This window comes from Pan troglodytes, chromosome 12 (genome assembly GCF_028858775.2).
Source record: "Pan troglodytes isolate AG18354 chromosome 12, NHGRI_mPanTro3-v2.0_pri, whole genome shotgun sequence".
In the NCBI taxonomy this organism is placed as follows: Eukaryota; Metazoa; Chordata; class Mammalia; order Primates; family Hominidae; genus Pan; species Pan troglodytes.
The window spans coordinates 27,880,172-28,020,078 of NC_072410.2; the positions used below are offsets into that span (position 1 = coordinate 27,880,172).

General features: G+C 44.3%; 3 protein-coding genes and 1 long non-coding RNA gene across 14 annotated transcripts; 2 read left to right on the top strand and 2 right to left on the bottom strand.

The window, feature by feature from the left end:
* Window positions 1–9,138: 9,138 nt before the first annotated feature.
* Window positions 9,139–27,754, bottom strand: ZNF2 (zinc finger protein 2). 2 transcript variants are annotated; one of them, XM_001143354.5, is made up of 5 exons: window positions 27,582–27,754; window positions 17,185–17,256; window positions 15,833–15,959; window positions 13,172–13,285; window positions 9,139–12,343 (listed from the first exon to the last, which is right to left on the bottom strand). In XM_001143354.5, exons 2-5 carry the CDS (start codon window positions 17,215–17,217, stop codon window positions 11,340–11,342), a joined length of 1,278 nt encoding a protein of 425 aa, XP_001143354.1. In that variant the 5' UTR covers window positions 17,218–17,256; window positions 27,582–27,754; the 3' UTR covers window positions 9,139–11,339. The 2 variants fall into 2 exon arrangements, with proteins under 2 accessions (XP_001143354.1, XP_009441121.1); XM_009442846.5 differs by having other exon boundaries at window positions 10,488–12,343; window positions 15,870–15,959; window positions 27,582–27,651.
* Window positions 27,740–70,288, top strand: ZNF514 (zinc finger protein 514). Of its 9 annotated transcripts, none has more exons than XR_010149346.1 (6): window positions 27,759–28,411; window positions 35,932–36,020; window positions 40,310–40,436; window positions 40,807–40,902; window positions 43,315–44,697; window positions 69,050–70,288. XR_010149346.1 is itself a non-coding variant. In XM_063789648.1 (6 exons), exons 3-6 carry the CDS (start codon window positions 37,953–37,955, stop codon window positions 44,298–44,300), a joined length of 1,266 nt encoding a protein of 421 aa, XP_063645718.1. In that variant the 5' UTR covers window positions 27,767–28,296; window positions 35,932–36,020; window positions 37,714–37,952; the 3' UTR covers window positions 44,301–46,261. The 9 variants fall into 9 exon arrangements, 8 of the variants coding, with proteins under 8 accessions (XP_063645719.1, XP_063645718.1, XP_063645715.1 ...); XM_063789648.1 differs by lacking the exon at window positions 69,050–70,288 and adding an exon at window positions 37,714–38,009 and having other exon boundaries at window positions 27,767–28,296; window positions 43,315–46,261; XM_063789646.1 differs by lacking the exons at window positions 27,759–28,411; window positions 69,050–70,288 and adding exons at window positions 33,777–34,511; window positions 37,714–38,009 and having other exon boundaries at window positions 43,315–46,261.
* Window positions 70,289–70,831: 543 nt separating this feature from the next.
* Window positions 70,832–106,219, top strand: MRPS5 (mitochondrial ribosomal protein S5). Of its 2 annotated transcripts, none has more exons than XM_016948928.3 (12): window positions 70,832–71,149; window positions 74,950–75,030; window positions 78,454–78,591; window positions 83,690–83,815; window positions 85,325–85,558; window positions 87,274–87,308; window positions 89,002–89,092; window positions 92,015–92,061; window positions 92,833–92,890; window positions 93,185–93,247; window positions 103,225–103,361; window positions 105,846–106,219. In XM_016948928.3, exons 1-12 carry the CDS (start codon window positions 71,092–71,094, stop codon window positions 106,068–106,070), a joined length of 1,293 nt encoding a protein of 430 aa, XP_016804417.1. In that variant the 5' UTR covers window positions 70,832–71,091; the 3' UTR covers window positions 106,071–106,219. The 2 variants fall into 2 exon arrangements, with proteins under 2 accessions (XP_016804417.1, XP_016804418.1); XM_016948929.3 differs by having other exon boundaries at window positions 70,867–71,149; window positions 85,325–85,479.
* Window positions 106,220–120,939: 14,720 nt separating this feature from the next.
* LOC107973552 (uncharacterized) lies at window positions 120,940–124,114 on the bottom strand. Its single transcript, XR_001715926.3, has 2 exons — window positions 121,277–124,114; window positions 120,940–121,079 (listed from the first exon to the last, which is right to left on the bottom strand). It is a non-coding gene; the product is annotated as an uncharacterized LOC107973552 (long non-coding RNA).
* Window positions 124,115–139,907: the final 15,793 nt, after the last annotated feature.

Sequence of the window (139,907 nt, forward strand, 5' to 3'; positions counted from 1 at the left end):
TACGCCATTATTTCTGCATATCAGGGACTATTAGTATTTTCACTAATTGACTACTGCTATCTGGAAGGCAGAGCCAGGTGTACAGGATGGAACATAAAGGTGGACTAGGAGCGTGACCACTGAAGCACAGCATCACAGGGAGACAGTTAGGCCTCCGGATAACTGCGGGCGAGCCTGACTGATGTCAAGCCCTCCACAAGAGGTGGAGGAGCAGAGTCTTCTCTAAACTCCCCCAGGGAAAGGGAGACGCCCCCCCCCCCTTTCCCGGTCTGCTAAGTAGCGGGTGTTGTTTCTTGACACCTTTTGCTACTGCTGGACCATGATCCGCTTGGTGACGGGCGTCTTCCCAGACGCTGGCGTCACCGCTAGACTAAGGAGCCCTCTGGTGGCCCTGTCCGGGCATAACAGAAGGCTCGCACTCTCGTCTTCTGGTCACTTCTCACTATGTCCCCTCAGCTCCTATCTCTGTATGGCCTGGTTTTTCCTAGGCTATGATTATTGAGTGAGGATTATCATAATATTGGAATAAAAAGTAATTGCTACCAACTAATGATTAATGATACTCATATATAATCATATCTAAGATCTATATCTGGTATAACAATTCTTGGTTTATATTTTATTATACTGGAACAGCTCGTGTCTTCTGTCTCTTGCCTCGGTGCCTGGGTGGCTTGCCACCCACACAGTTGATAGAAGGTGCTCAAACATAAATCATCATTACCTTGAAAAAAAACATGCTAAGTCTCTCTGGGGACTGCTTGTCTGGCTGAAGCACCTCCATGGTACCCCGAAGCCTGTTTGGCATAAACATCACTGATGTTGGATGATAGAGGACTTGCGACTGAGAACTTTCCCACACATGCTGCACTCGTGGAGCTTCTCTCCAGGGTGCACTCTCTGATGGTGAATGAGCCATCTTTTCTGGAGGAAGGATTTCCTACATTCAATGCATTCATAGGGCTTGTCTCCACTATGAATTTTCTGTTGCTGATTAAGGGACGAGCCATAAAGAAAACCTTCCCACCCTCATTATCTTCGGGATGCGTCTCTACAGTGTGCACTGTCCTGTGTCGAATGAGGGATGAATGGTCCAACATGAAGGGGTGGCCTGCCCCTCCACACCTGTGGGTATTTCTAGTCGGGTGGGACGAGAGACTGAGAAAAGAAATAAGACACAGAGACAAAGTATAGAGAAACAATAGTGGGCCCAGGGGACCGGCACTCAGTACACCAAGGACCTGCACCAGCACCGGCCTCTGAGTTCCCTTAGTTTTTATTGATTATTATTTTCATTATTTCAGCAAAAAGGAATGTAGTAGGAGAGCAGGGTGATAATAAGGAGAAGGTCAACAAAAAACATGTGAGCAAAAGTATCTATATCATAATTAAGTTCAAGGGAAGGTACTATGCCTGGACGTGCACGTAGGCCAGATTTATGTTTCTCTCCACCCAAACATCTCAGTGGAGTAAAGAATAACAAGGCAGTATTACTGTAAACATGTCTTGCCTCCCACCACAGGGCAGCTTTTCTCCTATCTCAGAGTTGAACAAATGTACAGTCGGGTTTTACACCGAGACATTCAGTTCCCAGGGGCAGGCAGGAGACAGTGGCCTTCCTCCATCTCACCTGCAAGAGGCTTTCCTCTTTTACTAATTCACCTCAGCACAGACCCTTTATGGGTGTCAGGCTGGGGGACAGTCAGGTCTTTCTCATCCCACGAGGCCATATTTCAGACTATCACATGGGGAGAAACCTTGGACAATACCCCGCTTTCAAGGGCAGAGGTCCCTGCGGCTTTCCACAGTGCATTGTGCCCCTGGTTTATTGAGACTAGAGAATGGCGATGACCTTTACCAAGTATACTGCTTGTAAACATTTTGTTAACAAGGCACGTCCTGCACAGCCCTAGGTCCCTTACACCTTGATTTTATACAACACATGTTTTTGTGAGCTCCAAGTTGGGTCAAAGTTGCTGGGTCAAAGTGGCTGGGGCAAAGCTACAAATTAACAACATCTCAGCAAAGCAACTGTTTAAAGTACAGGTCTTTTTCAAAATGGAGTCTTTTATGTCTTTCCTTTCTACGTAGACACAGTGACAGTCTGATCTCTCTTTCTTTTCCCTACACAACAGAGCTCTACCCTACCCCTGCATTCCTAGGGCCACTCTCCAGGGCGGGTTTGCTGTGGCCAGTCAGAATAACTTTCCCGCTGAAGGATTCCCCACACTCTGTGCATTCATAGGGACTTTCTCCAGTATGAGTTCACTGATGCCCAGTAAGGGTTAATCAGTTGTAGAAAGTTTTCATTGCATTCAAAGGGGCTCTTCCCAGTGTGTGACATCAGGTGTTTCTTTTTTCGATTTTAACTAATGTTATAGAGACAACGTCTCACTATGTTGCTCAAGCTGGTCTCAAACTCGTAGGCGCCAAGTGATCCTCCCAAATTCTGGGATTACAGGCATAAACCACTGGCTGACATCAGGTTTTTCTTAAGACTGCTACAGCTAAAGGCTTTTCTTCATTCTTGACAGTCATGGGGCTTTCCTCCACTGTGAGTCCTCTGATGGTGGGTGACGACTACGTGGTTATATGGGGTCTTCCCACACATGCTGCATTCAAAGTTCCTCCTCTTACTGTTAGTTTTCTTGGCAAGAGTAGATCTTTGCCTCAGTCCTTCTCCTTGGGCGCAGATTTCTTCAGCGTTTCCCTGAATGGTTTTTCTTCTTTCTGCGCTCAGGCTTTTCAGGGATAAGTGCAGGACCCAGTGGAAAATCTTTTCAGAGTTTTTCATTAATGTATTTAGTGATTTTATTTTTTTAGAAACATCCTGCCTTTGAGTGGAGTCCTGGCTCTTAGATCTAGTCTTCTGGTCTAAAATAAATAGCAAATAGAGATCAAAGCTTTGAGTGCTAGTTAAGAAGAAAGTATTGTATGTGTTAAGAACAAATACAAAATACTGGCTGATTGATTGGTAGCTCCTTAAAAGAAAAACAACAGGGACAGAGTGAAAAATAGCAAAGGAAAAGAGAAATAGAGATTAGAAGTGGAAAGTGGGCATTTAGCCCACTAAACACGTTTCAGTTATTCATGCATTAGCTATTTATCATTTAGTGTGCCTGTTAAGTGCTGGGCACAGTAAGTCACTGAAACACGAATGCCTAAGACAGCCAGAGTCCCTGCCCTCATGATGCTTATATTCTACTACACAGATGGCAAAGAAACAAACAAAATATAACAGATGGTGATGAGTGTAGTGAAGGAAATAATGAGTAGGAGTTGGAGTAGGGGCTTCAGAGAGATCCTTAAGAGTGGTCATCTAGAATTGATGTTTAAACTAAGATCTGAAAGAAAGAAGTTAATCATGTGAACAGCCAAAAGAAGTTAATCATGTGAACAGCCATTTCGAAAAGAGGTATATGAAGAAAAATAGGAGATATGCATAGAACTATAGAAGAGGGAATGACCAGGGCAGCTTGCTACAGGTAGAGGAGTGTAAATGTCAGGGAATAAGCAGGGAGACAGGATAGCTCCTAGGAAAGTAGCTGCCTGTGACTACTGAGTGGATCTAACAGGAAAAGGAAGGTCGTATGGTAAAAGAAAAGCAGGAGAAGCCAGGCATGGTGGCTGACACCTGTAATCCCAGCACTTTGGGAGGCTGAGGCTGGCGGATCACCTGAGGTCAGGAGTTCAAGATCAGCCTGGTCAACACAGTGAAACCCTGTCTACTAAAAATACAAAAATTAGCCGAGCGTGGTGGCAGGTGCCTGTAGTCCCAGTTACTTGGGAGGCTGAGGCAGGAGAATCGCTTGAACCCAAGAGGCGGAGGTTGCAGTGAGCCAAGGTCATGCCACTGCACTCCAGCCTGGGTGACAGAGTGAGACTTCATCTCAAAATAAATAAATAAATAAATAAATAAATAAATAAGCAGGAAAGATGAGAAAGTGTTATCAGAGTTGAAATAAAGGTGTGTCTCAACCCTCTCCTCTCCCACCCTCACCCCTCACCACTACCACCCCCAAGAAAAACAAACAGGAAGGGCCTTGCTGTAGACAGCTCCACTTTCTCACTCATCTGACAGTATCTGTGTGTGTGCTGTGTACCAGGTAGTGTTTTGAGACAGTAGGCGAGAACATAAAACAAAACATCTCCGGTGGTGTTGACATTTTAATTAGGGGTAGGTGTGTACAGACAGTAAACAAAATTAAAAAGTAAAAATGTCAGGAAGACAGAGCTGGGAAGACAGCTGGGAGTGCAGGGGCTGGGAGTTGTGGAAGGGATGGCGAGAGTTATGTTTTATTTTATTTTATTTTTTAATTTTTGAGATGGAGTCTCACTCTGTCGCCCAGGCTAGAGTGCAATGGCATGATCTCAGCTCCCAGCTTCAAGTGGTTCTCCTGCTTCAGCCTCCCAAGTAGCTGGGATTACAGGCATGAGCCGCTATGCCCAGCCAATTTTGTATTTTTTTAGTAGAGACAGAGTTTCACCATGTTGGCCAGGCTGGTCTTGAACTCCTGATCTCAAGTGATCCACCTGCCTCGGCCTCCCAAAGTGCTGGGATTACAGGTGTGAGCCACCGTGCCTGGCTGAGAGTTCTGTTTTTAGACAGGATGGCCAGCGAAAGCCTGGCTGAGAAAGGGGCACATCTGAGCAAAGACTTGGAAAAGGTGACAAGAAAGCCACGTGGCTATCTGGAGGACAAGTTTTTGCAGCAAAGGCCCAGTATGGCCATGACCATCTCCATAGGCCTATGAGACCCCAAGGAGGGGTCTCTATGTGAACCTTCCACTAAATCCCATCTGCCCATCCACACATGCCTACAGAAGTACTTCCTGCACCCTCTGTCACTTCACCTTCCTGTATATCAAGTTTCCATGGCTCTCCACCTCCATTCAACTGGAAAATCATATCAGGTTTAGGAAATAAAAGTCCTGTTCACAAAGAACAGAATGAGAAATGGCTGTTTAGGATAGAAACCCATGGCCACCTCAGGGTCTAGTAGCAGTGCCTTACTTTCTAGGGGGGAACATGAAACTGTCCAGAAAGCATATGCTACTTTCCAGAATCACATACACAGCTCTCTGAAGGGAAGTCAGGGCAACTTTCTAGAAAATCTGAGTTAGGTCTCTTTGAAGTGGTTCACGTGTTCTTTCCCTGATGAATATCTGAGAATGTCCCCCATGTGGACCTGGTGTTCTTGTGGGTTGAGGGAAAGTTCTTGGCTTAGAGCAGTGGAATATGGAGAAGGTTCCACACCTCAGGAACAACCCCATGAAGCCATTTTCTTTTATAGCTTTAAAAATAATGAATTTGTATCCGTTAATTATATTTCTGTGCAATTTTGTTGATTTTGATGAAAATACAAATTCAACTGGAAGAGTTTTAGATAATATAAAACACAACTATAAACATCAATAAACAGTTTTTTAGAAATCCTTAAAAAGATAAATTATGATGGCTTTGGCTTTTAAAAATGTAAAATAGGCTGGGCGCAGTGGCTCACACTTGTAATCCCAGCACTTTGGGAGGCTGAGGTGGGCAGATCATCTGAGGTCAGGAGTTCAAGACCAGCCTGGCCAACATGGTGAAAACCTGTCTCTACTAAAAATACAAAAATTAGCTGGGCGTGGTGGCGGGCGCCTGTAATCCCAGCTATCCCAGAGGTTGAGACAAGAAAATCGCTTGAACCCAGGAGGCAGAGGTTGCAGTGAGCCGAGATTGCACCACTGCACTCCAGCCTGGGGGACAAGAGCGAGACTTTGTCTCAAAAAAAAAAAAAAAGAAAAGAAAAGTAACAGTGAAATTTATAAAGTCTTCATTTTCTGTATTTAGTTTCTAAATGCATTATGAAATGCATAAGACATACAAGAAGCATAAAGACAAGCAAACACCTATGGACCCACCACCTAATTTAAGAAATAAACATTAACACTAAGATTGAAGCCCCTCCCTCATCTCCTCTCTTCCCCTCCATGAGGTAACCACTGTACTAAATTTGGTGTTCATTACTCCATATATTTTAAAATGTGCTTCCTCATTTTATTTGCAGTTTTAAAAATATTTTAAAACATTCCATGTTCACTGGAGACAACTAGGAAGTATAAAAAGGAGATAGGCCGTGCACGGTGGCTCACACCTGTAATCCCAGCACTTTGGGAGGCCGAGGCGGGCGGATCATGAGGTCAAGACATTGAGACTATCCTGGCCAACATGGTGAAGCCCTGCCTCTACTAAAAACACAAAAAAATAGCTGGGCGTGGTGGCACACATCTGTAGTCCCAGCTACTTGGGAGGCTGAGGCAGGAGAATCACTTGAACCTGGGAGGCGGAGGTTGCATTGAGCTGAGATTGCACCACTGCACTCCAGCCTGGTGACAGAGTGCGACTATGTCTAAAAAAAAAAAAAAGAGATGGAATACTATGCAGCCATAAAAAATGATGAGTTCATGTCCTTTGTAGGGACATGGATGAAGCTGGAAACCATCATTCTCAGCAAACTATCGCAAGGACAAAAAACCAAACCAAACACCGCATGTTCTCACTCATAGGTGGGAATTGAACAATGAGAACACATGGACACAGGAAGGGGAACATCACACACCGGGGCCTGCTGTGGGGTAGGGGGAGGCGGAAGGGATAGCATTAGGAGATATACCTCATGCTAACTGACGAGTTAATGGGTGCAGCACACCAACATGGCACGTATACATATGTAACAAACCTGCATGTTGGTGCACATGTACCCTAAAACTTAAAGTATAATAAAATTTTTTCAAAAGAGAGATAAAGAAAAGTGTATAAACTGGCCCGGCATGGTGCTTCATGCCTATAATCCCAGCATTTAGGGAGGCTAAGGCGGGTGGATCACCTGAGGTCAGGAGTTCATGACCATCCTGGTCAACATGGTGAAACCCCGTCTCTACTAAAAACAATACCAAAAATTAGCTGAGTGTAGTGGCACATGCCTGTAATCCCAGCTACTGGGAAGGCTGAGACAGGAGAATTGCTTGAACCTGAGTGGCGAAGGTTGCAGTGAGCCAAGATCGTGCCACTGCACTCCAGTCTGGGTGACAGAGCAAGACTCCATCTCAAAAAACAAAAAAAGGAAAAAGAAAAAAAGAAAAAGAAAAAGTATATAAGCTTTCTAGTCAAAGATAATTAGGGGTAATATCTTGGTGTTGGTCCTTCTTTTTCCATGCATATATGTGGAACTATATTGTAAATGTATTCAAGTTCCAAACATTTTGTAACCTGCTTTTATCATTTCACAATATATCATCATCTTTCTAACTCTGTAAATATCACTGCTAAATGTCACTGATAAACTCCAGTGGAGCTTTCTCAGGCTTTGTCTTCCTTGATTACTTGGCAACTTTGAGTGCTTTTTGACCATTCCCTCTTTCTTGAAAATCTTTTGACTTCTGTGACACGGCTGTCCCCTGGCATTTCTCTGACCTCTCTATCTCCATCTACTCCTTCTCCTTTGAAGTCTCGTCCTGTCTTCACGCCCGTTAAATCTTGATCTTCCTGTGACCCATCACATGAGATCAGATGTGGAATTTTCCACTTGTGGCTTTAGCTCAGCACTCAAAAAGCTTCACATTTTGGAGCATTTCGGATTTCAAATTATAATGGTCAATCTGTGTATACATTTCCCAATCCACTCAAACCCTTGTAAAAGCATTTCAGAGAAGCCCCCTCACTAGGATCCCCATCACCCAACTCAACATACCTACTTTAACTTTCTTTTTACCACAGGAGTCTTGCCTCAATAACATAGACCACTTAGGAACTTGACATCCACTGCAGTCAATCTCTTAGACTTCCTGAGGAATCGGTTATAGCTGGTTATTGAAAATGAACATATTTATCTTGTCTAATGGCTGGCAGCTGGTATCTGTGCTTCCTTCTTCAGCTCTGTGTGATTTATTATGTAAGACTTGCAGAGGGGGTTATTCTTAGAAATGCAGGCCTGAGGAGGAGGGGGTGGGTGTGCCTGAGCCCAGAAGCTGGCCAACCCTCCCACTGGCCCCCTGGCATCGTGACACCCCAGATGCATTTCTGGGATTGGTGGGCCTGCCAACTGTCTGTGCCAGGCTGCGGTGCCCAGCTTTCTGCCATCTGCCATATTCTTTCCATCGCAAGATTCTCTAGCATTGCCAACCTTTCTTTTGATTCATGGAATGCTTCTGTGCCTTTGTGTGGCAAGCACTCAATTCTCTCTTAAAACTTAGAGTTTGGCTGGGCGCAGTGGCTCACACCTGTAACCCCAGCACTTTGGGAGGCGGTGGCGGGTGGATCATGAGGTCAGGCGTTCAAAACCAACCTGACCAACATAGTGAAACCCCGTCTCTACTAAAAATACAAAAAATTAGCCGGGCATGGTGGCGGGCACCTGTATTCCCAGCTACTTGGGAGGCTGAGGTGGGAGAATTGCTTGAACCTGGGAGGCGGAGGTTGCAGTAGCCGAGATCACGCCACTGCACTCCAGCCTGGGCGACAATGCGAGACTCTGTCTCAAATGAAACAAACAAAAAACAAAAACTTGTCATCAGTAATATTATTTCTTTGAAACTCCTTTTAAAGCTTGACATCAGTGATATTACTTCATTTCTTTGAGGCTCAAACCCCTGCAAACACTATCCAGTCATTTTTGCTTTATACCTTAAGAATGCTGATATTCTTCCAATTTGATCAATTTCTAATTCCAAGGTTTGATCCTACTAATGGCCATTAGGTGAAGCCAATACCTCAAAATTTAAGGTCTCCACTACTACATGCCATATTGGGAGATATTAATTACAAGGTAAAATGGCCATTTCCTGTTTTTAGAAGGAAGTGGAACAGTATCCACATTAAAAAAAAAAAAGCTCTGATAACCAAATTTAAATGGGAAACAAAGGGAAAACTATCAAATCCATATCCCCACTCTGTCTCCATTACTACTGTGCTCAAAAGTCCATTGTTATCTTTTCTAAGGATAATAGAGTAAAAAAGATGTCCATTGGAATCCTAAATTTGTTCCAATCTCATCTTGCTGAAAATGGTAGAATGTATTAGAGAAATACCTGACCCTCAATTTACTTTTAACAAGGCAGTAAAAATTCAGAACTCCCAGAGACAGTCATCAGCCAAAAGTTTGTCAATAGTCTCCTTTATTTCCTACTTGACATTATTTAGCAATATCACATATTGTCCACACCTATAGATTCTGTTACGTGTTTTTCCTCCAGTTGCTTTCAAAAGTCCACAGATCAAGTCTTCCCTGCCGTTTGTCTGCTCTAGGGTGAACAGAGTAATAGGGTTGTTAGTAGGTTGGGGAGGGTCTGTTTGGTAATTCAGCTTCTCGAATCTGACTTGAACTTCCAGAGGAAATTCATCTCAATTCACTGGGAATCACGGAGGACAATCTAATTCCAGACAGCCTTTCAGAACCAAGTCCTTTTCTGAGCTTCACCCTAAGCAAAGATCAAGAGAATGCAGATGCCTAGAGTCAAGGTCATCTAGTGCCTAACCTTTAATAAAATAAAAATATCGGCCGGGCACGGTGGCTTACGTCTGTAATCCCAGCACTTTGGGAGGCCAAGGCGGGCGGATCACGAGGTCAGGAGATTGAGACCATCCTGGCTAACACGGTGAAACCCCGTCTCTACTAAAAATACAAAAAATTAGCCGGGCGTGTTGGCGGGCACCTGTAGTCCCAGCTATTCGGGAGGCTGAAGCAGGAGAATGGTGTGAACCCGGGAGGCGGAGCTTGCAGTGAGCGGAGATTGTGCCACTGCACTCCAACCTGGGTGACAGAGTGAGACTCTGTCTCAAAAAAAAAAAAAAAAAAAAAAAAAAAAGGGACTGGGCCCAGGGAAGAGAAGAGTTTTTGGAGTCAGGAGGTAAAGTTCAGCAATGGGGATCACGTTAAGGCAGACCTTAAATATTCAGATAATTTTTCACTAAATAGGGAGCTATTTTAGGTCTTGAGGAAGGCAGTGATGGGCAGGAAGGGGTCATTTGCCAAGACTGGCTTAACAGTAGTAGCAAAATATAACTGTGAGAGAGGTTCTTGGTATTAACCAACTTTCGAGGTGCTTGTTTACTTTCCTAGCTTCTAGGTGCTGGGTTCTGGCTTATTAGATGTGGACAGAAGTGATGTAAGCCTGGGTCTAAGAAAATATCCTACAAATTCCTCTAGCTTTCTCTTCCGCCCTTGTGGTGACTTTGGAAGCCAGATGTTCCAAATAATGAGGCTAGAATAAGACAGAGTGGTTCCCGTCAGGTTTTAAGGGAGACATAGCTCTCTGTGGGCTTGTTACTGTACCACAGCTTAGCACATCCCTCTTCAATAAAGCAGGAAGAACTGGAATTAGAAAGCTACTGCTGCCAGGAGTGGGAGCTGGGGATGATAAAAGTATAGGCTGGGCTGTGAATTCAGAGAAAGTATGCAAATCCAAGAGGTGTTCTGAATGGAGAGAATTTGGTAAGTAGAAAAGTCATTCACTCATATAAATATTTATTGAGCACCTATTAGCAAGGCACTGTGTGAGATACAAAGACCTGTAAGTCACACCTCCAAGTGCTTACAATCTAGTTGAGAGGATAATACATATACATAAATTATAAAACAAACAAACCATCGAGCATAATGGTAAAGAGAATAGATTTTGAAGGTGGACCTGTCTTCAAGACCTGGCATCACCTTTTACCAGCTGGTTCACCTTGGGCAAGTGATTTAATCTCTCTAAACCTCAGGGTGCTCATCTGGAGATGCAGATGGTAACAGTGCCTACTTCATATGGTTGGTGACATGATCAATTAATCTACTTCCTGTAAAACCCTTAGCTGAGTCTTTACCTCATCGCAGGTGCTCAGTAAGTGCTAGCTACTAGCAGTAGAAGTAAGAGGTCTAAAAGCTGGGACACAAGAGAACAATAAAATGCTCCAAGAGAGGGGGACTAACAGCCATCAAAACAACTGTTCCGAAAAAAGAAAATAGTACTGCTCTGATATCATTCTGCCTTTCCCTCCTGTTGCAGCCTCCAGTTTCTTAAAGTGCAGTGATACCTGGGGCCTAGGTTCTCAGACAAGAGGTGTGTCTCCTCCTAACATCTATCCTATTGTCTGACAAACCTCTTCAAAATTTTGTATCTTTAGAGTCATTTCCATGGCCTCCCCTACAGTTCTATAACACAGCAGGAAGGGAGTGCTTATTAAACACTCTGGCGCAGAAGCAGGACAGGACAACGGCAGCCAGAGTGGGTAGAATGAGCAAATGGCAGCTTTAAGACAGGCGAGATCTATCTCAAATTTGTATGGAAGTTCTTGTCCTACCCAAGCTTTTGCCCAACTCAGTCTATTCCCTGTTTGGCGTAACGCCGTTGATGTTGAATAACAGAAGATTTTGAACTGAAAACTTTCCCACACACAGTGCATTCAAAGGGCTTCTCTCCCGTGTGGACACGCTGATGCCGCGTGAGCCGGCACCGCTGGCTAAAGGCTTTCCCACACTCGCTGCATTCATATGGCTTGTCTCCAGTGTGGATCTTCTGATGCTGTGTAAGGGATGAGCGGTCAAAGAAAGCTTTGCCACACTCGTTACACTGATAGCGAGGGTCCCCAGCATGAGCTTTCTGATGTCTATTCAGAGACGAGACACCATAGAAAGCTTTCCCGCACTCGTTACACTCATAAGGCTTCCTGCCAGTGTGGATTAGCTGATGGCGAGTAAGAATGCTTTTCTGGCTAAAGGCTTTCCCACACTGATGACATTCATAAGGACTTTCTCCAGTGTGAATTCTCTGGTGTCGAGTAAGGGATGAACGGTCAAAAAAGGCTTTTCCACACTCGTTGCACTGAAAGGGTTTCTCTCCAGTGTGAATTCGCTGATGGACAGTTAGGGACGAGCGGTCAAAGAAGGCTTTTGCGCACACGCTGCACTCGTAGGGGCTCTCCCCAGTGTGTGACATCAGATGTCTGCTGAGGCTGCTCCTGTGGCTGAAGGCTTTCCCACACTCGCGGCAGTCGTAGGGCTTCTCCCCAGTGTGAGTCCTCTGATGGCGGGTGAGGGATGAGTGGTCAAAAAAGGTCTTCCCACAGTCACTGCATTCCTGGTGTCTCTCTTTAGTGAGAATTTCCCTGGACAGGGCTGACCCTCGCCGCAAGCCTTTGTCCCGGGAGAGGGATTTCTTACGAGTCTCCCCTGAAGGGCTTTGCTTTTCTGTTCCCATCCTGCCATTGGGTGTATGAACTTCAAATTTAGGACACAGAGGACTTTGCCTTCCAAGGCATTCCCTCAATGATCCTTCTGATTTTTTGTCTGAAGCATCGTGAATCTCAGGCTTAGTTTCCCAGTCTGGAACAAACAGAAAACAGATGCAGTTTTTTTCCTGGGCTAGGAAATATTACAGAAAGAAGAGATGCTCCAATGAGTCTGAAAGTAATGTATGGTCACTGCATTGCTTGCTCCCATAGATAGTCTTACACGGCAGGGAGGGACTAAGACCTGGGAGTGAAGAAGGTGGCAGGGAACAGAATGGATGGTGGACACCTCAGAAAACAGGAGAATGTCCAGTGGGAGCATGGCCAGGACAATCAGGAGAGCATGCCGAATAGACAGGATGGCACTCAATAGCAATAGCAAAGTGTGGCCGGGCATGGTGGCTCACACCTGTAATCCTAGCACTTTGGGAGGCCAAGGTGGGCGGATCACCTGAGGTCAGGAGTTCGAGACCAGCATGGCCATCATGGCGAAACCCCATCTCTACTAAAATACAAAAATTATCCAGGCATGGTAGCGGGTGCCTGTAATCCCAGCTACTTGGGAGGCTGAGGCAGGCAGAATCGCTTGAACCTGGGAGGTGGAGGTTACAGTGAGCTGAGATAGCGCCATTGCACTCCAGCCTGGGCAACAGAGTGAGACTCTGTCTCAAAAAAAAAAAAAAGAAATAGCAAAGTGTGAGTGCACAACGTTACAGACGTGAGAAAGTAACACTTGGTGAATATAGATGAATAACACGTTAAGGTGTAGAGGGAAAAAAATGAAAGCTATTGAGTGATATACAATAAATAATAAAGCAGAAGACTTGAATTTGAGAGAAAGATGATACCTGTTATTTCCCCCATCACCCGAATAACAAAAAGCCAAACAAAATTCCATTCTGTCTTGTTCACAGTCAGTTACCTAGAGAGACACTCTCTGGCCATTCTCTCTCCTCAGACCCATGAAGATCTACCATCCACGGCTTGTCCCCTCTCTTCAATTGGAAAATCACATCAGGTTGAGGAACTGGAAGGCCTGCTCAAAGAGAAAGAAACAAAGCAGGTGGCTGTGTGTGATGAAAATAATATCACTCTCCCAAAGCTCAATCCCAGCCTCTAAGACTTTTTTGTTGTTGTTGAGACAGCATCTCACTCTGTCGCCCAAGCTGGAATGCTGTGGCCTGATCTCGGCTCACTGCAACCTCCATCTCCCAGGTTCAAGTGATTCTCCTGCCTCAGCCTCCCAAGTAGCTGGAATTATAGGCGGGTGCCACCACACCTGGCTAATTTTTGTATTTTTAGTAGAGATGGGGCTTTGCCATCATGGCCACGCTGGTTTCGAACTCCTGACCTCAGGTGATCCACCTGCCGCGGCCTCCCAAAGAGCTGGGATTACAGGCATGAGCCACTGTGCCTGGCCACAGCATCTAAGTCTTTTAGAGAGAAAATGCAAAAGGCAGAACGCACAAGCCAAGAACGCAGAGTCCAAAGCAGAGGAACCTCTGGACGGAGGCCAGGACTGAGGCTATAAAAGGAGCAAGTGGCACAAGGTCAGAAGGTTGAGAGAACCCGTGTAGATTCACGTGTTTATTCTTCCCTGTGAAGTGAATGGGAAGTTCCCAGTGTTAGCACTGGTAGGATGAAGGTCGTTGGCTTAGGAGAGATGAGAATGAAATTAAGTCACCTTGAGTAAAAAGTGTATCCAAACTGCCCATTTTTGTTTATTTGTTTGCCTTGAGCATTGTGCTTTCATTGAAACAAGTCTGTCCGGTGCATTCTAGGAAAATTAGAAGTGTATACAAGCAAAAAGAAAAAATCACCTTGCGTACAGTGTATTTTCTTTCTTTCTATTCAGATATCCAAAGACACCCATAAATACATTCTGTTAAAAACTGGATAATGAGGCTGGGCACAGTGGCTCCTGCCAGTAATCCCAGCACTTTGGGAGGCCGAGATGGGTGGATCACCTGAGGTCAGGAGTTCGAGACCAGCCTGGCCAACATGGTGAAACCCTGTCTCTACTAAAAATACAAAAATTAGCAGGGCATGGTGGCCCATGGCTGTAATCCCAGCTACTTGGGAGACTGAGGCACGAGAATTGCTTGAACCCTGGAGACAGAGGTTGCAGTGAGCCGAGATTGCATCACTGCACTCCAACCTAGGCAACAGAGTGAGACTCTGTCTCAAAAAAAAAAAAAACAAAAAAAACAAAACCTGGATAATGAAATGAAGCTGATTTGTAAAGCTGATTTTTTTTCACACAATAAATTTAAAATACCATTTTATTTATATCAGCACTGATCTACCTCACCATTGTAATGGCTACAGGATATGACATTGTACGGATAACATAATTTATTTAATGAATTCCCTTATGATAGAAATTTAGACCATTTTTAACATTTTGCTATTAACAAACAATAGTGTGATGAACATCTGCATACACCATGGACTGCTAGTCCTATTATTTCCTTAGGATAAATTCCCTGAAGCAAATCTATCCATTTTTGGTTATATTAAAAAATAGATCCTGGAAATAGGCTTGGGCTCTAAACTTCCCTTTTGCTGAGGCCCCAACTTGGGAAAGAGGCACTTTCTTATTGGGCCCAAGGATTGTCTACCGGGTTTTCTGTGGATTCTCTGTTGACAAAACGGCCACACCCAGCATCTCCCTGTGGCTCTCTGTCCCTGACCTCAGGGGTTCTATTTTCCTCAATATGCCATCTACTAAAGCCTGTAACAAATGCTCCTTTGATGCCTCCTGAATATTCCATTCTGTTTGGGAGACAATTGGCCTGATTAAGTTAATCTGGGGGGTGTTAGCACTTACTTTTTGACCTGCTTCGTAGGAAATCTGCAATGTGACTCCTTTTACTGCCATCTGCTGCTTATTTTAAGCTGGTTTCTCAATCTGGGCACTCTCTCAGCCTCTCGTGAAGCTCCTGAGAGGTTCTCATAACCTCCAGGAGCCCAACTTTACTTTTCACTAACACCAGAATCAGCAGTGACTCTTAACTTTCTCTTTGTCACACAAGTCTCTATAATTACAAAGTGTCTTCTGTGAGCATCTAAGACTGTACCTAAGACAAATATTCAAAATCAAACATATATCTGGTGACCTCAGAGGCACAACCCTGAATTCCGACAAGATGGCCCCCTACCCCAGCGCACACTCCTCTGGGTGAGCTGAGTTACCTAACTGGCGAATTGGGAGAACTGGGCATATGGAACTCAGCGTCTTCTGCCTGCCCCTCTGGAGCGCCCGCTCCCTGCCTCTAACAGACATTCCGCTCTGTCCCTCAGCTCTCGCTGGCCCTCCCTGAATTTTGCCGGGCAGGCTGCTGAGCGAGAGAGCCTATGGTCATCCAGCACTGCCCATGGCTGGGGAGGCATGTCTGCCCAATGCTGGGGTTCAGTATTGAGCCCGCCGTTGCTGTACTCTGATGCCACATCTTTCGACTCTTACTTTATCTCTCAGGTGGCTCAGAACTCAGCGGGGAGGAGAACGGTATTAATTCCTCAGCCCTCTCAGCCCCACATTAGCATAGTACAGACTGTACCTCCTCATGGAGACTCCCCTTACCCAATGACACAATGCTGTTATAGTTCTCCAGCATCACCTCCTTGTAGAGGTCCCTCTGTATGGGGACCAGACGACTCCACTCTTCATCTGTGAAAACCACGGCAACGTCTTCGAATGTCACTGATTCCTGAAAATACAATCACATTCTCCCTTACTCTTAATCCTTCTCTTTACTTGGACCAGACCAAAAATGTCAAAGATGACAGCCCTGGAGGGCGCATGGTGGGAGGAAAGAAAAACAGTTCTGACTGAGTAGAACTTTAAAGCATTTGGGAAAAGTGGCCTCATCACCCAAGACATGAAGTTCTTGGTCAGAATCTCACACCACTATACTTACAGCTGAGCTTCTGAATATCAGACTCTTTTTTCAGACTTCTAAAAATAGCACAAAAAAATTCCTGTGTACCCTTCACCTGGCTTCCTCAACTGTCAACATTTTCCACATTTACTTTATTTTTCTGTCTCTCTCTAGATACACATTCTCCTATCTTTTTGTTAGGCCTCTTGACTAACTTGTCAACATCATGTGTCTTTAATCCTAAATATTTCAGTGTGTATTTTGTAAAAACAAGGATGTACTGTTGTTATAATCACAGTATAACTATAAAAAAAGGAGAAAATAGCATTGATCTTATACTATTATCTAATCTGCAATCTTACTCAAATTTCACCAATTGTCTTTTTTTTTTTTTACAAATCCTTAGAATAATGGTGTTGATTAGATCATCTGTAGGATCCCTCTCATTTCATTCTAATGCTCTGTGATTCTGTAAGATTGCATCTCTTTACCTTCAGTTCTAAAACCTCAGATGAGTCTCCAGTGTGTCTGCAAAAGTTCTAGGCCAGGATGCAGAATTTAAGACTCTGCCCTCGGGCAGGAATGCAGCAAGCCACACAGTCTCTAGCACAGGAGACTCTCTTCAGGGCTCTTAGCACCCCACAGAGGTGCTCTACAGTGTGTATCGCACACCCCAGCCTAGCCCCACACTCCCTGGAACACTGGAGCCTCCTCTCAGTCCACACATGAATGTACCAAAGGGACTGTCAGGACCAGAACCAGCCCACTATTCCCCCAAACCTTCCAATCAGACCCTACCATTGGCTTCTAGGCAAAATCACTCACAGTGAAGGCTCCAGGAGTTGTAAGGCTGGTGACAAGCTAATGGGCACATGCTCACAGCAAGAAAAGGTCACTAAAGGATACCTCAAGTCAAATAGGAAAGAAATACTCCCTGTGGAGTCCTTCATCTGCCTGGCTGGGTCTGCTCAAAGAGGCTCCAGGATAGAGAAAGAAAAGTGGTTACATTCTGGAGATGAATGGAGTATTTCGGGAACACAAAAGTCCACCTCACCTGGCATCTGGTGGTCGGAGACACAGCAGCCATTCTCTCCTGTGTGCTCTCCTTGTGGACAAGGGCAGAGTCCTAATGAGGCAGAAGTGGAGGGTGAGAAAGAAGGTAGTAGAAAGACCAGTCCTGTCGCATAGTCTTTTGACCCATGAAGCACATACCAGGGGGATATGTCATCCTCAATACCTTACAAAAGGGGGTCTAAGTAAAGCAAGGCCAGGAACAATCCCAGACCACCCCAGAATTAGAGCCAACAACCATGGAACTGTGAATTAGACCACAATGTGGTGGTGGTTTTTACCACGATGCTAGAGGCAGAGTTCTATTCCTGAGAGTCAAGAACTATGTAAGATTCACACAGTACGTAAAAATTCACATTCAATATTGCCCTGAATGATTACTGGGCAAAAGCCATTAGCAATTTTATAAATGACTACATGGACAAGACATATCAAAGACAATCCAGTCTCTTCAAAGGAAAAATACCCCACTCATAGCCCTTGCTAAAGGAGCATCCCTTGGGCAGCCAGGTTTTGTACCATGTGACCCTGTGTCTTATTCCCGGAGCCACACTGATTAGGCCACAGGTGGGTAATGCATACATGACTAGTAGATTGAGATGTGATCTGGCTTGAAAAGGTGACATCCTTCCTTGGGAATGTGAACTAAGAAATGTCAGGACAAGTGGGTGACGAGCTGAAAGGATATCATGAAAGGACGTCCTGAAGTAGCCACAAGGATCGGGGAACCAAAGTTACCAGCAGCAGAACCCATGGGCACATGGGAGGTACAAGGTAGAGAAAAGGTCATAATAGACCACGGGACCAGAGGCAGGCAGGGGGAAGCCCAGCGCAGTCCCATCAGCGGTGAAACACTGACGCAAAGACCTAATTCCTGGGGAAGCCCTCACCTCACCTAGCACCACCCATGGGCTCCAATTTCCATGCAAACCATCCTTATTTATTCATAGATTGCCATAATACTCTAACTGTCTTGGGCTCTGTGCAAGATCTTATCACTAATTCCCTTTACTGGGATTAGCTAAGTCTCAGTTTTTCACAATCAAGAGTCTAATTAAAACAACAGACCAGGCACGGTGGCGCATGTCTGTAATCCCAGCACTTTGGAAGGCCGAGGTGGAAGGATCACTTGAGGCCAGGAGTTCTCAAGACCAGCCTGGGCAACATAGCAAGACCTCTGTCTCTATAAAAATAAAAAAATATAAAAATAAAACAAGAGCATTAAATCCCACATTTCTGGGATTTATGGTGGCTGGGAGATGGTGTGGTCCTGGTGAGGAGGAGGAAAAGGCATATTTGTGGTGCACTGACCATTCTCCAACAGTCAAGGGGATATGGTCACTGCTTCTTGTGACTCATTCATTCATCCTTCTATTCAACCAGCATTTATTCAGCACCAACTACTTATATCAAGCACAGAAAAACTGTCAGACAGTGTCTTTGTCCTCCAGAAGCTATAGCTTAGCACAGAGAACAAACAAGTAAATGAGATAATATTTCACTCCAGGATGCATTAAGAGCAGCAAAGCGATATGCACAGCAATCCATGAGAGCACCTCAGAGGCTCACCTAACCCAGCAGGGAGGGATGGAAGGAGGAACTCTGCAGCTTTCTTGACAGGAGTGGGATCTAAGCTAAGTTTTCATTTGTGGGAGGAGCTAGAACATTCTAAATCTTGAGAAAAAAACCTCAAGTTTTTCAAAAACAAGGAGGCAGGTCTTTACATGGAAAGGATTAACAATAAAAATTAGCTTAGAATGGTAGAAGTCTAGGCTGTGAGCAGTGCTGTGGGGAAGATGAGGGAAAAGAGGTAGGCAGAGGCCAGTTTCATCGAGGAGAGCTTTGCATGGCCCTTTCTCCACAGGCATGGAGATTACTGAAGGATTTGGGTGTGGACATGTCATCACATCTGTGCTTTAAAAAATCACTGTGACTTATAGCAAGGGCCTTGAAACATACTGTTTGACCCAGCAATTCTCTCCTAGGAATTTATACTAGGAAATAAGTAATGATATATTATATATACACAGCTTTTTATGACTCATCATTAACACTAACCCTTATTGACAGCTATGTTCCAGGGCACTTCCTAAGCACTTTATATGTATTATCTCATTTAATCTTTTCAATAAGGCAGCAAAAATTTGAAATACCTTAAACATCTGGAGACTTGGTTAAATAATTTATGGCCCAGTCCATACATACAATGGAACACTATTAAACATCATCTTGGCCTGGCACGGTGGCTCACGCCTGTAATCCCAGCACTTTGGGAGGCCGAGACATGCGGATCATGAGGTCAAGAGATGGAGACCATCCTGGCCAAAATGGTGAAACCCAGTCTCTACTAACAATACAAAAAAATTAGCTGGGCATGGTGGCGTGTGCCTGTAGTCCCAGCTACTTGGGAGGCTGAGGCAGGAGAATTGGTTGACCCTGGGAGGCGGAGGTTGCAGTGAGCCAAGATCGTGCCACTGCACTCCAGCCTGGCGACAGAGCAAGACTCCATCTCAAACAAACCAAACCAAAACAAAAAAACCCATCATCTTAATAACAACTAGCATTATTGAGTATTTTCTATTTGCCAGGTACTGTGCTAAGTGCTTTTTATAAGGCTAATTTAACTCCATCCTCATAAATCAATAAGGTAGGCACTATTTTACAGATTAGGAAATTAAGGCTTTGTAAGAATCTGAGGTAGAACTTGAAACCATGTCTGCCTGGGAGGTTTTAACTTTCATGCTACTACGATTTATTTTCATGAAAAGATAGCCACATCAATTACAGACCAATAGACTAGAACAGAAAATCCCAAAACATAACCAAACATTAGGGAAGCCTGATGTATGACTGAGGTGGCATTACAAGTCACTGGGGAGAAGATCACTAGTGATAAACTGCAAACAACTTCAATGTCCATTAATCAGATAAAGGATTTGTGAATATATATACATTATCTCATATATGAATATTATATATGAATATATGTGTATTATACATTATATATGAATATTATACATTATCTCATGTTAACAGAGATAAATTGCAAAAACATAATTACTGGGCAAAAAATAAGTTATAGAATGACTTACTGTATAATATTTACATAAAATTTAAAAACAGGTAGATAATACCTACAAAAATCTATTAACACATGGGACAATAAGCACCAAATGTGTACATATCTGAGAAGAAAGGGAAATAAGACTGGGGAAGGATATCCAGGATACTTCAGCTTTATCTGTAATGCTTTGTTTCTCACACACACACAAAAAAATCAACAACTGGAAAAAAACCACAAAGAACGGCCGGGCGCAGTGGCTCACACCTGTAATCCCAGCACTTTGGGAGATCGAGGCGTGTGGATCACTTGAGGTTAGGAGTTTGAGACCAGCTTGGCCAACATGGTGAAATCCCGTCTCTACTAAAAATACAAAAATTAGCCAGGCATGATGGCACGTGGCTGTAGTGCCAGCTACCCTGGAGGCTGAGGCAGGAGAATTGCTTGAACCCAGAAGGCAGAGGTTGCAGTGAGCTGAGCTCACGCCACTGCACTCCAGCCTGGGTGACAGAGTGAGACTCCATCTAAAAAAAAAAAAAAAAAAAAACCACAAAGAAATTCAAAACACTTGAAGAATGCACACTTTTAAAATTACATATTTGTACATGCACATTATGTATAGAAAAAGGAAAAACACATATTAAAATGTAAATGAAATTTGAGTGGTGAGTTATAAGTTATTTTTATTTTCTTACCATTCTTCATATATTTTTTTCAACAAGAGTAAGTCCTTATTTTGGTGTACAGAAAAAAATAACAGGAAGGAAAGAAGGGTGGTGTGCAGAAAAGTTATAGCAGACCTGAGACTGCTATTCCTAGAAAGTTCCGCTTGCATGCTGGCCCTTCGCTGGCAGCTGGAAACTTCGATTTTGAGAGGGTTCCCCAGTTCCCTAAGAGATAACGGTGGTCTACTATGCCTAAACTATTTGTGCAAACAATGTCGTTTATGGTGAACATGTGCTCTCCTATTGGAGGGTCTGGAATTTTGGTATGTGTTAGGCAGACGGGGGCTATGTGACTAGCCCTCAATAAAAAACATGGGCTCTGAGTCTCCAATGAGCTTCCTTGAGCAGAGACATCACACTTGTTGCTGCATTTTCGTTGCTGGGGGAAGGAGTGTGCTCCATGTGACACCCACATGGGAGAAAGAGAATAGAAGCAAGCCTATATACGGATTCCTCTACCCGGCTTGTCTTTTCCCCTTATGATCTGGCTGCCTATCCTTGCAGGGTCATCATCATACTCTTAGCCAGAAGTACAACTACGGGTCGAGTCTTGAGTCCTTCTAGTGAATCCCTGAACCTGGGGTGATCCTGGGGACCCCAACACAGGTGGCCACACCACACTGAGTGGCTGTGGTGTGATGGGATTACAGGAAGGAAAGAATGGAGGTGAGTAGACCATTGAGGAGAGTGTTATAATTAAATAAGAAAGATGACAAACTGAATGAAAGCTGTGAAAGCAGAAATGTTGGAAACTGCTGTCAAGCTATTAAGAACAGACAGGCTGGGCGCGGTGGCTCACGCCTGTAATCTCAGCACTTTGGGAGGCCGAGGCGGGTGGATCACGAGGTCAGGAGTTCAAGACCAGCCTGGCCAAGATGGTGAAACCCTGTTTCTACTAAAAATACAAAAATTAGCCAGGCACCGTGGCGGGCACCTGTAATCCCAGCTACTTGGGAGGCTAAGGCAGGAGAATCGCTCAAACCCGGGAGGCAAAGGTTGCAGTGAGCCGAGATCACACCACTGCACTCTAGCCTGGGTGACAGAGCAAGACTCTGAGTTGGGGAAAAAAAAAAAAAAAAAGAAGAAGAAGAAAAACAGACAATACACTGGCTGGAAGAAGAGGCTGAAGGTGATGAGGGCAAAGATGACGCCCGGGTTACCAATGCGGCATGAATAACGATGCCGTTCATGGAGATAAGGTACAGAGAAGGACTGAAGGGAAAACCAATGAGTACAGTTTTGGACATTCAGAATTTGAGCCGACCCCACATCTTTGAATAAGAAAACTCAGATGACTCTGGCTCCCACTGGCCAGATAAATAATAAAAATCACTAGCGCTAAATAAAATAATTTGAACTTTGAAGGACTATGAGTTTCATATTCAAAATAGAAAAGTTAATATAAAATATGCCATAAAAGTTGTAATACAAGGAAGGCAATGTTTAAAACTTTACTTACATAAAAAGGTACTTTTTTCTATTAATTGTATGACTATTCATAAAGTATAGATGTACCCTCGGGATAGATACTTGTATCTACTCATATAAGTATGTAAAAAGAAATTTGGAATGGGAATAAACCAGGTAATTCTAGATACAGAACTACATACCCCAAACAGGGAGGACTAATCAGTACTGGGGCCACACGTAAGTATCAAGTAGAAAGAGAAATGGGCTCTACTAACAATGAACCAACCTCTGCTTCCAAAGAAGCATAGTAACTGTGCAGACTTCATCCTTTCTCCCTTAGGATATGTCTCCCTACAGCTAGACTTATGAATCAAACACAAAAATAAGGAAGAATTAAGTTTTCAAAAATGTCAAAAGACCAGATCAATAGATATTTACTGGTCTGTTTGGTAGCATTTAACTCTATTCTATAACAGGTCTATCATATTCTTGGATATTTGGGGATTTTCTGTTCTAGTCTATTGGTCTGTTACCTATGCTATCTTTTCATGAAAATAAATCATTATAGCTTAGAGTTAAAAGTTGCCAGACAGCTCAGGGTTATTTAACAATGGGTTCACACTGGCCAAGCAAAATTTTAAAAGAATATTACCTTGAGGGTGAATACCAGTTTGCAAAAACTACGTGAAAAGCAAAAACTTATTGGAAAAACAAGTTTAGCTAAGTATAAGCAAAAACTAATAAACAAAAAACACCCCCAACCTAACGGGGAGAGATTAGGGTTTGAATCTTGCTGGGAGGAGGCAGATATAAACACAAACAGAAACAAAGACATGTCAATTGATAACCAGAGCATGCAACGTGTGTTGTCTAAAAGTATTCTTTTCCTTTTTGGTCTGTTAAGATTCGTCCATCACAAGAGGGTATCCAAATATTACCCTTAGGCCCTAGAAATAAGTCAAAATTAGCATTTAGAGATACAGGAAAGTGTAGTCATTGGGAGTACAGGCTCTGGAGACAGACTGCCTGAAATCAAAATCCACCTCTGCCTCTTCCTACCGGTGCTACCTCAGGAAAGTTTCTTAACCTGTCTCAGTCTGCCTGTTTGCAAAACTGGAATAACGGAAGTAATATCTCTTGCAGTTATCTTGATGCTTAAATAGGGTAATACATGTAACACATTTAGAATAATGTGCTAAGTAAAGTTAGTATAAGCTAATGTAATGTAATAAGTAATGTTATAATTCTAGGAAGGTAGACATACTGAAAATATTAATTACACTGAGTTGTTGCATTTTTTTGTTTTTTTTGAGACAGGGTCTCGCTCTGTCTCCCGGGCTGGAGTGCAATGACATTATCTCGGCTCACTGCAACCTCTGCCTCCCCAGGTGAAGCGATTCTCCTGCCTCAGCCTCCTGAGTAGCTGGGATTATAGGTGCCTGCCACCATGCCTGGCTAATTTTTGTATTTTTGTAGAGGGTTTCACCATCTTGGCCGGGCGGGTCTTGAACTCCTGACCTCAGGTGATCTCCCCACCTTGGCATCCCAAAGTGCTGAGATTATAGGCATGAGCCACTGTGCCTGGCCGAGTTGCTGCTATTTTAGAGTAGGTTTAAATGTAAGTGCAGTAATAACTTTGGAGTCAAAGTATTTCTATATGTTTGTCTAAAGCACTGGAGCTTTTTGAACAAATCAAACCATATCCAAAACTGCAGTCGAAACTGCTCAGTGTTAAATGTTTAAAGACAATTTTCAAAGTTTTGTTTATTAGATTACAACTTTAATTAAACTGAGCACTGAACGAATTACAAATGGTGGTGAACATATAAGCTCCCCAGTTATTAAACAACCAGTGGATATTCCCAAAGTGCTCCTCATCCATAGACTTCTCTCCCCATTAGGTTTAGACTCCACCAGCAGTCACTTCAGTAAGCTCACTGACACTGAAGACTTCTCAAATCCACCAAACTCACAGGGAGTTACTGCTAGCCAAGAACCACCTCCACTTCTGTGTTCTCTTTTCCTATCCCTGGATCTCAGAGTATCACTGGAGAAAATGTCCCCTAAATTCAGTCTATATCTTCAAACGAGCCCTTGACATCGTCCAGAAAGCTTTTACTGCTCCCATCTTAGCTACATGGCTATTCCAAACCTCCATGGGTACCATTCAATTTCCACATAACTTTTGTCTTCTACCACACCAAAGATTCCCAGGAATGAGTTTCAAGGGAAGCAGGTTTATATGGTAGAAAGCATTCCACAAGCATGGAATTATTAACCATGAAGCCTTGGATGAGTTACTTAAGCCAACAGTTGTTTACCACCTAACTCACAGCATAGTTATAAATGGTGAGACCATTAATATAAAGCATTTATCATACGGTTCATTCAACAAATAAAGTTCTCTTCCTTTCTACTGCCCAATGCAATCCATCCACTCATCCCACTATTCGATGAATATGTACCAAGTAGCTGTTATGTGCTAGGGCAGCGAGATGTGTGAGGTCAACAAGACAGAAATGTCTGTCTCCAGGACTTTACCTTTGTGTCCTATACCCTGGGTTCCACTGTTTTTCACATTGCTTCCTCTCAGAATTTGTCCCTGCACTTCCCAGTATTTTTTTTTTTTTTTTTTTTTTTGAGACGGAGTCTGGCTCTGTCGCCCAGGCTGGAGTGCAATGGCACGATCTTGGCTCACTGCAACCTCTGCCTCCCAGGTTCAAGCGATTCTCCTGCCTCAGCCTCCTGAGTAGCTGGGACTACAGGCGCGCGCCACCATGCCCAGCTAATTTTTGTATTTTCAGTAGAGACAGAGTTTCACCATTTTGGCCAGGATGGTTTCAATCTCTTGACCTCATGATCTGCCTGCCTCAGCCTCCCACAGTGCTGGGATTACAGACATGAGCCACAGCACCCAGCCCCCAGTCTTTTTTTTTTTTCCAGCATTTTCCACCCCAGTAGCACTTTCTTTCAACATCTTCAAAGACATACAAGCCTCCTCTACCTGAAACTATTTTCACTGAATCCCATGACCTCCTTTTAGCAAAGCAGTTCTCATTTAGGTTGTCCTTTCATGATCAAACTTTTTGGAGAATAATAACCTACTGACTCCACACTGTTACCACTTACTCTTCTCCAGTCCCTGTTTTTCAGCTTTTGCCCCTCACACACCTGAAATGGCATGCTTGAAAACTACTTTTTTTTTTTTTTTTTGAGACGGAATTTCACTCTTGCCGCCCAGGCTGAAGAGCAATGGCATCATCTCGGCTCACTGCAACCTCCACCTCTCGGGCTCAAGTGATTCTCCCACCTCAGCCTCCCAAGTAGCTGGGATTACAGGCACCCGCCATCATGCCCTGCTAATTTTTGTATTTTTGTAGAGACGGGGTTTCACCATGTTGGCCAGGCTGGTCTTGAACTCCTGACGACAAGTGATCTGCCCACCTCGGCTTCCCAAAGTGCTGGGATTACAGGCATGAGCTACCGCACCTGGCCTACCAATGCATTTCTGGTCCCATTATCTCTATTTCTTTCTTTTTTGAGACGGAGTCTCGCTCTGTCACCCAGGCTGGAGTGCAGTGGCGCAATCTTGGCTCACTGCAAGCTCCGCCTGCCGGGTTCATGCCATTCTCCTGCCTCAGCCTCCCGAGTAGCTGGGACTACAGGCGCCCGCCACCACGCCCGGCTAATTTTTTGTATTTGTTTAGTAGAGACGGGGTTTCACCGTGTTAGCCAGGATGGTCTCGATCTCCTGACCTCGTGATCCGCCCGCCTCAGCCTCCCAAAGTGCTGGGATTACAGGCGTGAGCCACTGTGCCCGGCCATATTATCTATTTCTCTGTAGCTTTTCACTGTTCGGACAAGCTTCTGCTTATTCAAGTGGTTACTGTAACTGCTATGATACTGCACTAGCTTTTCTTCCAACCACTAAAATTGCTGTCTTTCTGTGACTCTTTTTCCCCACTTTTGCCCTGGAAACATGGATGCTGCCCATAGCTCAGTCTTTGTACTTTCTTCGTTTTTGCCATCCCTCAGAAAGTCCATCCACATTCAGGGCTCCATTTTCAAACTCTACAGATGTCCATGTCCTGTAATTGTATTGTAATTTTACAATACAACTGTACTGCATTCTTCCAGACTCATCCTGCATTTCCAAATGACTGCAAACCTTGAATCAGGCGTTCCACCATCACCTCAAAACTATCTTCCTTTAGGCAATTCCACACATCAACGCCTCTTCCTGGCTTTACATTTGTATCAGATGTTTTATTGTTCTCCCAGGTGTCCCAAATTCAAACTCTTACCTCACTCTCTTTCCTCCCAAATCTAGTCACCAGGCCCTTTTGACTCTTCTTTTGCAGTGTCATCTGTATCCTTCCCTTTCACTACCACCACCATAATTCAAGTCCACAACATCTTACTTCAAAACTACCATACATTCCTAAGTAGCTCTCTGCTACTGGTCCTTTCCCCTCTCTAGTCCTGAATGTGACCTCTAGAATAACTGTCTCCAAATAGTTTCATTCGTGTCAGTCCCTGGATCACACCTATATAAGCCACCTTGCCTACTGAGTCTTGTCCTGATTCTCTGAGTCCCGGGCCCTGGCTCCCAGCGTACCTTTTCTTCAACCTTGTCTACCACTGTTCCTGCATTTCTGTAAAAACTATCTCCAGCTCAAATCTGCCTAACGCTTAGCTGCTTCTTTCGTGGTTTTTGTTTTGTTGTTGTTGTTTTTCTTTCACGTCAAATCCCACCTCCTCCATGAAGCCCTCCAGCACTCGTGCGGAGGCCCAGGGCAGGGAGCTAAATGAGGCAATCTGAGGCGCTGTCTGGCAAAGACGGAGCGGCAGCATCCTAGATTTGGTGTCAATTCCACCCACGTTCATTAAGCACCCATTATGGGAAGAAGAAACGGGAGAGGCGGAGGAAGACTCCAAACCTCCAACCTTAAAGTCCGGGACCGACATACAATGGGTGCCCAGACCCCACGGGACACACGCACACACGGGGGTGGGTGCACAACTTTCCGTCCGCACCGAGACGTCGCGACACACGCTCTGCAGGCTGGCCTCGCCCGTGTCACCCCGTTTTGCTCCCACAGCACCTCCCCAAAGTTCTCATGTCCCCTCTCTCAGCTGCTGCGCTCACTCCGCTCCTTGAAGACACACACCCACAACCCTCACCTCCGGCACAGAGTGCTCGGGACCCGGGAAGACGGCGCCTCTTCAGGTCGGGAAACCAACGCGCCTGCGCAAAGGGTCCTGGCGACTGCGCTCCCAATCAATGCGGGGCCTTCGCAAGGACTTCATCTCCCAGAAGTCTCGGCGCCCGGTGCGCTTTAATATGACGTCCGAAAATCTGTGCAAACGCCGGCTTCCCGTGGCTGAACAGGATCCAAAATGGCAGCGCGGTCGCCTTAGCTGGGAGAGCGAGCCGTTGTGGATGTTTGGGAGATTTATGGTCACCCTGAAGTACTGCCTGCCTCTAGTGTCGCGTCCCTCCAGTATCCGATGGGAGCGTCGTCCGCAGGGAATATGTCTCTCTGATCCTGGTGCCTCGTGTCCAGCCCTGGGGAAGACCGAGACGAAATCGAGTCAGCTGGCGTTGGGAGAGGGCTTATTTCCGCTTCCGCTTGCCCACTTTCAGGAATTTGATTCTGAGAACAGGGCTGCGGTTCCAGGCAGGGTTTGTACACATATTTGCGTTGGAAGGAGAGAGGAGCCTAGGACACATATGTATTAACTGTGCAGCTGGTCCGACTCCCGACAGCTTCAGCGCACACCAGCCGGCCTTGGAGTTGCTGGAACGGCCCTGGCTGCAAGCTGGAATCACCCGGAGAGCTTTCGACATTGATGCCTCAGGCCCAGCTGTGGAGCGACAGTTTGAAAAGAGCTGCAGGTGACTATAATGTGCAGCTAAAGCTAGGAATCACTGAGCTACATCTCAGGGAAGACTGAAAATTACAAAGAATATGATAAAATCTTACTTCAGGAACAAAGCTACGTTTTTCCAGGTTAATTTATTAGTGGTTTGGGTTTTTTTAAAGTTTTTTGTGGGTACACAGTAGGTGTGAACATTTATGGGCCACCTGAGATATTTTGACACAGGCATGCAATACGTAATAATCTCATCAGGACAAATGGGATATCCATCACCTCAAGCATTTATCCTTTGTGTTACAAACGATCCAGTTATATTCTTTTAGTTACTTTAAAATATACAATATTATTGGCTGTAATTACTCTGATGTGCTATCAAATACTAGTTATACTATTTCTTATTCTATTTTTTGTACCCATTAACTATCCCCACTTCCCCACCCCACCAACCCTTCCCAGTCTGTTAACCATCCTTCTACTCTCCATCTCCATAAGACTACACTTTCATTCAAAAAATCCAAATTGCTCACCATAAGCAAGGCACAGTTACAAATATGAGTAAGTTACTGCCCCAAATGAACTCTTGGTCCAATGGAAAAAATCAGAATGTAAAATCACAATAGAGGCAGTATGTTCTATAATTATGTCACATTCAACATACTATGAGAGTACAATGGAGGAAGCTATTAACTATGGCCGGGAAAGGTGGGAAAGGATTCCTTTCACTGGTATACTTAAATACTTAAGAAAAAAAAAGTGTGATCTAAACAGCGAATAGTACATGCAAAGGCATAGTCTAGAGGATAAAAGTGAAAAGAATTAGTAGCAAAATGAATGCCTTGTGGATGAGGTTTAGGGGCCAATAACTATCTTGAGGTAAGGCCAGGTCGTGGCTGCCTTTGTGTTGTACTAAGGGGTTTGGACCTTCCTAGGAGATTAGAGCTTGATTAAAGTCACAACATCCACAAGAGAAATACTTTTTGTTGTTGTTGTTCCCTTCTGTGTGGTGGTTTTTATTATTTAGCCTTATACTGAGGGTGGAAACTGGGGTCCTGAAAGTGTTTCCTTCTAGAATATTCCCCACCCACTGGCAGGCCCTAGGCTTTGTCTTTACTGCTTCCAGGTAGCTGCCAAAGCGGAAGTTTATGTGCTCTAGGATTTAGCAGTCTAAAAGTCAGGTTTGTTGCTCGATTCTCAGAATTCTAGCTCTCACTTTATTTATTTTTTGAGACAGGCTCTGGCTGTGTCAGCCAGGCCAGAATGCAGTGGCATGCTCTCAGCTCACTGCAACCTCCACCTCCTGGGCTCACGTAGTCCTCCCATCTCAGCCTCAAGAGTAGCTGGGACTACAGGCATGCATCACCATGTCTGGCTACTTTTTGTATTTTTTTGTAGACATGGGGTTTTACCATGTTGCCCAGGCTGGTTTCAAACTCGGGCTCAAGCAATCCACCCTCTTCGGCCTCCCAGAGTGCTAGGATTATAGGCATGAGCCACTGCACCTGGCCCATTTCACTTTATTTTTTAAAATGTTTACAAATTCCTCACTTTCATGCCTGCTCATCAGTGTGTTTATAAAGATGTTTGCAATTTTTCAGCATTTTTAGTTTTTTTATTAAGAGGGCTGTTTAGGCCATCTAATCGGCCATGTTACTGGGAAGATTAAGAGAATTTTAACTGATATTCTCAAAAGAGTTAGGAGCATATGGAAGCTAAGCAGCCAAGAAGTGACATACATCCATCTTTTTAGAGTAAAACAGGTATCTCTTGGGCCCAGAAGCTTGTAGGCTCTGCCAAATTGCAGGATGTTATGGCCATCTGATGCTGTTTAACCACTCCAAACTTAGTGGCTGAAAACAACAATTTTATTAGGCCAACATGTTCTGTGGGTCGGGAACTTGGATGGGCACAACAGGGATGGGCACACAGGGATATCATTTGGATATCCTCTCCAAATCTCATGTTGAGATGTAAACCGCAGTGTTGGAGATGGGGCCTGGTGGGAGGTATTTGGGTGATGGGGGCAGATCCCTCATGGCTTGGTGCTGTCCTTGCAATAGTGAGTACTCCTGAGATCTGGTTGTTTACGTGTGTGACACCTTCCTGCCCTCCCCAACTCTGTTTTGTTCCTGCTTTCACCATGCAAAGTGCAAACTCCCACTTCACCTTCCACAGTGAGTGAAAGCTCCCTGAGGCCTCCCCAGTAGCCAAACAGATGCCGTAGCCATGCTTCCTGTACAACCAGCAGAACCAAGAGCGAAGGAAACCTCTTTTCTTTATAAATTACCCAGTTTCAGGTATTTCTTTATAGCAGTGCAAAATGGCCTAACACAGCTCGTTTCTGCTTCACAATTTCTGGATCCTCAATTGGGAGGACTATATCTGGCACCCAGATTGGCACCCGTGGCTAGGCTCAGCTGGGACTGTTTGCCAGCGTCCCCGCATGTAGCCTCTCTTTGTGCTTGGTCTTCCTCACAACATGGTGGCCTCGGGGCAGTCAGGCTTCTTGCACCTCATTTCAGGGCTCTAAGAGGGTCCCAGTGAGCAAGACAGAAGCTGCATGGCTTTTTTTATTTATTTATTTATTTTGGAGACGGTTTCGCTCTTGTTGCCCGAGCTGGAGTGCAATGGCACGATCTCGGCTCACCACAACCTCCGCATCCCGAGTTCAAGTGATTCTTCTGCCTCAGCCTCCCGAGTACCTGGGATTACAGGCGTGTGCCACCATGCCCAGCTAATTGTGTATTTTTAGTAGAGACAGGTTTTCTCCATGTTGGTCAGGCTGGTCTCCCGACCTCAGGTGATCCGCCCACCTCGGCCTCCCAAAGTGCTGGGATTACAGGCATGAGCCACTGCGCCCGGCCAAGAAGCCAGTTTTTTTTCTTTTTTTTTTTTTTTTTTTTTTTTTTGAGATGGAGTCTTGCTCTGTCACCCAGGCTGGAGTGCAGTGTTGCAACCTCGGCCCACTGCAGCCTCTGCCTCCTGGGTTCCAGAGATTTTCGTGCCTCAGCCTCCTAGGTAGCTGGGATTACAGGCGCACGCCACCACACGCGGCTAATTTTTGTATTTTTAGTAGAGACGGGGTTTAGTAGAGACAGGTGTGAGCCACTGCGCCCGGCCGCCAGTCTTAAAAATTTACAAACTGTATGATTCCATTTATGTGACATTCAGGAAGAGGCAAAACTATAGGGAAGGTAACAGAGCAGTGGTCACGGGTTGGGGTGGAAGAGGCATTTGACTGCAAAGGAGCAGTAAAAGGAATATTGAAGGTGATGGAGAGTGTATAGGCTGGTGAGGACTGGAGCCCCACCAACAGTGCTTTGAGATCAAATGGTGCACTAGAGCACTGAGCAGGAGAGAGAATATTCCTGGGGTAATGAATGTGCATTGTAACAAACAAGGGCCTCTGGATCAAGATCTGTCCCAAAGGACACAATGTAAGAGTGGGGAATTTCAGACACTGCAGCAGGCCCACAGAATGGGCATCAGGGAAAGGCAGTGGCCCTCAAGTTCTTCTGAAGTAGTTCCATCTCTAGTTCTGTTGAGCCATCAATGAGATGAAAATCTTTTCTCATTTGTCCATCCCCTCACCTTTTTGGTTCGGAGCACCGAAGATGGAAAAGCTTCTATATCAGCCATGGTTCCCAGACAATGTCCCCCTGCGTGGAAAAGGGCTTGCTTGCTGCGCCATCCTGGCCATCTGTGCCACTGGAAGTGCTGGCAGAAAAGTGAAACAGAGACTGCAAAAGCAGGAAAGGAGAATGGTCTCTTTGCCTTGATTTCGTGTTATTTTGTCTTTGCCTTGATTTTGTAAGTTATTTTGTCCTGAACTCCTAAATAGGGTTGATAAACCAATCTCTCTGTCCTCACAAGTGGCCCTTCTCTGGCTGAGGACTGCCTCCAGAAAACCACCGTTTTAATACTCAGACTGTGTCTTAGGCATTGGCGCTGCTATAACAGAGTGTCTTAAACTGGGGAATTTGTAAACAACACAAATTTGTTGTTCACAGTTCTGGATGCTGGGAAATCCAATATCAACGTGCCAGCCAGTTCAGGGGCTGGTGAGGGTACGTTTCTCATAGATGGCACCTTCTGTGTCCTCACATGGCAGGAGGAGCAAAGGGGGCTTAAGGCCCGTTTTTATTTTTATTTTATTTATTTATTTAATTTATTTTTTGAGACGGAGTCTTGCTCTGTCGCCCAGGCTGGAGTGCAGTGGCACGATCTTGGCTCACTACAACCTCTGCCTCCCGGATTCAAGCAATTCTCCTGTCTCAGCCTCCTGAGTAGCTAGGATTACAGGCGTGCACCACCACGCCCAGCTAAGTTTTAAATATATTTTTGGTAGAGACAGGGTTTCACCATGTTGGCCAGGCTGGTCTCAAACTTCTGACCTCAAGTGATCCGCCCGCCTTGGCCTCCCAAAGGGCTGGGATTACAGATGTGAGCCACCACGCCCGGTCTAAGGGCTGTTTTTAAAGGGCACTAATCTCATTCATGAGGGCAGAGTCTTCCAAAGGCTCCACTTCTTAATACTATCACCTTGGGAGTTAGGTTTCAACATATGAATTTGAGGGGGACACATACATTCAGACCATAGCAGGCCGTTTTTCCATTTCTTTTGGGTCCTAAATGATATTTGTTTCTGGAGTAGGAGGGCGTTCAAAGTCCTCTTTTGTTCTTCAGCACCCTTCGCTGAATTCAGGGGCAGATGGAGAAAGGCAAGAGGCACGGGGCAGCCTGTAGAAGCAGTATCTAGCACTGAGTCCCCAGTATCCCCTAGGCACGCCAGGAGAGCCTTCTGGAAATCCTCACTCAGCAGATCCAGGGTAGGAACGCGGCTTCTGTTGAATAGCCTTACATCGAGATATGCAGGTTGGGGGCGGTGGCTCACACCTGTAATCACAGCACTTTGGGAGGCTGAGGCGGGAGGATCATCTGAGGTCGGAATTCGAGACCAGCGTGGCTAACATAGTGAAACCCCGTCTCCACTAAAAATACAACAAATTAGCTGGGCGTGGTGGCGGGAACCTGTAATCCCAGCTCCTACGGAGGCTGAGACACGAGAATTACTTGTACCCAGAAGACAGAGGTTGCGGTGAGCCGAGAGCGCGCCCGTGCACTCCCACCTGGGCGACAGAGTGAGGCTGTCTCCCCACTCCCCCCAAAAAACGAGAGAGATATGAGGCTCAGCTACCAAAGTCACGCGCGAGAAGGGAAATGCTTGTACGTCCGGAGTGAAAACCGGCGCGTGGCCGGCGAGCACGGCCCCTCCCAGCGGAGGTCCTACAGGCGCCCGCGAGCCCCCGCCTCTCCAGCTTCGCCGCGCCAGCACCCCGCCACCGGCGCTGGCTCTGAAGGGCCCCGGCGGCGGCCGCTTCTGCGCAAGCTCGGGACGGCCTCGGGAGGCGGGGCTGGCGCGGGGCGGGCGCGGGGGCGGGCGCGGGGGCGGGCGCGGGGGCGGGCGCGGGGCGGGCGCGGGGGCGGGCGCGGGGGGGCGGGCGGGGCCTGGTCCTGTGAGCGTTCGGAGACTGCGGGCGCGCAGACCTGTACTGGGCCCGCGCCCCGGCCCCTTACAGAGCTGGGTGTGTCCCTCCGAGTGCCCCCCGCTAGGGACTGTGCAGGCCGGAGCTAGGCAGGGACAGCGGGGCGAACCGGGCTGATAGAGTCGGTGCCTGCTCCTGTGAGGCTCTCACCGAATCCCTGCTGTCTCCGGGCAGCTGAAGAGCGGTGGGCCCTCGCGTCGCGGGCGTGGCTGTGGCCGTGTCTCCTGGTAGTCTGAGCCCACTCTGCGTGTGGATCCACGTGGGAGCTGGGTTCCAGAGCCTGGTCCTGAGGAGGAGCCGAGCCGGGGGTAGGAGGCCGGACTTGGCGAGGGAAGAGCACGACCCCGGGCAGCAGTGCGCCGCGCTGGGCGCACCGGGGTTTGCCGGCCCTGCTCTGGGCCCTGCAGGTCCGCTGGCCCCGCCGCGCCTAGTGGGGATGCCCCGTGTCCCCCAGGCAGCCCCAGCCTGCGTCCCGCTCCCTGAACCCTCGGGAGGACCACAGGGCTGTGGCCGAAAGACAGAGATTTGGACCTAGTGAAAGGACGCCGCTCCTTAGCCCCAGCTATGGACTCCACAGCATCAGGTTTGGCTCTGGAGCGTGCGGAGGGCCAGGAGCCCTCTTGGGGAGCTAGTACCGGGCCCGATATCAGGAGGACCCCAGGAAGAGGCCGGGGAATCCCACTGAAGGGTGAGGCTGTACTTCATCTGCCTTCCGTGTGGCGACATCTAACCTTCCAGACCCAGAAGGCTGAAGCCGCAGTCTCCTGGGTCTGGCAGGGGTCTCTAGATGACCGTGGCGGAGGTGGAGGGGATGGCCATGGAAAATTGTCCCAATGGCCAGAGGAGAGCAGAAGAGGATCTGATCTCTTCCTGCTGCGGCAGGGAGAGGGCAAGCAAACCCAAGAGGGAGTGGCCCTTGGCCAGGGATCAGAGGACAATAGGGCCATTTGGAGCCTTGTCATCCACCTCCTTAATCACCTCACTAATAAGGTTCTTCCAGTCGTTCTAGCTCAGCGGTGTATAAGGTCAGCAGTGTACATGGTGGGTACCTCCTCTGAGCCCCTTCCCCCAATAGCGTTGGGGGCAGGGCAATCCAGGTGACCCAGGAGGTTTTAAGCCAGTCCTAAGTTTAGAACGTCCTATCTCTAACCAGGTGGGCATTTTAATCCGACTGTTCATCCTTCAGTGCGCATGCTCAAGGACACATAACTGGCCAGTGGAAGAACTGGGCCCAGTCCGTGGGCTTTCCACCCCCTCTTTTTTCCTTTATACCCTTGTTAATCAGTGTGGCTCTGGGAACAGCAGAGGCATTGCCCAGAAGCTCTCTAGAATTGCAGACTCTGGGGCCCCACACATCCTCAAACAGGGTCTTAGCAAGTCTTGAGCCAGAGTTTAACAAGATCCTCAGGGATCCACACACACATGAAGCTTGAGGAATGCCTAACTGTGCTATGCTTACACCCATGTTGTTAGCCTTAACTACTTCTCTGGCATGGTTTGGGTTAGTTTTTTTGTTTGTTTTAAGGCTTTTATGAACAGTATGATGCAAAGCTTTATAATGAAGGAGCTCTCAAGTGTGTTGCAGAGACCTAACAGAGCTTGGGAACACCAGGGGCAGCTTCTCAGAAAGAGGTGGCCTCTGAGCTGGGTTCCCAAGGATGAGGGGAGAGGTGTAACTTCCTCCCCTTAAAGCCTCATAATCCCGCATGGCCTTGCCTTGGGTCTTGTGTAATTGTTAACCTGTAGGCTAGATTTAAAGTTCCTTGAAGTTCTTTTCCATATTTATATTTCCAAAAGTCCTAGGAGATGACCTGCATACAGTATGCCCAGTAAATAACTTCAGTGGTATGGCCAGACTGGTCACACTTCACTCACTTGTAGACTGATGTGGGCTGTGGACAGGTGGGAGCCTCATGCAGCTGTGTACAGGGGCACTTTTCTCAATGTTTGAAGGCTAGAAGCTGCCTCTCAGATCCTTTTGATCCACTGGTGTCCTCAGAACAACGGAGGTGACATTCAGAGCTGTTCTGGGTCTCAGGCTTGGGAAGTCTGAGAGCTGTGTGTGCTGGCAGGGTCAGCTTCCCTTATGTCTCCTTCTACCTTCCCAGCTTCCCCTTCTCAGAATCCTGCTCTTCCTCCAGAGAGATTCCCAGGAGAAGAGGGAACAACCAATTCATTCCTGAAAGCCAGGCCTCGGGTGAGTTGTATTCTTAATTTTTCCTCAAATGCCTGAACGATGGTTAGCTTTGCCTACTTTTCACCAAAAAGTAGCCTCTTTTTTCACTAAGGGAACTGACCCAATGCTGTCTCTGCAGGAGGCTGAGCCCATCCAAGTGAATGATGGCTCCCTGCCCTGTCCGGGGTGTTCTCTTCTTGCTGTGCACCCACTCAGATCGTTTGGGCTTACTCTGGCATATTTCTGGAAAGGGCACTGTGGTGACCACCAGGTAATATGACAGCCCTGGCCTTGAAAGAGTGTCACAGCCACAGTGGAAGAGGACCCTGACACCCAGGATGCAGCCACCAGTAACAGGATGTGAATGGTTTGATGCCAAATGGAGTGGCACAGACAGGCCTTTCCATCGAGGTTCACGAAAAGGGGAATCGGCCTGTTCTGGAGAGGTTGGGAAAGCTCATGGAGAATTGGGGACAAGCAGGTTCTGAGGGTATGGACAGGTGGGCAGGCTATTTGAAGCTGGGTCCCTGTTCAGATGTTACCTCCCTGGATTAGGGAGGAGCCACACTTAACTTTACTATTTACAGGCTGTGTGGCCTTGGATGAGTCACCTAACCTCTCTATGCATTGGTTTGCCACCAGTAACATGTTAAGCAGGCAGCAGTAACATGAAGACTATAATAATGTTAATGATGATGAAAATAGTTATTATTTATGGAGAACAAAACCTGTATCAGGAACTATTCTCTACAATTTACACATACTAATTCATTTTGTCTCTAAAACATTCCCATAAATGGTTACCATTTTGAAGAATGGTAACCAAAGTGTGGAGAGGTTAACAGAAGAAGTCAAGGCACAGAGAGAGAAAGTAACTTGTTCATGGTTATCTAGTTAGTGAGGAAGGGACCCCAATTTTACATCCAGGCTGTCTGGCTCTGAGATCTTAACCACTCAATCATAGAGCCGCCTCATGTTGTTGTTAGAGTCCGCTGGCAGTTCCGCTGGCAGATGGTAACTGCCTAATCCTTGTTGGCATCAGGGATCATGGTGACTGGCCCTCAAGGGGGATTCAGGTTTGTCTCTAGTGAGCTGGATGTGGAGGGGTACAAATGCCAGCCTCCGGGGTTTCCCAGCATCCAGGATAGGCATGGGATTCAGGTTTGATGATAGACACTGACATTTAACTTTCAAGCCAAAAGGGGGAACCCCCCTAGTAAGGAATTTAATCAGTAAAGTCATAAATAGCAGTTAAATCTTTTTGGCCCTGATGTACATCATTCAGAGGTTTATCAGAGGACTTAGGTGGGTTCAGTGTGGTAATGACAGCCCCACATCTCAATGGCTCGCAGTTAGAAAGAGTGCCTTTCTTCTTTCTGCTGTCTTTGTCAGTAGTGGGCTGACTGTGACTCTGCTCCACACCATCTTCTCTCTGAGCTTCAGGCTGAAGGGTCAGTTCCCTCTGGGATATGCTCTTCTTGTATCAGAGGGAAAGAGCAGTGTGAGAACCAGGGGATGGCTCTTTGGGTTTCCACTCAGAAGCGGCACATGTGGCTTCTGCTCACAACCCACTGGCTGCTGCAGGTCCCGTGGCCAAGCCTAATGTTAATGAAGTGGGAAGTATTAGCTTCCTAGAGTGAGGATCCTAAAGGGAAGGGCAGGGATTATGTTAAGCGAATAATTCATCTATCACTGTATATTTTCTTACCCATAGATGTTCACTTCCCTCTCTCCTGCACACAAAATGCCCTCCAAGAGAAATAACCCAAGAGCTGCATCCAGTCAGAGCATCATGATCAAAGTCCTGGATGGCGCGATAGTCTGGATGGAGATCCTGTGGGTCTGGATACCTATAAACTAAAAGGACAATTACCTGAATCCATATATCCAATATACAATGAGCAATGGGGACAGGATGGCCATGGTAGACACTCCTTTACAGAAGAGGGAAGCATGGGAAGAGTCAGTCCCGGGTCCATAACAGTCGTGAAATTCCACTGGACAGACACTGTGAGGACCCTTGGTCTTGGGAGTGGGAAGGTCTGTAGGTTACACCCTGGTTCTGCTCCCTGGGTGGAGCTCCCTGGCCTAGTGTTTTCCTTGGCTGTTGGCTTTGCCATTGGGAAGTTCCTTCGTTTTGATACCTCCTTGGTGTCATATGAAGATGATACTGGAGAATAAGCTTTCTTGGGGGCAAAGCAGCTTTTTCATCCTGCTGGAGTAGGTTGGTGGCCCAGGATTGTTTTAAGTGCAACTCTAAAAAACTTAATCAGCTTTTTATGAATTTGTTTCCAGTTGGCTCCATGTGTCAGTGGTTTGACCCACAGTTCTTTTTGAAATATGCCCCCTTCTTTAGCCTTAATAGTGGAGTTTTTGGATTTCCTTGGGAAATCTATACTTTTTTCACTCTGAACAATTTGGTCCTACTGAAAGCCTTTACTGGGAGCCTTTTGAAATTACTGGGAGATTTACTGGGAGCCTTTTGAAATTACTCAGAGGTTTAAACAAAAAGGTTTGACAACCACATCCATGATTTGGTCCCTGATAATGGGCTGAGTTTTAATTAGCTGTTGTCACGCAGAAGCTGATGTATATTGTCTTTGGCCAGTTGGAAATGAGAATTGGTTGTCTCCAACCCTGCAAGCCCTAGCATTTCTGGACATTTCCTATTGCCTTCCATTTTTGTTTTGCAAACCACAAACTCTTGAGCTCATTTTTTCTTGTAATACTTTGTCAAACTCAGCCAATAACAACCAGCTCACACTACTAATGTTATGTTTCCAGCCTCTTCTCATAACATCACAAGCTCATGCTTTCATTGTTCATCTTTCAAGTTACTGAAGGCAATAGTTTCACCAAACAGTTCACCACCAAATTACATGGGCTGCCACCTTGCCAATAAGTTTCTTCACTGCCTGGCCTGGATGCCAGTGTCATCTATTTTTGGCTTTTTGTTATGGCAGAACTCCACTTTGAGTACCAGTTTTTTAAGGAGTCAGTATAGGCTAGTTATGCCATGATAGCAACAGCAAACCCTCAGAGACTTACACCATGAAAGGTTCCCTCTTGCCCATGTTACGTGACAGCTGTGGCTTTGCCCACATCTTCACTCAGATCATTTGCCATTTTCAAGGCAGACAGGAAAGGACAATTGCAGAACCCCCACTGGCTCTGAAGGCTTTTGCTCACCTGTAGCTCGTGTCTTTCACGTTCAGTTTGAGAAAGCAGATGACATCGCCCCACCTGGGGCAGGGTGAGGCAGAAGCTCAATTCTTTAGGGAGGGCCAGTGGATATTTTGGACAAATAATATAACCTATCAAAAGAGGTCACTATAGTAGTGAATTTTTCATGTTTGATTATTTTGGATGATTTTATATTATAAAATTGTTACTTCAGCTTTTCTGTGGAATCAGTATCTAAATGGGATTTGATTTTTAAATACTTTGGTGTAAAAGTAACAGGAATTTATAGTACTTACTTTCACCTATTTTGCTCTTTAGTGGATTGCCATACAATATAAGCTAAATGGGAGGTGTTCTAATTACTGAGATTGAAGGTGACAGGATAGTTCTGGCCAGGACCTGTAGAATAATTATGCTTTATAATGGTGACCTGGGATCCAGGGTCTCATGCTCAGCTTTATAAACTTAGGAACTGAATAATGAGTAGGCTTTGGGGGAAAGGATCATGCTAGTCAAACGCACAAAACTTATTGTTTCATCATAAAGCCACTTGTGATTTACTTTTGCTGAACTGTGTGCTGGCAGGCAGGTGGAGGATAAATTATCATAAGCCCCAGATTACTTGATTTGGCCTTATTGTTGTTAAAATCATAGGTCACAAGTTTCAAAAATACTTTAGTAGAAAACTGTTGATCCTTGTGTATTTGAGAATGCAAAGCATATTCATCTGTTAATTCTAATTGATTCCAATTAAATGTAACTAGATTGAGAATAAAACCTTTTGACAAATGAGGAAATGTATTACATTTACCCCCAACTGAGAAGAATGTCTCTGTAGGCCTGATTCACCTGAGACCCTGATTATATTTCCTAGCAGTTTCATATTGATAAGCATATAAGTGGACACTGGGTGAGACACCAAGTGGTAAGGACGGTACAATCCCTGGAGCAGCTTAAAATATTTTTGAGATAACAAAACCCACAACTCTGTGGGCACTGGGATAGCTGCTGGGAACTCAGAATCCCTTCTTGCACATCCTGAGGTTCTCCTTAGATGCCTGCCTGCTCTTCTCCCCAGGGCCATGAGGGTGCTCTTTCAGGGTACAGGAGTGTCTTCTGTGTTTCAGGACCTGATGACATTTGAAGATGTGGCTGTGGAATTCAGCCAGTGGGAGTGGGGGCAGCTGAACCCTGCTCAGAAGGACCTCTACAGGGAGGTGATGCTGGAGAACTTCAGGAACTTGGCCATTCTGGGTGAGCACAAGCCCTCCAAAGCCCAAAGCCCGCCCAGCAGGACTTCTTGATTTCCTTGATGTTTAAGAGCTAGTGGTGTCTGGGCTGGTTGGCTAAGTTTGGCCCTGGGTTTCCTTGGGAAGTCTGGAATCAGACATTTACATTCTCTTTGGGGCCCAGTGATACAGTATTTCTGTTCCTAGTTCTAGGAAACATCCAGCTACTTATGGAGTTGAAATAGGAAGTTACCTGGCTGTGTTCCTAACTTTTCACAATGCCTGTTCTCTGGAGGCTTTCCATGCCTACAGTATTTCTCCACCTTGAAGATGAATATCCAAAGACTTGGCCACTGGCACACACAACCAAAATCCTTTTCCTTCTCTACCATCAGGCCTTCTAGTATCCAAACCATATGTCATCTGCCAGTTGGAGGAAGGGGGTGAGCCCTTCATGGTGGAGAGAGAAATCTCAACAGGAGCCCACTCGGGTGAGTGAGTGAGTGAAAGCATTGCATATGATAAGGCCCAGCTGTGGTGGGAGGTAGCCCAGAGCCTTTGGTCAGTGTGCTGTCCTTTCAGAAGATGAGATCACTTGGCAGGAGCCCTCAACTCTGGTATGTTGAATTTTGTAATTATTTCTGGTGTCAGGAGAGGAGATGTTCCTTTGCTTTTCTAGTCTTTATGCTTTGTTTGGTTCCCATCTCTGCCCATGCCTTCTGGGTTATTGGTGCCATGCAGCATCACTAGATGTCTCATAGTCAATGTTAGATGGATCAACAATCGTATAGGGCCAGGCAATCCTAGATCAGCAGAGTTAAGGGAGTTAGTGAGGGATCAAACAAAAAAGTTGAGCACCCCAGAAATGAAGGGGTTACAGGCAAGGACAGACAGAAGATGTCACGAAGATCCAGGTGAGGACACTTCAAGCTTGATTAAGGTGAGTCTCAAAAAAAGTGGTTCCAGGAACAAAGACTACTCCTTGACAGCTGTTAACAGCATCCCTTTGAGACCTTTGATTCTCAGGTGACTTGAGAGTACCTGGTAGGCTATATGCCTTGGAGCAGAATTCTTGACTCAAAGCTTTCCTGACTGCTGTGTGTAACCCAAGCACACTGGAGGCACGTGACAGTCTATGCCAGTTCATTTCCATGAGCCAGAACCTTACCTGTGGCCAGAGCTGAAGCTCAGGAAAGTGGTGCTAAATTCCTGAGAGGATAGGCTGGGCTTTATGAAAGGGAACTAGGTTATGGCAGAGAGGGAAGATGCTGATATCCTCTGTACTGGTACTTACTTGATCTTTTTTCCTTCCAAAATGAGATCAAGGGTCTGACATCTGGATCTAGTCATCTGTTTATTTAACAGTGGTATATAAGCATGGCTATGTTTCAGAATGTCCCAGGGAGCTTGTTAAACATTCAGGTTCCCAGGAGCCACACAAGACCTATTGACTCAGAAACTCTCTGACTGGCCTCTGGGACCACTGGTTAGGCATTACCAGTCATTTCCTTCTTCAGAAGTGTGCTTGTTATTATTATTTTATTAATTTTCCACTGTGGCTGAAACAGAGTAGCACAAACTTGGTGGCTTTAAACAACACAAACTCATGTCATAGTTCATAGGTCAGAAGTCTGGCATGTGTATCACATGGTTCCAACCAAGATGTCCACAGGGCTGCACACCTTTCTGGAGTGGCTGGGCACCTTTTTTCTTTTCATTTGGGTTGTTGGCAGAACCAATACCTTGCAGTTATAAAACCGAGGTCCTTGTTTTCTTGCTGGCTATAAACAGATGGGTGTTCCCAGTTTCTAGAGACTACCAGATTACTTGACTGAAAGTGCCCCTCATCCATCTTCAAAGCCAACAATGGCTTACACATCTTTCTGCCCAGCCAGGAAATGCTCTCCGATTTTAAGCACTCATGATTAGATTTGACCTATTTAAATAATCCAGGATAATCTCCCCATCTCCAGGTCTGTGCCCTTAATCACATCTGCAAAGTCCCTTTTGTCATATAAGGTAACCCACTCACAGGTTCTTGTGATTAGGGCATGGGCATCTTTAGGGGAGAGTTTCTCTTCCTATCATAATTATATAGAGTAATATGATACATGTTATATGTATATGTGCATAATATATAATAATATAGGGTGTGCACTAAGGTGTTAAAAGAATACTTCATGGAGGACATGAGCTTGTCCCTGAAAGGTATGCAAAGTCTTAAAGAAAGAGAGTGGTGAGAGGGGCAGTGGATATATGGGAAACAGGAAGGCAGCCAGTTTCTGTGCTCAAGGCACTTGCTGAAAAAGAGGACAGGACCTGGTAAAGTATTATAGAGCTATAGTGGAAGATTAAGGGTTTATCCTGTAGGCACTGGAGAGCCTTTGGAAGATTAAGACTGGGAAGAAACTTAAGGAAATGGGCATTTGGAAAAGAAGAAAGTGAAGGGTTTCAGGAAACCTGGAGGTAGGAAGACTGGGTAGAATTCTGTTACAATTATGTAGGCCTGAAGAAATTGTGAGAATATAGAATCTGTACCTGGGTGACTTACAATCCTATACTTGGTTTATTGATTTTTGTCTCCATCCTTTAAACTTAGTCTATTTCCTTGTCACCCTTCCTACCCTCCTCTCATCTTTAGTCTTTGGACTTACCTTGTGTACTGGAATCTAAACACATATCTCTCAGATTTTCTTAATCTCCAGTCATCTGCTCATCACTCATTCTCAATACTCCAAAACCATCTTCAGACATAAGCCATTATTGAAAAAATCTGTACGTCCCTTTTAGGTGTTATTTTAAAGCTTAATTATTTCACATTCATTATAGGAGCTTGCTTTTCTTGCTACATAGGACATTCTACATACTAGAATGTCTTCTTTTTTTTTTTTTTTTTTTAACAGACTGGGAGAGAAGGTCTAAATCCAAGGAATCAATGCCAAGTTGGGGAATTTCCAAAGAAGAATTATTCCAGGTAGTATCAGTGGAAAAACACATTCAAGATGTGCTGCAGTTCTCCAAGTTGAAAGCAGCCTGCAGTTGTGATGGCCAGTTAGAGATGCAGCAGATAAAACAGGAGAGACACCTGAAACAAATGTCAACCACTCACAAATCTGCCACCACCCTTAGCAGAGATTATAAATGGAATGGATTTGGGAGAAGCTTAGGTTTAAGATCAGTCCTTGTTAACCAACACAGCATTCTCATGGGAGAAGGATCTTATAAATGTGATACAGAATTCAGGCAGACTTTAGGGGGAAACAACTCTCAGAGAACCCACCCAGAAAAGAAATCTTGTAAATGTAATGAATGTGGGAAGTCCTTTCACTTCCAGTCAGAACTTAGGCGCCATCAGCGATGTCACACTGGAGAAAAGCCGTATGAATGCAGTGACTGTGAAAGAGCCTTTGGTCATATTTCATCCCTTATTAAACATCAAAGAACTCATACTGGAGAAAAGCCCTATGAATGCAGTGAATGTGGGAGAGCCTTCAGCCAGAGTTCGTCTCTTGTTCTGCACTATAGATTTCACACTGGAGAGAAACCCTACAAATGTAATGAATGTGGACGAGCCTTTGGTCACACTTCATCCCTTATTAAGCATCAGAGGACTCATACTGGAGAAAAGCCCTATGAATGCCGGGAATGTGGGAGAACCTTCAGCCAGAGCTCATCACTCATTGTGCATTACAGATTTCATACTGGAGAGAAACCTTACAAATGTAATAAATGTGGGAGAGCCTTCAGCCAGAGTTCATCTCTCACTCAACATTACAGATTTCACACTGGAGAGAAACCCTACAAATGTAATGAGTGTGGAAGGGCCTTTGCTCATACTGCATCCCTTATTAAACATCAGAGAAGTCATGCTGGAAAAAAAACCCTATAAATTCAGTGAATATAGAAGGGCTTTCAGCTGGAGTGCAGACATCACCGGAACTTAAAGAATTAATATCAGAGAGAGATCCTAAAGGTGTAATGTATGTGGGAAGACCACATCTTGTTCCACATCAGGCAATAATTACTAAAGAGAATCCCTATCAATGTCAAGAGGGGGTGGGCTTCCCCTCTCTTACCAAACATGGGAGAATCCATACTAGTGAGAAACCACGTGAATGTAATGAATGTGGGAAGGCTTTGATCAGAGGATGCACATTATTCAGCATCAGACAGCCGACACTGGGGAGGAGCCTTATCAATGCAGTGAGTGTGGCAAGCCTTCAGTTACATACTGATTCTTTAAGAAAATCAGATAACTTGTACTGGAGAGAAATTCTACAAGTGTGGTAAGTATGGAAAAATCTTCAGTTGTATCTCTTCCTTTACTAAGCATCAAGAACACATACTAGAGAGAGGCCCTATGAAAGCAGGAAATAGAGGAAGGCCTTCAGTCAGGGCTCATCCCTTATTAAGCATCAGAAAATTCATACCTGAGAAAAACCTGTGAATGTGGGTAATGTGGGAGAGCCTTCAGCCAAACCTCATTGCTTTATAAACCCCTTAGAACTCTCCCTACTAGCTGGAAACTCTGGTGACGTGATGAGTGTGGGAAGGGCTTTGGTGGATGTTCCACCAAAACACGTTAGAGAATTTGTACATTAGAGAATTTGTGCTAGAGCAACTCTTCAAATTTAGTGAAACTGGGAAAACCCTTTAGTAGAGTTCAAGCTTCAGTATTCATCTCAAAGAGAAACCTTGGGAACATGATGAATGTGAGGAAAGTTCCTTTCCAACTTGAGATGTATAAAACTAGAGCTGAAAAGAAGCTGAGAAATCACCTTGTCTGGTGATTTTCTGCCTGGTGGGGCCATTTGTATAACCACACTTGTGCATTGCCTCCTCATGCTGTTACTGACGGGGCAGGGTGTCATGCATGGGTGCAGAGGATGGAGGCTGAGAAAGGTAGAGAGCTACCCATGATCTAGCCCAGTCGTATTTTAGAGCTAATAAAACTGATGTTCAGAAAGTGACATGCCTTGGCCTATAGTCCTAACTGGGCTGGGCCTCTTTCCTGTGGTTCACAGCTGTAGTATGGAGATTAATAGACTGGATCTTTGCAGTACAACACCTCCATGCACTTCTTTCTCTGTAGCACATGTTACCTTTCTTTGTGAGGCAATGGAGTGGTCTAGGATTGAGCAAAAAGCAATTTTTGTTACATCTTTATGCTAATAGATTTGGAATTTTTGAAATGAAATGAAACCTTGTTTAAACATTAAAATTACTAAAATAGGCTGGGCGCGGTGGCTCACGCCTGTAATCTCAGCACTTTGGGAGGCCGAGGTGGACAGATCACGAGGTCAGGAGTTCGAGACCATCCTGGCTAACACAGTGAAACCCTGTCTCTCCTAAAAATACAAAAAAATTAGCCAGGCATGGTGGCGGGCGCCTGTAGTCCCAGCTACTGGGAAGGCTGAGGCAGGAGAATGGCGTGAATCGGAGAGGCGGAGCTTGCAGTCAGCCGAGATCACGCCACTGCACTCCAGCCTGGGAGACAGAGTGAGACTCCGTCTCAGAAAAAAAAAAGAAAAAAAAAAACCAACTAAAATATGGGTATTATGCACAATCCAGATCTCAAAAACGTGATTCTAAGTGAAAGAAGGCAGATGCCAGAGACCAGGTATTTTCTAGTACCATTTTAGGAAATGTCCAGAAATGGCAGATCTTCAGAAACAAAGTAACTACAAATGTTACAAGGAATCTTTTTAGGGTGACGAAAATGTTCTAAAACTAGATGGTGGTGATGGTTGAACAATTTGGTAACTTCACTAAAAATCATTGAATTGTTCACTTTATATGGGCAGATTTTATGGTAAATATACCTCAATAAAATCATTTTTCAAAATCAAATTTACACATATACCAACCATTGCTAAACAAGTATTCCTGTTTTGTTTGTTACTTCAAGCCATCTGTGCATTTTTGGTATCACTTTTTATTTTCTGTAACAGTTACCCCTACATTTACTGGGTCTCAGAACCTTGTCAGGCTCTTCTTTAAAGTTCCTACCATGTTGGCTCTGTAACTCAGGTGGAGAAGCTTAGACCAGGAGCTGGCGTAGACCAAAGGATACTTGCCTAATAAGGATTAGCTTATACTGAGGAAAATACTTTAAGTATTTAAAGTCCAGATGAGGAAGTTGAGCCCAGAATTCCGGGAACCAGCTCAAAGTGGGCCCATGCAGACAGGCTGGGTCTAAGAGTCCACAAGGTTGGCCAGGGCAGGTAGGATGCACAGGAGGCATCTGGATCTGGAAGTACTTGGACAGCTGAGGTCAAGATGCAAGTCTTGGAGCCTAAAAATCACACAGAAATTTATTCCTGGACAGCCAAGGTTTACAGGAGCAGAAATAGCAAATATTTTCATGCTCCATCTCTCCCTTTTTTCCCAGTGCTCTGTTCTGTACCTACCCAGATCACTTTATACCTAGACATCTGTCACAATTTTGTAACTGGTCGTCGTCCAAAATCTGTCTCCTCTTCTCATGTATCCTTGCCATGTTAACCATACTTACCAGTTCGAACCCAGTGTCCTGCCCTCCAAAAATCCTTTCAACTGCCTACAAGATAAATCCTCACCCCCGTGTGTGGTATATAATGCCCTCTTTAGGCTGCTCCAACCTCCTGCTGCTCCTGACAGAAGCCTCCATTGCACACAAATGCTCTCTTGTCATCCCTCAGACATGCCTTTCCACATCTCAGCCTGCAAACCTTTACCTTAGCCGTTCTATCAGCCGGGGGCACCTTCTCTACCTACCTAAAGCCTACATAATCAGTCAGAAACCTGTGTAAATTTCCCTTCCTTGGAGAGGTGTTCTCTTGAAAACTGATATGAAGTCATATCTTAACCATTTGTAATCATAAACATATTTGTGTAAGTTTTTAAAAATGGACAATATCTAGACTTGTGGTAAATCTTATCACTGTCTTGATCTATTTAAATAATTTTTTATCACTTTACCACTTTCTTGTTTCCTAAACCAGATGACAACGGAAAAAGTCAAATGGTAAAATATTTTAAGAGATTTATTCTGAGATAAATATGAGTGACCTGTAGGCACAGTTGACCAGCATTTGCCTTAAAACAGAGACCTTAAGACTAACAAAAACAGACTCTTTGTAGCAATAACAACATGACAGTAAGTCCTGAGAGAAATCAAAGTGTTTTACGCCAAAATAGATTTAAGTCTGATAAGAAACAAGTCTGACACAGCCCCAGGAGATCCTGAGAACATGTGCCCAAGGTGGCTCTTGTCAGGAGCAGCAGCAGGTTGGGGCAGCCTAAAGAGGACATTATATACCAAACACAGGAGTGAGGATTTATCTTGTAGGAAGTGCAAAGGATTTTTGGAGGGCAGGACACTGGGTTCAAACTGACGAGTATGGTTAACATGGCAAAGGTACATGAGAGGAAGAGACAATTGTGCTGTCAGGCTACAGCTTGGTTTCATGCATTTTTACATTTTAGGGGAATGTAAGACATCAATACATGTAAGATTTACATTGGTTCGATAGAGAAAGGCAGGACAACTTGAAGCTGGTGGAGAAGGGACAGAGACGGAGGGAGGGCCTTCCAGGTTATAGGTGGATTCAAAGATTTTCTGATTGGCAGTGGGTTTATCCAAAGACCTGGAATCAATAGAAGGGAATGTCTGGGTTAAGATAAGGTGTTGTGGAGACCAAGGTTCTTACTGTGAGATGAAGCCAGAAGGTAGCAGGCTTCAGAGAGAATAGATTGTAAATGTTTCTTATCAGACTTAAGAGAAATTTATTTTAGGATAAAATACTTAGATTTCTCTCAGGGCCTGTTATCTGTCATGTTATCTTATTGCTACAAAGAGCCTGTTTTTGTCAGTCTTAAGGTCTCTGTTTTAATGTTAATGCTGGTCCACTGTGCCTGAATTCCAAAGAGAGGAAGGTATAATGAGGTATGTCTGACCACCCATTCCCATCATGGCCTGAGCTAGTGTTTCAGGTTTACGTTAGAATGCTCTTGGCCAAGTGGAAGGGTCGATTCAGTTGGTTGTGTGCTTAGAATTTTATTTTTGACTTGCATAGACTATCAGCTGCTTCATGTCACATCTCATGCTTCTCTTGTGTTGCCCAGTTTTCTCAGTGCTTCCGACTGCATGTTTTTGTACTATATGAAAAGCCTTCTTTTTAGAAGACTACCAATTAAATATTTCTTTAGAAAAATTTAATATTGCTTACTGTAGTTATTTTTCAAATTCAAATATAGATTAGCACTGTTCCATCTTTTAGGGATAGGTTGGGGTGTGTGTGTGTGTGTGGTTACATAGAAATTCAGTGTATTTTGTAGGACTGTGATGACTTCTGATACCAATTACCCAGAGTTAAACCAAATTTCATGTGTTAAGGACACAGTAGCCCACAAGACTGCCCTCACTTCAGATAACAGCCATGAATTTGGGAGTTCCCAGGCTACCTGTACTTATAATCAATTGGTTACAAATTCAGGAATTCTCATGATCCCTGCAGGTTGATAACTTTCTAGAATGTATATCAGAACTCAGGAGAGTACTATATTTTTGATGACAATTATAGAAAAAGGACACAAATCAGAACCAGCCCAAGGATGAGATGCATAGGGAAGAGTATGGGAGTACCCCAAATGCAAAGCTTCTGTCTCCCCAGCAGCATGTTACCCTGCTGGCACACTGATGTGTGACAACGCACAGAGAAATGCCTACCATGGAAGCTCACATGAGTTTTGGTGTCCAGAGTTTTTATTGGGGTTTTATTACATATTCATGAATGATTGAATCATTGACCTCACAGCTGAACTCAATCACCAGCTCCCCCTCCTCTCCCTAGAGGTTTGGCTGATATTACATGCCTGAAAGCCCCAACTCTAATTACATGCTTGGTATTTCTGGCATGACCAGCAGCCATCCTGCTATCTCATTAGCATAAACTAGAGGCCAACTGTCAGTCACCTCTTTAGCATAAACTATCAGAAAATGCGGGGGTCTGTCCCGCAGACCCTGACCCAACAATGGATGAATAAAGTACACTGACACACAGATACTCTGCTTTGCCAGTCTAGCTGAGTGTCTGGGCTGCTTACAGACTCCAAGCAGAGTGCTATCAACAGTTGGGACCGCTGCCCTGACCAGCTAGTGAAACTTGCATTTATTCAGTAAAGATTAATTGACAGAGACTTGAGTCAACACCACTAGATGGTAATTGACACTGTGGACTTCCCAAGTAGAAAGCAATTAAGCACCCACTGTAAATCAAAGGTTAGTCTTAGGACCACATGAATAAACAAACTAGTTAGGTAAACTCCCCACATTCCTTTCTTTCTACTTTAATTTATTTAACTAAGAGTACAAGGCTGCCTTCAGCCAAGTTTATTACTGGAGCAAGCCCTCCAGGCCTTCCAAGAATGTTTGCATCATTTAATTTTCCCCACCATCCTGACTGAACCCCCACAAGATGTGGCCCACCATGAATAGTAAAAGGCACCTGTATCCCTCAGGAAATTCCAATGATCTAGAGGTTATTTCCCAGGAACTAGGGATAAAGTCCAGCCAAGTTCTTTGTTTTTATTTTATTTATTTATTTTGAGACAGAGTTTCACTCTTGTTGCCCAGGCTGGAGTGCAATGGCACGATCTTGGCACACTGCAACTTCTGCCTCCCGGGTTCAAGCAATTCTCCTGCCTCAGCCTCCTGAGTAGCTGGGATTACAGGCATGCACCACCATGCCCGGCTAATTTTGTGTTTTTAATAGAGACGGGTTTCTCCATGTTGGTCAGGCTGGTCTTGAACTCCTGATCTCAGGTGATTCACCTGCCTCGGCCTCCCAAAGTGCTGGGATTACAGATGTGAGCCACCACACCTGGCCCAAGTTCTTTATTACACAAGCACACACCCTCAAACAAATCAATATGAAAATGATTCAGTTATTATTCAAATAAGTCACAAACACTAAGACTGTCAAGGACTTCCCTTTTGATCATTCTCTTTGTTGAGAAAGATTGACCAGTTCAGAGAAGGCAAGAGATCCAGATCTTCACCACTTGGAGATCGTTCAGTTGTCTCTGTAGTAAACTGTACCAGGATATCTTCTTGATCTTTTTGTTCTATCATGGCAATCATCTGATAAGAGAGCAGCTGTACAGAAGCATTGAGCAAAGAAGTGCTTTCTTTAAGGTGATGTATAGCTTATTCTACCATGTCTGTTTGATTAATCCAAGTAGAGAAAGAAGTAGTAGCAATGACACAGATGCTATCATGATTAGCCAACAAATAATCCTAGCAATGCAATTGTCCATCACAACTTGTGCCAGTAAGTTGAGACAGATCTGTATTCCATCTAGGGAAGAGGTGGTGTCATTCATAACTTCGGCCAGAGTTAGTGATAGGTCTTTTTCAGTCTTTTTATTTCCCACCATTGGAGCACTGCTCTGTTCACATAAACAGTAAGTAAGCAATTCCTCAAGTAGAGTGCCTGAAGAATCACAGGTGATCTCATTTGGAGCTCCTGCCTGAGTTGGAATTTCCAGCATTGGTGACTAGAGTTAGGATTTCAATACACAGGCAAGTCTTGAAATACTATTCCTTAATCTGGGGAAAATAAGACTAGATGTCCTGGGAAAAATGAAGTGAACCTGGTAGGGGCACACAAAACTCCAGAAAAAAAGGGAGTTGTTTCATGGCTCAAAATTGGAACAAAGGCCTTACATTAACTGTGTTACAAATTTGGATTCCTATTAATGTCTCTTCCAGGTGATAAGTAACTAATTCATCACCCTATGAAGTTCACTGGATTCAAATTTAGAATTACCTGGAGTCAGATCAATATACTATCATAATTGGTTCTTTTTCTGGGAGAGAAGGACACTAGTAAAACCACAGCTGGGTTTATTTAATGTCATTTGTTCTGTAGGTGCAAGTGAAAAAGCCATTGCCTATTATTCCCTATAGACTCATTTGATGAGACTAGAGCTTGTCAAATGTATTTATCATGGTGGTCTGGTGACAGATGGTATAACCAATGTTGGTAAGATTGAGGGTACTGGCTACTGTTTAGGAAAATGTAAGAATGGCATTAGAATGAGCATGTTCTGATGTAACAATTATAACAAAAATGAAAGAAAAGAGACAAAGGGCCACTGTGGGTGGGTGAAAACCAGGGGTCTATAGAAAATGAAAAGAATAATGACCATAAGCAAGCAGAGGAAAAACAAAACAATTTTTACAGACGTCTTGGTCTGATATCTTGGGCAGAGGCTATCTACTATTCAAGATAATTTATTCTGAGGGTCTTGAATTATCTGTATAGTTCTGAAGATCAGCTATGTATAGAATACTCTGGAGAATCCTAGTTTGTAATTTTCTATTGGAGTAGCCACCTTGTTGTGTCAATTCTTAATTGTTTCCTTAGTTGCAAAATGAGTACAACTTGACTCCCTAGAGTTTGATTGATTTATTCCCTGGAGTTTCACTGCTGTATTTTTTGCTAATGGTATTTGATAATGTCCCTCACAATAAGGTTCAAAAACAGTTTTTCTTGGATGACTCTTCCAGTAGACAAAATCTTATGATTTAACATTATAAAGAGGCTGTTTAGGAAGATGTGGGAAGGTGGCCTCAACCTGTTGGTGATAAGACTGTTGGTGACAGTACTTGAGTCCTTTACCCTATTTTTCCATGCCTTCATACAGCATGGTAGAGTATAGTATTGGAGGTAAAATCCCTAAATAAGTGGGCCTTCCAGTTACCAGTTCTTAGGGGGAGGACTGATATGTCCCCAGGGGAGTGAACCAAATGGCCCTAAGGTATTCTGGAAGTACCTTTGCCTAGAGAGTGCAAGGGTTTCTGAAAATTTTGTTAATTTTAACTTAAGGATGCTATTTATTCTTCCAAGCTTTCCAGAAGATTATGGATAGTAAAAGAAGTATAATTTTTGAGTAAGGGTTAATGCCTTATGGAGTTTTGTTATGTGGTTCCTGTATTAGCCTGTTCTTGTAATGCTATAAAGAAATACCTGAGACTGGGTTTTTGGGGAACAGGTGGTATTTGGTTACATGAATAAGTTCTTTAGTGGTTATTTATGAGATTTTGGTGCACCCATTACCCAAGCAGTATATACTGTACCCAATGTATATTATCCCTAATCTTCCTCCCACCGTTTCCCCTGAGTCCCTGAGTCCCTGAGTCCCTGAAGTCCGTCTGTTGTATCATTCCTTTCTTTTCTTTTTTTTTTTTTGAGACGAAGTCTCACTCTGTTGCCCAAGCTGGAGTGCAGTGGCGTGATCTCGGCTCACTGCCACCTCCACCTCCCGGGTTCAAGCAATTCTGCTGCCTCAGCCCCCCAAGTAGCTGGGACTATAGGCACACAACACCATGCCCGGCTAATTTTTGTATTTTTAGTAGAGACGGGGTTTCACTATGTTGGCCAGGCTGGTCTCTTAACTCCTGACCTCATGATCTGCCTGCCTCAGCTTCCCAGAGTGCTGGCATTACAGGCGTGAACCACTGCACCCGGCTCCATTCTATCATTCTTATGCCTTTGTGTCCTCATAGTTTAGCTCCCCCAACATCCCAACATATATATATATATATATTTTCAAGATGAAGTCTTGCTCCGTCAACCAGGTTGGAGTGCAGTGGCGCAATCTCGGCTTACTGCAACCTCTGCCTCCTGGGTTCAAGTGATTCTCCTGCCTCAGCCTCCCTGGGATTACAGGCACATGCCACCACACCTGGCCAGTTTTTGCATTTTTAGTAGAGATGGGGTTTCACCATGTTGGCCAGGCTGGTCTCAAACTCCTGACCTCAAGTGATCTGTCCACCTCAGCCTCCTGAAGTGCTGGGATTACAGGCGTGAGCCATGGTGCCTGGCTCCCCAACATACTTTTTAAAAAAATGTTAAAAAATTTTTTCTGGAGTTTTATTATTATTATACTTTAAGTTCTATGGTACATGTGCACGGTGTACAGGTTTGTTACATAGGTATCCATGTGTCATGTTGGTTTGCTGCACCCATCAACTCGTCATTTACATTAGGTATTTCTCCTAATGCTATCCCCACCCTCAGCTCCCCTCACCCCCTGACAGGCCCCGGTGTGTGATTTTCCCCTCCCTGTGTCCAAGTGTTCTCACTGTTCAATTCCCACCTATGAGTGAGAACGTGTGGTGTTTGGTTTTCTGTCCTTGTGATAGTTTGTGAGAATGATGGTTTCCATCTTCATCCATGTCCCTGCAAATGACATGAACTCATCCTTTTTTATGGCTGCCTCCCCAACATACTTTTAAATGACCAGATCTTGTAAGCACTTTTTCCATTCATGAGAACACCACCATGAACAAATCACCTCCCACCAGGCCCCACCCTCAACATTGGTATTACATTTCAACATGAGATTTCAGTGGGGACAAATATCTAAGCCATTTCATTCTGTCCCTGGCCCCCTCCAAATCTCATGTCCTTCTCAAATTGCAAAATACATTCATGCCTTCCCAATAGTTTTCCAAAGTCTTAACTCATTCCAGAGTTAACTCAAAGGTCTGAAGTCTCAAGTTTCATTTGAGACAAGGCAAGTGCTTTCACTTATGAGCCTAAAAAATAAAAAAAAAACAAGTTATTTACTTTCAAGATACAAGGGGTGTATAGGCATTGGGTAAATATTCCTATTCCAAATGGGAGAAAATGGCCAAAAGAAAGGGGCTACAGTCCCCATGCAACTCTGAAATGCAGCAGGGCAGTAATTAAATCTCAAAGCTCCAAAATAACCTCCTTTGACTCCATATCCTGCATCCAGGGCACACTGCTGCAAGGGGTGGGCTCCCAGGCGTTGGGCAGCTCCACCTCTGTGGCTTTTCCATGCTGAGATTGCAAGCTGCTGGTGGCTCTACCATTCTGGAATCTGGAGGGCAATAGTCCCCTTCCCACAGCTCCACTAGGCAGTGCCCCATTGGGGACACTGTGTGGGGGCTCCAACCCCACATTTCCCCTTGACACTGACCTAGTTGAGGTTCTCTGTGAGGGCTCCACCCCCGCAGCAGGCTTCTGCCTGGGCACTGAGTCTTTCTCATACAGACTCTGAAATCTAGATGGAGGCTGACAAGCATTCTTCACTCTTGCACTCTGCACACCAACAGGTTTAATACCACGTGAAAGCTACCAAAACTAACTGCTTGCATTCTCCAAAGTGGCAGCTTGAGCTGCACCTGAACCCCTTTGAACCCCAGCTGGAGCTAAAGCAGCAGATCTTAGGCAGCACTGTCCTGAGGCTGTGCAGGGCAGCATGGCCATGGGCCTGGCCCATAAAACCATTCAGTCCTCCTAGGCCTCAGGGCCTGTGACAGGAGGGGCTGCCACAATGGTCTCTGAAATGCCTTAGAGGCTTTTTTTCCATTGTCTTGGCTATTAGCACTTGAATCCTTTTTAGTTATGCAAATATCTCTAGCAAGTAGTTGCTCCACATCCTGCTTGAATTCCTCTCCCAATAAAGGTTTTTCTTTCTCTGCCACAAGGTCAGGCTGCAAATGTCCCAAACTTTTACACTCTACTTCCCTTTGAAATATAAATTCCAACTTTAAGTCATGTATTTGCTTCCACATCTGAGCATAGGTTATTAGAAGCAACCAGGCCACATCTTGATTGCTTTGCTGCTTAGAAGTTTCTTCTGGCAGACACCTTAAATCATCACTCTGAAATTTAAACTTCCACAGATCCCTAGGGCGTGGATATAATACAGCCAAGTTCTTTGCTAAGGCATAATGGGTGACCTTTGCTTTGGTTCTCAATATGTTTCTCATTTCTATCTGATACCTTGGCAGCATGGACTTCACTGTCCATATCACTATAAGCATTTTGGTCAGAAGTACTTAACTAGTCTTTAAGAAGTTCCAAACTTTCCCTCATCATCTTCTCTGCCTCTGAGCCCTCCAAACTCTTCCACCCTCTCGCTGTTACCCAGTTACAAAGCTGCTTCTGCATTTTCAGTTATCTTTATAGCAATGTCCCACTGCTGGATACCAATTTTCTGTATTAGGCCGTTCTTGCATTGCTATAAAGAAATACTTGAGACTGAGTAATTTGTAAGGAAAAGAGGTTCAACTAGTTCATAGTTCTGCAGGCTTTACAGGAAGCATAGTGCTGACACCTGCTCAGCTTCTGGGTATGGGCCCAGGAAGCTACAATCATGGTGGAAGGTGAAGGGTGAGTAGCCACATCACATGGTGAAAACAGGAGTGAGAAAGAGTTGGTGGGGGCAGGTATCTCCTAAATGACCAGATCTCATGAGAATGCACTCCATTCATGAGAACTCCACACCCATGATCCAGTCACCTCCCACTAGGCCCCAACCTCAACATTAGTGATTACATTTCAACATAAGATTTGGGTGGGGACAAATATCCAAACTATTAATTTATCAGTTCCCCTAAAGTGTATGTGCCTTGATCACTTGCTATAAAAGTTTGGATGTTCCAGGTTGGAAACTTCTTAGTGGCTGTAAGGACTGCAAATTTTCAGAAAGGAAATGCTTCAACCCATTAATATAATACATACAATACTAAAACATACAATAACTAAAACATATTCAAATATCATGAAGGGAGGAGGCTGGATAAAATCCATCTGAAAGTTTCCAGAGGGCTCTTGAGACTTTGGTTCCTGGCCATGTCCTACCTTTACAGTTTTTCCAGGACTATGTTGACAGATGGTGTGCAGCCTAAAAATACTGTTAAAAAGCTGTTCTTTAAAGTTTCTGCATCAATGTTAATTTAAGATAGTAACAGTCATATGTACCATAATGGATAATATAATGGAGAAATTTAGCTGATATCCACTTGAAAAAACCTGGCACAACCACATGGCCATTTTGGGAACACTAGGGATTATTTGAGTGAAGGTTATAATTTTTAACACTTTTCATTTCCAGAATCAGGGCCTTAATGTTGATATTTTTGAATCTCTTGGCATTCCTCCAGAGATGGATCCTTTGAGGGTTCAGTTAGGAACATAGCCTTGGTTAAGGCTGCTTCTTTGGCGTGGTAATCAGCTAGAGCACTTTCTTTCACTTCCATATTATCTTTTTCGTATTATCACTTCTCATACTATCTTTTCATGAGCCTTAGCTTTCATAACAGCTACAATCTAAGAAGTAGGAGTACATCTACCTAATATAAGTTCTTTAATTTGTTGTTCATTTTTGAAGAGGGTTCTATCTGAGGTTAGGAAACGCTCTTTGTTTTTAGAGTACCCTAAAGTCATATACTCCTCCCAAGCACGTCTGCTATCTGTATATATGTTTACTCTCTGGTATTTGGCTAGTTGATGAGCTCTATATAGTAACTGAGATAAGTTCTGCCATCTAGGCTGATTTTACCTCAGATAGGGGACTATATTCTAAAGAGAACTTAAATTAGTAATAGCTTATCCTGCTTAATAACTTCCAGTTTCAGTTTTAAGGTATCATCCATCATAAACAACAACAAAAATATTAGGCCGTGGTTCTCACAGGAGTCTCTGATGGATCTGAGTGAGGTACAGAAAGTTCCATAACTTTCTGTTAGGTAAGACAATTGTGAATTCCCTCTTTTTTTTTTTTTTTTTTTCCTGTTAGGAGCAGGAGAATGGCAGGATTCAGAGTGCTGCAGTGGTGAACAGAAATGTCAGAGGGAGAGAATAATAGAGCCAGGTGTGGTGGCTCATGGTTGTAATCCTAGCACTTTGGGAGGCAGAGGCGGGTGGATCACCTAAGGTCAGGAGTTCAAGACCAGCCTGGCCAACATGGTGAAACCCCATCTCTACTAAAAATAAAAAAATTAGCCAGGTGGGGTGGTGTGTGCCTGTAAGTAATCTCAGCTGCTCAGGAGGCTGAGGCCGGAGAATCACATGAACCTGGGAGGCAGTGAGCCAAGATCACACCACTGCACTTTAGCTTGGGCAACAGAGTGAGACTCCATCTCAAAAAAAAAAAGCATTGTAAATGTTTAATTAGTTGGTTGAACATGAAAAACTATTTCTATTCACAAATGATATGATCTTGTGTATAGAAAATGCTAAGGAATCCATTAAAAACCTTTTAGAGTAAATGAGTTTAGCAGCATTGCTGGATACAAGATCAATATACAAAAATGAATAATATTTATTTACTTAATTAATTTAATTTTTTTTTTTTTGAGATGGAGTCTCGCTCTGTCACCAGGCTAGAGTGCAGTGGTACGATCTCGGTTCACTGCAACCTCTGCCTTCCAGGTTCAAGTAATTCTCCTGCCTCAGCCTCCCGAGTAGCTGGGACTACAGGCCACCACGCATGGCTAATTTTTGTATTTTTAGTAGAGAGGGGGTTTCACCATGTTGGCCAGGATGGTCTCGATCTCTTCACCTTGTGATCCACCTGCCTCAGCCTCCCAAAGTGCTGGGATTACAGGCATGAGCCACCGTGCCTGGCCAAAAATGAGTAATATTTCTATACATGTGTGATGAACAATTCAAAAATAAAATTAAGAAAACAATTCCAGACCAGACGTGATGGGTCATGCCTGTAATCCCAGCACTTTAGGGGGCTGAGGCAGGAGGATCGCTTAAGCCCAGGGATTCAAGACCGGCCTGGACAACATAGTGAGACCCTGTCTCTACAAAAAATACAAATATTAGCCAGGTATAGTGGTGTGGGCCTGTAGTCGCAGCTACTTGGGAAGCTGAGGTAGGAGGATTGCTTGAGCCCAGAGGGTTGAGGCTGCAGTGAGCCATGATCATGCCACTGTACTCCAGCCTGGGCAATAGAGCATGACCCTGTCTCAAAAAGAGAAAAAAGAAAGAAAGAACGAAGGAAAGAAGGAGGGAAGGAAGTAAGGAAAGAAAACAATTCCATGTGTAATACAATGGCATCAAAAAGTATAAAATACTTAGGAATAAATTTAACAAAAGAAGTGGCAAAACATATTCTGAAAGCTACATGACACTGTTGAAAGAAATTAAAGAAGATAGAAATAAATGAAAAAACATCTCACGTTCATGGATGGAAGACTTACTATTGTCAAGATAACAATAGTACCCAAATTGATCTACAGATTCAAGGCAATCCCTATAAGAATCCCAGCTATATTATTTGTAGAAATTGAAAAGTTGATTCTAGCATTTATATGAAATTGCAAGGGATCTAGAATAGCCAAAACAATCTTGCAAAAGAATAATGAAGTGGAAGGACTCACACTTACTAATTTCAAAACTTACTATAAAGCAACTGTAGTCAAGATGGTATGGAACTGGTAAAATTATGGATATATAGACCAACAGAATAGAATTTTGAGCTCAGAAATAAACCTATGTGTCTATGGTCAACTAATTTTCAACAAGAGTGCCAGGACCATTCTATGGGGAAGGAATAGTCTTTTCAACAAATGGTGCTGGGACACCTGTACAGCCACATGCAAAAACTGGACTCTTACCTAACCCAGTATACAAAAATAAATGCAAAATGCATCAAAGCTAAAATGGTAAAACTCTTAGAAGAAAACGGATAAATTTCATGACCTCAGATTTGGCAGTGGGTTCTTAGTTAAATTAGTGGTTTCTTTAAGCTAGGGTGACAGACTGGACGAAGTTTAGGGGAGAAACAGCTAAAGGGCATGGGGTTTCTTTTCGCAGTAATAATAGATGTTCTAAAACTGCCTCTGTTCGTGGGTGCACAGTCCTGTGAATATACTAAAACCCACCAAGTTTTACACATTAAATGAGTGAATTGTGTGGTAGGTGAAATATATCAAAATGTAGCTGTTATAAAAGGGGATGAGGTCAGCCCTAGGGAACTGAGGAGCCTTAACCATGGCCTGAGCTGCCTGTATCTGGTTCTCCAGAGCATTGGTAGCGAGTCCTTCCAGGGAAACACCTGGGAGGGAGGCCTTAAAAAGCGGTTCGAATAACCAGGGTGCAGAAATAGGGGTGATCCCTAAGACTGAGGCCTAATTTGCTGGCCTGGTTTGAGCAAATGAGTAAGGGTGATGAGATGTGGCTTGGACATCCGGGGACCACCAGAAAGAACCTTCATAAAAATCACAAAGTTTATGATTTTTGAGAGGCTATCAACTCCCAATAAAAAAAATTTGGCCAAGATTCTTGGTAGGGGAAAAGATTCCTTTAGTCCTTGGTATAAGATATCCATTCTCATGGTCAGCTGAACTTTTTTGAGTTCATATACTTGTTACATTAAAATTTTTATTTGGAAATAACTGTAGATTCTCATGCAGTTGTGAGAAATAATACAGAGAAATCCCATGTACCCTTCACCTAGTTTTCTTAATGGTAACACTTTGCAAAACAATAACAATATGACAACCAGCATATTGACATGGATACAGTTAAGATACAGAATATAGTAATTCCTCAATATCCCTGAGGGATTGGTTCCAGGACCCCTGTAGATAGCAAAATCTGCGACTTTTCAAGTCCCTGATACAAAATGACATATAATAGTATTTGCATATAACCCATGCACATCCTCCTGTAGACTTTAATCTCTAGATGATTTATAACACCTGATACAATGTAAATGCTATGTAAGTAGTTGTTACACTGTATTGCCTAGGAAATAATGACAAGAAAAAAGTCTGTACATGTTTAGTACAGACACAACCATCCTTTCTTTTCTGAATATTTTTTATCTTGGTTGGCTGAATCCACAGATAAGGAACCCATGGATATGGAGGGCCAGCTGTACTTCCATTACCACAAGGATTCATGTTGCCCTTGTATAGCCACACCACTTCCCTCCTGCCACCACCCCCTTCCTAACTCCTGACAACCACTCATCTGGTTTCCATTTCTATGTTTGTCATTTCAAGAACATTGTGTAAATTAAGCCATGCAGTATGTGACCTTTTGAAATTGATGTTTCCTTCTTCTTTTTCTTTTTGCGACAGGGTCTTGCTCTGTCGCCCAGGCTGGAGTGCAGTGGTGTTGTCGCAGCTCACTGCAGCATCAACCTCCTGGGCTTAAGCGATTCTCCCACCTCAGCCCCTCAGAGCGCTGGGATTGCAGGCATGAGCCATCGTGCCTGGCCAAGATTGGCTTTTTTCATTTAGCATAATTCTCTGGAGAGTCACCCAAATTGTGTGTATCAATGACTTACTTCTTTTTATTGTGGAGTAGGAGTATATGACATGGATTTACCAGAGTGCGTTTAACCATTCACCCATTGAAAGATGCATGGGATGTTTCCAGTTTGAAGGCTATTACAAATAAAGCTGCCATGAACATTCATAAACAGGTTTTTTTGTGTAAATAGGAGTTTCCATTTATCTGAGATAAATTTTCAGGAATGCAATTGCTAGGCGTAGTAGGGTAGAAGCATGTTTAGCTTTTTTTTTTTTTTTTTTTTTGAGATGGAGTCTTGCTCTGTTGCCCAAGCTGAAGTGCAGTGGCGTGATCTCAGCTCACTGCAACCTCCGCCTCCTGGGTTCAAGCGAGTCTCCTGCTTCAGCCTCCTGAGTAGCTGGGATTACAGGCACATGCCACCACGACCGGCTTATTTTTGTATTTTTAGTGGAGACGGGGTTTCGCCATGTTGACCAGGCTGGTCTTGAACTGCTGACCTCAAGCGATCCGCCCTCCTCGGCCTCCCAAAGTGCTGAGATTACAGGTGTGAGCCACGGCACCTGGCCCATTTCATTCTCTTAATGGAGTCTTTCATTGAATAAATGTTTTATAAAAAATTTGGGGAAGTCTAATTATTTGATAAAGTATAAGGTTCAGGTTGTGGCTTGCTTATTTATTTTGCCTGTGGTTGTCCAGTTCTTCCTGCACCATTTGTTGAAAAGGCTATCTTTTCCTCACTGAATTGCTTTGGCCTCTTAGTAAAAAAATAAGTTGGGCATTGTTTTAATGCCCTCTCATTCACTCTGTTGGTGAGGGGAAGATTCCAGCTCTGGGGTTTGGGGATGGCTGAACACCTGACACTCGACACTGGAAAGAAGAGCTCCACAGTGGTTTATGACTCACATGTACTGAGAGGAGGATACCCCATGCCCACTGGGCAACATGGGGGCTGCATTTGGGAACAGAGTGAACCAGCAAGGGCTGTGGGAAACAGGCTTTGTAGTATTAAGAGGGAGAGATAACTCCTGGTTCCTGTGGGAGGATGTACCGGTTTGTTTGAATAATTCTGTGGGCTGGCGGGAACTGAACCCCATTACTCTGAGATAAGCAGAAACTGTGCCTGGTCCCTTTGATATAGAGCATTGCTTGGTTCTTATCCATGAGGAAGAGTGGGGAGTAGATCTTACAGTTAGGCCATTAGGAGCCCTCCTGATTTCACCAGATGTCAAGGCAGCAGTCCATATTATTGGGCTTTAATTTTAGGCCTTACATAACAGGCATATTTGTGTATTGCTGGATTTTCTAATCTGTTCTGTCAATCTGTCTATCCTCCTGTTGCGGGAAGTCAGGGACCCCAAACAGAGGGACCGGCTGAAACCATGGCAGAAGAACGTGAATTGTGAAGATTTTATGGACATTTATTAGTTCCCCAAATTAATACTTTTGTAATTTCTTAACACCTGTCTTTACTGCAGTCTCTAAACATAAATTATAAAGATTTCATGGACACTTATCACTTCCCCAATCAATACCCTTGTGATTTCCTATGCCTGTCTTTACTTTAATCTCTTAATCCTGTCAGTTGAGGAGGATGTATATCCTTCCAGGACCCTGTAATAATTGCATTAACTACAAAAATGGTACAGCATGTGTGTTTGAGCAATATGAAATGTGGGCACCCTGAAAAAAGAACAGGATAACAGCAATTGTTCAGGGAATAAGAGAGATAACCTTAAACTCTGACCGCCGGTGAGCCGGGGGGAACTGAGCCATATTTCTCTTCTTTCAGAAGCAAATGGGAGAAATATCACTGAATTCTTTTTCTCAGCATGGAACGTCCCTAAGAAAGAGAATGCGCACCTAGGGGTAGGTCTCTGAACTGGCCCCCCCGGGGCATACCTGTCTCTTATGGTCGAGATTGCAGAGGTGAAATAAACTCCAGTCTCCCATAGCGCTCCCAGGCTTATTAGGAAGAGGAAATTCCCACCTAATAAATTTTGTTCAGACCCGTTGATCTCAAAACCCTGTCTCCTGATAAGATGTTATCAATGACAATGGTGCCCGAAACTTCATTAGCAATTTTAATTTCACCTCGGTCCTGTGGTCCTGTGATCTCGCCCTGCCTCCACTTGCCTTGTGATATTCTATTACCTTGTTAAGTACTTGGTGTCTGTCACCCACACCTATTCGCACACTCCCTCCCCTTTTGAAAATCCCTAATAAAAACTTGCTGGTTTTTGTGGCTTGTGGGGCATCACGGATCCTACCAATGTGTGATGTCTCCCCCGGACACCCAGCTTTAAAATTTCTCTCTTTTGTACTCTGCCCTTTTATTTCTCAAGCCAGTTGACGCTTAGGAAAATAGAAAAGAACCTACGTGATTATCGGGGCAGGTCCCCCAATATCCTCCTCCAAAACCACATATTCTTGATTATAAATAAATAAATAAGAGACCCCTGGAGGCCTCTTAGGTGTCTCTTTCTGGCTGACCTAGCTGGCTGTGCTTAATTAAGTGGTGTTACCAGACTCCTCCTACTTGCTGACCAACAAAATCACTGTTCTTAAGAGTTCCCTTAGGTTTGAACTTCCCCAAACTCTGTTTTAAATAAAGTCAGTTCCTTGAGGGGTAGCTTTGGAGCTCTCTGGTCTTGTGGACTCTCTCTCTTACTGGGCAAAATCTCTGAGCCACTACTCCCAGGCAATGGGTGGGGGTGGTAGCCTCAGATCTTCTTGGCTTGATTCTCCTGGTGTGGAATCCCTGTCCAATGAATGAACTGAGATGAGGGCAACGGGAGCCCCTACCTCCTCATCCTGGTGCACCAGTGATCCAGGCTTATCCTGTAAGTGGGGGCAGTTTGGAGGAAGGAAGCCTCTGATCTCTCAGCCACACATAGTAGGAATTTAGCCTCTTCAACTAGGAGTTGGAGGAGATGAAGAATCTTGTGGTCTGCCTTTCCCAGCGAGACACCACATCCCTTGATTGGGAGCTGAGGTGAGCCCTGTCTTCTTCATCATACCTGTCGAGAATGGAGCCTTCATCAAGCTGAGGTGGGAAGGAGGGTGCTGAGGGTTGGAGTGGACTGTAGCTCAAGTGCCATGGACTCTTTTGTTCTTATTGAGTTTTAGTAGATCTTCCTGAATAAATGTTTCTTCATTTGCTGCACGTCCTTAGGACAATTTCCAGAGATTAAAAAGCTTCTTAATAGTTTTCACCAATTATGCTTATTTCACTGAGGAGTGGGTCTGCATAACTCCTCACCATGCCACTCTGGAAGTGAAACTCCTCCCTAAGCCAAACTTTCAGAGTCAATGTTTTGGCTAAAGAGGCTAAAAATGTCACCAACAGTTTTCTTCGTACACTGATGGAAGTGTAGGCCCAGAGTGGCCTATACCAGAGGAAACTGAAATACCAGAATTTCCTCGGTATACTACAGAAGAAGTGATCCAAAGGCTTGGGGAGATTAGAATGATAGAGTGGATTTATCTTATGAGAACTGCTCACCCACCTTGAGAGGGTTGGAGGATCCTTCTTTCACTACAGTTGTGAGAAATAAGTTGTGAGATGAGCTTCAGCGTCCTTGAAGAGCTCTGTGATGGCTCTCTTTTTCCACCTTTCCTCCTCCTCCTCCTCCTCCTTCTCCCTCTTCTTCTCCTCCTCCTTCTTCTTCCTTCTTCTCCTACTCCTCCTCCCTCCTCCTTTCTCCTTCTTCCTCCTCCTCCTCTTCCTCCTTCTTCTTCTTCCTTATTCCTCCTCCTCCTTTTTCTTTCTTCTTCTCTCTCCTCCTCCTCCTCATCCTCTTCCTTCTTTTTCTTGAGACGGAGTCTCACTCTGTCGCTTAGGCTGGAGTGCAGTGGTTCGATCTTGGCTCACTGCAACCTCCGCCTCCTGGGTTCAAGCAATTCTCCTGCCTCAGCTCTCAAGTAGCTGGGATTACAGGGACACACCACCATGCCCAGCTATATATATATATATTTTTTTTTTGAGATGAAGCCTTGCTCGTGTCGCCCAGGCTGGAGTGTAATGGTGGGATCTCAGCTCACTGCAACCTTCACCTCCCAGTTTCAAGTGATTCTCCTGCCTCAGCCTCCTGAGTAGCTGGGATTACAGGCGCCTGCCACCATGCCTGGCTTTTTATATTTTTAGTAGAGATGAGGTTTCACTGTGTTGGCCAGGCTGGTCTTGAACTGCTGACCTCAGGCAATCCACCCATCTCGGCCTCCCCAAGTGCTGGGATTACAGGCATGAGCCATCACGCCCAGCCCTAATTTTTTATTTTAAAAACTTTTTGTAGAGGTGGGGTCTCACTGTGTTGTCCAGGGCTGGTCTTGAATTCCCAGACTCAAGTGATCCTTCCACTTCAGCTTCCCAAAGTGTTGGGATTACAGGTGTGAACCACTGCATGTGGCCATGGCTCTTTAGGTCAAAAATATAGAGGGAACAGCTACCATCAAACTAAAACACTAGGCCAGGTGCGGTGTCTCACGCCTGTGATCCCAGCACTTTGGGAGGCCGAGGCAGGTGGCTTACCTGAGTTCAGGAGTTCAAGGCCAGCCTGGCCAACAGGCTAAAATCCTGTCTCTACTAAAAATATTAAAATTAGCTGGGCGTGGTGGCAGGCACCTGTAATCCCAGCTACTCGGGAGGCTAAGGCAGGAGAACCACTAAGGCGGAGGTTGCAGTGAGCTGCGATCATGCCACTGCACTACAGCCTGGGCAATAAGAGCAAATCTCTGTCTCAAAAAAAAACACAAAACACAAAACACAAAAAACAAAAAAACAAAAACAAAAACAAAACAACCAAAAAACCCCAAAAAACACTAAACACAATGAAGATAGTGAGGTGACAGGCACTATGTGGTGGCACTTAATCACTGAACAGAAGTTGGGTATGGTTACCATATAGACAGTAGAACAAACACAATCATCAGAACGGCCAGGCTCACCAGGACCTTTGGTGTTGACCTTTGGTGTTTCTGGAAATAAAAGAGATGGAGAACCTACTGAAGTCTTACTGGATTTGTATAGGCAGAAAAGATCTAGGCCTAGTGAACAGAAGTCTGACTTGAATCACCAAAAGAGGGAGTCATGTCTCCTCAATCAATTCCCAGACTTGAGTGAATTCATAGATCCAGAGTCCCTTGAGTGAAGGGCAGGCTGGGTCCCCTCTCAGGAAGGGCATTGGTACACTACCAAAAACGTACAGTTAATCTTCCTTTCAGCCTTCCCCAAAGGTACTTGTAGCCATTTACCAGGGTGACTATGCATCAAGGACAGAGAAATATCCAGATGTTTTAAGGATTACTCAACACTGCCTCTGAGCTGACACCAATTCCTGGAGACCCAAAATGTCACAGTGACCTGTCAGAGCAGAGGCATAAAGAGATCAGGTGATTGGTGGAGTTTTAGGTCAGGTCTGTCTCACGGTGGGTGCAATAGTCCCAGAACCCATCCTGTGGTTATTCCTGTAGCTATGGGAGGCCAAGGCAGGAGGATTGCTTGAGGCCAGGAGTGTGAGGCTGCATTGAGTTATGATAGTACCAGTACACTCAGCCTGGGCGATACAGCAAGATCCTGTTTCCAAGAAAAAAGAAAAGAAAAAAAAAGAAAATGGACTCACATGTAGAATATACAAAGAATTCTCAAAACACAACAGTGAAAGAAACCAAACAATCCAACTAGAAAATGAGCAAAAGACATGAACAGACATTTTACTCAAGAGGGTATACAGATGGCAATTCTAGAAGCACATGAAAAGAAATTCAACATCATTAGCTATTAGGGAAATGTAAATTAAAACCATGATGATATGTCACCATACCTATGAGAGCAGCTAAAAAAAATGGGGACAACACTGAATGTTAGTGAGGATACAGAGAAACTAGATCTTTCACACATTGCTGGCAGGAATATAAAATGGAATGGCCACTTTGGAAAGTAGTTTGGCAGTTTCTTTCTTTTTTTCTTCCTTTCTTTCTTTCTTTCTTTTTTTTTTTTTTTTTTTTTTTTTGAGATGGAGTTTTACTCTTGTTGCCCAGGCTGGAGTGCAATGGCTCAATCTCGGCTCACTGAAACCTCTACCTCCTGGGTTCAGGTGATTCTCCTGCCTCAGCCTCCTGAGTAGCTGGGATTACAAGTGTGCGCCACTATACCTGGCCAATTTTTGTATTTTTAGTAGAGATGGGGTTTCACCATGTTAGCCAGGCTGGTTTCTAACTCCTGACCTCAGATGATCCACCCACCTTGGCCTCCCAAAGTGCTGGGATTACAGGCGTGAGCCACCATGCCCGGCTGGCAGTTTCTTTAAAAACTAAACATATACTTACCACACAATCTAATAATCTCATGGCTTGACATTTATCCCCCCAAATTAAAACTTACAGCCACACAAAATCATGTACATGATGGATATATTTCAAAATAATTGAAAGCAGAGATTTGAAGAGATTATCTGCACACTCATGTTCACAGCAGCATTATTCACAATAGCCAAAAGGTGAAAGCAACCCAAGTGTCCATTGACAGATGAATGGATAATAAAATATGATCTATTCATACAATGGAATATTATTCATAATATTAAAAGTAAGGAAATTCTGGCACATGCTATACCTGGATGAACCTTGAGAACAACATGCTAAGTGAAATAAGCCAGTCACAAAAGGACAATACTATATAACTGCACTTACATGAAGGGAGAGGGGAATGGGGAGTTATTGTTTAATGGCTGCAGTTTCAGTTTTGAAAGATAAAAGACTTCTGTGGATAAATGGTGGCGATGGTAGCACAACAACGTGAATGTACTTAATGCCACTGAATTGTACACTTAAAAATGATTAAGATGGGCCAGGCCTGGTGGCTCGCGCCTATAATCCCAGCACTTTGGGAGGCCAAGGTGGGTGGATCACAAGGTCAAGAGATCGAGACCATCCTGGCTAACACGGTGAAACCTGTCTCTACTAAAAATACAAAAATTAGCTGGGCGTGGTGGTGGGCGCCTGTAGTCCCAGCTACTCAGGAGGCTGAGGCAGGAGAATCGCTTGAACCCAGGAGGCGGAGGTTGCAGTGAGCTGAGATCATGCCACTATACTCCAGCCTGGGCGACAGAGTGAGACGCGATGCGAGACTCCGTCTCAAAAAAAAAAAAAAAAAAAAAAAAAGGATGGCAATTTTTATGTTATGTGTATTTTACCACAATTTTAAAATTTCTGGCTGGGCACAGTGGCTCATGCCTGTAATCCCAGCACTTTGGGAGTCTGAGGCGGGCGGATCGCTTGAGGTCAGGAGTTTGAGACCAGCCTGGGCAACATGGTGAAATGCTGTCTCTACAAAAATACAAAAATTAGCTGGGCATGGTGGCACAGGCCTGTACCTAGCTACTCAGGAGGGTGAGGCAGGAGAATCGCTTGAACCTGGGAGGGGGAGTTTGCAGTGAGCCGAGATCGTGCTATTGCGCTCCAGCCTGGGCGACAGAGTGAGACTCTGTCTCAAAAAAATAAAAATAAAATAAAATTTCTAAATATCAAAAAATCACATACATGAATGTTGATGGCAGCTTTGTTTGAAATAGTTAATAACTGAAGACAGGCTGGGTGCAGTGGCTCACGCCTGTAATCCCAGCATTTTGGGAGGCCGAGGTGGGTGGATCACTTAAAGGCCAGGAGTTTGAGACCAGCCTGGCCAACATGGTGAAACCCCGTCTCTACTAAAAATACAAAAAATTAGCTGAGTGTAATGGGACACGCCTGTAATCCCAGCTAATCGGGAGACTGAGGCACGAGAATCGCCTGAACCCAGGAGACGGAGGTTGCAGTGAGCTGAGACTATGCCACTGCACTCCAGCCCGGATGACAGAGCGAGACTCTGTCTTAAGGAAAAAAAGAAAAGGAAAAGGAAAATAAAAATAAAAATAATAATTTGAGACAAACTAAATGTCCTACAATGGGTGAATGGTTAAACAAATGTTAGTGCCATGGAATACTACTCAGCAATGTAAAGGAAGAAACTATTGGTACATGGAACTACTTGGATAGACGTCAAGGGTATTATGCTGAGTGAAAAAAAGCCAGTCATGAGATCATGTATTATCTGATTCCATTTATATAATGTTCTCCAAATGATAAAATTATAGAGATGAGAAACAGATTAGTGGTTGCCAAAGGTTAAAGATGGTGGAGGAGAGGATAAAAGAGGGGGTGGGTTTGACTCGAAGGGAGATGCACAGGTGGTCTTGGAGATAGAACAGTTCTGTATCTCGATTGTGGTGCTGGATACAGAAATCTACATGTGACACAATTGCATAGAACTACACACACATACACAAATGAGTGTATGTAAAACTCATAAAATCTATGGATTGTACCGATGTCAGCTTCCTGGTTTTGATGTTGTACTATAGTTATGTAAGATGTACCATTTGGGGAAACTGAGTAAAGGATACATGGGACCTCTCTGTACTATTTTTGCAACTTCCTATCTGTATCTTTGAATCTGTAATTATTTCAAATTTAAAAGTTAGAAACAAACGACTAAGTAATCAAAACTTGCTTTGGGCCTTAACAGAGTCTGAAGGCTTGACCATTGACCAGCAACTTACCATGCAGTTTAAGCTGCTCATCATGAACTGGCTGTTATATGATCACCAAGCCATAAAGTTGTGTGTGCACAGCAACACTCCATCATCGAATGGAAGTGGTACATATGAAACTGAACTGGAGCAGGACCTGAACATGCAAGCTACACGATCTTCTCTCTCTCAACCCCTACCCACAGCTTCATGAGGAATTACCTGTGACCAGTTGCCTGAAGAAGAAAACTCTTGGGCTTGGTTTACTCATGGTTCTGCATGATCTGGTGGTATCACCTGAAAGTGGACAGCTGCAGTACTGCAATCCCACTCTGGGATGCTTCTGAAGGACGGCGGTGAAGGGAAATCCTCCCAGTGGGAAGAAGATAAGAGTAATGTGCCTGATTGTTCATTTTGCCTGGTTAGAAGTATAGATCTATACTTTTTCATGAGCAGTGGCTAATGACTTGGCTGGATGGTCAGTACTTGAGAGGAACATAATTAGGAAGTTGGTGACAAAGAGGTCTAGGAAGCAGGTATGTGGACGGACTTCAGCCCAGAATGTGAAGATAATTATTTCCCACATGAGTGCTTATCAAAGGGCGACCTCCACAGAGGATTTTAATGAGGTGGATAGAATAACCCATTTAGTGGATGTCAGTCAGCCTCTTTACTTAGCCAAATGGACTCATGAATAAAGGGCTAGGGACGGAGGTTACACATGGGGTCAACGTGGACTTTCACTCGCCAGGAACAATCTGGCTACAGCTCCTGATATGGCAACACTCCTGGGGGCTCAGCCAGCTATCTGGTTGTAGGTTGGACCATGGAAGGGGCAGCAATTGTTCTCACTAGAATAGACACTTTGGATATGGATTTGCTGTTCCTGCCCACAATGCATCTGCCAAAACAACTATCCTTGGACTTAATACTTAATTATTTCACACACTGTTGCCTCTGACTTAGGAACTCACTCCACAGCAAATGAAGTGTGGCAGTAGGTCCTTGCTCATGGAATTAGCTGGTCTTACCATGTTCCCAATTATGCTGAAGCAGTTGGCTTTACACATAGGTGTAATCAATCTCTTTTCTCTTAATTTCGCCAACTCAATATATAAAAGGCCTGTTGAAAATGGTGTCCATCAAAATAACCTGGAGTAAAATAAGTTGTCTATTTCAGCAAAGAAAATGGGAAAATAATAGATGAAACAACTGTGTTCCTCTTGATAATCGTTAACTCTAGCTTGTCAGTATTTTTACTCTTCGGTATGTTTGAAAATTTTTATGCTAGACTCGAAAACCAGACTACCCTCTTACAAGACATTGTATCTGAGCAGGCTACCCTCTTACAAGACATTGTGCCCTTCTGTGTTGCAGGTGTGTGGGTCACTTGAGTAGGCGTAGATGGTATGGAGGCAATAAAAAAACCATGGCCCAGGGCTGAGATATGCATGTGTGACCAAACGTTAGAATCAGTATGAATCCACAAGTGTATGTGAAATGCAGGTCATTTAAGTGCTTAATCTAATGAAACTCAGAGCTTTACTGGAGTTGGGGATGAACACTTTCTCTACATTCCTCGCTTATTCATCCCTTGGATCCTCATTGCACTTGGCCCCCTTCCGTGCTTCTATGAACCTCGCAGGGGTCCGCAGTGCCAGCTCGGGTAAGTCCGAGGGTCCCCCGCCAGCGGACCCCTCCAGAGCTCCTGCACGAGCAGCCAAATCCACCCGGCCGGTCCTGCCCTCTCTCCGGCGCTGCAGGCGCCAGCTAGCCCCGCCCACGCCCGGCCGCCAGTCCAAGCTCCGCCCTCGGGTCCTAACGCGAGGCGCCTGCGGGGCTGTCCGCGGCCGCGCCGGGCTCCGACTGCCGTGTGGCCCGTCCGGACAGTCCCTCACCCCGGCCTGCGCTGCTGCGTGGACTCGGGCCTCAGGAATTCCGCTGCGGCCCAAGGCTTGCCGCTTGACGAGGAGCAGTCGCGGTAGGCGGTGGGCAAGGCTGCCCTGGGCGGAGGCCGAGGCGCGGCTCGGACTCCAGCATGGCGACCGCGGTGCGCGCTGTGGGCTGCCTCCCCGTGCTGTGTAGCGGGACGGCAGGTGAGAGCTGGGACGCCGGGAGCAGGGGCTCTGAGCGGGCCGGGAGTGGGGGGCTCGCCTGGGGCCTGCAGAAGTCGGGGCGGAGGGAAGCGAGAAGCCGCGGCCCCCGGCTCTTCACGCCGTGCCCCCACCTTCCTCCGGAGCCGCTGTGTGACCTTGCGCGCGTCCTCTCCCTCTCTGGGTCGCGGAGCTCTTGTCTGTAAAATGAGGGGGAACTGGACGTCGTTCTTCAGGGTTCTTCCCAGTTCACGAAACCGCTTGAGCGTGCTTGGCGAAGAGGAGCGGAAACTGGCAAGCATCGCCTTTGGGGCGCGTGCGACCCCCGGGTTCATTTGATGTTGACGTGGGTTTGTCCTCCAGCATAACGTTTATCTCAAGGAGACGCTCCGTGATTGACTTTGCATTTTCTGTTTGCTCAATTTTACTGGAAGTCCACAATCCACCGTTTGTAGTTTCGAAATCTGAAGAGCCCTAAAGCCCGAATATGTGTATTTTAAAACTCATTTAGCTGCAATCTTTGACCTGAAGTCATTTGGCAGAAAATCTGACTTGAACATTGTTTTGTCCGTGTTGTCTCCGTCTCCTCCTTTTTTTGTTTTTGTTTTTGTTTTTTTGAGACATTCTTACTCTGTCGCCCCGGCTGGAGTGCAATGGTGCGATCTCGGCTCACTGCAACCTCCGCCTCCCGGGTTCAAGCGATTCTCCTGCCTCAGCTTCCTGAGTAGCTGGGATTACAGGCGTCTGCCACCATGCCTGGCTAATTTTTGTATTTTTAGTAGAGACGGGGTTTCACCATGTTGGTCGTACTGGTCTCGAACTCCTGACCTCGTGATCCACCCGCCTCAGCCTCAAAGTGCTGGGAGTACAGGTGTGAGCCACCACGCCCGGCCGTCTCCTGCTTTTTCAAGGCCCTGTTCAAATGGCTCCTAGCTGTTGTAGCTTTCCTTCATTTTCCTCACCTTATCTTCGCAATGCCTTCATGAGGTATATAACTGCTGTTCCCATTTTACAGATGAGGGAGTTAAGGCACACAGCTTCAGAAACTTGCTTAAGGTTAGGCTAGGTGGACAATCAGGTTTTTGCACCCATATCACCTGGCTCCGAAGCCTGTTTTTTGTTTTTGGTAACGGCTTCCTTGTTGAGACATAATTCACATACCATACAATTAATCCGTTTAAAGTGTACATTTCAGTGGTTTTTAGTATATCACCAGAGCAATGCAGCCAACATTATAATCACTGTAAAAAGAAAACCTGTACCTTTTAGCTGTCACTTCCCAGCTTCCCATTGGCCTCCAGCACAACCATTGATGTACTTTCCTTCTCTCTCTCTGTAGCTTGCCTGTTCTGGACATTACATATAAGTAGAATCATGTAATATGTAGTCTTTTGTGATTGGCTTCTTTCATTTAGCATAATGTTGTAAAGGTTCATCCTTGTAGCATGTACCAGCACTTCATCCTTTATGGCTGAATGATATTCTGTTGTATGAATACCACATTTTGTTTATCTGCTCATCAGTTGAACATTTGGGTTGTTTCCACCTTTTGGCTCTTAGGCCTATTTTGCTAGAAACATTTGTGTGCAATGTTTTTGTAAGTATATTTTTATTTCTGTTGGGTATATACTTAGGATTGTAATTGCTAGGTCACATGGAAACTGTGTTTAATGTTTCTTTTTTAACCCCCTTCTGTCGCCCTGGCTGGAGTGCATTGGCACGATCACGGCTCGCTGCAGCCTCCATCTCCTGGACTTAATCCATCCTCCCACCTCAGCCACCTGAGTGGTTGGGATTACAGGTGCATGCCACCATGCCCGGCTAGTTTTTCTTTATTTTTTGTAGAGTGGGTCTCACTATGTTGCCGAGGCTGGTCTCTGACTCCTGGGTGCAGGCAATCCTCCCGCCTTGGCCTCCCAAAGTGCTGGGATTATAGGTGTGAGCCATACATGTGACATGTATGTTTAGGTGTCAAGGAACTGCCAAACTGTTTTCCAAAGCTGCACCATTTTACATTCCCACCAGCAGTATATGAGGCTTCCAATTTCTCTACTTCCTTGCCAGCACTTAATGTCTGTCTTTTTCACTATAGCCATCTTAGTGGATGTGGGTTTTTGTTTTTTTTTCGAGACAGGGTCTTGTCCCATTGCCCAGGTAGAAGTGCAGTGGCACAGTTGCAGCTCACTGCAGCCTCAACCTTCTGGGCTCGGGTGACCCTCCCACTTCAGCCTCCTGTGTAGTTGGAACTACAGATGTGTGCCATCATGCCTGGCTAATTAAAGAAAAAAATTTGTAGAGACAGGGTCTCGCAATGTTGACCAGGCTGGTTTTGAACTCCTGGGCTCAAGCAGTCCTCCCGCCTTAGTCTCCCAAAGTGCTGAGATTACAGGCATGAGCCTCCTTACCTGGCCAGCCCAGTGGATGTGAAGTGGTATCAGTTTGTGGTTTTGATTTGCATTTCCCTCATGAATAAGAAGCATATTATCATGTGCTAATGGCCATTTGTATATGTTTTCTTTTGTTTTTGTTTTTGTTTTTTTTGTGTGTGAAATAGCTATTCAAATATGTTGCCCACTTTTATATTGGGTTGTCTTTTTATTGTTGAATTGTAGGTGTTCTTTATGTTTTTTAGGTACAAGACCCTTATATCATATATATGATTTGCAAAATTTTTGTCCCATTCTGTGTGTCTTTTCACTTTCTTGATAGTATTTTTGAAGCCACAAGTTTTAAATTTTGATGAAGTCTCATTTGTCTATTTTTTTTCTTTTTGTTGCTGTGCTTTTGGTATCTCATCTAAGAAGCCATTGCAAAATCCAAGGTCATGATGATTTATCCCTATGTTTTCTTCTAAGTTTCAGCATTTTAGCTCTTACCTATAAGTCTTTGGTCCATTTTGAATTAATTTTTATATATGGTGTGAGGTAGGGTGCCAACTTCATTCTTTTACATGTTGATATCCAGTTGTCCCAGCACCATTTGTTGAAAACATGATTCTTTCCTCATTGAATGGTCTCAACACCCTTGTCAAAAATCACTTGCCCATAAATGCTGTGTCAGAGCCTGTTCTGGAGTACCACACTGTGTGAGAGGGTACACAGTACAGTCAGCGTGGTGCTGCGGGGGTTCCAGAGGGAAGGGGGAACATTGTAGGATCAGGGAGGCTTCACTAAGAGGTGATGTTTCAGACAAACAGAGAACCTTGCAGAGACACAGAAGTATGCGAGAGCACAGTAGGTTCAAGACTGACTACAAGTCTGGCATGGCCAGAGGGAAGATGGAGGAGAGAAAGGTGGGGCAGCAGGCTGGTGTGGAAGCTTGGGGCCATGTGGCAGGCCTGTAGGCCATGCTGAGGAGTTTTGACTTTGTTCTGAAGATAGTAGGGAGCCAGAGAATAATCTGTCAGAGCTGTGAAGTGACCAGACCTGTTATTTTAGAAAAGCCATGAAGCAGAGAGGGAGAGATTGAAATTGGGAAACCTGCTAGGAAACTTGTTACTCTGTGGCTGAGTGGTGATGAGGCTTGAGCAAAGAAGGGGCATTGAGGCCACAGGAAAAGGTACAGCTGGCAGGTGCATTGATTTTTGAGGAGACTGAAGGGCTTGGTAACTGGTTGGATGTGAGGGTGAAGGGAGAAGATGAGGTATGGTGTCAGCTACTTGACAAGTTGTCCTGGAGCCCAGAAATTACTTACTCCCTCGTCTTGGTTCTTTATTCTATAGATATATTTTGTGGGTGTTACTGTTTAAAATGTTCCTTTTCATGTAGAAATGTATCTTAAATTTTTTTTTTTCCAATTTGCAGGTCATTTATTGGGGAGGCAGTGTTCCCTAAACACCTTACCAGCAGCTTCCATTTTGGCATGGAAGAGTGTTCTCGGCAATGGTGAGATTCATTAATGCTACTACCTTTTCTCATAAGATCTAATGTCGGAGTAGTTTCTGTAGTTTTAAAACATATAAGTAATCACCTGCTTTTTTCTTTTCTCTCTTTTCTTTTTTCATTTTTTAGCCTGGTTAGTCTTACTGCAATAATCACATTCTTTATGATGCGATTACATAGGATCTGAAGAGTATTTTCAGATTTCTTATGATTGCAATTGTTATAGTTCAAGGCTTTATGAAATAGTAACTAAATAACAATTATGGGGTAGTTTCTGTGTATTAGGCTTAGAGCAGGGACAATGAAGAGTTAAATTTTCAATTTATTAATTGTTATGTTAATTGAAAATTTAACTCTTCATTGTCCCTGTCTTCTCCAACATAGTAAGAAGCACAATTTTGATGAATCTCTGGTCAGTGTTTTCATTATTAAGTTTGTGTGTATATTTACAGCTGAGTTAGGTAGAATTCTATCATTACATTTTCTTTTTCCTACAACAGTTTCCTTAGTACCTGTTACAGTATTTTTCTAAATGCTGCAATAGATTGGTCAGACAAATAGCAATAGTTTTCTAAAATCTCTCAAACACATCACTGATCAGCTGGTTTGATTTAATAGAGGAGATTTAAATTAGGAGGAAGAAGTTCATCATGGTGAAAACCATAAATGCTGAAACAAAACCCTCCTTGAGGTCAGACTGTGTTTCTTTTTTTTTTTTTCTTTTTGAGATGGAATCTTGCTCTGTTGCCCAGGCTGGAGAGCAATAGCTTGATCTTGGCTCACTGCAGCCTCCGCCTCCTGGGTTCAAGCGATTCTCCTGCCTCAGCCTCTCGAGTAGCTGGGACTACAGGCATGTGCCACTACACCCAGCTAATTTTTGTATTTTTAGTAGAGACGGGGTTTCACTATGTTGGCTAGGCTGGTCTCGAACTCCTGACCTCAAGTGATCCGCCCTCATCGGCCTCCCAAAGTGCTCGGATTATAGGCATTACAGGCATGCGCCACCACACCCAGCTAATTTTTGTATTTTTAGTAGAGACGGGGTTTCACCATGTTGGCCAGGCTGGCTTCGAACTCCTGACCTTAAGTGAGCCACCCGCCTTGGCCTCCCAAAGGACTCTGCATGTCTTTGACTTGAGCCACACGAGGGTGCTTTTTGGGCTTGGCCCATTTTGGATTCCAGGGCAATTGTTAACTGAGATGGGGACTTCATGGTCTGAAATTAATAATAATTCAGAGAATAAGAACAAAACCAAAACTGGTAATTGATCATTGATAATCTGTAACTGAGTAATTTAGCATAAGCTGATGCCATCTCCTGTTATAAAAATTATAACACGTTTTAAACAAAGTTGGTTGTAACAGTGTATTTTAAGTGACTGTTTCTCAAATCTAAAGTCAATTTCTTTCTGCTTTTGACAGTTGGACCTTTTAAGGTACATTATTAGATAGGAGAAGTATTTCAGGCTTTCAAAAAAAGTTAAAGAATTCTAAATTTATTAGTAATGATTTTACACTTTTTGAAGTATATCAGAGATTGCAGTGCTAAACAGTACAAGATTAAATATCTTATTTAATATTAAGTTAATAATTAAATATTTAATATTTAGTATTAAGTTACTTATGTTAATATTAAATAAGATATTTAATTGAAAATTAAAGAGCTGGCCAGGCGCGATGGCTCATGGCCGTAATCCCAGCACTTTGGGAGGCCAAGGCGGGTGGATCACGAGGTCAGGAGTTCAAGACCAGCCTGGCCACCATGGTGAAACCCTGTCTCTACTAAAAATACAAAAATTAGCTGGGTGTGGTGGCGCATGCCTGTAATCCCAGCTACTTGGGAGGCTGAGGCAGGAGAATCGCTGAACCTGGGAGGTGGAGGTTGCAGTAAGCTGACATCGCGCCACTGCAATCCAGCTTGGGTGACAAGAGCAGAACTCCGTCTCAAAAAAAAAAAGAAAATTAAGGAGCATACAAGAAAAGCTAAAGCTAAAGTGTATGCTGCATGATGGAATTTAGAATGATGAAGTCCTGAGTTTAAAAATGAAAAGCCCGTATTTCCTGTCTACTTTTTATTGACTAATTCATTAAGTGAGCTAAGAGGGAACTCAGTGTGTCATCTGTCTTCCTCTGTGCAGTTGAGTAACTCATCTGGAATTAGAATTAGTGTTTAAATCCCACCTACTAACTAGTCTTGTGACTTTTGGCAAGTCCCTAACCTCATAGGCCTAAGTTTGTTTTGTAAAATGAAAGGATTGGATTAAATAATCTAATTTAATTAGATCATTTAAATTAATTAAAAGAGGAATAACCTCCTTTTAATTAAATTTGATATTTAAATGATTTTAAAGATCATCTAATTTAATTAAAAGGAGGTTATTCCTTTATTTTTCAGTGTCTATATGCAATGGAGATATTTCGATAGCCTACTGTAACCATTTAATACTACTTGTTATTGCCACGTAAGATCATTGCTGGTGTATGGCCCTCTGTGGCCATAAAGCAGCTGTTACCATCTTCTTCATAACTTCACATAGACTTGAAAATAGCTGTTGTTGTCACTGTTTGGTTTTCTATTTTTCAAGCCTAATATTCTTAAAAATTTTTTTTTTTCTCAAGGGTTGTTTTAATTCCCTTCATCACTTCTCTTGGAGTCACTAGTTTCTCTATTGAAATGCAAAGCTTAAGAGTGTGTACACTGTTTTTGTTAGCAGTGTTCCCATTTCTTCACATCCACCAATTCTCACCCTCCCCTCTTCCTCACAGAACTTTACCCTCCATGAATTGATTAGATGCTGCCTCTAAGACATGGATGTTTAAAAACTTTTTAAGTAGTATGTGCGCTTGATGATAACAATTCCAAAAAATACAAAAAAGCAAGTCCCTCATACCCAGTTTTAAATGTATCAGATTTCTTCCCCAGAGGCAACCGTTGTTTCCAGGTTCTTACATACTTCTGGGTTAGTCTATAAAATGCATTCACACCCGCTCCTTGTTTTTTAACATGAAGAGTAGGATAGTGTACATGCTCTCCTGCACCTTACTCTTCTGACCTGGCCAGTTGCAGGTCTTTCCACAGCAATACGTTGCTGGCTGTTTACAGCAGAGGGCGCCAATTGCCCAGAGTAGACTGCTGACCTAGGTTAGCGAATGCAGTGCTGAAACCGCGGTATGGACAAATCTGCTTCTTTCTTTACCCAGCTGCCCCCATTGTGCGGATGAACTATAACTTTCCCAACTAGGCTGGGCATTTAGGTTGTTATTGATCAAAAGTTTTATCTTTAAAAGAAAGACTCCTAAAAATCTGATTCTTAAAAGTTCAGGATTTTAGTGACTTATTTTTGTTAGTAATGATTATTTGATGCTAGCAGTGTTTTTCCACAGCTGTGAAACATCTAACTGAAAGTTTAACCCATCTGCCTACAGGCCATTTGTCATCACTGGGAACTAGAGACACCCATCCCTACGCCAGCTTGAGCCGTGCACTGCAGACACAATGCTGTATTTCTTCTCCCAGTCACCTGATGAGCCAGCAGTATAGACCATATAGTTTCTTCACTAAATGTATGTAGAATGGCCACAAACTTCCTGTTTCTTGAAACAGGAAAAGGATTTCTTATATCTGAATTTTTCTTCTTTTTTACATGAATTAAGATTTTAGTGATTAGTTTACAATGTACTGTTAAAATGAAAATGTTCCTTGATGTACATCCTAGAATTATCTCACATGCTACCAGTTGTATTCTGGGGAGTACTAGTTTGCTTTAGTCCCCTTGTTTGGGGCACCTGAGGCCTGAAGGGTATTGAATCATGGCCCATATCTCTTGCTGACTTAGATTCACACCAAGAATATACTCATGTTTTCATTCGTGCCTTAGTTGAGGAGACAGGACATCTAATTGGAAAAAGTTAATTGTAAGGAGATATTGTTCACTAACACTAGTCTTATTTGTGATAGCATTTAAAAGAGTCTAATCTGAACTGAGACTAGCTTGTCAGGTAACAAATGGAGATTGAGTTTAAAACTCAGCATTAGGCAAATTAAAAGAAATTAGGATTGGCCGGGCGCGGTGGCTCATGCCTATAATCCCAGCACTTTGGGAGGCCGAGACGGGTCGATCACAAGGTCAGGAGATCAAGACCATCCTGGCTAACACAGTGAAACCCTGTCTCTACTAAAAATACAAAAACAAAATTAGCCAGGCGTGGTGGCGGGCGCCTGTAGTCCCAGGTAGTCCCAGCTACTTGGGAGGCTGAGGCAGGAGAATGGCGTGAACCTGGGAGGCGGAGCTTGCAGTGAGCTGAGATCGTGCCACTGCACTCCAGCCTGGGCCACAGAGCGAGACTCCATCTCCAAAAGAAAAAAAAAAGAAATTAGGATTATAAAGGCAATTCATGATTAGTTTAGAATATTTGGTAAATACAGAAAAATAAAAAAGAGATAATCACCTGTATTCCTACTATGAAATACTGAGTTTGCTGCCTTTTTTTTTTTTTTTTTTGGGGAGATGGAGTCTCGCTTTGTCACCAGGCCGGAGTACAGTAGTGCGATCTCGGCTCACTGCAACCTCCACCTCCCGGGCTTGAGCGATTCTCCTGCCTCAGCCTCCCAAGTAGCTGGGACTACAGGGGCGTGCCACCACACCCAGCTAATACTTGTATTTTTAGTAGAGATGGGGTTCCACCATGTTGGCCACAATGGTCTCGATCTCTTGAACTTGTGATCCACCTGCCTCAGCCTCCCAAAGTGCTGGGATTACAGGCGTGAGCCACCGTGCCTGGCCTTCCGCTTTTTTTAATGTAATATATTGCATTTTTCCGTGGACTTCTGCAGTGCGACGTTATGACCATAGAGTATTTCATTGTATGGATACAGCTCAATTTAATTTGGAAGTCTTCTAGTAGGTCATTTGTGTAGCAACAGCGCAGAAAAGACTTGGTAGAGGATTAAACAACATAGGCTTAGTTGCAACTACAGATTCCAGTACAGAGAAAAGAGAGATGGATAGAGTTGGGGCCATTTGTCTCTCCTCTTAGTATCCATAGCCCCAGTTTTTTCTAAGAGTTGACTTTGTACTTTAGTGGGTATATCAGATTTACAAGCCTTGGGAATTTTTATTTATTTTTATTTATTTATTTATTTTTGAGACGGAGTCTTGCTCTTGTCGCCCAGGCTGGAATGCAGTGGTGTGATCTCGGCTCACTGCAACCTGCACCTCCTGGGTTCAAGCGATTCTCCTGCCTCAGCCTCTTGAGTAGCTGGGACTATAGGCGCGTGCCACCACGCCCAGCTAATTTTTTGTATTTTTAGTAGAGACGGGGTTTCACCATGTTAGCCAGGATGGTCTCGATCTTCTGACCTTGTGATCCACCCGCCTCGGCCTCCCAAAGTGCTGGGATTACAGGTGTGAGCCTCTGCACCTGGCTAGGAATTTTTATTTTTTAATAGCCTTTTCCCTGTTCTAAAAAGCCTTGTTCTAGAGGTGGCCTTACTCTCCAAGACCTCATCCTTCATGGTTGTCCCACCCCTGCCTCGGACTCTCTTCATTCACTGGTGTTCTTCCTCTTCTTCCTCAGTGACATGACTCAGTACTTTTTTTTTTTTTCTTTTTTTTTTTGAGACGGAGTCTCCCTCTGTCGCCCAGGCTGGAGTGCAGTGGCGCAATCTCAGCTCACTGCAAGCTCCACCTCCTGGGTTCATGCCATTCTCCCGCCTCAGCCTCCCAAGTAGCTGGGACTACAGGCACCTGCCACCACGCCCGGCTAATTTTTTTGTATTTTTAGTAGAGATGGGGTTTCACCTTGTTAGCCAGGATGGTCTCGATCTCCTGACCTCGTGATCCGCCTGTCTCAGCCTCCCAAAGTGCTGGGATTACAGGCGTGAGCTACTGCGCCTGGCCTGACTCAGTACTTGTGTGGGTTTATGGCTCCAAGTCACAGTAAGATTTGCTCCAGTTGGGCCAACTCAGTTGAAACTAGCATGGGGCTAGTTTTTGCTGTTTCAGTAGGAAATAGTCTTTGATTTCTGAATCTCCAAGAAATAGAAGGACACACTTTTTCAAAAATGATTTCCTATGAATATTGAATCTTATAAACCTATAGTCTTTGATTTCTGAATCTCCAAGAAATAGAAGGACACACTTTTTCAAAAATGATTTCCTATGAATATTGAATCTTATAAACCTATCTGTTTTCTGTAGAGGATCCACTGTTTAAATCCCTTTGATTCAAATTAGCAATCTGTGTTACTTAGCATGATTAAGAGGGAAATAACTCCGTGTATAAGATTAGACACTACAGTGGATTTATGTATATGTGTGTGTGTGTGTATATATATAACATGAGGCTGGGTGCAGTGACTCAATGCCTGTAATCCTAGCGCTTTGGGAGGCTGAGGTGGGCGGGTCACGTGGGGTCAGGAGTTGGAGACCAGTCTGACCAATACGGTGAAACCCCATCTCTACTAAAAATATAAAAATTAGCTGGGCGTGGTGGCAGGCACCTGTAATCCCAGCTACTCGGGAGGCTGAGGCAGGAGAATCTCTTGAACCCGGGAGGCGGAGGTTGCAGTGAGCCAAGATCGTGCCATTGCACTCCATCTGGGGCGACAAGAGTGAGACTCCATCTCCAAAAAAAAACAAAACATGAACTTAATCTTTTATAGTTAATAGGTGTATATATTAACCTAACTGCACCCTTCTGGAAAAATGACAGAAATAATTGAAATGATAGTAGATGTATTCTAACTAGCCTTTTAGGTTATTTAGAATCTTAGACCTGAGGTAAAAATAGTAAAATCTCTGTTAAAAGAACTTAATTCACCTTGCAGCCATTACACAATTATGTTGATGAATAATATTTAAGAATATGGGAAAAGACTCACAATGTAATATTAAATTTAAAAAAAACAGGATACAAATGTGCATATGGTATAATTCCACTTAAATATATACTATGTATGCATGCATAAAGAAAAAGGCAGAATATACATTCTTATCTAACAATGGTAATGGGATTATGATTATTTTTGCATTCTGTATTTTCCAGATTTTTAAAAATAGCTATTTTATAATTTGAAAAGTATTAAAAACATTTTTAATAGCATAATGGCATTCAAAGGTTGACTAATGACTTGCTGTCTTTTTCAAATATAGTTAGATATTTTATTTTCCTCTTACTGTATATATATAAAAGAGCTAAACTCTTAATTCAGTCTTTTTACATTTTTGTCTCAATGTCAAGTTCTTTTTAAAATTGAGTCTCTTTTCATCTTAATGAGTGATTTAAGGGTTCTGATTCTAAGTGAAAGAAAACTCTGTGATTGATTGGCCTCTTAGTATGCCTCCATTACAAGTGAACTTCCAAGTTTTCCATGGCATTTATAGGTGCCACCATTTTTTAGCACTTAGAGAGAAAAATCAAATCCTTAGTGAGAGTTTGGTTGGAGGTTAGTACTTTTATTTTGAGCCTGTGGTCTTTTAAAGTGAATTAGAGTTGGCTTAAAGTTGAGCCGAATCCTTTGTTCTGATCAGGGATGTCCAAAACAACATGTGATGTGGAATCTCACTTTCCCTGAGCCTCACTTACGAAGACCAGCTGTGTATATGTGTGTGTTTTTGAAGAATTGGATGCTATACAGATATAAAGCATTTAAAAGTATTATAACCCTAAAACATTTTTCTCTTTTCGTGTTATCTACCTGGAGGATCAGCGTAAGACCTTGCAGGAAACAAGTAGGTAGAAGTTTTAAACTCTAAGCATTCATAAGAGAATGAAGGTACTCATTTATCTTCTAGAATTTGTTTAGTATTTCAGTTATATAGATATAAATATGTCTTAGATTTTTTACTGTTATAACATTTTGTGGTTCTGATTCTTTATTAAAGAAATTGGTAATGAAACAATTATTTTTTTGAAGGCAGGGTCTCACTCTGTCCCCAAGGCTGGAGTGCAGTGGCATGATTATAGTAATCTCAAACTCCTGGGGTCAAGCGACCCTCCCACCTCAGCCTCCCCAGTAGCTGGGACCATGGGCACATGCCATCACACCTGGCTAATATTTGAAGTTTTAATAGAGATGGGATCTCACTGTGTTGTCCAGTCTGGCCTCCAACTCTGGCCTCAAGTGATCCTCCTGCCTCAGTCTCCCACAGTTCTGGGATTACAGGAATGAGCCACTGTACCTGGCCAACAGTTGATTTTATAACCATAGATTGTGTTCCAGATTTATGGGTTCAGATTGAAATGTTGATTCTTGTTTGGACTAGAAAACTTAGGAAGGATAGTTATTAGTTATCTTAGTGGTTATAATGAAGGCAAGAGGACAGGGAAGACGCCTATATCATGGTTGATAAAATGTCAGGGAAACGAACCTATTGGTAAGTAACTGAGATTTGAATGCTGGCTTTTAAGCAGTTAGAGGGAAAAATAAAATATTTAGTGAGAGTTTTGTGGAGGAAAGTAATAGAATTGTCTCTTCTTGGGCTTTCCAAGTGTAACCGTCTGATGTGTGCAAAGGATGATTTAATTTTGCTTTCATTACCTCAGTGATGCATGGGTAAAGCTGTAAGCTGACCTCCACTTCTCTTATTATTCAATAGGAGATCATAGACCATTGCTTGAAAACTACAGAATTAAGAAAAGAAACCCTGTTTCGTTACAGTGACTGCAGATGAGCTGTGGAAAGGCGCTTTAGCAGAGACTGGTGCTGGAGCAAAAAAAGGAAGAGGCAAAAGAACTAAAAAGAAGAAAAGAAAGGATCTGAACAGGGGTCAGATCATTGGTGAAGGTAAACTTATTTATAAAAATAGCTAAAGTGCTTTGTAAGTTTCTTACCCCAGATTTTATAGATATTTTACAAACTAGAAGCATCAAAACATTTCTTATGAAGGGCACTACGATCTATGGTTTTAGAATTCAACCAGTTGACTTACTCATTGCCCCAGGATTCTGGGGGAGGAAAATCCCATAGAAATGGATTTATTCATTCAGCAAGCATTAAATGTCCCTAGGTGTCATCTCCTATAATAGTGCCTGCCCTCAAATAGGTTATAATTAGTGATAAAATAGAGACTAAATGGAGAGTTGGCGAATATTCCCTGCAAAGGGAAGATAGTAAATGTTTCTGGCATTGTGAGTTACATAGTCTGTTTTGCAACTGCTCAACTCTACTGTTGTAGCACAGAAACAGCCACAGATAACACACAGTCGAATAGGCATCGTTATGTTCCAGTACAATTTCATTTACAAAAACAAGTCACGAACTGAGTTGGCCTGTGGGCCTTAGTTTGTTGACACCTAGAACACGTGATTGTTTATACTCATGCTTTTGGAAGAGTAAAAATAGTGTAGTGTACTTCAATCAGCCCGTCTTGTACTGTGCTTGCTGACAAACCACCTTTGATAGTAATGGCCTTCAGGGATAAAGAAAACACCTGGCACCACACTTCCAGCATCGCATGTCTACTTGGATATTTTTCTTTATTACTTATATCTTATTTTTTTAACACTTTTTTTTTTAAATTATGAGAATCATGTATTTATACTTTCTCAGTAAAAAATGTAGATTATAGAGAAACTTGAAGTCCCCCTGGATGCTTCTTCTACCTTCTTCAATCCTATTGTCTCCCTCAAGGAAACCACTGGCCTCATATTGGTGTGTTTCCTTCAGTTTTTTAATACATAAATGCCTAAAAAGGTATTTATGTATTAAATTTTAGGTATTTATACATAAATACCTAAAAAGATTAATACAAAAGGTATTATGTATTAAATTGTTATTAATTTATATATAAATACCTAAAAAGAAATAGATATCTTCTTTTTTAAAAAAAAATTTAGATTATATCACATGGTACATGCTGTCTTACAGTTTACTTTTTTCACTCAATAATAGGTCTTGGAAATCATTCCACATCAGAACCTAGAGAGTTACCTTGTTCTTTTGATTTAGTGCAGAGTGTTTCCTATGCTGGAGACGCTGTGGTTCATTTAACCAGTCCATAATTGCTGGACATTTGTGTTAGTTGCATTTCTTGCCTTTGCAAATGATGTTTCAGTGGACGTCCTTGTCCAAGCATCCATATGCCTTGTACCTGTATGTGAGTGTTTCTCTAGGTAATACCATGAAGTATATTTAAATTTTTGATTGTGCCAAGTGACCTACCAAGTTAATAATGTTAGCTTAAGCTCCAGTGAACAGTGTGTCATCATTATCTGTACATGCATTGCCTGACATTTTAACACTTGAAAAATGAGTACTTTAAAAAAATTATTATTTATATTTTTAAACCTTCAGGGCGTTATGGTTTTCTATGGCCTGGACTGAATGTCCCTCTTATGAAAAATGGAGCAGTGCAGACCATTGCCCAAAGAAGCAAGGAAGAGCAGGAGAAGGTGGAGGCAGACATGATCCAGCAGAGAGAAGAGTGGGACCGAAAGAAGAAGATGAAGGTTAAACGGGAGCGAGGATGGAGTGGAAACTCATGGGGAGGCATCAGTCTTGGCCCCCCTGACCCTGGTCCCTGTGGAGGTAGCAAACTCCTGGTTTTGTTTGCCTTTGTGACAGAGAGTACTTGTAGTTTAGAATTTCCTTGAAATGGTGTTATTACTTGTCTGTTTATACTACCTTTTTCCAAAAAAGATTTGAACATCTTTGAAATAACATATCACATCAGTATCCCAACTGTATTTTGTGGAGTGCAGAAGTATTCCACTAACAGGATAGAAAGCACTGGGTTCCTGGTATTTATCATGTACCTTCTCAGATCCTTAAACGTGGGGATGTGCACTGTGGACCTACAGGAGCTGCCTATAGGATACACTGTTTCCAAAACACAGGTGGCCACAGGGGCACCTGTGGAGCAGCATGGCTTGGGAATGCTGTTTCTGTACTAGAAATCAGCAAAGCAGATAGTTGTCATGTTAACCCTATAAAAACACGAAGCAAAAATTGAAAATACTTAGGCCAAATTTGAAAACAAAGTTTCCCCCAGCCCTCTGTGAGTATGTAAAGCAGTAAAAATCATCCAAGAGACGTGTTCTTGTCAATGAGTGGGAGAAAAGGAAATAGGTAAGAGTTTCACTGCTTTCTTAAGAAGTTTGGCTTAAAGAGGAGGGAAGAGGTTGAAACTGGAGGGGAGAGATTCCAAAGAACATGCTTAGAACTGATCAAAATGCTTCAGTCAGGAGGATGAAGGTATGGAAGGGAGAGAACAAAATCCATGAACCAAGTCCCTAATGACAGCCCAGATCCAGAGTCTGGAGAAGTGGCTTCACTTGCTCACAGAAGGAAGGGCAGGGCACAGAATCAGGTGAGCCTGTGGGGTTGTAGTGGAAAGGTAGGTGGGGGTGTTGTGTGATGTGGCCGCAGTTGGTCTGTAAGGAAGAGGTGGAATCATCTGCGGAGAGTGAGATGGGGACATTGATGATTATGGCCTCCAGATTATTTCTTTATGAAAAGGTAGAGTATCTGAAACTGGCTTCAAATTATCCAATGTAGTGAGAGTTGAGCAGAGTTTAGAGGAAAGATTGGCTGTAAGTTGATGCGTGTTGAAGCTGACTAATGTATACATAAGCTTTCTGCTGTTCTATTTTTGTTTGATTGAAATTGTCTGTGATAAAAATATTTAAAAAATAAAAGAACGTAGGGAGTCTTTGAAATGGCTGCAGTGGTGAACTGAGAGAGACCTAACCGAAAGGACATAAAGGCCAGCTGGCAGCAGGGAGGACTTGACGGAATTGGGGTTCATGGATTTTTAGTGGGCCCTGTGTATGCATACTTTGACTTCTTTCCAGCAGCACCCAGCAGGTCAGGAGTGGCCAGAGAGCTGCTTGGATTCAGGCCTGGCTAGTGTGGTGGAGAGAGCAAAGGGTGAAGGGGTTGAGGGCATCACAAAGTTTCGTGGAAATGATGGACTGTGGTGTCTTGGCCTAGGGGGAGAGGCCGTGAGAGGGAGGGAAGCAGAAGGGAGAGCAGGGATCCAGGGTCTGGAGGGGCCAGGAGCTGATGAGAGATGGATGGGGAGGAGGGTGCAGGTGGGGAGATCAGTGACTGAGTTTATGAACTTACTGGTGGAGCAGTCTCTAGTGATGAGGGGTGACTGGGGCATGGCCTTGAGAGTGGGACCAAAAGATCTGAGATTCTTTCTCCCCGAAAGGTCTGTGATGGTGCCTGTGTTGAAAATGCTTTCATGTTAATTGTGTACACACATTTCATCTGTATCCCTGTTTCTTTTCTCCCTACAGAAACATATGAGGATTTTGATACCAGGATACTTGAGGTAGGCATGCAGAATTAAATACCTGGTTAAGCCTTTGGAGAGGTTGGGGTGGGTGGGGCAGGGACAGGGCAAGAGGAACTGTAAGGGAAGGCCTTGGATGCATGACTATTTCTGACACACAGCTGATCTGCGTAAGGAAAATTATGCAACTTTAATTTCAGTTACTTGATACTGGCTCTTCTGACTACTACCCTCTCTGTGGGGCGGGGAGCTACCACTGAGGTCTCATAAGGTGGTATTGTTAACTACAGGATTTGGAGATGAGGTTTAAATTATCTCCTTCCTAAAGTAGCATTGGGAATCTTATGTTTGAATTATAAACCAGCTGTATCTAGCAGTCTATGCAGGGATCTGGGATTGCAGGGAGCCCTGGGCAGGGTAGAAAGCTTAAGAGTTGTGGTGCCTGTCTGGTTCTTGATGGGGAAATGGTCTCTGGGTTGCTCACAGGCCCTTGAAACTAAAGTCTGTATCAGGTAAACTATAGTCACTTTGCGGAGCATTCTCTAAAATAGCCAACTTCCCTTTGAGCTGGCACTGAATGCTCAGTGTTAAATACCATGTGGAATAATCATTTATTGAGTTTGTGATTGAGCCTCTGAATATATGTATTGTTTCCTCAATATCAATTGCACTGTAGGATTTAAAATGTTTACACATATTATGTCTTTGGTATTCCCACTTACAGCTTTTAGAAGTTAATCTCTTTGAAGAATTCGTATATATGTGGGTGATTTTCTATAAGATCCACAGAGGTGGATTCAAGCTCCCTTTTAACCCGATTTTATGGGGAAGAGACAGCTATGCACCAGAGAGCCAGCTGCCACGTAAGCAGTTTAGTTAACAGTTTAATAGTTCCTGGCCTTTTTTTTTTTTTTTGAGGCGGAGTCTTGCTGTGTTGCCAGTCTGGAGTACGGTGGTATCGGCTCACTGCAAGCTCCACCTCCCGGGTTGACGCCATTCTCCTGCCTCAGCCTCCCGAGTAGCTGGGACTACAGGTGCCTGCCACCACACCCGGCTAATTTTTTGTATTTTTAGTTGAGACGGGGTTTCACCGTGTTAGCCAGGATGGTCTCGGATCTCCTGACCTCGTGATCCGTCTGCGTCGGCCTCCCGAAGTGCTGGGATTACAGGCATGAGCCACTGTGCCTGGCTGTTCCTGGCCTTTTAAATACACAGAAAAAAATACACAGAATAAGCAGGTATTTCCAAATATGTTAATCCTTAGTGTAGAGGCCAGTCCTGTGCTGGTTATGTCTATATACTGCATATCATAATTTCTGAGGTGTACATTTTCCTCACATTTTAACATCTCTGACATTGGGCTACATCTTATAATCAGTGATAAATTACATCAAAGTTTGATCAGCAACTTTTTTCTTTCTTGTAATACATTCATTAAGATAGGGTATATCGAGATGTATAATGTCAAATTCCTTTAAAGGTTTTCTCAGTTAAACCTCATAAGCCTGTGAAATGAAGAGAAAGTCTTATTTCTGTTTTCTTCCTGAAACAGTCCAGGAGGAGGTTTTGTTTGGAAAAAGGCTGTTACTTGTGCTCAGGAGTTGGAGGATGGTGTGCCTGTTCTCTGTGTGTGCCTGTTCACCGTGTATGCCTGCAAGGAAGGCGGCTCCCTCCAGTTCCCTCCTTCAGATTTTCTTAATGTGCAATATTTATGAGACATTTTGCCATTTAGGTAAGAAACGTTTTCACTATGACCGCGAAAGAGGGAAGAAAGAAATCGATCCGTGTCTTGGTGGCTGTGGGGAACGGAAAAGGAGCTGCAGGTGAATGGGGAGTGATGGCATCACAGTGGCGGTGGTGTGCAGGGAAAGGCGTGGCACGGGCCATGCTGTGGAGCCCATGGGCTCATGCTGCTGGCCGGACTTTTTCCATTGATTAAACCTTTTAGTGGTTTGGGTTCACAAAGCTTGTGGTAAGTCCATGACTTCCCTTAGAGAGAAAAGAGAGAATAGATTCTACTGTACTTGCCTTTTCCTCTGAGGAAAAGGAATATTATAAAAGGCTGAAGACATTATTTTATTATGTATAATAGTGGAAAATTAGGGAGAAAAACACTAAATGTTCAATAGGGCCATGGTTATAAAAACAGTGTAGCCATACACTGTAATATTCTGTATCCATTAAAGAATTATGGGAAATTAGTTTTAAAATAATGCTAAGTTAAAAAAAAAAACACAAAAACGTTATATAAGACCATGTAAAATCCTAGTTTTGTTTTTTTCTTTTTTAAAAGTATATTTATGTGCCAAGAAAAGACTGGAAAACTATACACTGTAAAGGTTAATAGTGTTTACTCCTATTAATAGGTTTGCTGATGATTTAAATTTTCTCCTATGTATAGTTACCATAGTGGACACCTGTTTTTGAAATGTATTCATGTCTATTGAAGGAAAAGAACACAGGAAAATGGCCTAGTTAGCCCATACTGACATTTAACAAAAGTAATACATATATATATAGTATGTGGCCAAAGGAAACCAGGCCTAACAGCTACTTTTGTAATTTTCCTAAATTTTATGTTCATATTATTATCATACATCTTTAAAAAATTTACATAAAGGGATCACATTATAGCCATAATTTTGCACCTTGATTTTCTTACATAGTATTATATTCAGAGATATTAATACTCAGATTAACATAAACATTCTCCTTGATTCGTTGTACTGGTTGCAAAGTGTTCCATTGTGCATGGATAATTTTTGTAACCTTTTCCCTACTGCTGAATATTTAAGTTGTTTCCAAATTTTTACTAATTATAAAAAACTGTACAGTTCGTTTATGTGTAATTTGTTTTACTTCTGCAAGTATATCAATAGGGGAAACTTCTTGCAGTAAAATTGCTGCCCCAAGGTTATATGTATTTTAAGTGCTGATAAATATTCCTAGATTGCCTCCCCACAAAAGGTTGCATCAATGTCTGTGTTCCTCTACACCATCTCACCCTTGCCAGCTTCGGGTTTCATCAGACCTTACTGATTGTCAGTATGATCTGCGAAACAAATCTCTCAGTTTTGATTTGCATTTTTTAAATTATGAGAGCTTGAACACCATTTTACATGTTTATTGGCTGTTGTTATTTCCTTTTTGAGATCTGTTTGTTATATGCTTTGCCCGTTTTTCTATTGGGTGGTTATTATTTTTCTTATTGAATTGTATAAGCTCTTTGTAAGTTAAGGACATTAGCCCTTTGTCAGTCAGATATTTTGACTTAGGTTTTAATTTTTTTCCACACAGAAGTTTTAAGCTCTGTGGCAAATTTATCAGTCTTATATCACTACAGGGTTATAAATATTAGTTATCACTTCGGGTTTGTGTCTTGCTTAGAAAGCCTCATTTGAAGATTGTAAATGTTAGTAAGTTTCCCCATATTTTCCTCTAGGACTTCCATGGTTTAATTTGTTTTGTTTAAACTAGGAATTGGCATTCACATCCTCTTTTGTCCCATGTCTCAGAGGTCCCTTGTATCTTATAGAGCAGTATTGTTTTATGTTATTTTCCCATGCATAATTTAAAAACAAAATACGTTGTTCAAAACAAAATACAGTGGCAGCAGATAATGGCAGTATCTCTGTAACTGCTGGTAAACTGTATTTCATAGTGAAGTGTTCATAAACTAAAGAGTCATTGATTTGGTTTCCTGGCTAATTAAAATCTGAATTCCATTTGAAGTTCCATTGAAATCATGGTTTTACTCTATAGCAGTGGATGTTTTTTCCCAACCTTTCTGATATTTTTTTCCTTCCTGAGACAGGGTCTTGCTCTGTCACCCGGGATGGAGTGTAGTTGCACCATCACGGCTTACTGCAGTCTCAACCTTCTGAGCTCAAGTGATCCTGCCACCTCAGCCTCTTGAGTAGCAAGGATTTCAGGCACCTACCACTATGCCTGGCTAATTTTTACATTTTTTGTAGAGATGGGGTCTCACTATGTTGCCCGGGCTTATCTTGAACTCGAGCTCAAGCAATCTGTCCATCTTGGCCTCCCAAAGTGCTGGGATTATAGGCGTGAGCCACTGCACCTGGCCCCTTTCTGATTATTTTAATCTATCTTTAAATGTTCAAAGTGATTAGCCTAATTCATTTAAAGCATATTTAGTTTTTTTTTAAATTGAGTGTATTTTATCTAGCTATTTTTAAAAGGCAGCATCTAACCTTGGATTTTATAAATACATCTAAATTTGTTATTTCCAGAATGCTTCAAAACAGATCTCTATAGCCTCGTGCTTTGTTATTGTTAGGTTTTTTTTTTTGTTTTGAGACAGGGTCTTGCTCTATCTGGAGTGCAGTGGCACAGTCATAGCTCACTGTACCCTCAAACTCCTAAACTCAAGTAATCCTCCCATCTCAGCCTCCTGAGTAGTTGGGACCACAGTCATGCACCAGCATGCCTGGCTAATTTTTAAAATTTTGTTCTTAATAGAGACAGAGTCTTGCTGTGTTGTTCAGGCTGGTCTCAAACTCCTGGGCTCAAGTGATCCTCCCACCTCAGGCTCCTAAAGTGCTGAGATTATGGATGTGAATCATTACACCCAGCCTGTTACTGGTTTTGTATAGCAAGTCTTTTGTGGGTGGTGGAAAGATGAAGTGCTATGAAATATTGTAGGAGCAGAAACTTGAAATGTGGCAAAAACCACATGGGCTAAATTTCTGTCTCTTTTCTTATTTTTGCTTTTTTGTTTAAAGGTTTTTCTATTGGGAAAGCTACTGATCGGATGGATGCTTTCAGGAAAGTATGTACATTTTTTTTCTTTGTTGACACTCAGTAAAAGATTAGTAAGTTATATGCCAGACACAGTGGAACAATAATAATTTGTCCCAGAACCATCCCATGAGGCTTGCTGTCAAGGGTTAATTCGCTCATAAAAATCAGTTTCAGAAGTACTTATATTCCTTTGCACCATTTTTTATCAGATTTGTAATTGTCTAGCCAAGTTATGAGACAATTGTGGAAGTTTGAACACTGACAGAATGTTTGAAGATACTAAGGAATTGTTACTTTTTTTTTTTTTTTGAGACATTGTCTCACTCTTGTCACCCAGGCTGGAGCGCAGTGGCACGATCTCGGCTCACTGCAACCTCCGCCTCCTGAATTCAAGTGATTCTCCTGCCTCCGCCTCCCAAGTAGCTGGGATTACAGGTGCCCACCACCACACCCGGCTAACTTTTGTATTTTTGGTAGAGATGGGGTTTCTCCATGTTGGTCAGACTGATCTCGAACTCCTGATCTCAAGTGATTGGCCTGCCTCGGCCTCCCAAAGTGCTGGGATTATAGATGTGAGCCACCATGCCTAGCCAGGAATTATTGTTAATTTTTTTAGGGGTGATAGTGATATTGTAGTTAAGAGTTTTAAAAAATAAGTCCTTATATTTTAGAAGTATATACTAACCTTTTTGTGTAAGTGAATTTTTGATAATGAAACATTTTTATTAAAAGTGTTTTTGGAATCCTTGAAAAGATGTAAATTTCAACAATAGAGTTAAGAAAAACATTTTCCTTTCAGGCAAAGAACAGAGCAGTTCACCATTTGCATTATATAGAACGATATGAAGACCATACAAGTGAGTGATAATCTATTTTTTTTTTAATTTGCAGGATTACATTTGTTAAAGTCTGTGTGACAATGTATCTCTATAGGTATCTTTGTGTTTCTCTCTTATTACATTCTTACAAATATATGAAGTGTGAAAACAAATCTAAGAAGGTTACTAAAATGAATGAAATCAGAGCTTACCATTTATCTTTGGTCAATATGTGCTGGCTGTTGAGGCTAGTATACATTGCTTTGTGATATTTACAAAGGCTTATTAAAGCCACATACCTAATCCTTTTGTGTTTATGTTTTTACCCTCCAGTATTCCATGATATTTCATTAAGATTTAAAAGGACGCATATCAAGATGAAGAAACAACCCAAAGGTAACTTTAAAACTCTTACCATTTGTTGATGATAAAGCAGAGAAATTATAACAGTTCTATCCTCTCCTCTATTTTTGTTCATCTTTAGTTGAACTCATCTTGGAAACACCAAAATGTAAAAGGCTTATGTTAGATTTAAGAACGATGAGGCTCTTGGAGAAATAAGAATAGTCAAGGCACACAGGCTTCTGTGAGCACAGGCCTGTTCCAGGAATAATTTACGGTGGGGAGAGCACATTGGAAACGGGAAATAGCACCTGAGTGAGTAGTAGGGTTTGGAGGAGTGGGAACATTAGTTCCTCGTAGGGAATTCATTGATGCATTTAGGTGTTTCAGTTCTGACTCAGGTCCAGGTGTTTAGTGCTCATCAAATTCTGATTGAATGCCTTCTGTGATCTGGGTGCTATGCTAAGCACTAGGGATGATGCAGAGATGGCCTTTCCTGTTTTGTGGACAAGCAGGCAGGCAGGCAGAGTTCAGGGTCATGGGCTAGGGCAGTCATGCCTAGTGGTCTCTGAGTGTAGGATTCTTGAACCTGCTGATTTGCATTTCACCTGTAGTTCTACAGTAAAAAATGATTTTATATAACTTTTGGTATATAAGTCTCAAAAAGTGTGAGTCAGAAGAGATGAAACATTATATTTAAAATTTCATATCAAAGCTTCTAATACAACGTTGCTAGAGCCATGGCTTGGAAATAAATCAGGAAAAAACCCTCAAATACAGAATCAGTTGTGTTAATGCACTAGAACTTGCCTTCTGCTTTAAAGCCATAATTAATCATTTAAATGCTGGATAAAAACCATGTGTTTTGTCATTAGAAAAGGTGTTGAGTGGACTTCAAGGTTTAGATCTGTGCTGTCCCATACAGCAGCCACTAGTCACTAGCGGGCCTGGCTATTGAGCACGTAATATGTGGCTATTGAGATGTGCTCTAATTATCAAATACACACCAGGATTCAAAGACCTAGTACAAAAAAAGAATATAAAATATCTCAAAAATATTATTGTATTGATTACATTTTAAATGATAATGTTTGGACATACTGGGTTAATAAAACACATCACTAAATAAACTTTTTAAAAAAACTTTTCAAAATGCATCTATGAGAACATTTGAAATTATATATATGGCTTCTGCTTACGGCTTGGATCATGTTTATGTTGGGCAGCATAGTTTAGACACATTTATATCTCAATGATGTTTGAATGACTGCTACAACTTTTTTTTTTTTAATTTTAAAAATAATTTTTGGCCGGGCACGGTGGCTCATGCCTGTAATACCAGCACTTTGAGAGGCTGAGGTGGTCGGATCACGAGGTCCGGAGATTGAGACCATCTTGGCTAACATGGTGAAACCCCGTCTCTACTAAAAATACAAAAAATTAGCTGGGCGCAGTGGCGGGCGCCTGTAGTCCCAGCTACTCGGGAGGCTGAGGCAGGAGAATGGGGTGAACCTGGGAGGTGGAACTTGCAGCGAGCCGAGATATCACCACTGCAGTCCAGCCTGGGTGAAAGAGCAAGACTAGTCTCAAAAAAAAAAAAAAAATAATAATAATAATTTTTATTTCTCTGGCAAGGTCCCCATATGTTTATGTATTATATTCATGTTTTCTTTCTTTCTTTCTTTTTAAATTATACTTTAAGTTCTAGGGTACATGTGCACATTGTGCAGGTTTGTTACATAGGTATCCATGTGTCACGCTGGTTTGCTGAACCCATTAACTCGTCATTTACATTAGGTATATCTCCTAATGCTATCCCTCCCCCACTGCCCCCAACCCACCACAGGCCCCAGTGTGTGATGTTCCCCACCCTGTGTCCAAGTGTTCTCATTGTTCAGTTCCCACCTATGAGTGAGAACATGTGGTGTTTGGTTTTCTGTCCTTGCGATAGTTTGCTCAGAATGATGGTTTCCAGCTTCATGTCCCTACAAAGGACATGAAACTCATCCTTTTTTATGGCTGCATAGTATTCCGTGGTATATATGTACCACATTTTCTTAATCCAGTCTATCATCGATGGACATTTGGGTTGATTCCAAGTCTTTGCTATTGTGAATAGTGCCGCAATAAACATGTGTGCATGTGTCTTTATAATAGCATGATTTATAATGCTTTGGGTATATACCCAGTAATGGGATGGCTGGGTCAAATGGTATTTCTAGTTCTAGATCCCTGAGGAATCGCCACACTGTCTTCCACAATGGTTGAACTAGTTTACAGCCCCACCAACAGTGTAAAAGCCTTCCTGTTTCTTTACATCCTCTCCAGCACCTGTTGTTTCCTGACTTTTTAATGATTGCCATTCTAACTGGTGTGAGATGGTATCTCATTGTGATTTTGATTTGCAAAACCAGTGATGATGAGCATTTTTTCATGTGTCTGTTGGCTGCATAAATGTCTTCTTTTGAAAAGTTTCTGTTCATATCCTTTGCCCACTTTTTGGTGGGGTAGTTTGATTTTTTCTTGTAAATTTGTTTGAGTTCTTTGTAGATTCTGGATATTAGCCTTTTGTCAGATGGGTAGATTATAAAAATTTTCTCCCATTCAGTAGGTTGCCTGTTCACTCTGATGGTAGTTTCTTTTGCCATGCAGAAGCTCTTTAGTTTAATTAGATCCCATTTGTCAATTTTGGCTTTTGTTGACATTGCTTTTGGTGTTTTAGTCATGAAGTCCTTGCCCATGCCTATGACCTGAATGGTATTGCCTTGGTTTTCTTCTAGGGTTTTTAGTCTAACATTTAAGTCTTTAATCCATCTTGAATTAATTTTTGTATAAGGTGTAAGGAAGGGATCCAGTTTCACTTTCTACATATGGCTAGCCAGTTTTCCCAGTACCATTTATTAAATAGGGAATCCTTTCCCCATTTCTTGTTTTTGTCAGGTTTGTCAAAGATCAGATGGTTGTAGATGTGTGGTGTTGTTTCTGAGGCCTCTGTTCGATTCCATTGGTCTACATCTCTGTTTTGGTACCAGTACCATGCTGTTTTGGTTACTGTAGCCTTGTAGTATAGTTTGAAGTCAGGTAGCATGATGCCTCCAGCTTTGTTCTTTTGGCTTAGGATTGTCTTGGCAATGCGGGCTCTTTTTTGGTTCCATATGCTCCATATGCACTTTAAAGTAGTGTTTTCCAATTCTGTGAAGAAAGTCATTGGTAGCTTGATGGGGAGTCATTGGTAGCTTGATGGGGATGCCCAAGGTAAATTACCTTGGGCAGCATGGCCATTTTCACGATACTGATTCTTCCTATCCATGAGCATGGAATGTTCTTCCATTTGTTTGTGTCCTCTTTTATTTCATTGAGCAGTGATTTGCAGTTCTCCTTGAAGAGGTCCTTCACATCTTTTGTAAGTTGGATTCCTAGGTATTTTATTCTCTTTGTAGCAATTGTCAATGGGAGTTCACTCATGATTTGGCTGTCTGTTGGTCTGTTATTGGTGTATAAGAATGCTTGTGATTTTTGCACATTGATTTTGTATCCTGAGACTTTGCTGAAGTTACTTATCAGCTTAAGGAGATTTTGGGCTGAGACAATGGGGTTTTCTAAATATACAATCATGTTATCTGCAAACAGGGACAATTTGACTTCCTCTTTTCCTAATTGAATACCCTTTCTTTCTTTCTCTTGCGTGGTTGCCCTGGCCAGAACTTCCAACAGTATGTTGAATAGGAGTGGTGAGAGAGGGCTTCCCTGTCTTGTGCCAGTTTTCAAAGGGAATGCTTCCAGTTTTTGCCCATTCAGTATGATATTGGCTGTGGGTTTGTCATAAATAGCTCTTATTATTTTGAGATGTGTTCCATCAATACCTAGTGTATTGAGAGTTTTTAGCATGAAGGGCTGTTGAATTTTGTTGAAGGCCTTTTCTGCATCTATTGAGATAATCATGTGGTTTTGACATTTGGTTCTGTTTATGTGATGGAGTATGTTTATTGATTTGCATATGTTGAACCAGCCTTGCATCCCAGGAATAAAGCTGGCTTGATCGTGGTGGATAAGCTTTTTGATGTGCTGCTGGATTCGGTTTGCCAGTATTTTATTGAGGATTTTTGCATCGATATTCATCAGGGATATTGGTCTAAAATTCTCTTTGTTTTTGGTTGTGTCTCTGCCAGGCTTTAGTATCAGGATGATGCTGGCCTCATAAAATGAGTTAGGGAGGATTCCCTCTTTTTCTATTGATTGGAATAGTTTCAGAAGGAATGGTACCAGCTCCTCTTTGTACCTCTGGTAGAATTTGGCTATGAATCTGTCTGGTCCTGGACTTTTTTTTGGTTGGTAGGCTATTAATTATTGCCTCAATTTCAGAGCCTGTTGTTGGTCTATTCAGCGATTCAACTTCTTCCTGGTTTAGTCTTGGGAGGGTGTATGTGTCGAGGAATTTATCCATTTCTTCTAGATTTTCTAGTTTATTTGTGTAGAGGTGTTTATAGTATTCTCTGATGGTAGTTTGTATTTCTGTGGGATTGGTGGTGATTTTTTATTGCATCTGTTTGATTCTTCTCTCTTCTTTATTAGTCTTCCTAGCAGTCTATCAATTTTGTTGATCTTTTCAAAAAATGAGCTGCTGGATTCATTGATTTTTTTGAAGGTTTTTTTTGTGTGTCTGTTTCCTTCAGTGCTGCTCTGATCTTAGTTATTTCTTGCCTTCTGCTAGCTTTTGAATTTGTTTGCTCTTCCTTCTCTAGTTCTTTTAATTATGATGTTAGGGTGTCGATTTTAGATCTTTCCTGCTTTCTCTTGTGGGCATTTAGTGCTATAAATTTCCCTCTACACACTGCTTTAAATGTGTCCCAGAGATTCTGGTACGTTGTGTCTTTGTTCTCATTGGTTTCAAAGAACATCTTTATTTCTGCCTTTATTTTGTTATTTACCCAGTAGTCATTCAGGAGCAGGTTGTTCAGTTTCCATGTAGTTGAGCGGTTTTGAGTGAGTTTCTTAATCCTGAGTTCTAGTTTGATTGCACTGTGGTCTGACAGACAGTTAGTTGTGATTTCTGTTCTCTTACATTTGCTGAGGAGTGCTTTACTTCCAACTACGTGGTCAACTTTGGAATAAGTGCGATGTGGTGCTGAGAAGAATGTATGTTCTGTTGATTTGGGGTGGAGAGTTCTGTAGATGTCTATTAGGTCTGCTTCCTGGATATCCTTGTTAACCTTTTGTGTCATTGATCTGTCTAATATGGACAGTGGGGTGTTAAAGTCTCCCATTATTATTGTGTGGGAGTCTAAGTCTCTTTGTAGGTCTCTAAGGACTTGCTTTATGAATCTGGGTGCTCCTGTATTGGATGCATATATATTTAGGATAATTAGCTCTTGTTGAATTGATGCCTTTACCATTATGTAATGGCCTTCTTTGTCTCTTTTGATCTTTGTTGGTTTAAAGTCTGTTTTATCAGAGACTAGGATTGTAACCTCTGCTGTTTTTTTGCTTTCCATTTGCTTGGTAGATCTTCCTCCATCCATTTATTTTGAGCCTATGTGTGTCTCTGCACGTGAGATGGGTCTCCTGAATACAGCACACTGGGTCTTGACTCTTCATCCAATTTGCCAATCTGTGTCTTTTAATTGGGGCATTTAGCCCATTTACATTTAAGGTTAATATTGTTATGTGTGAATTTGATCCAGTCATTATGATGTTAACTGGTTATTTTTCCCGTTAGTTGATGCAGTTTCTTCCTAGCATCGATGGTCTTTACAATTTGGCATGTTTTTGCAGTGGCTGGTACCGGTTGTTCCTTTCCATGTTGAGTGCTTCCTTCAGGAGTTCTTGTAAGGCAGGCCTGGTAGTGACAGAATCTCTCAGTATTTGCTTGTGTGTGAAGGATTTTATTTCTCCTTCACTTATGAAGCTTAGTTTGGCTGGATATGAAATTCTGGGTTGAAAATTCTTTTAAGAATGTTGAATATTGGCCCCCACTCTCTTCTGGCTTATAGAATTTCTGCTGAGAGATCCGCTGTTAGTCTGATAGGCTTCCCTTTGTGGGTAACCCGACCTTTCTCTCTGGCTGCCCTTGATATTTTTTCCTTCATTTCAACCTTGGTGAATCTGATAATTATGTGTCTTGGGGTTGCTCTTCTCAAGGAGTATTTTTGTGGTGTTCTCTGTATTTCCTGAATTTAAATGTTTGCCTGCCTTGCTAGGTTGGGGAAGTTCTCTTGGATGATATCCTGAAGAGTGTTTTCGAACTTGGTTCCATTCTCCCTGTCACTTCCAGGTACACCAATCAAATGTAGATTTGGTCTTTTCACATAGTCCCATATTTCTTGGAGGTTTTGTTCGTTTTTTTACTCTTTTTTCTCTAAACTTCTCTTTTTGCTTCATTTCATTAATTTGATCTTCAATCACTGATACCCTTTCTTCCACTTGATTGAATTGGCTACTGAAGCTTATGCATGCATCACGTAGTTCTCGTGCCATGGTTTTCAGCTCCATCAGGTCATTTAAAGTACTCTCTACACTGTTTATTCTAGTTAGCCATTTGTCTAATCTTTTTTCAAGATTTTTAGCTTCCTTGTGATGGGGTTTGAACATTCTCCTTTAACTTGGAGAAGTTTGTTATTACCGACCTTCTGAAGTCTACTTCTGCCAACTTGTCAAAGTCATTCTCCATCCAGCTTTGTTCTGTTGCTGGCGAGGAGCTGGGATCCTTTGGTGGAGAAGAGGCGCTCTGGTTTTTAGAATTTTCAGGTTTTCTGCTCTGGTTTCTCCCCATCTTTGTGGTTTTATCTACCTTTGGTCTTTGATGATGGTAACCTACAGATGGGGTTTTGGTGTGGATGTCCATTTTGTTGATGTTGATGCTATTCCTTTCTGTTTGTTAGTTTTCCTTCTAACAATCAGGTCCCTCAGCTGCAGGTCTGTTGGAGTTTGCAGGAGGTCCACTCCAGACCCTGTTTGCCTGGGTATCACCAGTAGAGGCTGCAGAGCAGCAAATATTGCAGAAGAGCAAATATTGCTGCCTGATCCTTCCTCTGGAATCTACGTCTCAGAGGGGCACCCGGCTGTATGAGGTGTCAGTCGGTCCCTAGTGGGAGGTGTCTCCCAGTTAGGCTACACGGGTGTCAGGGGCCCACTTGAGGAGGCAGTCTGTCCATTCTCAGAGCTCAAACACTGTGCTGGGAGAACCACTGCTCTCTTCAGAGCTGTCAGACAGGGACGTTTAAGTCTGCAGAAGTTTCTGCTGCCTTTTGTTCAGCTATGCCCTGTGCACAGAGGTGGAGTCTACAGAGGCAGGTGGGCCTCGTTGAGCTGTGGTGGGCTCCACCCAGTTTGAGCTTCCTGGCCACTTTGTTTACCTACTCAAGCCTCAGCAATGGCGGACACCCCTCCCCTAGCCAGGGCTGCTGCCTCACAGTTTGATCTCGGACTGCTGCGCTAGCAGTGAGCAAGGTTCCATGGGCGTGGGACCTGCTGAGCCGGGCGTGGGACCTGCTGAGCCAGGCCTGGGATATAATCTCCTGGTGTGCCGTTTGCTACCACCATTGGAAAGACACAGTATTTAGGTGGCAGTGTCCCGGTTTTCCTGGTACAGTCTGTCACAGCTTCCCTTGGCTAGGCAAGGGAAATCCCTGGACCACTTGTGCTTCCTGGGTGAGGCGATGCCCTGCCCTGCTCCATGGGCAGCACCCACTGTCCAACCAGTCCCAGTGAGATGAACCAGGTACCTCAGTTGGAAATGCAGAAATCACCTGTCTTGTGCGTCAGTCACACTGGGAGCTGCAGACTGGAGCTGTTACTATTCGGCCATCTTGGAACGGAATCCTATTCAAATGACTGCTGTAATTTTAATTTAATTGAAGAACCTACCTTTTAAAATCTTTCCTGTCTTCTAATCAAAGCTGTATTTTTCAGGTTTTTGTATGATCTAGACCATTACCTGTGTATTGGGGTTAATATTCTGATTTTGAAGCTAAAACAGTATATAATACTTTTAGACGTTTCCTGAATACATACACATTTATAGACATTTTGTACATACGTGTACAAATAGGCATTTCCTAAATGATGTGCCTATGTGTTACTAGTTCTGTAGGAGATAGAAAAGGTTTTACTCCAAAAAGGATGCCAGATGGCAGAACTGGATTAAGGAAAGGCACCAAAAGTATTTTTGCATCTTTGTGAATGTTGCAATCTTTAATGCACTGCCATGCAATATGAATCTCCCAAGAGAAATGGAGGGTGTGGTGTTCCCAAATGTATTTAACCGTGGAACACTTCTACTTCGGCTATAGAGCAGTATTCAGTTCCACACACAGCACTGCAAAACTTTGCCATATTTATTAAACAAGTGTTTTTTGACAGTCTGTGCCTGGAAGGTAGTCAAATCATTACCATCGGACTATGACCACTGTCACGTGGGTGTTGTGTATGTGTCACACAGTGGCCAGTGTTCATGCAGTGTCTGTGCTGGTCCAGGTACTGTGTATTACACATCTCAGTGCTCATCAGCAGCACTGCCAAGTAGGTGTTGTAGGGAGGGATCTTCTTGTCACAGTCATTCAGCGAGCAGTGGCAGGGTAGAGGCTGCCTCTCAGCTCCTTCCAGAATCTGCATGATACCCCCTTCCACGTGTACCTCTCTCTAGGTGTGTGCACACCAGTGCTCATCCAGACATGGGTGCATTATGTTCACGTGTCGGCGGCACCTGTTCTGTGTGTACATAACTCCACCTGGAAGAACAGAGGACCCCATTGTGACCTGTCTTTAGCTATCCCCTTAAGTTCTTGCATGCTCTGCCATAATTATGGAGGCCGCAGTTCATTGGCCCTTTCAAGTAGAAGGAATAGTTTTTGACCATAAAAAGTCAAACTAGAAAGCCAGTAATGTCCAACTTCCAGAGTAGATCTTCTGCCTTGGAGCAGAAGAGGTGTGTGCCGAGTTTTATGTCTGGCAAATAATGTTAGAGGCCAAACTTGGGCCCTGCAGCTCCCTCACTCCACCTGCATTTGCCAGGTACTGCTCCGGGCTCTGGGGACACCGCGGTAAACAATATCCTGGCCCTTATGGGAGCCATCTTCCACTCAGGGGAAGCATTGGATAAACAGGTTTCGTTGAGTGCCCTAATCAGGGTACTGTGTTAGAGTAGGAGGGAGGAAGGCAGAAGGAAGGATGCCACCTTGAATAGCATGGTCACAGAAGGCCTGTCTGAAGAGGAGCAATTTGAGTGGGACCTTGAAGGTGAGAAGGACCCAAGGGGGCAGAGCTGGGAGGACATTCCAGGCAGAGGGAATCCCAAGTGCAGTCCTTAAGGTGAGGAAGCCAGCAGGAGGTGGCGTGTCTCTAGATGAGGTCAGGGAGGTGGGCAGGACTCAGGCACAGAAGGCTTTGAATAGGCCATGGTGTTCTTTATATTAATCTCGAGAACAGTGGGAAGGAGGGATCTTTAAATGGGGAGCAACGTGTTTGGTTTGTGTTTTTAAAGCTCTCTGGAGAAGGAATTACAGGCAGAAAAGGGTAGGGCAAGTGGCTGGAGGGGAGACCCCCCAAGATTTAGAGGCCAGCAAGGAGGAGAGGACAGGCCAATAGCTAGGAGGAAATCCAGGAGAGGATGTGTTACCAAAACGAAAAGAGGAGCTTCTTCAGGAGGAGGAAGTGGACCCTCTGCTCAGGGCAACGGAACTATCAAGGAGGGTGAGAAGAGACGTGTCCCTCCATCCTTGGTTAAATGAGTCTGGGGTGCCAAGAATTTTCATGCATGTTTATTAATCTCAATAACAATCCTGTTTTTTTGCCCTCAAAATGTGTTGAAGATATTTGTAGATGTCATCTTCTTAATCCTTGTAGTATCCTGTTTGAGTAAGTGTCATCTTGGAAGTTAAGTAAGTTGTCAAGGGTCAGCTCACTAGGAAGTGGTGATACCAGAATATGAACCAGTTTCCCGAAGCCCAGAGCCTGAAGCCATGCGAAAGCCAGCAGGGTGACTCCTCCCGCTGCAGGCGAGTGGGCTGTGTTTCACCCGGTTTCTCCTTTTCTAGGTTACGGCCTCCGCTGCCACAGGGCCATCATCACCATCTGCCGGCTCATTGGCATCAAAGACATGTATGCCAAGGTCTCTGGGTCCATTAATATGCTCAGCCTCACCCAGGGCCTCTTCCGTGGGCTCTCCAGACAGGTAATCCTTTCCCGGGGTCTGAAACAGAAGTTCTAGTTTGTATTTCAGTTGTGTGTGTTGGGGCTACGATGCCCTGGGGCCTCCTGGAGATGCTTTCCTGGGGCCACCTGAGGAGTTGGGCATTCTTTGCTGTCTGTGACTGCATCAGTTTAGTTAAATCCACTGACAAGTTCATGAAAATTACCTTTTAAAAAGTACTTCATGGGTTTTTCGAAGCAGCATTTTTAAAGCCAATAATTACAATCTACATGTTATTATGAAAATAACACCTGCTTGTTCTAAAGCTCCAACAGTATAGAAAAGTAAAATCAAAAGAGAAAGTTCATTTCCTAATTTAGTCCTTTCAGTTGGGGCTAGGATGAAGCACCCAGGGCACCTCTGCACTCAGGGCAGGCACAGTCAGTTCCCTGTTACCTGTGTAGGTGGTTTGGACTGATGCCTGGGTTGGTAGGGAACTATGAACATTAACATATCAGGTTACTTTTCCTCATAGGTGGGAGCCCTGGGCCCGGCTCCCAATCACCCACCATGGAGGGCAGGGCTGTGACTGCACCGGGCCCCCATTCTTGGGCAGCTCCCCTACCTGCCCACGAGGGCTGGCCTGTCTCTTGAAAGGATGGGTAGACCTTAGCATAGGTGGATGAACAGAAAAGACAACCAGGTTCAATAGGCTCCATTTGCTGAACTCTGTTAGCTGAGGACTTTGGCAGGCTTCCTGACATTTCAGGAGTACAGTGGTGGGTTTTAGGTAAAGTGATCCATGGAGTAATTTTACATGTCTCTGTTTAAAGTAGGAAAATTAAAAGAAAAAGAAGGCTTTGGGTAAAAGCCTTCTGTTTTCTGAACAGCTTTTGTGTGTGTTACTGTCTAAAACACCCTTCAGAGCACTTGTAAATTGAAACATTAGAGGTTTAATTAAGATGTTGATTTTAGATAGGTTGTATTTATGATCCAGTAGACTTGTTCTGTTTTTGGTTTTTGGTTTGTTTTTGCTTTTTGAGACAGAGTCTCGCTCTGTCACCAAGGCTTGGAGTGCAGTGGCTCCATCTCAGCTCACTGCAACCTCCGCCTCACAGGTTCAAGCGATTCTCCTGCCTCAGCCTCCTGAGTAGCTGGGACTACAGGCACGTGCCACCATGCCCGGCTAATTTTTGTATTTTTAATAGAGATGGGGTTTCACCATGTTGGTCAGGCTGGTCTTGAACTCCTGACCTCGTGATCCACCCGCCTTGGCCTCCCAAAGTGCTGGGATTACAGGCGTGAGCCACCGCGCCCAGCCTAGACTTGTTCTTTTATGTGATATCTTTGTTTTCTTTTAGTCTTTTAAACCTTCTGATATAGTTACCATATGTCATCTCTCCTAAAATGCCATCAGCTATAAAAGGTTGCATTATTTAATATGTCACTCAAAAAGGAAAAGATGCCACCACTTTAGGTGATATGCCTTTGATTGAAAGATACACCAATATAAATTATTTTGTTTATGAAATGGCTCATCTGTTTTCTAATTTCACACATACTGCAAGGCATTAGATATATAATTAGAATAGTGCAAGGCAGCCATAAGGCCTGGGATCACGGGATTGACATAGCAGGTATGTCATTGTACCATGAATAACGTCTACTGAACTAATCTGCCTGCTTCCAGATCTCTGTGGCTTCCCTCTGCAGTGAATCCCCATGGCCCTGTTACCCAGCTCATGACCAGTCTTGCTTCTTAGTACCACCCCCAGTTATTTTGAACCAAATCTCAGACATTTTATTTCAACCCTAAATATTTTAGTATGTATCTTCGAAAAGATAAGGATTTTTAAAAATACCCTGTAATACTATTATCATACCTAAAAAGTTAACAGTAACTTGTATCATCAAATATCCAATCAATGTTCATACAAATGAGCAAATTCCATTTGTTAGATTAAAAAAAATTTTTTTTTTTTTACACAATGTGTTTGAATCAGGTTGCAGAACAGGTTAATGTATGTTTTTGCTATGCCTTTTAAATAGGTTCCCCTCCTCTTCCCCCACCCCCGCCCCGCTTATGATTTTTTGTTGAGGAAACCAGGTTGTTTGTTTTGTAGTGCTTCCTGGCCTGTTGCTGACTAAAATACCTGTAGGGTCCTTAATGTCTTATCTCCCCTATATTTACTGTAAATTGGTAGTTAGATCTAGGGGGTTGGTGAGATTCAAGTTCAGTGTTTGGCACAGCATGGTGCATAATCAGGAGGGTTTAGAAGGCAAGAGACCAGAGGCCAAGGCCCTTCCTCTGTCCAAGTTTGGGGTGGGCAGATGCAGCAGATGAGGCTGAAATGACTCCACCCATGACAGGTTATTAGAGTTTAGCCACAAAACACATTAACCCAAATCCACTGAAATGGCCTTTGAATACCCCCAGGCTGTACTGTTGTGGCCTGTGGAAGTTCCTGCTCTTTATGTTGCAAATGTACTTCAGACCTAACCTGTTCTGAATTTGGTCTTGCCTAGGAAACCCATCAACAGCTGGCTGATAAGAAGGGCCTCCATGTTGTGGAAATCCGGGAGGAATGTGGCCCTCTGCCCATTGTGGTTGCGTCCCCCCGGGGGGCCTTGAGGAAGGATCCAGAGCCAGAAGATGAGGTTCCAGACGTCAAACTGGACTGGGAAGACGTGAAGACTGCACAGGGAATGAAGCGCTCTGTGTGGTCTAATTTGAAGAGAGCCGCCACGTAACCTCTCTGGCCTTGTGCAGCCAGTTCCTGTGCTGCCCTGCACCTAGGAGAGACTCAGCCCCTCACAGCTTGGGCTGTTACCTTGCCTTTTGTTTGTTTTGAGGGAAGTATAATCTTTAAACTCTTTGGAAATAAATAATTATAGCTTTCGTTTGTTGAGCACATGTTATATGCCAATGTGATAGAACCTTTACATACATATCTCAGTTCAAGACTACTTTAAATATTCATCCAAAGTAACAAAAGTAAATGAATTAGGGAGACGGGGTTAATAATTTGACCCAATCAGTAATAATGTACACAATGATAATTGCTGTAGTAATTATAGCTAATATATATGAACTCATTCATCCAAAGTGAATGTGATTAACTTCATTTTACAGAGCAGTTAAGTAACTTGACTACCGTGAGGAACTTCCAAACCGTTTTCCACAGTGGAAATGGAAGTTGTAGGCTACTATTGGGAATGTTCAATGGTATATTAATTGTATACCATTGCAATTTTGACTTGTATTTCCCTGATGGCTGATGATGTTGAACATCTTTTCATGTGCTGATTGGCCATTTGTATATGTTTTTTGGAGAAATGTCTATTCAGAGCCTTTGCCCATTTAAAAAGTTATTTTTTATTGAGTTCCTTATAGTTTCTAGATATAAGCCCCCCTATCAGATACATGCTTTACAGAAGTTTTTACCCATTCTGTGGAATATATATATTTTTATTTCTTTGCATACTCTTTCTGCCCCACCCACATCCTCTTTCTGGGACACTGATGACCAAAATGTTAAATCTTTTACTATTGTCCCGTGAGTCCCTGAGGCGCTGTTTATTTTTTTTTCAGTCTGTTTTCTCTGTGTTGCTCAGTTTAGGTAATTTCTATTGTTTTATCTTCAGAATAACTGGTTATTTACTCTTTCCTTTCCATTCTGCTCTTGAACCATCCATGCAGTACTTTAACTTTGACTGTCATTGTATATTTCAGTTAAAATTTCCATTTGGTTTATTTTTTATGTCTTCTCTTTATTTGCTGAGGCTATTTGCTGAGACTGTTTTTTTTTTTTTTTCTTTAAATGGCTTCAAGAGTGTTTATAATTGCTCACTGAAGCATTTTTATGGTGGCTGCTTTAAAATCCTTGTCATCAGGTGGGTGTGGTGGCTCACACCTGTAACCCCAGCACTTTGTGAAGGTGAGGCAGGAGGATTGCATCAGCCCAGGAGTTTGAGATCAGCCTAGGCAACAAAGTGAGACCTCATCTCTACAAAAAGTAAAAGTAAATTTAAAAGTTAGACACACATGGTGGTGTACGCCTGTAGTCCCAGCTACATAGGAGGCTGAAGTGGGAGGATCATTTGATTGCAGGAGGTTGAGGCTGCAGTGAGCCTTGTTCATGCCACTCCAGCCTGGGTGGCAGAGTGAGACCTTGTCTCCAAAAAAAAAAAAAAATTATTGTCATAAAGTTTCAACATCTGTGTCATCTTAGTGTTGACATCCCTTGAGGTTTTTTCTCATTCAAGTGTACAGTGTCCTAGTTCTTGTTATGATGAGTGACTTTGGCTGTATCCTGGTCATCTTCACTGTTATGAAGCTCTGGGAGTTATTTAAATCTCTCAGCATGCTTCCTCTGACGGTGCTGGTATGGGATGGGGCACTGCCTCGTTACTGCCTGGTGAGGATGGAGATCCAGGTTTCCTCCTGTCGCTGTCCTCGGGACCTCTGCTGAGGCCTTTCTGCTGGAAGTAGGAGGAGCACCCTAATGGCACCGTGGGATAGGGAGCAGGCCATGTTAGGCTGGATGGTGAAAGTTTTCAGCCTGTGACGTTGTCTGGTGTGGGTGGGTCCCCTTTTTTTGTGTGTGGTATTTTGCTAGAGTAAGGTAGTTATTTCCTAAAACTTATCTGTCTTGTTAGTTTTCCTTCTTAAGTACCTAACAAATATAAAGACAATGAACTTTAAGCAATAAAAGACAATGATCCTTTGGAGAGGGGAAACAAAATTATCCGTACTTACTATCTGCGGAGAGTCCGTGGTTCTAGGAAGGGTTACCCCATCAGGACCTGGCGGTCTCCTGGAGTTGAGGTGCAGTTGGGCAGTCGAAATGACTAGAGTTCACAGGGGAGAATGCCTTTGAGGAGAGAGTTGCACAGCAGGAGAACTAAGATCTGCAGAGAGTTTCCATCAGATATTTAGTTACACACTAATAGTGCAAGCTGGTGAGGAAACTCACCCAAAAGAATTAGAGGGAACAGTGTTTGGAGTGGAAAATAGTGCCTGTTATCAACAGTCACAGTGGAAAACCTTGTAATCTAAGTGGCATTGGAAGAGAACTAAGATGCCCTAGTAGTAGAAAAATTAACTCTACATAAAAACTACCCCTGGTCCCAACTCAGAAAGCTTAAAAACAAGACCAAACTGGAACACAACTGTTTCAAAGTAACTTAATTGTGTTCCAGAACAAAGCTCAAGAATATAGGAATACAAAAAATATACCCAATAAAGTAAAATATACAATACTTGGCATCTAATAAATCACTAGGCAGCCAGGCACGGTGGCTCACGCCTGTAATCCCAGCACTTTGGGAGGCCCGAGGCAGGCGGATCACCTGAGGTCAGGAGTTTGAGACCAGCTTGACCCACATGGAGAAACCCCATCTCTACTAAAAATACAAAAAAATTAGCCAGGCGTGGTGGCACATGCCTGTAATCCCAGCTACTTGGGAGGCTGAGGCAGGAGAATCGCTTGAACCAGGGAGGTGGAGGTTGTGATGAGCCAAGAACATGCCATTGCACTCCAGCCTGGGCAACAAGAGCAAAACTCCGTCTCAAAAAAAAAAAAAAACAAAAACAAAAACAAAAATACTAGGCATGCAAAGAAGCATGAACATAAGCTCATAATGAAGTGAAAAATCAGTCCATCAAAACTGACCCAGGAATGGCACAATGACAATCAGTAGACAAGGACATTAAAGCAGGTATTATGACTGTATTCCATATGTTCAGAAAGCTAGAGAGAAAAACATGGAAGATACAAAACACCAAGTTGAACCTCTAGAGATGAAAACTGCAATATCTGATGAAAAACGCTGAATGGGATTAACAGCAGATTGGACATCTCAGAAAAAGATATGAAAGAATTGGAAGACAGCAACTTAAACAGGAAAAAGACTGAAGAAGGTAGGAGAAATTGGGCATTAGAGAACTATGGGACAACTTTGGGAGCCAAATATGTGTATAATTGGAGTCCGTGGAGAAGGGAGGTATAAAAAACAATTTGAAGAAATGGCCGGGCGCAGTGGCTCACGCCTGTAATCCCAGCACTTTGGGAGGCTGAGGTGGGTGGATCACGAGGTCAGCAGTTCGAGACCAGCCTGGCCAACATGGTGAAACCCTGTCTCTACTAAAAATACAAAAATTAGCCAGGCATGGTGGCAGGCGCCTGTAACCCCAGCTACTCCAGAGACTGAGGCAGGAGAATCACTTGAACCCAGGAGGCGGAAGTTGCAGTGAGCCGAGACCGCGCCATTGTACTCCAGCCTGGGTGACAGAGCAAGTCTCAAAAAAAAGTTTTTTTGAAGAAATAATAGCTGAATTGATGGCAACTACTGAGACCCAAGAAATATAATAACTATCAATCAAATTTCAACTAGCAATAAAGAGGAAGTTTTAGAAGTGAGGAAGAGAGAGAAGATTAGGTACAGAGGAACAAAGGTAAAGATGACAGCAGCTTTCTTGTAGGAAACAATGCAAGGTAAGAGATGGGGAAACACCATCTTTAAAGTAGGGAAAGAGAGACATTACCAACCTGGAATTCTTTACCTAATGAAAATATCTTTCAAAACTGAAGGCCAAATGGAGGGTTTTCCAGACATAAAATCTGAAAGAATCAGCCGACCTGCCTTACAAGAGTTGTTAAAGGAGGTTCTTCATGCAGAAGAAAGATAGTAACAGATGGAAACCTGCTTCTATGCAAATGAACACTAAAAATGATAACTAGGTAGGTTATTATATGCATAAAGGATTTCATATATCCTTTTATTTAGATATCTTTAACACCTAATTGACCACTTAAAGCAAAAATAATGTACTGTGGTTTTCAACATGTAGAAGTAAAATAGATGATAATAGCACAAAGGCAGAGGGGAGAAATGGAAATGCGTACTCATGCGGTTCTTACATATTTGAAGTCGTGTAGTATCATATGAAGGTAGATTCGTTTAAGTTAAAGATGTGCACTAGAAATTCGCCCTAGAGGAATCACTGAAGTGACACAGTTACAGCTATTACGCCAACAAAGAGGATACAAATGCAATCTTAAAACTTTTTTATTGATAAGTTTTAAGACTGTATTCTAAAATGAGGCAGGAAAAGAGGAACAAGGAACAGGTAGAATAAATAGAAAACAAGACGCAAGATAGTAGATTTAAACCCAGCCATATTCATAATCACCTAAAGTGTAAATGGTCTAAATGTGTTCGTTATAACCAGTTGGTTGACGGTGGTGGTAACTTTCAACTGTGTCCTTACTGATGTTCCTCCTGCTAGATCTGTCCGTTTCTGAGAGGGGTGTTGATGTCTCTAACCTGTAATACTGGATTCCTCTATTTCTCCTTGCAGTTCTATCAGTTTTGCCTCATGTATTTTTTGATGCTCTGTTGTTCATTAAAGATTGTTATCCAACCTAGGCAACATGGTGAGACCTCGTCTCTACGAAAAATTACAAAATCAGCCAGGCATGGTGGTGCGTGCCTGTAGTCTCAGCTACAAGGAAGCTTAGGCGGGAGGACTGTTGGAGCCTGGGAGGTTGAGGCTGTGATGAGCCATGTTTGTACCCCAAAAAACAAGGATATGTCTTCTAGGAAAATTGACCCCTTATCATCATGTCATCTTCCCATATCCTTGCTAATTTTCCTTGCTCTGAAGTCACCTCTGTCTGAAATTAATATAGCTACTCTCTCTTTTGATTCGTGTTAGCATGATATATCTTTCTCCATTCCTTTACTTTTAATCTACATGCATTTTTATATTTAAAGTGGGTTTATTGTAGACAGTATATACTTGATTTTTGATCAAGAATCAAAATCTGCCCCTTCTGACAATGTCTTTCCATTCGTGTATTTAGACCTTTGACATTTAAAGTGATTCTTGATAGAATTGAATTAATGTCTGCCATAACATTACTGTTATCTGCTGCCCTTGTTCTTTGTTCCTGTTTTTGTTTTCCACTTTTTCTGCCTTTTGATTCCATATTCTCTCCTTTCTTGGCATATACTATTTTTTTTTTAAGCTTTCCTTAGTGGTTACCCTAGATCTTGCAGTACACATTTACAACTATCCAAGGCCAACTTCAAGTAACAGTATATTGCTTCTTGGGTAGTGCGAGTACCTTGCATTAATAAAGTATTCCTAATTCCTCCCTCTTGTCCCTTGCTGTCATTCATTTTACTTATATAAACTATACTCATCAAGTACATTGTTGCTATTACTATTTTGAACAAACTGTTATCTGTTAGATCAACCAAGAAAAATGAAAAGTTTTTATTTTCCTTTCACCTATTCCTCCTCTGATGCTCTTCCTTTATGTAGAACCAAGTTTCTGACTTTTGTCATTTTCTTCTCTCTAAAGAACTTTTAACATTTCTCACAAGGCATCAAATTCCCTGTTGTTTGTCTGAGAAAATCTTTATTCTCCTTTACTTTTGAAGGATAATTTCACAGGATACAGAATTCTAGGTGGTGGGGTGTTTTTTTCTCACTACTTTAAATATTTCACTCCACTCTTGCTTGCATGGTTTTTGGGGAGAAGTTGGATATAATCCTATTTTTGCTCTCTATAGGTAGGATGTTTTTTCCTCTAGCTTTCAAGATTTTTTTAAAACTTTATGAGAAATACTGCACATTCATGATGCTCTCTAGTCAGAAGTTCTTTGAAACAATGCTGTCGCCTTGGCCATTCAAAGAATGGAGTAATCTGACTCATTCGTTGTGCAAATGGCCTTGCAGATAGCATAGGTTTTGTTTTTGTTTTTGTTTTTTTGAGATGGAGTCTTGCTCTGTTGCCGAGGCTGAAGTGGAGTGCAGTGGCGCGATCTTGGCCTACTGCAACCTCCACCTCCTTGGGTTCAAGCGATTCTCATGCCTCAGCCTCCCCAGTAGCTAGGATTACAGGCGTGCACCACCAAGCCCAGCTAATTTTTGTATTTTTAGTACAGACGGGGTTTCACCATGTTGGCCAGGCTGGTCTTGAACTCCTGACAAGTGATCCACCCACCTTGGCCTCCCAAAGTGCTGGGATTACAGGAGTGAGCCACTGCACCTGGCCAATAGCATAGGTTTGAAACTGGCCATTAAACCTGTCTGCAACCTTGTCAACTTTGGCCACTTCATCTGGATGGACGTGAGGTCCTTGGCACCAATGCCACAGTTGCTGGCAGAGTATTTCCATGGCACATTCAGGTCCATGAACTCGCAGGCATTGTTTTGCACATTGAGGCTGTGCCTGATGCCACCATGACACATGCGAGCAGAGAAAGCTTTCAAGGTTTTTTCTTAATTTTTGATTTTGTGTAGGGTGAATATGACGTGTAGGTGTACTTTTTTGGCACCTTTGTGTGAGTGTGTGTGTGTGTGTGTTTTCCTGGATCTGTGGTTTGATATCTGATGTTAATTTGGGGGAATTCTGAGTCATTATTGCTTCAAATAGTTTTTCTGTTCCTTTTTCTCTTTCCTCTTTCTGATATTCCCATTAGGTGTATGTTACACTTTTTGTTGTCCCACAGTTTTTAGATATTCTGTTCCAGTTTTGTTGTTGTTGTTGTTTACTCTTTTTTCTCTTGGATTTTCAGTTTTGGAAGTTTCTACTGACATGTCCTCAAGCTCAGAGATTCTTTCCTCAGCTGTATCCAGTCTACTGAGGAGTCCATCAAAGGCATTCTTCATTTCTGCTATAGCACTTTTTACAATCTCTAGCATGTTTTTTACTCTTTCTTGGAATTTTCATCTCTCTGCTTACGTTACCTGCCTGTTTTTGCAGGTTGTCCCCTTTTTCCATTAGAGCCCTTAGCATATTAATTGTAGTTGTTTTAATTCCTAGTCTGATGAGTCCAACATCCCTGCCATATCAGAGTCTGGTTCTGATGCTTGCTCTGTGTCTTTAGACTGTTTTTTGTCGTTTAGTATGCCTTGTAATTTGTTGTTGGACAAACATGATGTACTGGGTAAAGGGAACTCCTTTAAATAGGCCTTTAGTGATCTGGCGAGTTAAGGTGAGGAATAGAAGCAGCTTCTCTAGTCCTGTGATTAGGTCTTAGTCTTTTAGTGAATCTGTGGCCTTGGGCCATAATCTTTACAAGTACTCCTCGGTTTTTACCCACTTAGAACAGGATAACAGAGTTGAGTATTTCCCTTCTCTCAGGTCAGATAGGCTGTGATAACACAGTTTATCATAAGGGCAAGACTTTTTGAGAACGCATTCTGTCGTATTTCAAAATGGTTACTTTCCCCGTTTCCTTGCCAGAAGCAGGAGGGGCCTGGTAGGTGTTCACTGTGGGGACATGGTAAGTTCCTGGAGGTAAAACTCGTAGAAATGTTCCCCACCATGACTGGGTCCCTCTGGAGTTTTCACCTTTCAAATTTGGCCACACTGAGCGTCTAGCAATTCATCAGTTACAGTTGAGTTTTCCCTACCCTGAACTTCTTCCTGGAATGGTTCTGCCAGTGGGTTTCTGCTCTGGTAAGTTGTGATTCTTTGAGTCTAGCCAATTTCTCAACTTCTGGAGACACCAGTTTGCCCTGTGAACTCAATTCTTTGATAAATCTAAGAAGAGGTTTTGATTTTTCAGTTTATTTAAGTTTTTACTTATTAGTATGGAGTGTTGGCCTCCAGGCTCCTTATACACCAGACCAGAAACCAGAAGTCTAAACATGTCAATTAAACAGTAGAAATAACCAGATTTCATTTTTAAAAAGCAAGACCCAACTATATGTTGCCTATAAGAAATCCACTTTAGATATGAAGACTGATAGGTTGAAAGTAAAAGGGTGGAAAAATAAACCACGCTAATGTAAGTTCATAGAAAGCTGAAGGATATGTTAATACTAGACAATGTAAATTTCAGAGCAAGGACTATTACTAGGGATAAAGAGGGCCATTTTATAATAATAATTCATCAGGACAACATAGCAGTCCTAAACATTCAGACACCTACAAATAGAACTTCAAACGCATAAAGCAAAAACTGATTGGACTACAGAGAAAAATAGAGCCACAATTAATAGAGATTTTAACATCCCTGTCTCAGTAATTGGCACAAATAGAATTGGTAAGGATATAGAAGATGTGAGCAGCATTGTCAGCCAGCTTGGACTTCATTGGCTTCTTTTTTCTTCTTTTCATTTTTAAGAGATGGGGCCTCTCTCTGTTGCAGAGGCTGGAGTGCAGTGACACAATCATAACTCACTGCAGCCTGGAACAATGAAACTCAAGGGATCCTCCCACCTCAGTCTCCTGAGCAGCTGGGACTGTAGGCTTGTGCCACTGGACTCAGCTGATTTTTAATTTTTAATTTTTTTTGTAGAGATGGGGGCCTCACCTTTTTGCCGATGCTGGTTTTGAATTCCTGGCCTCAACCAATCCTCCTGCTGTGGCCTGTCATTGACTTATAGAACACTCTACCACCAACAGCAAAATACATACTGTTTTCAAGGGCATACAGGACAGTTACCAAGATGGACTATGTTCTGGGCCATAAAACAAGTCTCCATAAATTTAAAAGGATTTAAGTCACACAGAGTATATATTCTGATCACAGTGGGTTTACATTAGAAATCAGTAGCATCTGGAAAATCCAAATATTTGGAAACTAAATGACACCTAAATAACCATGAGAAAGAACAAAAATAAAAAGGGGGAAATTAGCATTTTGAACTGAACAGACTAAAGCTACAGTCATTGACCTTGTGGTACCAGTGAAGATAGACACAGATCAATGGAAGAAAATAGAATATAGAAATACACCCTCCAAATGTGGTCAGTTGAGTTTTGACAAAGATGCAAAGGAAATTCAGTGAAGAAAAGATAGGAGAATAGGAGAAAGATAGGAGTGGTAGAATAGATGGATATCCATATGCAAAATATGAGCTTTGAACCATATATCACCCTATATACAAAAACTAACCAGTGATGTTTCAGACCTACATTTACAACCCAAAACTAAAACTGCTAAAAACCTAGACGCAATCTTTGTGACCTATAGCTACAATATCAGGCACAATCTGTATGTTGATAAATTGAACTTTATCAAAATTCAGAATTTCTTCTCTTGAAAAGATAGTTTGAAAAAGTCTTCCACAGACTGGGTGAGTCACACATGGAAGAAAATGTTTGCCAGACATATCTAATAAAGGACCTGTATTCAGGATACATAAATCTCAAAACTCGTAATTAGAAAATAACAATAAAAATGGGCAAAATATTTGGACACTTTACCAAAGAAGATACAGATATGGCAAATAAGTCCATGAAAAGGTGCTTATCAGTCATTAGAGAAATGCAATTAAAACCACTGAGAGATACCACCACATACATTAGAATGTCTAAAGATCCTTCTGCCAAATGGTGAAGATAGGATGAAATAACTGGAATTCTTGTACATTGTTAGTGGGAATGTAAAACGGTACAGCCACTTTGGAAAATGCTTGGGCAGTTTCTTAAAATGTTAAAGATATACTTGCCACATAACCTGACCATTCCCTTCCTAGGTATGTATCCAAGAGAAACAAAAGCATCTGCCCTTACCAAGACATGTATATAAATGTCCATAGCAGTTTAATTTGTAATAAAAACTGGAAACAACACCAATGTATATCAACAGGTAAATGGCTACATTTTTATTGCTGAGTAATAACCATTGTATGGATATACCACAATTTGTGTAGCCATTTACCTGTTGATATACATTTGATAAATGAATGATCAATAAAAATGGACTATTGGGCCTGGCGCAGTGGCTCACGCCTGTAAACCCAGCACTTTGGGAGGCCGAGGTGGGTGGATCACGAGGTCAGGAGATCGAGACCATCCTGGCTGGCTTGGTGAAACCCCTTCTCTACTAAAAAAAAAAATACAAAAAAATTAGCCAGGTGTGATGGTGGGCGCCTGTAGTCCCAGCTACTTGGGAGGCTGAGGCAGGAGAATGGCGTGAACCCGGGAGGCAGAGCTTGCAGTGAGCCGAGATTGCGCCACTGCACTCCAGCCTGGGCAACAGAGCAAGACTCCGTCTCAAAAAAAAAAAAAAAGAAAGAAAGAAATGGACTATTGATACACAATACAGATGGATCTCAAAATGCATTGAGTGTAAGAAGTAAGACCAAAAAGTGAGCACACGCTGTATGATTTCATTTCTGTAGAATTCTAGGAAGTGCGAACTAGTCTATAATAACAGAAAGTGGATCAGTGGTTGCCTGGGGCTGGGAGGGGGTAAAATGGGTGTGAGGGAGGGATTACAAAGGGGCATGAAGCAGCTTTTGCAGGTCAGGTGGCAGATATGTTCAACAAATTGGTTGTGTGATGGTTTCACAGTGTATATATATATATCTCAAAACTTCACCAAGAATACACTTTTTTTTTTTTTTTTTTTTTTGAGACAGAGTCTTGCTCTGTCACCCAGGCTGGAGTGCAGTGGCCCGATCTCGGCTCACTGCAAGCTCCGCCTCCTGGGTTCATGCCATTCTCCTGCCTCAGCCTCCCGAGTAGCTGGGACTACAGGCGCCCACCACCATGCCCAGCTAATTTTTTGTATTTTTAGTAGAGACGGGGTTTCACTGTGTTAGCCAGGATGGTCTTGATCTCCTTACCTCGTGATCTGCCCGCCTCGGCCTCCCAAAGTGCTGGGATTACAGGCATGAGCCACCGCGCCCAGCCAAGAGTACACTTTTTAGTGTGCAGTTTATCTAAACATCTTTACAACCACCAGGGGGCAATAAGAGCTTCCCAAATATAGCAGTCCCTGTTTACTGGATGCTGCAATGTAGACATTGATGATTCTAGTAGAAATCTCTCTCTCCTTTTAGTGAAATAGTTTGCAGTTAGAAATGCTTGTGTCCGGGCCAGGCACGGTGGCTCATGCCTGTAATCCCAGCATTTTGGGAGGCCGAGACGGGCGGATCACGAGGTCAGGAGATCGAGACCATCCTGGCCAACATGATGAAACCCCGTCTCTACTAAAAATACAAAAATTAGCTAGGCATGGTGGCAGATGCCTGTGATCCCAGCTACTCGGGAGACTGAGGCAGGAGAATCGCTTGAACCCGGGAGTCGGAGGTTGCAGTGAGTCAAGATTGCGCCACTGCACTCCAGCCTGGGCTACAGAGCAAGACTCCATCTCAAAAAAAAAAAAAGAAGAAAAGAAAAGAAATGCTTGTGTCCTACAGAGGTAATCACTTCTGTTTGAAATGCTAGATGTGGGATCTTCAAGCTGTAAATACCTACTAGCAACATGATTCCAGATTTGCATGACAAAGACTACCTTGAAAGAATCGCATTTGCTTTTCTTCCTCTCCTGAGCGGTTTTCAAACACCTTTCAGCTGCAGATCATGCATTCACACTGCAGTTTATCACTAGCCTAAAGTGTAAGTCAGGGTTGTGGGGCAGAGGCAAAACGCACACAGGATCTGGGGACTGCAGCTTGAAAACTCATCAACTTGCTGTGTGACGTCAGTCGTGTTGCTTAACTCTTCTGTCCGCCCCCAGCACCCTCCACCACCATCTTAGCTTTCTGAAAGTAATGAGCTCTCCATCGCGTGAGTGTTACATAAAATCCACACTGTCAGCCAGTGTAGCATGGGTGGAGAGTAAAGCGTCCTGCTGTGTGTCATCGGTGGCTGATGGGCTGCAGGGGACAAACAGCAGCTCAGCTCCAGACCTGTGGCATGTGAGTTGAGTCAGCATCTCAATAGCCCAGTGCTGCTACTTCTAAGAGGCACATTTTTAAAAAAAATTTTAATTTTTTTTAGGGACAGAGTCTCAGTCTGTTGACCAGGCTGGAGTGTAGTGGTGTAAACAGCTCACTGCAGCCTCGACTTCCTGGGATCAAGCGATCCTGTACTTCAGCCTCCAGTGTAACTGGCCACAGGCACATGCCACCACACCCAGCTAATCTTTTTTTACTTTTTGTAGACCCAGTGTCTCACTTTGTTGCCTAGGCCGGTCTTGAACTCCTTGCTGAAGCAATCCTCCTGCCTCAGCCTCCCAAAGTGCTGGGATTACAGGCGTGAGTAACTGCACCGGCCAGAGGCTCATTTATTTTTAGAAAGGCAAGCAAATGAGAGCCGAGCTCTGGGTGCAGGCAGAAGCAACGAGTGTCTATGCTGCACAGTGCTGTCACTGGCTGCCACAGCTCTGCAGCCTGCGACAGGGAGAAGCACCTTGGCTTTTTCTTAGCACTCAAATCAGTGATTCTGGACCCTCAGAGATTTGCTCGTTACTTTGATGTTGATTGAGCTCCTCATTCTTAACTAGAATATTGTTTGGTGTGTGTTAGTGTCCTGTGACTTTAAGGTTTTTTTTTTTTTTTTCTATGTGCTGACATTTATTGAACACTTGACATGTGCTTGACAGTGTTGTAATCCACTTACATATTTAAATTAACCTTGAGCACTTAGATCCCCAAATTAAAAAACTTGCTCAAAGTAACACATAGCTAGTAAGAGGTGAGGCCACGGTTGACACCCAGGCAGGCTGGCTCCAGTGCCCAGCTCCTAAGACAAGCTGCCCCAATGAGGCTGGACAAGTTCCCTTACCTGGGAATCCCAGCTCAGAGAGTTGAGGGGAGGCAAGGGTTTCAAGGCCTTTGAAAGAAAGCTCAAGGAGCACTGAGGAGTGAAAGGATTTTTGCATAGGGTCATAAGGGACAGTAGGAGGTGTGTGTGTGCATGTGCGTGCACACACTGGGTAGAGGGCCAAGGGACTGTGGCCTTGGGGAGCTTATGGCTAGTTCAGAGCTGAAGCTGGATTGTGTGTGCATGTGGGTCCCGAGCCATCTGTCGTGAGCGGTGCAAATTCAAGGATAACCAGGTCCGCACATGTTTTGTCTTTCCACAGTGTCAGACTTTGATTGATGTTATTTCAATCACAGGAGCCATGAGCGCCATGGAGTTCCCCAGGGGGCAGTTCTCCTTAGTACTTTCTGTTCACTTCCCAAGTCAGAGCACACATGCTCAAGCCACTCCACAAGCCAGTCAGTATTACAAGCCATGCAGAGTCATATATACTTAATCAATATATAGATGTTATATATTAAACATTCCACAGCACACAGTAACATTTAACATGAAGAGAAGGGCGGCAGGAAAAAGGTTAACAAACCAGTCCGAGGAGAGTAACAGAGAAAAAGAAATCTCCTGGTGTGGGCTGGTGCAATCTTCGGTACTTTTAGGAAGTGTCTTTGATGTGAGCAGATGTCAGGTGCTGATCACCAGTGACTGTAAGACTGGGTCTGTTAAGACGGCCATTTGGGGCTGCTGAAGTCCTGCTCTTATGGCCACAGTGTCCTCTGATGAGGACTGAGTGGAGGAGCGTGCTTGGTTATGTCCTTGTCTGGCTGGATGCAGTCTTTATTGATCAGGCGAAACATCTGGTCCCTGTTAGCAAAGTGTCCTATGATATGTAAAATGCAGTCTTTTTCTAAGATGGAGTTAGTTATGTCAAGGGTGCTGTGTACAGTGGGACACATAGTGGTTGCGGAGGCTTGTGGGGAGGGGGAAGGGAGAGGACCCCGGCAGCTGCACAGGCCCCTGTAGGGTGGGTGGGACGCCCCGCCGTAGTCCTGGGGCCCTCCGATCCCCCCTAGCTCTGCCCAGCGGGCTGTTGAGCCCTGGTAGGGTCCCTGCAGGTGGGGGGCGCCCCGCCAGGATAGCGGCCAGGAAAACCTCCCTGTTTCGCCAGGCTCTCTGGGAGGCGCGGGCGGAGTGCGCTGGCGTTTGGGACGCTGGTGGCGCCTGCTGGGACCTGGGGAGCGTCCCCTGCCCCCACCCTCGGGCTGGCGGCGCGCTCAGCCGCAGGAAGGAGGCTTTGTTCCGTGTCCCCGGCAGTCTCATCCTCTTAGCTGCTGCTGGTTTGAGGAGGGTTCTGTGCGGGTCTAGACGCCCCCGCCTGAACAAGGTGCTTTCTAGAGGGGGCGAGTAAGCGAGCACCACTCGGTGTTTGCTCCGCGAACGCCACCTGCTGGCCCGAACTGGGGTGGGCACTGGAGTTTCACGAGAGTGCTGAGGCGCCGGTCCCGCCAGGTGAGCTGCACCCAGGAGGCACCCTCCTGCCAGGGGTGACCTAGTGGGCGGGGCCTGCCTGAGGGTAGCCAGGAAGGGTGTTCCGGGAGGGAGGGAGGAACTGCTGGCCGAGGGCTCAGCACTCTGCACTGATGGTGGGGATTTTTTTTTCAGTTTTTGTTTTTTGAGACGGTTTTTCGCTCTTGTCGCCCAGGCTGGAGTGCAATGGCGCAGTCTCGGCTCACTGCAACCTCCGCCTCCCGGGTTCAAGCCTCAGCCTCCCCAGTAGTTGGGATTACAGGGGCCCGCCACCACGCCCGGCTAATTTTTGTATATTTAGTAGAGACGGGGTTTCACCATGTTGGCCAGGCTAGTCTCTAACTCATGACCTCAGGTGATCCACCCGCCTCAGCCTCGCAAAGTGCTGGGATTACAGGCGTGAGCCACCGCTCCCGACCGATTGTGGTTATTTAAACAACCTGAAGTAGAAAAAAACCCATGAGCTTTACTTTCAAGCATAAAGTAGGATACAGGGATTGGGTGGCATTGGAAAGCTTCAGAACGTTCTTTCTTGGATGCATGGCGCAATGAGAGACCCAACAGACCAAGGGTCAGGAAGAAAAAACAATTTACTATTCAAATAATGAGATATGGGTCCAACCTCTGCAGTGTAGTCAGTGAATGAATAATAAAAAGAGGGTTGTGTGGCCTGGGGCTGCTCTTGCTTCCTCTGGGTCCTCAGTTTCCCCATCTGTAAAACAAAGGGACAGACCAGACCGCATGATCCTTAACTGGGGCTGAGGCTACAGCCTTAGGCTTCCAGGGTGCAGATCTTGATATTCCCTGGGCACAGCGCCTGAGCACAGATTCCTCTGTGGGGAGATGGACTCACATCCCTGGGAACCCTGCCGGAAGTATCTGCCCAAGCAAGCAGCTCTGAGCCCTTACCTGAAGGTTCATCTTTGGCAATGGGATTCCTTGGAAAGAAAGCTGCCCCTTAACCCCGGGGGCTGCCGTGGGGTGCCCACATAGCAGGGCTGTAATATTTTTTTCTTATCTCTGGAGAGCAGCTCAATTCATGTCCAGTAAACACAAACCCGGAGGCCCTTTCTTGATGAACACTGCAGATATAATGAAAAACTGGCTCAGATCTTCATCTTACAAATGCAGCTGCTGCTTCAGACATGGTGCTTCCCCCAGGCTTATGGGGATTCAACTCATAGACTCATGTAAACACACATGTAACCCATGGCACCCTCAGGGCCTGGGACAGCAGTCCAGAGCGGGATCTCTCTGCCTCCTAAGGCTGGCCCTGGAGAAGTCGCTTGGGGCAGATGTGAGGGGGATCACCAAAGGGAGGGGGAATTGCCACCAGCACATCCAAGATCATTCCTAGAAGGCAAGCAGCAACCTCCACGCCAGGTTTTCTGTGGCTCTCCAGAAGCCCTTGGATGCCTGTCCATTAAAAGAGGAGTCATTCAGGCCCTTCGCAAATGCTGGTGCCACAGTGGCTTTCAGAGAAGGCCTCATGGCCCCTCCTGACGTCCCCTTGGTGCTTGGCTCCCCGGCCCTCTGCAGTCTCGTCTGGAACACTGTCTGCTGTCCTGCTCCTTCCAGGGGTTCTGTGGCATTGCCCTTTTCAGCCTGGCCTGAGCTCCTGGGCAGCAAGGCTTCCCCTCCGACCCCCAGCAGCCTTCACCCACCTGCCCTGGGGGCTTTGTTCCTGCCTCTGGGACCCAGGGATGTGACCATGCATCCAGGAGCCTTCGTCACCTGCTCCCAGGGTTGGGCAGGGTGTCCCTCCCAGCAGAGCCATCCTGGCTGCCCTCAGGCTGTGGCTCCCACCAGAAGCTGACAGCCTCCAGCAGAGCCAGAAATGGCCCCCTTGGCGGTTCCACCTGGCCCTCCCTTCCGTTGACAAGAATGCGACCTGAGTTGTTGCTTGTCGTTAACCCCTGTGCAGCAGCTTCCAAAGAAACTGCTTCAAAGCACGGGGCAGGGAGGGCTCTGCAGGGTTTGGAGGCGGAGGCAGCCTGAAAACAGGTGGCAAAGCTCTGAGGGCGGGTGCAGGAACAAAGCTGTGTGCGCTCTGCCCCATGTGTTCCAGCAAAACAGGATGTCGGTTAGTGGAGAAGGAGCAAAAGTGCCTCTGAAGTATTCTTGAGAAGGTCATGGTTGCTTTTCAGAAAGGGCATTTACCACAGACCAAGCAGAATTTCCCAGCTGGGCGCCTGGGGACTGGGGATCGTGCTGTTGAGCACAGGGGCATCCGAGAGCATTCGGACACTGCTGGCCTTCACCTCACACAGCCTCAGGTGTCCGGTGTGCTCTCCTCTCCAGATGGCCATATGGCCAGGGCTTCTTGTGTCCTTGGGCTGCGCAGGAGTGAAATCTCCTTTCCTGCCCGCAGGAAGCCACGTGGTCTTCAGTGGCCGTTTTGATTTGTGCCTATGAATCAGACGCTGGCCAGATCACTCTCCATAGCCCCTGCCCACGCCTAGGGAAGGACCATGGGGTCAGCCATGCGGTTGGCCAGGTATTGAGGGCTTGTTCATGGTGTCTTTGTGGGCCTGACAGAAGCCTTTGAGGCCATTAACACCCAAACCCTTCCACTCAATGTTGGGCAGGCTGAGAACTCTTCTAAGAATCTAAGAGTCAGCCTGAAGTAGCGGGTGGGGTGGGGCTTCACTAGGATGGCAGCCACGGTGCCCTCACCCTCACCCCAGGCAGTTCCATGGTCAAAAGGCTCACTCTGTCCGAGGCCCTCCTCTCTAACGTTGCCCTCCCTGTCACAGACTGGGATGACTCAAGTCCTGGACTGCCCCCGGGCCAGCTGTCACCCGAGTGGGGTGGGAGTGGGGTGACTGCCTGCCCAGCGGTCAGGGCAGCAGCCACCCAGCTGCTCATTAACTCAGAGGTAGCCACTGGCTTCAGGGAGGCCCTCTCCCCAGGACTTCCCAGCCTGTCCATGCTTGAAGAGCTCTATTTAATATACATATATTTTAAATTTGCACATTGGTCCTCTACCCAATACACATGTTAATAGTAGGTACACTTCTAGTAAGTGTTGATGGAGATATAAGTTTGTAAAAAGCTGCTCTGAGGTTAGCGGTGTTTTTAACGTAGGCACCATGAGCACAGGTATACATTTTGAAAAACAACACTGGAGGGTATAAGGGGCTTGGACTGCATATGAATGCGCAAAGCTAGTTCCCAGAGCCCTCAGGATGGAAGCCACAGGTTTAGAGTCCCCTTGAGTTCCCAGTGAGAGCTGGACTCAGCAGTGTGCACCCAGACACACACATTCCTGCTCCACTTGGGCTAGAATTAGCATGGTGACCATGCCATCTCTGAGACCTTCCAGGAACCCTTTGATCTCAATGATGATGAGGCTGAGGCCAGAACCTTCCAGTACCTTCTCAGTCAGTGGTTTTCAAACCTGGCTGACCATAAATGAACCTTCTGAAAAAGCTCTTTAAAAATGCAGATTTCTCGCCAGGTGCAGTGGCTTACCCCTGGAATCCCAGCGTTTTCAGAGGCTGAGGCAGGGAGACTGCTTAAAGCCAGGAGTTTGTGACCAGCCTGGGCAACATAGGGAGACCGTGTCTCTACAAAAAATTAAAATTAGCTGGGCATGGTGGCATGCACCTGTAGTCCCAGATACTTAGGAGGCTGAGGCAGGAGGATGCTTGAGCCCAAGAGTTCAAGGCTGCAGTGATCTGTGATTGCACCACTGCACTCCAGCCTCAGCAACAGAGAGAGAGAGAGAGAGATGCTGTCTCAAAAAAAAAAAAAAAATGCAGATTTCAATATCCATCACCTGGCAACTGGATCAGAATTTCCAAGGCTTGGGTCCTGGGCTGTATTTTTTAAAGCTCCCAAGTCCAGGCAACACACAAAGAAAATGGCATGTCAATTCCATGGATGCCTCCAAAGGTGAAAATCCCCAAAAAATTATGGCACTTCTATAGAACATTTCCACCACAGTAGTCCTGTGGTGGAAACTTCTGAAATAAGAATTATTCCCTTTTCTAGGTGAAGCTTTTCTTTGATTCCTTTGGTATCTGACAGATGAAGTTTTGAGACACCAACAGATGGAGGCCAGTTAAAAGCCTGCTCATCTCTGGTCATCTCTCTTTCAAGGTGCAATTTCTCCTGAGCCTGAATGTCCTGGACTCCAGAACTGGCAGCTCATGTGGCCCCACAGGTGGACACAGATGGGTTTGGCTGCAATCCACAGGCAGGCTCTGAGACTGGGACCCAGTGGGCACGGGGTGTTCTGGCTCTTGGTTATAGCCCTTAAAGCAGAAAGCACAGGTCTGGGCCATAGCCTTGCTTGACTTCTTCCTCCAGTACCTGAAGTGGGTATCTGGTCACTAAACAATAAGCAAACACAGCCTCCAAAGACGGATCCGACCAGGAAACTGCAGACCCACATGACGCAGCAACCTGAGCTGACCTTCCCAGGAAGGGGATCACAGATCGTGGTAGAACTTGCCTGGGTTCATGGGTCCTGATTTGATCTCTCTGCCTTTCTCTCGGAGAAGGAAAAATCTTTTTCCTTGAACAAAATAACATGCGTATAAAGTATTTATTGTAATTTGAGTAAAAAAGCTAAACAAATATGCTTGTGGTCTAGAAATAGGGAAAGTTGGCTAATCTCAAAAAATCTGAAGCCATGAAGTCACGATTGACAATTTGACATCCACGCTAAAAACTTTCTGCAACAAATTACATCCTCAATGTTAAAATATGAGGGACAGATTGGAAGGAAAGGACAACCCAGTAAAAAAGTAGGCAAAGGATATAAATAGATGATTCTCGTAAGAAGAAACACAAATAACCAATATGTGTATGAAAAAGGTGCAGAAACTCACCAGCAATTAGAAAAATGTGAGTTCAAATGATATTTTTTTTACAAAAATTAAAAATATTGATAATGCGTGTTGGTGAGAGGATAGAACGAAATAGACTCATACATTTTGGGGTCACATTTAACATTATCTGTCAAAATTTAAAATGCACATATATCACCTACTACTGAGAAGTTTCACTTCTTGGCATCTACCCCGAGAAACGCTCCCAGAAGGGATTCACGATAGTCCTGGTACTGTTTTGAAACAGTGGTAACAATTAAATGACTGTTGACAAAAGTCCTCATCAACAATGTATAATATGCATCTATCCAGACGTGCAGAGTTCTGTAGGACGTATGATCATGCAGAGAAAAGTGTCTGAAAACAAGCTTGTGGGACACAAACACGCCCCCGCCCATAAGCAAATAAAATATCAGTATGCGTGCCTCTCCAGACCCTTCCAATGGATCCGCCTAGAGATCACTTCACTTTACAGATAGGAGCTGATGAAATCCTCCAGCCTAGGGCGTCAGGTTTGGACAGCTGTGCACCAAACAGATGACCACAGCCACCTCTGGGGAGGTTCTGGCGGGGGAGTGATGGGAGAAGAGGAATTTAACTTTATCTGTTGTGATTTATTATTTATTTATTTATTTATTTATTTATTTATTTATTTATTTTTAGGAGAAAATGTGGTCATGGCCTCCTCGTTTCCCCTCAGAGCTGCATGTGAGCCCTCCTTTCCATCCCTTCATGGATCCATTTCTTCATTGTTATGGGCTGTATTTTGTTCCCTCGAATTCACATGTTGAAGTCCCAATCCCCAGAGCTGCAGAATGTTACTGTATTAGGAGACAAAGCCGTTAAAGAAGAAATTAAGTCAAAATGAGGCCGTTAGGGTGGGCCCTAGTCCAATATGACTGGTGACCTTATAAGAAGAAATCTGGACATGCAAAGCACCGAGAGCTACAAGTGGACAGAGGGCCAACCATGTGACAAGGCAGCAAGGGGGCAGCCATCTGCAAGCCAAGGAGAGCAGCTTCAGCTCAAAACCAATCCTTGGAAGACTGAAATGTTTTCTTTAAGATTGGGAACAAAGCAGCCAGGTGCAGTGGCTCACGCCTGTAATCCCAGCACTTTGGGAGGCTGAAGCGGGCGGATCACCTGAGGTTGGGAGTTCGAGACCAGCCTGACCAACATGGAAAAACCCTGCCTCTACTAAAAATACAAAATTATCCTGGTGTGGTGCCGCATGCCTGTAATCCCAGCTACTTGGGAGGCTGAGGCAGGAGAATGGCATGAACGCGGGAGGCGGAGTTTAGAGTGAGCCAAGATCTCTCCATTGCACTTCAGCCTGTGCAACAAGAGCGAAACTCTGTCTCCAAAAAAAAAAAAAAAAAAGGGAGCAAAACAAGGATGCCTGCTTTGGCCACTTCTATTTACATAGTACTGAGTCTTAGCCAGAGCAACTAGGCAAGAAAAAGAAATGAAAGGCATCCAAATTGAAAAGGGAGAAGTAAATTATCTCTGTTGGAAGAAGATATGATCTCATATGCAGAAAACCTGAAGATTCCACACATGCACAAACCTGTTAAAATAAATGAATTCAGCGAAGTAGCAGGGTACCAAGTAAATAAACCCAAACCGATTGCATGTCTGTATACTAATAATCTAATAATGAACAATCTGAAAAAGAAATTATGAAAAAATAATACTATTTACAACAGTATTACAAAGAAGCTTAGGAATTAACTTGACTAAGGAGAAGAAAGATTTGCACAAGGAAAACTACCAAACGTTGCTGAAAGAATTTTTTCTTTTTGAGACACCCCAGAGTCTTGCTCTGTCACTCAGGCTGGAGTGTAGTAGCATGATCTCGGCTCACTGCAACCTCCATCTACCAGGTTCAAGTGATTCTCTTGCCTCGGCCTCCCTAGTAGCTGGAATTACAGGTGTGCACCACTACAGCCAGCTAGTTTTTTGTATTTTAGTAGAGACTGGGTTTCACCATGTTGCTCAGGCTGGTCTCGAACTCCTAAGCTCAGGCAATCCACCCGCCTTGGCCTCCCAAAGTGCTGGAATTACAGGTGTGAGCCGCCGCGCCCAGCCAGGTTGTTTCTTTTCATGTTGCTGAGTTTCAGGAGTTCTCTATATATTCTGTATATGAATCTCTTATCAGATACATGATTTGCAAATATGTTCTCCCATTCTGCTAGTTGTGTTTTGGTCTGTTCATGTTGCCTTTTGGTGCACAAAACTTTAATTTTTTTTTTTTTTTTTTTTTTTTTTGAGACAGAGTCTCGCTCTGTCTCCCAGGCTGGAGTGCAGTGGCGCGATCTGGGCTCACCGCAAGCTCCGCCTCCCAGGTTCACGCCATTCTCCTGCCTCAGCCTCCCCAGCAGCTGGGACTACAGGCACACACTGCCATGCCCAGCTAATTTTTTTGTATTTATTTTTTAGTAGAGACGGGGTTTCACCATGTTAGCCAGGATGGTCTCGATCTCCTGACCTTGTGATCCACCCGCCTCAGCCTCCCAAAGTGCTGGGATTACAGGCGTGACCCACCGCGCCTGGCCTTTTAAATTTTTTGTAGTCCAATTTGCCCACTTTTTCTTTTGTTGCCTGTGCTTTTGGTATCATATTCAAGCAGTCATTGTCGAACCCAACGTTGTGAGCTCACACTGTAAACAAGTATTCTTTTTGTTGCCTACGTAGTGCCGCTTTTTTCACATTTGGTGCTTTTGTGTTCAATGGCCTCAAGCACAGTGCTGAAGTGCTGTCGAACGCTTGAGTGTGCTTCCATGTGCCTTGCAGAGAAAATACATGTGTTAGACTAGCTTTGTTCAGGCATGAGTTATAGCGCTGTTGGCTATTATTTCCATGTTAATGAATCAATGACATATGTTAAATAAGGGTGTCTCTAAACAGAAATTCACATAAAACAAGGTTACATATTTCTCAGCTGATAAAAATATCGTGACCACAGGCTCATAAGAACCTAATCCTATATTTATCGTATGAGCAGCAGTTCAGTATTCTCTAATTCAGTGTTTGTGTTGAATTTATAGAACATAACTACTGTGGTTAACAAGAATTGAGTCTGTCTATCTATCTATCATCGTCTAATAGAAAATATGTAAAAGATTTGAATGCACACTTCACAAAAGAAGCTATACAAATAGCCAATAATCACATGAAAAATTGTCCAACATCATTAATTGTTGGGGAAACGCATATTAAAACCTCAAAGGGCTACCACTATGTACCCATAAGAATGGCTAAAATTTTAAAAGATTGATAATAGAAGATGTGGAGAAACTGGAACTCTCATACATTTTTGATGGGAATGGAAAATGGTACAACCATTTCAGAAACCATTTTGATGGTTTCCTAAAAAACCTAAGATTCACTGACAATTTGACTTGGCCACTCCAGCTAGATACGCCCACACAAAGACTTTTATGTGAATGTTCCTAGCAGCTTTAGTCATAATAACTAAAACTGAACCAAGCCAAATATCCATTGGCAGATGGATGAATAAATAAAGACATATTCATACAATGGGTTACTGCGGGAAAAACAGCAATAAGAAGAAATGAACTGCTGAAGCACTCAACAACATGAATGAATGTCAGGCACATCATGCTGAACAAAAGAATGCAGGCACCGTGTACACTGTGTATGAGTATACCGTGTAAGATTTTATTTATATAAAATGCTAGAAATGACAAATCTAATCCATAGTGAAGAAAGTAGATTAGTGGTTGCCTGGGACTGAGGGGTGAGGGTGGTGGGGATTGACTGGGAAAGGGCACAGGAACTGTCTTATGTGATGGAAATGTTCTTTCTTTTGATTGTCGTGGTTGTTACATGCATGCATGTATGTGCCAAACTTATCAAAATGTATGTAGAAAATAGTTGTCTTTTATTAAATGCAAATTGTGCCTCAATAAGGTTGTTTTAATTAACTTATTTATGATTAGTTTTGAGACAGAGTCTCGCTCTGTCGCCCAGGCTGGAGTGCAGTGATGTGATCTTGGCTCACTGCAACCTCCTGGGCTCAAGCGATTCTCCTGTCTCCGTCTCCCGAGTAGTTGGGACTACAGGCATGCGCAGCACCATGCCAGGCAAATTTTTGTATTTTTAGTAGAGATGAGGTTTCACCATGTTGGCCAGGCTGGTCTCAAACTCCTGGCCTCAGGTGACCCACCCGCCTTGGCCTCCCAAAGTGCTGGGATTATAGGCGTGAGCCACTGTGCCCAGCCCCAATAAGCTATTAAACAAAGATTTCCAGAAATCCCAGGAATGCCTTTAATATAAAACAGAGAGCTCAAAAGAAACAAAAAGTGAGTATAAAGGAGAAGAAAACATCCATACGATTATTCATACCCTAGGAGGGGAAAAAAGAAAAGATAACAGATCCATGAAGCAAAGAAGGATGACTTTGAAAAGGAAAATCAGCACAGAAGAAAGCTCTTAGAAATAAGTTTTTAAAAATTAACAATAAAAATTAAAAACACAGTAGAATAGGATGACAAATTTGAGGAACTTCCCAGAAAGTAGAGCAAAATGACAGAGATAGAAGACAGTAAAATAGCTGGGCACGGTGGCTCACGCCTGTAATCCCAGCACTTTGGGAGGCCGAGGCGGGTGGATCACGAGGTCAAGAGTTCAAGACCAGCCTGACCAACATGATGAAACCCCGTCTCTACTAAAAATACAAAAATTAGCTGGGCGTGGTGATGTGTGCCTGTAATCTCAGCTACTCAGAAGGCTGAGGCAGGAGAATCACTTGAATCAGGGAGGCAGAGGTTGCAGTGAGCCAAGATCGCGCTACTGCACTGCAGCCTGGGCGACAGACAGAGACTCCGTCTCAGAAAAAAAAAAAAAAAAAAAAAAGAAGACAGTAAAATAAAGAAGTTTAGAGAGCCAGTTCAGAAAATTGGATACACAAATAATAGAAAGTCCTAAACAGGACAGAAAAATAGCAGAGGAAATCATGGAAGAAATAGTAACTCTGGAAGCTTGAATGCAATAGAACTATGCCTCTCACATTTTGAACGAAAATTATTTAACCCCAGTTTTATTCTCAGCTTAACTATTAATCAAGGGTGAAGGTAGAATAAAACATTGTCCAACAGTAGCAGTCTAAAACTCAGCCATCTCAACTCCCACTAAACAGTTTCCTAGGAGGTCACCAGAGCATGTGTCCCCGCATGAGTGAGCCTAAAGGGGCAAGAGCTAGCTGTGCACACAGCAGGAAAGGGGAGAGTGGTACAGGGGCAAGGAGGGGCATCCAGGAAGATGACGCAGGGACCGCGGGCCCCAGGCATTGAGGGCACCTAGTGAGGGTGGGAAGGCTCTGGGAGAGACCCCCCAGGAGGAGGAAGAATACCTGATGTGTCTGATGATCTTGAGGGAGACTTAAAAAATTGTCACGGCTCAGGAGTTTGGACCAGCCTGGGCAACATAGCGAGACCTTGTCTCTACAAAGAAAAAAATCAGCCAAGCCTGTGGGTGCACATCTGTAGTCCCAGCTACTCAGGAGGCTGAGGTGGGAGGACGGCTTGACCCTGGGAGACTGAGGCTGCAGTGAGCTGTGATCGTGCCACTGCACTCCAGCTTGGACAACAGAGCAAGACTGTCTCAAAAAAAAAAAAAAATTGTCACCAGATTTGAGTTGAATTAATGATAAGTAAATAGAAGAAAATAAGCCCCTTCTCTTGAAAAACAAAAACAAAAAAACCCCCAAAAAACCCCACAAAACCCCAAACCGCAGGGAATTATTAGCCTCATGGGAAACAAAAGAAAGAAGTAGTTCTGGTGCACTGAATGGCTTGTCTCTGAATAGCATGACATAGCTTAATACAGCACTACAAACGATGAATTCTGACCTGCACAAGATTACCACGCAGCCACACAGGAGGGTGGAGGGAGAGGAACTGAATGCAGGAGGTGGGGATCGAGAAGGACAAGAGCTCAATTCTCGTCATCCAAAGTGAGGAAGTGAGGAGTCTGTAAATCTACTTTTTTTTTTTTTTTTCCTTTTTGTGGAGAACTGGGCCTGGCTATGTTGCCCAGGCAAGTCTCCTGTGCTTAAACAATTCTGTCTCTGCCTACCTAAGCGCTGGGATTACAGATGTGAACCACCACGCCCAGCAAGAAAACCTAAATCTAAAAACCCAGGAAGCTTCAACACAGACTTGTTATTTACACACAGAGCAAATGCCAACACGATTAGCATGAGAGGTGGAAGCAGCTGCCTCTCTGCCTCTAGGGGAAGAGGAGAGTGCAGGAGGGCAGGAGTGCAGGGAGTATTGGGAGTTTTTATGAACTATTTGAGCCCTCAAACCATGTTCACATCTATGCTTGGTAGAAATAAAAATGTAAGGATTACTAACACAAATGAAGAGAGCACATTGGAGGCAGAGGAATGGGCAGAGCTGTGGGCTGACTCTTTCAAGGAGTCGGGCTGGGCAGGGGAGAAGAGGAGCGGGATTGGTGGTTTTCTTGGGTCTGGTGTGATTTGGGTGTTGTGAGATTTTCGCATTTTCATTTTTGCTTATGTATTCATCTGGTTTTGGGTGTGTTGGTGGTGCTGTTGTCTTGAAGGATGCTGAGATTGGACTGGATGCCGTGGGGGCGACCCCGAAGGGAGCAGAACAGCCACTGAAGATGGGGGAGACAGCTGTGTTGGAAGGAGGCCCGAGTCTGGCAGTGGGGGTGGATGTGACTGGGAGGATGGAGGTGGGTTTGTAGAGAGGGAGGGATGGGCAGGAAGAAGGGGTCCAGGAAGGGTCCCTTCCTCTAATAGGGAAGCTTCTTTTTTTTTTTTTTAACTAAAAATTTTCTATTTTTAGAAGTAGGAGGTGAAGTTACTCTTGTGCCAAAGGAGTGACCAATAGGGGCTTGAGGATTGAGTGAGTTCCACAGGATGCTTCAGTCGCTGACTGAGGCCCTGCTTGGGTAGGAGGCAAGGGTGCACCGATTCTGTGAAGCCACAGACTGTTCTCAGCACCCCGGGTAGGAGGGCAGGAAGGGAGAGGGCTGTGTCTCCGTGGCTGGGGAGGAAGGAAGGCTCCCTGGCGCCCACTGTCTGGGCAGGTGGCCGGACCATGGCTTTGCACCTCACAGGGGTCTGTGTGTGGATGTGGAGGCCCCACGGAGCCAAGGCCGCACACCAGAACCACAGCTGTCAGTGTGCTGGTGCCCAAGGAAGGGGCGCTTTCATCCATGCCTGTCCCTTGCACCTCTCTCTGTCCCCAACCACTTGCTGCAGACCTCAGATGGCTTCTGCAGCCTGTTCTCTCTCACAGTTGTCTGGGAATTAACTCGACTGGAGCTTGCTTGAGTCTGCTGGGGCTTGCTTACAGCTCCTCAAACACTGGGTGGAGGGGCTGCTCCTCTGGGTTTGTCCTCTCACCCCTGCGGGAAGCACATGCTCAGCAAGACAGGCTTCAGAGCAGGAAGGAGTGAACAGACCTGAACAGCCAGCCTCTTCCCAAACCTGGACCCTATGTCAGGACCAGGCCACTGTTGGGGCCAGGGGACCTGCCTGTCTGGAGTGGGAAATGCTTGCATTCTATTCCCCTGAAACAATACAGAAAGCAAAACAGGACCAGGCAACTGTCTTCTTTACTAAAGTCTCATCCGAGTTCTGTTAGGTCAAAAGATAGCACCATTCCTGTTTGGGGTGTAAAGTAAACACTTTTTTTTTCTTTTTTTTTTGGAGACAGGATCTTGCTCTGTTGCCCAGGCTGGAGTGCAGTGGCCCAATCATAGCTCACTGCAGTCTCAACCTCCTGGGCTCAGGAGATCCTCCCACCTCAGCCTCCTGAATAGCTGGAAACACAGGTGCACACCACCATGCTCAGATAATTAAATTTTTTTTTTGTAGAAGCAGGGTCTCCCTGTGTTGCCCAGGCTGGTCTCAAACTCCTAACCTCAAGCGAAGCTCCCACCAAAGTACTGGGATTACAGGCAAGAGCCACTGCACCCCACCAGTAAGTTTTACTGTAAAACATTAGTTTTTTCTTTCCAAATCCCCAAATACTCCCCATTCTGGTGCCCCATGCACCAGAGGTTCCCTGGCCAAAGTGCAGGCATCGTTGGGAACAGTAGCCCTTTTAAGCCTCAGAGGGAAGCCGGGACAGCAGAGAGCGTGCATCCAGCGCAGTCTGCGTACAGGGCTAGGGTGGGAAGAGTGCTCAAGGGAAGACAGACTCACAGGGAGACAGGGAACACTGAGGATGCAGAAGTCTACGTGATGCCTCTGCCTGGCTTCATCTGTGTGTGGCATTAGCCAGGCACGATTCAGCCTCAGAGAACCTGCTTCCTCATCTGCACGGTGGAAATGATCGTAGCATCTCCCTAGGAGGATTGTCTCGAGGTGACAGTGGAGAACACATGCGGAGCTCTTAGTTCCACTTATATGGAGAATGCACGCCGGCCGCTGTGGGGCCTCATGTTTGATACAGGAGATAACAACATTCAGCAGATGGAGCGAGTGGGATGGGGCACGAGACTGACCATGTGGCCAGCTTTCTCTGTCCCTCCTTAACCTCTTTCTACCCACCTTCCTGCCAAGTGAGGCCAGAAACCCTGCCCCTTCCATTCCAGCAGGGACAGTGCCAGTGTCCGAGAGTGTACTCTGTGGGGACAGCCACCAGAGAACTGGGTATCTTTAGCCTTCGCCTGTCAGCACCAGAGCCAGAAAACTGCCCACCTCAGAAAGTGGGGTGAAGGGCAGGGCAGGCCCTATCCCAGCATCTGGCCACCCAGGCTGGCTTGGCTGGGCACACCGTCTCGGTGCACATTCCTGTCATTGTTTGTCCAAGGTGGGGCACGGGCCTAGATTGGAGGCCCCAGCCCCGATTGTAGAAGTGAGTAGTCCATGAAAATATGCTGTCCTTCCACCTGCACTTCCCCTTCGGGCCACCGTCTCCTGGCTTGGTGGCAGGGATGAACCATGGGTGGGGCCCTCAGGGTCAATTCTCTTCCTCTTCCCTCGGCCAACAGCTGTCCTGGGGGGCTGCGTGGGGCCCCTCAGTCCTCCTAGCCTGTTGAGGGTGGCTATGGGTGAGCATCAGCTGAGACCCAGCCATGGTGTCTGGGAGGCAGTGGAGTCTCGGGAGTGGGGTCTGGAGGGTGGGGGCTTGCAGGCTTAAGGACAGCAGGTGAGGTGTGGGGAGCCAGGATGCCCAGAAGCAGGAGTGGGACAGGTGTAGCGCCCTGGAGGAGGGAGTATGTGAGCTGGGCAGGGTTTAAGCCAGTGGATTACATCCTCATCACCACCATCGTGCCACCTAACACCCATGGTACAACACACCTGGACTGTGCTGGGTGATGGGTGCATGATGTGAGGGGCAGCCGTGCCCCTCATTCCAGCCACCAGTGGAGGTCTGTCCTGCATGATCCACAGGTGTCACCAGCTCTCACCCTAGAAAGTGGAGGCCACGGGGCCAGACTCCCAGTGGGCAATAGACCTGGAAGTTGCCTTCAGTGAGCCTCCCCAGCCCCTTTTTGCCCCCTTGCCCTGTCTTTATCGTGGGTTACTCCTTGCTCTCACCAGCCCCCGTCTCTCCCTCTGCCTCAGTGTGGGAAGCAGTGAGGTACCATAGGAGAGGTGGGCAGCAGGGGCTCACAGGGGAGGGAGCCTGGGAGGCGGGGCCGAGGCCACCCTGGCGCTGACTTGTCTGGTGCCCTGGGCCGGACTCCCACCCTCCTGGGACCTGGGCTCTTCATCTGTAAATTCCTGGGCTCCTCCCGGTGCTGCTGTGCCGGTGGCTGAGGCTTCTCTGGCTTGGCTGCTCATGCCCTGGGCGAGGGAGCGAAGAGGCCCGCCCAGTGACTGTGACCCTCTCAGGCCCTCTGGGACCTCCTCCCTCAGTGTCAGGGGCTGTGGCAGGAATGGCCTCTCCCCAAAGCACTGGAGCTTGATTTCCTAAGTGGGACTGTTTTAAACTATGTCATGGCTGATTAAACGTTCAGTTCTATGGGAAAAAGCAAAAGTACCAGCCCAGGTTCATGACAGAATGCCAACAACATGGTTAATGAATAAGCATAATGTGAATAGCCATCGTCTGCCAAGGCTGGAAAGTTCAGGATCATTCTAGACCTTCTTTTTCTTCATTCCCACAATGATAACAGTGGCTGGTACTTCCTGAGATGTCCTTGGTCCCAGGGACTTATCTGAACCGAGTCCTCAAATCCTCCCAGCTGCCTGTGAGGCGGAATTAATATTCCCATTCTGCGGACAGGAAGCTGAGGCTGAGAGGGACCACACACTTGGGCTGGCTCAGGGATCCATGCCCTCGGCCACTCCCTTTGGCTGCTCTCAGCTCACCAAAATCTGGCCACATCTCTCCTATCTCCCTGGTCCAGCCTGCCCACTCACACCCACAGCATCTCTCGGCTGGGTGGCTGCCACTGCCCAAGAGATACCCCCACAGGGCTTGCCCCTTGGGTGAAAGCCAAGCTCAGCTCTGCCTCCAGGACCAGCCCAGGCCCTCGTAACCTCCTAAGACACCCCCTCACCCCCCAGCCTTCGACACACGCCTGGCCCAGATCACCCTTGCTCTGCCCAGGGAAGCCCTTTCCGACTTCTTGGTATGGCAAAGTCTCCCTCATCTCAGACATCCCTCCGCAGCAGGTTGGGCTCCTGGCTAGGTCTTCCTGACACTTCTCAAGTGCCATTTGGAGTTTTCAGTATTGGTAAAGTCAGCATTGTGAGTATGAAGGACTTCTTAGCATGTGCCCCCTGCTCCCAGAGAGACAAGGACCCTGTCACAGTGAGACATGAAGCATGACGGTTAGCCTCAGGGGCCCGGGAGCCACTCTGCTGGAATCAGGATCCATGCCTACTTGCTGTGTGACCTTGGGTAAGTCACCTAACCTCTCTGTGCCTCAGAGTCCTCATCTAAATTGTATCTACCACATAAGGTCGTCACAGGATTAAGTGAAGAAGTAAAGCACTTCAAGCAGCACCTGGCACCCAGCGGCGCTGGGAAGTCATCTCACGCCGTATGTCATGGGTGCCTGCCTCCAGCTGAAGGAAGTCCTGGCAGCCGAGCACCCCGTGTGAATCCAACCTCTCTGGTACCCTCTAGAGAGCCTGGCAGTGTGATGATCTCGTTACCTGTGAAGGAAGAGAGCAGCCACCGCTAGGAACCCCCGTGTCTGCTCCAGCGCCCCAGCTCTTAGAAGCTGCTGTCGCCGGGTATGATGCAGACAGAACAAAGGCCACTGAATAGCGCGGAGTGGGAAAAATCACTTCAAATCTGTTTTTTCAAATCGCGTTATTTTAAATGCCCTGGGCGGATGCCCACGTGTGCAGGGACACTCAGCCTGTCCAGAGGCGCTTTGTCTCTTTGAAAGACCTCTTTGTAACCCCACACCGGCCCCAATTGATACCCAGAACAACAGGCCCTTGTGTGGGCCCCGAAGGCAGGCTCGCTCCAGCCCACGGCTGGCAGCGCAAACCCTTTGCTGTCTCTTTAAGGTCAGCGTAAGGCAGCCTTCAATCCTCCATTTGGGCTGCTTTGCAAAAATAGTCCTACAACCTGCGGGAGTGGGGGTACGAGATGCTTTTTAGAATTCGGCTCTCAAATGTTGAAGAAGCCCGGCTCATATAAGCTGTGTCTTCTCCAGAAGGGAAGATCGATGGGGCTCTATCATGTGCAGAATGGGGGGCAGGAGCTTAGCTCCCTGGGACACCTTCCAGGCCACCCTGCCCTGCACAAGGAAGGCCACCAGGAGGATACTCCCAGGATCGCCCCCTGAAGCAAGGGGGCCACAGCCTGGGAAGTCACAGACCATAGCCTCCAAAATGTCCTGGCTGGATTTGGCTCATAGTTACCTTTTGCTGATTGCTCTCTGGTGATGTGCCCCCTCCCCACACACGTGTCCATAATGAATCATAAGCCCCATGGAGCTGCTCGAGGGCCATGGAAAGCAAGAAGGAATGCAGTGACCAAATCACTGTCCAGTCAAATCTACACCAGAGCGCTCCCAGACACTGTACCAAACCCTGGCTGCACCCCCATCAGAAACTCCCTTTCACCTGGCATCTGTCCACCACAAGGTCTCGTCTCACTGTCATTTCCTGAGAGGCCAGAGGACAGACATGCATGAGCACAGGTCAGCTGGAGCGGCCCTGGGGCGCTGGGCCTGCTCACTTATGCGGCCGTGTTTATTGAGCACTGGCCCCATGTCCCTCCTGGCGCCTGACCGGGCACTGCACGTTCCTGGGTCCATGGACAGCACACAAGCCACAGGGACAATCAGGGGAGGGGGAAGCCCTTAGCAGTGACCCACAAGGCCCAGTTGGTCCAAACCCCTCCGTTCTCTTCTCTGCTGGGCCCACAACTTGGTGGGGACAAAAGTGGGGTGACTGACTATGGTCTGGCCTATTCTGCAAGCTTTGGCTCTGAGTCACAGCATACACAATGGCCTCTTCCTAATCCTTTCTCAGGCTTGTGGATAGATTTAGCTCCTTATTCTGTGAGCTTAAAAATACCCAGTTCCTCACCTTTGCAAAGTATCAGCTGGACTTTGGCTTTGGCTCTGTGGGGGCTGCAAAGTGGACCCAGCAGCTACCTGAGCTGGCGTGGCTGTGGCTGCAGCTTTGAGCAGCCAGCTCTTCTCCAGGAGACGCTGAGTGCAGGGCCTGGCCGTGGCCGTGGGCTGCTATAGGCCCTGCTGGTGGACTGGGGCTATCCTAAGTGCCTGGCTTCATCACTCTCTGAAGGCTCCTGCCTACCAGCATCCTGTCAACCACTAAATCTCACTGCCACTTCCTGGGAGACGGGAGGACGGCCCGCGTGAGGACAGGTCTGGGTGCCTTGAGGTCATATCAAGCCCAGGGCTTCAGGGCCAGAGGGAGGCGGCCCTCAGTCCAACTGCACTTCTCACCACCTGCACCAGCCTCAGTTTTCTCACCTGTAGGATGATGTGGCCACTGGGAGAGTGACAGAAAGCTATATATGGAAAGTGCTTACACAGTGCCTGGCACAAGGCAAGAGCCCCCAAAATGGCAGGGAAGATGGTTACACAAGAGTGAATTTGGGTCTTCTGGGCAGTTGCGTTTGATCTAAGTGAGGGCCACCAAGCAGGCAGTCTCTGAGTGCCTTGGGTGGCACCAGGCTCTGCCTTAGAGGAGGTCCCCTCCTGTGTAAGACAGAGGCAGAGAGGTGAGGGGTGCCAGCAAGAAGCAGCTTTGGGGGCTAGAAACCATCCCCTCAATGGTCCCAGCACACAGAAGGTGCTCAGCCGGTGCCCCTCTCTGCAGCCCGCTTCACCCAGCAGGCTTCTCTAATGTCCCCATTCCCAACCCTTCCTACCCAGGCATCGTGGGCTCCCAGGGGAGCAGCACCCATGGCTGGCAGGGCTGCCGCCAGCACTCATGTGTACCTGCAAGCACAAAACAGCCAGATAGGGACAGAGCTGGGAACAGAGATGCAGGAGCAAAGAAACCCGACAGGGGCTGGGGTGTGAGGGTGGGGGGTGAGGAGGAAGAGCAAGACCGGAAGGGGGCATTTTTTGAGGCTGGAAATGAAACCTTGCCCATCCAATTTACATCCAATGTGAATAGGATGCAAGTCAAATGTGAAATGAAACTGCAAATTTAAAATATGCCCAGGGTTAGAAGGAATAAGAAAGTGGTGTCAGAGAACCATCTGCAAAGCCTTTGGCTAAATTAAAAATAGAGAAAGAGTATATGAAAGATTTTTTTAAAAAGAGAATGATTAAAATGTCAAAACATTGAGAAGCCCTTGGGAAACTAAGCCTTCCATTTCTCCTCCTCCTTCTCCCCCTCCTCCTTCTTCTTCTTTTTGATGAGGGTAAAAAGTGAGCTTCATTAACATGTTGCTGGCTTCCCGTGGACGTTTTGTTGAAAAATGAGACTTCTCTCAATCAACACTGGATGGAAATTTTGTTAAACATGTAACAAACTTCCTATTACTTCTCATTTGTAGTTTAATTTTTTCAGGGTAAAGCCCCAATCAAACCTTTTGCTCATGATATACTATGAAATGTTGGCTGTTTGACGTGTACTTACTAAGAGTGGCTGGTTTCTGGTACCAGTTATCCTGGATTAACAAAGGACCTCCTGAATAGACCAATTTAGTTGTAGAATCTCCAAGTTGAAGAGCAGTAAAATGTCAACTAAACTCACCACTTGAGGCTTGAATTTTATTTTTATTTTATTTTATCATTTTATTTTAGAGACAGGGTCTTGCTCTGCTGCCCAGGCTGGAGTGCAGTAACACCATCACAGCTCACTGCAACCTCAAACTCCTGGGCTCAAGTGATGCTCCCACCTCAACCTCCTGAGTAGCTGGGACCACAGGTACATGACACCGTTACAGCCTGAAGCTTGAATCTTTGTCCCCATGGCTGCCAGCAAGAGGTTGCAGATGCTCTACCACACACCTCCATGGCAGGAAGCTCACGGGTTTTCAAGCACCTGTTCCAGCGTCCCATCTCTGGAATGGCACTAACTTCTCGGAGACATGGGATAAGGGAGCGTTTCACAACAGAGCTGGGCTTTCCAGATTCCTAACTCAGTGCCTCCTTCCTAATCATCCCATCTCCTTTCAACCCAGACATCTCAGACTTGAAACATGGCATTCACCCCTTGTCACCGTACTTCCTTTCACTCTGTAATTTCCTCTCCTTTCTCTCCTATGGAGTGGCCCGAGGAAATTCTAAAATAATGTATT

What these genes read in the sequence shown, in the direction of transcription:
- ZNF514 (XM_024354476.3), top strand. Translation starts at nt 34,388, where the DNA reads ATGGACTCCACAGCATCAGGTTTGGCTCTGGAGCGTGCGGAGGGCCAG. An exon ending in CCGGGGAATCCCACTGAAGG is followed by an intron (nt 34,512 to 35,931) that starts GTGAGGCTGTAC and finishes CTACCTTCCCAG; the next exon opens with CTTCCCCTTCTCAGAATCCT. An exon ending in TCCTGAAAGCCAGGCCTCGG is followed by an intron (nt 36,021 to 40,309) that starts GTGAGTTGTATT and finishes TCTGTGTTTCAG; the next exon opens with GACCTGATGACATTTGAAGA.
- MRPS5 (XM_016948928.3), top strand. Translation starts at nt 71,092, where the DNA reads ATGGCGACCGCGGTGCGCGCTGTGGGCTGCCTCCCCGTGCTGTGTAGC. An exon ending in GGATGGATGCTTTCAGGAAA is followed by an intron (nt 92,062 to 92,832) that starts GTATGTACATTT and finishes TTTTCCTTTCAG; the next exon opens with GCAAAGAACAGAGCAGTTCA. An exon ending in TCCGTGGGCTCTCCAGACAG is followed by an intron (nt 103,362 to 105,845) that starts GTAATCCTTTCC and finishes GGTCTTGCCTAG; the next exon opens with GAAACCCATCAACAGCTGGC.
- ZNF2 (XM_001143354.5), bottom strand. Translation starts at nt 17,217, where the DNA reads ATGGCTGCTGTGTCTCCGACCACCAGATGCCAG. An exon ending in CTCCGACCACCAGATGCCAG is followed by an intron (nt 15,960 to 17,184) that starts GTGAGGTGGACT and finishes TTGTATTTTCAG; the next exon opens with GAATCAGTGACATTCGAAGA. An exon ending in GCCAGAGAGTGTCTCTCTAG is followed by an intron (nt 12,344 to 13,171) that starts GTAACTGACTGT and finishes TGTTTGTTCCAG; the next exon opens with ACTGGGAAACTAAGCCTGAG.